General features: G+C 34.5%; 1 protein-coding gene across 3 annotated transcripts; it reads left to right on the top strand.

The window, feature by feature from the left end:
• Positions 1–32667: 32667 nt before the first annotated feature.
• On the top strand, positions 32668–131526 carry LOC123523211 (kin of IRRE-like protein 2). Of its 3 annotated transcripts, XM_045300910.2 has the most exons (8): positions 32668–32805; positions 81431–81664; positions 114235–114350; positions 114486–114699; positions 120468–120494; positions 122442–122741; positions 125366–125389; positions 126087–131526. In XM_045300910.2, exons 2-8 carry the CDS (start codon positions 81586–81588, stop codon positions 126224–126226), a joined length of 900 nt encoding a protein of 299 aa, XP_045156845.2. In that variant the 5' UTR covers positions 32668–32805; positions 81431–81585; the 3' UTR covers positions 126227–131526. The 3 variants fall into 3 exon arrangements, with proteins under 3 accessions (XP_045156845.2, XP_045156847.2, XP_045156846.2); XM_045300912.2 differs by lacking the exon at positions 32668–32805 and having other exon boundaries at positions 81266–81664; positions 122442–122732; positions 125369–125389; XM_045300911.2 differs by lacking the exon at positions 32668–32805 and having other exon boundaries at positions 81268–81664; positions 122442–122732.
• Positions 131527–144179: the final 12653 nt, after the last annotated feature.

Here is a 144179-nt window from a genome sequence, read left to right as displayed (position 1 = left end):
TTATAGAGGGAAATCTTGATAATTCTTTTTGTCTGAAACTACAACGGCTAGAGTTTAGATATTTGGTGTATATCATTATCTAGTTGACCTCTACCAAGATTCTTCAAATCATGGCCCTGGAGTCAAGATTGTCCCCGCCCCAGGGATACTTGTTTTACATAGACTTATATAGGAAATACTCTTGATTTCAAAAATTCATAAAAAATAGAAGACATGATATTTGAACCTGGAGAAAAAAAAACATATTATGATTTTCATCAAGGATTGCTTTGGTCGAGATGTTGAGGGTGTGAGCCCAACCGGGTTGGCCGAGCATATATTGCACCATTATCTCCTGTGAAACTGTTGAGCCAAATTTAAGGAAACTTTACAGGAATGATCCTTGGGTGGTCCTCTACCAAAATTGTTCAAATAACATTTTCAGTCATTAACTTGTTCTCCTACAACCATAGTGCCTCATTGGCTTGTCAGGTGAGCGACCAGAGCCACTTGGCCCTCTTGTTTTTTTTTATCCCTGACAAGATATTAATTGAAAATAACTTGACTGACAGCTCTAGGACCTGTTAACATAAGCAGATAAATGGCCGTAAAATACTGCAAAGTCATACATACTTGTGGAGGACTAATTTTCATGGATTTCATAGTTGTGTAATTAATTTCTAACAAGCCATAAATACCATCGTTTTTATCTTCAAAAGGTGAATTGTATAAAATCGTGTCCTCATGAAATAACCATTTCAATATAGACAAAGCAGTTATCAACAACAAAAATAAAAATGACTATTAAGTCTGTAAAAAGAGCTGATCCTTGTTGTCAAATGTTGTACAATTTATTACAATGCTAACTTCGAAAACAAGTTTGCACAAATTTGTTTCAATTGATAATGCATTGTCTCATTAGTGATGGTGACTTTCCCCTTCTGACTCACATGTTCTGTTGGTTGTTCTGACTGAGCTCCTAACTAAGCCAGTTTGTCTGCCTCTTCATTGCCTGCAAGTCCACAATGGGATGGAATCCACTGAAGTGCTACTTTGCAGGTTATACTCAGGTGCTGCATTCTCCTGGCTAGCTGCGGAGCTTTATTGTTGATAAGAGCTTCCATGACAGACAGTGCATCTGTAAGAAAGACGAATGAGGAACTTTCTTCTGCCGAGTTTTCAATCATTGAGACGGCCTTCATGAGTGCGTCAGTCTCTGCCTTGAAATTGCTGTAGTGTTTTCCTGTGGCTGCGTTTAGTGTAGAGAAATTTCAATTCACCGAAATACATATAACTATATACATAAGTATCAATTATGTTTAATAATGTATATCCATGGTTTCTCCCCCCACCTAATACAGTGAAATAAAAGTTCAAAGTATTAAGTATTATCTGATCAAGTCAGGGGTGTCATTGGATGCCATCCGGATTTTGAATATACATTGCGTCATCAGAAAAAAATGTCAAAGGTTAAATATGTCAACCATTTTTGAAGAATCTTAATTAATATTTATTTAAACATGTTTTTGTGAGGTAAGATACACTCGCTGGCCTAAAATACAACTGCTTACTTAAATCAGTCCAGCACCAGAGTCAGAGTATATGTGCTTTGCTTGAACCTTGAGTAGTATAACGTCATCTATTTTTGCACATTAACTACATCACAGGGGCCTCCGTGGCCGAGTGGTTAAGGTCGCTGACTTCAAATCACTTGCCCCTCATCGATGTGGGTTCGAGCCTCACTCGGGGCGTTGAATTCTTCATGTGAGGAAGCCATCCAGCTGGCTTACGGAAGGTCGGTGGTTCTACCCAGGTGCCCGCTCGTGTTGAAATAATGCACGGAGGGGCACCTGGGGTCTTCCTCCACCATTAAAGCTGGAAAGTCGCCATATGACCTATCATGTGTCGGTGCGACGTTAAATCCAACAAAATAAATAAAATAAATAACTACATCACAACTGTCAAACTTTGCTGAGTGTGTCTAAAACAAGGAAACAGCAATGATTTCAATTTAGGCGTTATCCCTGTTACAAAACACTTAATCTCTAATTTTCATCAAATTGAAATAAAAAAAAAGTCTGCTGGATAGTGGATACAGTTATATGATTACATCTTAGTCTTAGTCTTTGTGGCCGGATGGTTAGGGAAGTTGATATTAAATTATTTGTCCTTCACTGCAGTGTGCTCGGAACCTTGCTCAGGGTGTAGAATTCTTTCATGTGTGGATTTTTAAGTAATCCAGCTGACTTAACGGACAGTGGCTTTACCTAGCTGCCCGCCCATGCCTTAAATAATGCATTGAAAGTTGATATATGACCTATAATTCTGTCAGTCTGACATTAAACTTAACAAAAACTATCATTTGTATTCACTCAATTGGTCTAATGTTCTCGAGTGCAAAAGGAAGTGACTCAACTGTCTATGCCATAATTAGCCTTGCTATGTTAAATTGTGGCGGCACGTGAGGAGTAGTAATAGTAGTACATGTTATTTAATATGTTTGGCTCTTAGATACAAAATCTGTCATTTATCTCCATTTAGAATAAATCTGTATCTGTATGTTTTACAGTGTAGGGCCTGTTACAGCTTCGCACAGTGGAGGGAGGCGCTTAATCGTGAAGAAGGGAAGACTTTAAGCCCTCTGTTGTCTCTGCGCGGACCACCCTATCGTCCAGGTGGTTCCATTCAATTATAGTTTTCACAAAAAATGAGTTTTTCAATTGCTCAGATTTACAATGCTTAACACTAAAACCTCTGGTATTGTTTATTACTTGGTTTTCAACAATGTTTGACACTTGGAAATCACTATATAATTTTGCTCTGATTTGTCTTTTACGAGTTACAGTTTGTAGGTAATCCGAAGGGTGTATAGCTGGCACCAGACCCCCGGCCACTTTGTAGAGAAATACAAGTCGACTGGTTCTTCTACGATCCTGAAGTGGAGTTAGTTTGAGAGATTCCAAGATGTTTGTGACCGATCCTTTTTCTCTAGACCTGTAGTCGCCGGTAATAAATCTCGCTGCCTGACGCTGGATACGTTCTAACTTATTAATATCGCCTTCTAAGTAAGGATCCCAAACGATAGCACTATATTCGAGAGTTGATCGTATTAAAGCTAAGTAGGCACTTTTTCTGCATTCTGATGGACAGTGGCGAATATTTCTACGGAGTAGAGCCAAGGTCGAATTTGCCTTTTTTGTAATTTTATCAATGTGCTTAGTCCATAAAATAAATTTAATCACTATTTTTCTAGATTCGTCATTTTGTTCATACAAACCGCCTGTTTGTTCAAGAACTCATTTTAACCGAAACCAGTTTAAGTTTATCATTATTTTTTATCCAAACCAAAACCTAAAACCCAAACCGGATTTTTGCAAACAAAAGCGCCCATAAATTCAATATCTACCTTTCTTGCCCCTATTGCTTTGGGTTCCAAATCTCGCTTGGGATGCAGAATTTGTTTCATATGAGGAAGTCATCCAGCTGACTAACAGAAGATGGTTCTAACCAGGTGCCTGCTCGTGACTGATAAAAAATGCCAGGAGAGGTAACCGGTTCTTGCTATAACCTTAAAAGCTTGATTCTCCATATGACCGGTGACTTTGTTGGTGTAGAGTTAAGGCATCGCCTACAGTGGCAGCCATTTGACTCAAAATTTTACATGCAAATATTCATAAAAATGAAAGATGACTAAGTGGTAACTATAAAGTCAATAAATTTGTCATAATTATGTTTTAAATATCTATGTGAACATATGCAAGTAGAAGGATGTGCATTTCACTACCTGTATTATGCCTTTATTCGATATTTTTTATGACAAAATTTTGCAATTTTATCTGCAGTCAAACTCAGTATATATTCAATACATTTCAAAGATAATTACAGCCAATTGTAAAGCAGACTGTGAAGAATAAAGTCTTCAGAAATTATTTTGAAATTTTACCTGATTACTGAATTATGCACAAAAATCCCAACACCATCAATTTATCCAATTTGTGTTATCTGTTCACACATAATTTACATGGTCAGTAATGCATGTACAAACAACATTTTAAATTAAATTTACATGGGGTTGTCTTTTTGTGTCTAATGCAATAACCAGGAACAATTTCGACAAAAATCCGTAGGAGTTTGCAGTATACATATTGTACTATGAAATTAACTAAATTTTGTCTTTGTAATATTTTTTATATTGGAGTTCTACTGCACATAAAATTTCAATATTTTGGGGGAAATTTTCGGTCTAAACGACACTCAAATATTTTACAAGCGGTATATGTACTATAAATCATCATATGCTTCTTATGTTGATGATAATTTGACCAGCTGTTGAGGCTTTAGTGCAATTTTCAAGAGAAAAATACTCGGCCTGAAAATATGAACTGATACTGAGTTGTGACTGTGGCGATGCCTTAAACCCAGCAATGGTTGACGGAACAGCAGGCTTTCATTTTAGTCAAAAATGCATTGGACCATGACCTAATTGATTAAATGAATACATGTATGTAATATACTCAACCAACTAACACTATATGATTATTGACTTTTTGAGAGATCAATATGAAGAATAATCGACCTGGAAAATGTGATTTCGTCCGAGGCCCAAGGTTGATATATTTCTTTGAATTGCGCCGCAGTTTGAGCATCGGACTGTTTAGGCCAATTTTAGCAATATCATTGCTCTCCAAGAAAAAAAAAACATCACTATTTTAAGGTTATTCTGGACAATTTTATTTTTATACAAAGTAGAATTTGATTAAGTCCTAATTTTTCAAAACTTTCAGAATATACTAAGAAATTTCGACAAATAAAACGCATAGATTCGTATGCTTAATTTTTCGCTAGAATGTTTATTTAATTTAAAACTTACACGAGTTTTCATGATAAAGATTAAGGGAATATCAGAATTATGATAACATTTCCGCGAATAAAACATTTCTACAGTGTAGATTTTAATTAGACTTCTCACAGTCGTGAATAAGCATTATGGTGAAGAAAATTGTGTATGTTCAGGCGCTGGATTTTGAATTATTTACCCATGATTAAAGAGATTTGCATACCTCAAGCTAATTTTTAGAGAATAGTTGGACTTACTTAACGTATCATTTGACCTTTTAAAAGATAGTTCACATCTGTCTATAGATTGTCTGTATAAGTCACGGACACTGGCACCATACCAGAAAAAAATGTACATGTTATACCCTACCCTTAGGTATGCTATATGAACTATGGTCATAAACAGGGAGATATACTAACCAATTTCAATCGCGCATTTCTCACATAAAACGTGCAGTTCGGTAAAAGGATACAATGCATATTAAACAAGTGGTAATTTATCTTCCATTGTACACATGTCACATTGTCTCAATATTTCGTATCGCAGAGACACTTTGCATGTTTAATGTTTTTATAAACGTTACAGAAGGAACTTGGATGAACTTCCCTAATGAACTAATGAACTTCCGGTGTGGATGACATGGTCGTACATGTTAGGTCATATTGTAAACAAACAATAAACAGAATGTAAAATATTCACATTTATACAATAAACCTCGAAATAACGAATGAAACTCACCATGATTCTGAATTTGAAATCATCATATATACACATTGTAGCGTACACGTGTAGTTTTAATTGAGACGATTGTCATACATTCCATATCAGCTAATCACAATAATTTTGTTTTCTAGACCGAAATACAATAGTGGATTTCATCCAAGTGATGGACATATAACTAACTTTATTGAATCGCGGAAAAATTACACCAATGTTTCTTTCGATGAGTTTTACATTTTCTTAGAAAGGACCATTAAATGTTTATTAATTGTTAACCAAATATTAATTAACGGCTTTAAACGTAAAGGGACTTTGTTGGTGTTATATATCTGCACTGATTTATGGTTCTTGCTTTTCCGAATTACAAAGTATTCAGAACATTTCTTGGCAAGATGAAAATACAAAATTAAGCGATGCATGCATGATGCACATTGATAAGATATTATAAAGTTACCTATGGCTTCGAAATGGTAATTATTTTATTATTATCATGCGATTTAAAATCCGAGCTGTTTGCATATTTTATTTTCACTAAGACGGGCCTCTACACTTTACAGAGAGGCAACTTAGTTTCTGTTTCTCATCTGGCAACTGTTTGGACAGAGAAGTAAATTCTCTAGCAATTAATACATATTTCCATGAGAAATATTCTAAATTACATGACATGTGAAAGCATTATAATTGTCATGGGACACTAGAATGTACGATTATTCTTGCCACGTCATACTGCATTATGTGAAGCTGCTTGATACAAGAGCGTTTTAAGAAGACAGATATAGTGTATCGATTTAACTATTTGCTTTGTATTGCACAATGAGGCCCCAGATCACTTGTATTGGCCAATATACTGAACTTGTTATTGAGCACAAAAGGAGCGATGCTTTGTTACAGAGAGTTTGTTTGTTCGAGTGATTCTTCTACTTGCGATATGACCTGTAGTTCTATTAGGCAGAAAATGAATGATGACATAATGTAGTTGCAATTTGTCATCTTTTTGCTTTGTTTAACGCCACAACAACATAACTGCAGGTCATATGGCGACCTTCCAGCTTTTTGTGAAAGAGGAAAACCCAAGTTGCCCCTCAAGGCGTTATTTTAGACATGGGCGACACCGTGGTATAACCTATCTTCCTTAGGTCAGCTGGACTGCTTTCGTCACCCCAAGCGAAATTTTTTACCCACAATAAAACATGTAGTTTAACATGTTCAAAGAAAAACATTTTATCACACAAGTGCTAGAACGTTATAAAAGTAATTCCTTAGAATTAAGACTCTACCTTCAAAGTAATTGTAATTGGTTAATGTGCAATACACCATCAAATAAATTGTTCGTTAACAAACTCTTTTCATTCATCTAGCTAATAAGTTGTTTTATTTTAAATAAGAACACTATGAAACTATATTTATTGCAAATTAAAGTATGACACAAAGGTGCAGAATCGATAGATGTTATGTCATTTATTTGCCATGTTCCACGAAATACAGTAAGCCATTTACTTATTAAACTATTATTTATCTGATTGTTGCATTTGCAAATTATTATCGTTTTAAAAATAATTTCGCGAGAGATTGTAATTATATTTATGTTTGACTATTTTTCAAGTATTTCACCATGTAAGGTAAATAGTAGTAGATATAAATCGTTGCTGCATTGACCTAGTTTGGGGAACCAAAGTGCGTTATGAATACAAACCTTGTGATTTCCTCAGACATGCATTTTGATACATTATTGTTATATCTAAGTTATTGTTTTCTGTTCTATTACAATTATAAAAGATCATGATCGTTATACAATAATGGTAAGATAATGTGTGCTACATATATGAAGTGTATAACAATAAATATTCACATTCACTATGTGTATTGTAGGGAAAGGAAAATGCGTTAATTTTCTTATATTAAACAATATTAGTGCAAACTTATATCAAGGATGGTCCTTTCCACGGGACGGCACGCGTGATCTGACGTGATCAAGAAACATGAACAAAATGACGTCATTCGAAAACAGTCTTAATCATATTTTTTTTCTGACAGTAAAGATCACTACTGGATATTTTAAATAAAATCAGGAACTGTATTTTCATTGGGAGGCAAATTACAGTTAAACGTGGGCGGAAGTGACATTACTAACAGTAATGATGATGGACATGAATAAATGGTAACGTCTTCTAAATTAGTAGTAGCATACCCCTTTAATGGAATGCAAAATATTTTGCAAACGCGCTCTTGTTAATATATACACATTCCGTCAGAATCACGAATGTTTGATTGCATCTAAATATGTTATAATTCTGTAAACGCATGTAAATGTCCATTTAACTGACAGAATTTATATGAAATTGGCCTATTTATCATTTATATTAAGTACGTGTGAAGTAGTTTGATATCAAATTAGTATACAGATATAAACTGCAATTGTTCAGATTTGCAATGCGTCAGAATTTTTATTATATTTTTGCTAGAGCTTTAGTAAATTTCAGTACTTAGTTAAGTGACAATTGTTTAGAAAAAGCAAAAAGTTATATTATTATTATTATATTTCAGGTAGTATTATTTGCAAATACATAGTTCGTTTGCCTTTCTTATTTCGTACCATGAAAAATAAAAATAAAATGAAAAATATCAAATCAAACTTAAGTATTATTCATTCTCATTATCATATATTTAAAATTTTCCTACTCCTTTACTTGTACTGCCGATAAGGATTATAGTCAAAAGGAATAGAGTGTAGATTATGGAAAAAGTTATTAGCAAGCCGTTGTGTCTAATGCTCATGAATAAGTCATGAGAGAGTGCCAATATATTTTTTCTGCAGTTGTAATTTGAAAGGTGTAAGCGCTGAAATAAATTAATTTGTGAGGAAAATATTTCATTTCTACTGAAAATATTCCCGAATGGGTTCTCTTTAAGTCAGGACATATCAAGTAACTTGCTAAAAGTACATCAATTTAATAATAGACATAACATTTTAAATTCCCATCAGAAGAATGTAGCCGTAGGGTTTTCTTCGGCAATCTACCGCTTATTTGTCCAACATTTTTATAAGACAATATCAGGACAAAGGTTTTAGTACAATGTAATCTTATTTGTCAAATATAGAAAACAATTCCTTAACGTTAGTCTTGACGTGTGCTTGATTTTGTATGAGATAATATCTGGACAAATGTTACAGTACGAGGTAATCTTATATGTATATCATAACTAGGTTTTTGATATGACTTTCTGTCTCAAATATTACTTTATCAATTTATTAATCACGCCTAACAAATTCCGCTGTGTGTGTAAGTTTATTTATAGTCCCCACCGGTTAAAACAATATGGGCTTCTGGAACAACGTATGGATTTATCGTAGTTATTGTACATCGTAGTTATAGTACAACATAGTTATGTTGTGTCTGCGTAGTTATGTTTTATCTGTGTTGTTAGAATGAGTATTCTTAATTGTAGTGACTGCGTTGTTTATCAGCTACAAACGGTATAGTCGCTGGATTTGTACTCCCTCGTCGTCCATATAGCTTGCCATCGTCCCATCATAGGTTCCAATTCCACGGCCCTGTATCAAAAGCTTTCTTCCATCGTCAATGAACCAAATTAAAATATAAAAAGGTCTCGGAGATGGTGACACGGAGTTAGGAGGTTCTCATGAGATTCCAACCCACCAAGCCATCAAAGCATGGCGCGGTTCCAGCACATGGTATAGCTTAAACACATGCACGGAAGCAGATACTTAATATTTTTGCAAATATGTTGAAGAGACAAACATTGATTATTCCCCAAACCCCACCCACAATACACACACAAAAATTGAAAGAGGTGTGGGAGGGGTAAGTTGTCAGTCTGAATTTGCGTCATTCATATCTCAAAAAGTATTTGACCTAGAGTTAAAGACAACCATAGGAATGTTATTTAGCGTGTGAAGTTGTGCACATTGGGTTTTATTTTAGATTTCACTGAGTTAAACTAGAGATATGGCCCTTGACTTAGTAAAATAGCTTAAAGGGCCTAAAACGTTCTGTTGCATTTTGCAGTCATGAAATTTTATAGAAATGTTATCCAACATCGATGTTGTGCACCTGGAGCTAAATTTAGCATTGTCCCCCCCCCCCCCCCCCCCCCCCCCTACACACACACGACACACAACAAGAAACATCTCTTGAAAAAAATCATGCCCCCGTGCTGCGGTAACTGATGTGTAATACCAAAGTAGATGTTTGATCAAATGTTTTATAATCTATATGCTATGGATTGGACAAGGAAAAAACATGTTTGACCTTGATCTTTGAGAGGGGTCAGGGTGTTGCGCATGACAAGTTGTCCCATTCTTGAAAACATTTGTGCAAAATTTATCAAAATCCCTTGATGGATGGCAGACTTATGGACTGCATAGGGAAAACCCATACTGAACTTTTACCTCCGAGTGTGACATTGATCTTTGAGTTCGGGATCCGGATGTTGTGCACGACACACCGTCACATTACGGAGAACATTTATGTCAGTCCTTTGTTGGACATAGTTATGGGCCGGAGAGGAAACAAAAACCCTAATGATCTTTGACTTTGAGTGAGACCTTGACCTTTTGGACAAGCGGTCTAGGTATTGCTCGTGACACACTACCTCATTATGGGATAAATTTGTGGGATGTTATCTTAGAATCCCTTCAAAGATGAGAATGTTATGGACCGGACTGGAAAACACAATATTGACATTGGACCTCCACGTGTGACATTGACCTTTGAGCTAGAGTTCTGAATTTTGCGCACGTCACATCGTCTGATTATGGGGGAATATTTGTGCCAAGTAATATAAAATTCCCTTGATGTATGGCTGAGTTGAAGACAAGACCGGAAAAAAGTCCTGTTGACCTTTGACCTCTAAGTGTGACCTTAACATTTGAGCTACGGATCCGGGTCTTGCGCATGGCATATTGTGTCATTATGGGGAACATGTGTTCCTATCAATATTAAAATACATTGATAGATGACAAAGATACAGGCCGGACATCGCTTCGGGATGAACGAACTAATGAACGGACGGACGGACACTACAATTACTATATGCCGCCCCAAGGTAGCGGGGCATAACAACAAAAATTTAAAAGTGTTTATTGTTTCATTGTCTTTTATCTTGTGTTCCTTGCTGATGTTTCATGATATCTATGACGCCCCTGCTCCTCTGATTCACATCCCCAACCGAAGGCACTATAAAAGTTTAATTTGTCTTGCATTGTCAGTAACTAACAATATTACCGTTGCAGTAACAGTAAGTTGAGGGAACCAGTGCCCTATTGACACAAATATAGTTTTTCATGTGCTTTGTACAGGATACAATAAACTAAAACTGAACCGACATCCATAAAAATGACAAATCACATTATAAGTAAAGAATAAATGGTAAGGATAGATTTCCCGGAAGCACAGAGCATCCAAAATACAGACATAGAGCCATGCATCGCAAAGTAGGCCTGCAACAAAATGAAACTGTGACGGAAAATATAGCAGATGGCTTGCTTAAAAAATCCAACAACAAATATATTTCAATTATATGCAAAATACAAAACGGGTAAAGGGTAGATAAAAGGGTGGGGGTGTTGGGGAAAGTGGAGAAAAGGAAGGATAAATATTCATAAGGGAAAGCCACGTTCCAAAAAAAAACCCGCAGTCTCCCTGCACCACAAGCCACAACAGACACGCACGCACGCACACACAACAAATAGACAAGCAGGAAAATAAACACAGCTGAGCACCGCCCAGGGTTGGCCGGCTGCCTAAAATATGATTGACATCTACCCTCACTCAAAGTAAAAGTAGAGGAGGCGTACATGCAAGGGGTGATGGTGGGTGGGGGAAGGAAAGAAACGGTCAGTAACCTATATAAATGAAACTGGGTGTTTAAACGCGTTAAGGATTATGCCAACCTCGCACTTATCCTATTTACAACAAGTTAGACAAGACAGTGTAAACGAAATAACTCACCGCTGAGAAATGCTTAAACATAAGTGACAAGATACAAGGTTATATAAAGTAAAACATATACATAGTGTCAATCTAAGGTATAATTAAGTTTGACCTCAAGTTTCCTTTATTTTAAATTTATTTAGCTTCTTTGTTGGGTTTAAAGTCGCACCGACACAATTATAGGTCATATGGCGACTTTCCAGCTTTGATGGTGGAGGAAGACGCCAGTTGCCCCTCCGTGCATTATTTCATCACAAGCAGGCACCTGGCTAGAACCACCGACCTTCCTTAAGCCAGCTGGATGGCTTCCCCACATGAAGAATTCAACACCCCGGGTGAGGCTCGAAACCACATCGGTAAAGGGCAAGTGATTTGAAGTCAGCGACCCTAACCACTCGGCCACGGAGCCCACCCCCAGCCCCTTATTTATTTTAAAAGATAAAAAAAATAGAAAGATAAAAATTGCCACCCGCCTCACTTTTTTCTAAAATTCGGATGAGAATTTATTATCTCTGGCCTAAAAGTTGGAAATTCAACACTTTAGTGCAAAATATCAGGCTGTAAGCAGATATTTCGATAGCGTGGATTGTCTCATTATTGCCCTTGCTACTCGCAATTTTTACATTCTTTATGACACAAATACGTACGTTTTATTAGAACAAGGAATGAATAAGATCGTCAAATAAAGCTTTCTTAAGCTGTATGTTAATGCTGTGTATTTGAATTTATGTTGCGTTTGTGTAAATAAGCAGGTGCTTGGCATATAAGTTTATGGTGCGATTGTGTCACTGTGCAACTGCTGGATACCCGAGTTTATGGCGCTTGTGTCACTGAGCAAATGCTGAGTATTAGAGTTGATAGTGCGCTAATGCTGGGCACTTGAGGTTACAGTGTACTTGTATCAATGTTTAAACTGTAGACCGACGGCGAAATAAGCGCGCGTTCTATTATTTTAGATCTAAAAGCAGTGCAAAACGGCAAACTATTTTAGAAAGTTTGAATTATTTCTATGGTGCTTCTTTATCAATTTTGAAACACAGTTAAGGATGTTTTATACTTAGTTTTTGCGCGCCTAAAGGTAAGTTATACCTGATGCACACAGTAGCAATTACAAAGGTTATAAACAAATAATAAGTTTGGTTCCTATCAAAAGAAAACAACACGCTTTATCATGTCTTAGAAAATTGATGATAAAAAATGTTGTGCCCCATTACATTGACATTACTATGGAACACGAGTAAAGTGATAAAACATAACGCATAAACCATCCAACAGCCGCGTTCCATTTCGATGAAATTGTGTATATTAACAGCCTGTAAACACTTTTTTCTGAGTTTTCCACGCGACAGCTCTTTTTTTAAAGTGTACGCATGAAATAAAACACACTGCATGATGGTATCGGTGAATATTCAAGTCTTTAGACCGGACAAAGGGAATATTGACCTCAGCCGATACTTGGTCAGGTCCATAAGCTTGGAGATTGACCTAAGCCGATACTTGGTCAGGTCCATTAACTTGAAGATTGACCTCACCATCATACAGTAACTGATTATATAGTATGAAGTAACTGATTATATAGTAAGTAACCGATTATATAGTAAGTAACTGATTATACAGTATGAAGTATCAGATTTAAAATGCAACTGTCTGCGCCCTGGGAACATAGTAGTACATGTGATACAGTATTCGTAATGGTGACACAAACTTGATGCTGATCTTACCTCCACAGAAATTCGAAAATATGCAGCTTTTATATATCTTATAGCGATACTTTCGAAATCAATGTGTTAAACAAACAAAAAAAAAAAAAAAACAACGCGAGAACAAAATTTGAAATAATGTTGCAACAGTTTTCCTTTCTTTCTCATAATAGCAAACAACACCTTTACGTGGTTTTCATTCATATCTGTGGGTAATAAAATTGGTATGTTTATATAAGCAAGTAATGCCATGCTTTTTATATCGTTATTTCCATTGAGTAAAGTAATCTCCTAGAAAATTATGTTACATATCTCTGTTGTATATCTATCACATATTGACGTCATGGGAATGAAAATAAACCGTTTCAAGTTTTTTGATATTACACTAGTACAATAACACTGTGACGATGCCGTTGCTTTATAGATGACTTTGGTTGAATTGACATTGGCAGAAAAAGCTAAAATGTGATAAAAGAAACTTACATTTGTGTATTTCTGCATTGAAATGCTCCACTGACCCTCTCACTTTATTATTTTATCCAAAGAGTTTTAAATAAATACTACTATGTGAAAAGACACGGGTTAGGTGAAATATCATCAAGCTACTTCACCAAATATTTCTGTCGGATAGATATATATGAAAAAAAAATGGAAAGATGAAATAATCATATTTTCAGACTGCAAGCAATGTTTAATTTTTTGTTTGTTTGTTTTGTGTTTAACGCCGTTTTTTTTCAACAATATTTCAGTTACGTAACGGTGGGCGGTTAACCTAACCAGTGTTCCTGGATTCTGTACCAGTAAAAACCTGTTCTCTGCAAGTAAATGCCAACTTCCCCACATGAATCCGAGAGGGAGGAGGAATGATATCAGATACAATGTCTTTTAACAAATCGTCACATAGAACATACGCCTTGTCCGAGGATCGAACTCATGACCCCGCGATCCGTAGATCTGCCCTGTCCCTACTGAGCTAAGCGGGTAGGCTAAATTGATTTCGTCATGTCAGTGCAATAACACAATAAGTGCATATATATTATATAAGGACTTATTGAGTTATTGCGCTGACATGACGATATATGTAATAAATTACTAATGATACAACATATATAACCGATCCATCATTTCCATGAGAAAGTTCATTTCACTTCGCATTCGTATGTCTTCTTTGAATGCCACGTACCATCTACGGGATGGTGCATATGTATATACACACGCCAGTGTAGCGGTTTAATGTTTTTCCTTCTGTGTCAGATGAATATAATTATATCTATTTTGAATTCTTATTGAAACATCATTGACAATTTGCAACAATTTTATTTGCCCTCAAGTTCTTCATGCGTTATGCGTTCGAATGAAATAAAGTTGTTCAAATTAATATTCAAGATTAAATGAGGAAACTAAGAATGCAATAACACCCAGAACCAGCAAAAATGAGTTGTCCACACGAAAATTAACGCCGCTTCAGATTAGAGATTTTAAAATAAATAACTTAAGCCTTCGACTCGGAATAAAGAGCACCGTACCTATACAGTAGTATGCTATTTAGCGTTAACAAAATGTTACAAGACCTTTCTTACCTGAAGCGGCGTTTGTTTTCATGTTGACAACTCATTTGTAATGTTTTTGATGACCTTTATAAAACTCAATAAAACTGAATCAGTCATTTCCGATAGTGTAGCTTTCTTATTATCAAAGATAAAAGGTAAGGTTAGATTTACCGGAAGCACAGAACACCCCAGACACAGTCATAGAGCCATGCATTGCCATAACAAAAGAAAGCTGTAACGGAGAATACTGTAGACGGGTTGCTTCGAAATCCAACAAGTAAATACATAATTACGCGATAAGCTATATGAATTCCTCAATTGAAAAAAAACGAATCATTATGTATGCAGTTTATTGCATAACACCACACGGTGCCCAAGGAAGTAATCATTACAACTGCCGGAAAGAAAATTGCTTATAATTATTTATTCATGACAAGACAAATGTAATAAGGGAGGTAGTTCTCTGGCAGGAAAAGACAATTGAAAAAAGTACTCGATACTAAATAAATTACAAGACATCTTGGTGGAGAAATAAATTATAACTTGACTGTCTCGTAGTGAACTGTATCATATGCAGCAAGCGAAAGGAAATGATGGCAACGAGTAACGTAAAATAATTTCTGAAATGCGAATACAATTACCTCAACTTTGGTTTGTTAATCATATTATTACTTTTTTGTTACTTTAGTTAAATACGAAGCACCGATTCTCCAGCAAATAGCAAAAATATTTCCTGAGCATTTTATAAAATGCTGTTGTTTTAGACAATGTCATCTACTGAAAGTGTATATTCTTACATAGGCGCATGCCAGGATTTTGTACATTTCATAACGTCTCTCGCAAACAGACTCAATCAAAGCGAGCTTACTATCATTTTGCTTTGTTGCATTCGATGCCTTTTACAGATTTAGTGACGCGTTGCGGCCACAAACGTTATTTAGACACACTGTTGTAATATTTCCTTGCTGACTGAGATATAATGTAGTACGTTTTATGCATCTGTACGATAAAGATCGGTCTAAGCCGAATATTTTCAATCCAATAAAATCTGCTGTTATTTTATATGGCTGCATTTTAATTTAATTTCCGAGGCATCTTCTATTAGATTTTATTAACTTTCTCAACGGCAGTCTTTAGGTGTTCTGTAGTACTTGAAATCGATGTAGTTCTTCTTTACTGGTCCTTTGGGTCATGGAGACCATCAGTGTATAATATAGATCCGCTTAAACCAGTGCTAGGTTAAACTAAATCAGCTGTTATACCTATGTATGAAATGGATTTTCTTATAGAATTTTATAACTCGTTTAAGTGCAGTGTGGCGGCCGTACATATATTCAGTGTTGTTTGTTGATAGCCATTAGCAGTGAAATACTAGGGCGGGGTGGAGCGGTGGAGTGGAATGCTAGAGTAAAAGTTTGGAATTGAGTCTTGGAGTGGTTGCTTGGGTGAAAGTTATCGAATATTCAAACATAGAACTATAATGGTCAGCGAGGCAGCCAATAATCATTTGTCCGAGGATTTAACAGAATTATTGATATTGTTTTGGTTTGTTTTAGGAAAACATAGAAATTTGACTAATAACACTGTATGGATTAATAAAAACAAAGATATGTATACATAATTAAAGGGACAAGCCATATATTTAGGCGAAAAACAAATTATCCCAAAAATCCATTAAAAGTAAGTACTCTGAGAATGACTAGCGGTACAAACTTATTGGCATAAGATTTTAGCAAGATATTCTTATTAATAACTAAAAATATTGTACAGAAGGTAGCAAACAGTTGCAACGCTTTTGAAATAATGTAGAAAATTTACATTCTTCTTGCATTTTTACCAAAATGTAACTTTTATTTTCACCCACCTTAGCATTTTTCAGTGTTATATACACATTCTATGCTATACTTGGTGGAAATGAACATATATAAAAAGTTCATCCAAACTGTGGGCGCGTAGCTTTAAAAGATATATGAAAATTAATTATGTTAAAGTCCGGATGTCCACTTTCCCTTAGAGGGTAATAACTATTTTGGGATTATTAATTCAGATGAACTGCTAATATATTACATCTGCCATTAATCAGCAAACTTTTCTCCCATGTAATTACTATCTTGAAAATTAAAAACACTTACCTGCTGGTCATAAGTTCATGTTCTTCTGTTCTGATACGTACAACGCTTTAGTATAATACGTATATCCGCGTGTTTGTCTGTATTAACAAGACATACAACAGTGAGATATTTTGCTATTATATGATGTTCAATGTCATTCTGTCATTTCGTTTCGAACAATGTGGTACTTGTGATCCTGCATGTTTTTCAGATCATAGTAATAATTTGTAAACAAGTATATCTGTATAAGTTATTAAATAAAACTATTATGTTAGCATGTAATTATATGGTAAACCTTCTTTACAGATCGTAATACCTTATTATACATATAGTCTAAATGATTATATTTAAATCAAATACTTAGTATGCGACCACTTGTCTATGACAATGTTTCGTATTATATAATATATGATCATTTAGTTGTAATTTTATTGTTTGTATTTCGTTGCCAAAGTCATGTGAATGATGATGTGCAATGAAAGTATTTGTTGTTGTTAAAAAAGTAAAATACTTGGACAAAACTTTACACCAGTCCTTATTGTCCTCAGAGTTCAGGAAGTACTAAGTTTGCTCGGACACAAGCGTCATTTATGTTTTGAAATCATCTAACCTGTACTGTTCTCAAAGTGTTTTAATATTTCTTTCCAAGACCACTCCAAGACCCCACTCCAAAACTCAACTCCGCCACTCCACTCTGCCGTTGCTAGGGAACGTTGCACATTTAATTACCTCTCATCAGTGAATCCAATCGGACCTGCTTTCATTTTCTTGGTTGCATTTTATGATACCAAATGGACTTCATATATATTTTGTTAAAATGCGCTGAAAGGCGTATGTATTCGTTCTCACTATTATTAAAGTCGTATATAAAGTTGCAATATGGCGTTCCCATAGGTGACCAAAAAGAAGCGCCAATGTTTGTTCAGCATTTAATGTTGTGCGAGTTATACAAGTTCTATTTTCTCTTTATTATCTGTATTGTTCACGAAGTAATAAACGTGTCACAGTAATTACATTTTGTAAATGATCATTGTACTAATTTTCATTCGATAACTTCATAGAATTTTCAGGCTGAAAACTAGGATATAAATTAAGAAATAATCTTTAGGAAAACCGTGTTTTAACACTATTGAAACACGATGAGCGGTTATACGTCGGACGTAATAATTTCACGACGGTGTAGCCCAAGTGAAATTATTTCGTACGACGTACGAGTATAATCGCTGGAGTGTATAAACAGTGTTCAAATACGGTTTTGCTATAAATTCTAATATGTCTAACATTTTGATCAAATATGATTGAACAGTTTCTTCGTGCATGTATTGCACCTAATGGTAGGTCGTCACGTTCCTTTGTTTATACACGCTAGGACAGGAAATGGTAATACATACGTCTTGCGGAATATTTCTATTAGGCACAAATGATGGCGAGTTATTCTAGCGAAAAATCAACTCAATTGTGTGTGTGTAATTTCATCAAGAAAGTTGTTCTGTATGACATTTCGTTTTAAAAAATATCTGATCAAAGTTGAAAGTGCTATTTCTCGATGCATATATGGCCTAAATATCACATCGCCGTGATATCAACATAATATCTTTGTGATGATTTAAGCATTGCCAGACGTATTAGAATGTTGATTAGAAAAGACCACACACACGCACACAAAAAAAAACAACAACAAAAAAAAAAAAAACAAAAAAAAAAAAAAAAAAAAAAAAAAAAAAAAACGACAAAAAACAAAAACAAAACAACGACAGCGTCATTAATTAAAATAGGAAGTGACTTACGCTTTACAACAGCATTTCAGTGATTTTAGAAACATACTAATGCTCTTCGCTGGATAATACAAACTTTCATGTGATGTAATTTACAAGGCATTATGCCTTTACATTTTATGCAGAATCTAGTGAATATATATACTTTTGTTTCATGTCAATGCCATTATTTATTATTTAACCCGAAAGAAAAAGTCGCACCAATTGCCTGGCTATCAATATAGCAGTATGTTAGAAAGAATTAAGTTAAAACTATTAACCAAGTTGCATCGGTTCTCAAGTGCATTATCTTACATATTTCCGAAACAGCTTTAATCAGAAATACATGAAAACAATGGAAGATATACACGATGTACTTACCTATCTTTCTTCAAATATTTAGGATTCTGGAAGTACATATGATTTCGTTGTCAACGTGGGGCAAAGTGAACAAAACAAAAAGGAAATTGCGGTTGTCAAATTGTCTGTTATCTAATTCTCATAAACTTTCCAACTGGATAACCCCTCACGGAGACATATAAGTACAAACGCTTCATCACACAGAAATGAAATTGCAAAAGAGGAACTACTCAATATTTTGCACGACTCAGATGTAATCAAATAGGAAAATAAGAACTGGATTAGGCGAAGAGATAAGCTTATTATAAGAACTCAGGTGGTCAAACGGTCGGCATTAATTCTCCCACACGCATTGAATGTAACTATTAAATCTAGGTTAAACCAAACCATAATAATCTTTAGTCAGTACACTATACACCCAAAACCTGAGTACATCCAATGGTGCGAATTAATGTTTGCGGTGGAAATGCAGTTGGAAAATGCTAAAACACTGTTACAAATAGAAGATATATACCGAAAAGAAAATACATTAAATTTACGAACTCAACATAACCATGTGGCACTTTAAATGCGAAAAGTTCGTTTATGTTATTTGAAATAAAATTTAAATCTTAACCTAATTTCAATGTGAAGTTTTATGTTTTGTTTGTTGCAGTTTGATTCAGGTGTAGTGTTTGTTTTGGTTTTAGCGCGTTTTTACAACAGTATTTCAGATATGTAACGGCGGACAGTTAAGATAACCAGTGTTCCTGGATTCTGTACCAGTACAAGCCTGTTCTCCGCAAGTAACTGCCAACTTCCCCACATGAATCAGCGGTGGAGGACAAATTATTTCAGACAAAATGTCTTTTATCAACTCGTCACGGAGAAATTTACGCCTTGCCCGGAGATCGAACTCACGACCCCGCGATCCGTAGATCTGCGCTGTTCCCATTGAGTTAAGTGGGCGGGCTGACAGGTGCAGTTTAGGAAATAAGTCCTCAAAAGCAAAAGGGCAAATCATCTCAAAATAACTTAAAAGATTTTCGTATATGAAGTTCAAAAGACAGTTTATTAATCAGTTCCATAACTGTTCATGAAATTAAAGCAAAATATAGATATTACCAAACATCGCACCTTTTTGTATTAACGTTTATAGAATCCAATGCGAATCTTCATATCTTTTTCTTATGTCTTCCTTTGACATGTTTGGTTGTCAGCCCCTTTCAAATAGACGATACACTTTACGCTTTGTGTCTAACGAGACCAATGGTGGAACACAGTATGCCACTCGTAAGACGGCATGTACAATGTCAGCTGGAAGCTGCAAAAATTTTAATGGAGAATAGTTAGATGATAAAATTTTTGTTTTTAATGAGATTTGTATCAAGATTATACAATATACAGATTATATTATGAAAGTACACATCTGCTTTTTGTATTCTTGCTTTAACCATGTTAACTGAAAAGTGGACAAGATAATTTCGCAATGAAGATGCTGGGACTTTACTGAAAAGCTACTTTGTCATTTTCACACGAGAAAATTCCAGGCATTATTTATTAGACACAGTTAAACACAATTTACTTTTCATATGATCTTGCTAGTGGGTAAAATTTGTCTGCCGTGCAGTTCATCTTTCTCTTTATATTATGTACTTTCGAAACGGCAGACATTGCCAAATCGTAAATTAAATGATTAAATGTACCGGAATGCTGCTCTCATATAGTTTAGTGAGAATTTATGATTTTTTTTATCTATTTATGTTTCTGTGTTTTGTCACATTTTCATTTTGTACATTATTTTCGTCGCTCGCACAGTGATTTGTCAGATTATATTATTGCAGATATACACGTACTCTTATACATTTTTATTTGGGAAAGATCCTCTGTTTAGTTACTTACAAAACTATTTCTATTTTCACATTTACGATCCCAGTGTATAGCAAAATGTCTTTGTCATTTCCTTTACGCCGAGAACAAAACTGTTAATGGATATGTTATCAGCAAAAAAAGCAACAATCAAAAGCACAGTTTCAGTTGTAAGCAGAAGAAAGACTGTAATATCTCAAAACAGTACGTGTGAATTGCGATTCACGTCGTTGTTTTACTGTTTCTTATATTCTTGAGCTTACAGTTTTTGTTCGGCTTGGAATCACTTAACGATTACGCAGGTTTTTCAGAGTTGGACGTAATATAAGTCTGTTATGAAATGGGAGTGATAATTACGTCACGAGCTGGTCTGGAGTTTATATCGCGCTTGAAGAAACACTTAACACATTATACGAATTTGTTTATACGGGGAGCTTGGTAGATACCCGATGTATGTACAAAGGCAAATAATTATGATAAAATTTTGGCTTAAAGTCTTAAACTTACCAGAAAATAGTACAGTTTTTAATGTGTACAGCCTGTAAAGTACTGATGCGGATAATCAAAATAATTATAATGGTTCAAATTGGGCATATCACATAAAACAATTGCTTGATGAAATAGGAATGTCAAATGTATGGTTAAGCCAGAAGCAAATGAATGTCAGTTTTCAGGTTATTAAAGAACGTATTCTTGGCATCTATATGCAGAGGTGGTATGCAAGTATCAACAATTCTAGACGGCTTATATCGTATGCGTGTTTTAAACACGATTTTATTTTTGATAACTACTTGAATTTTATATCAGACAATCGTTTCAGAATTGCATTGAGTAGGTTCAGAACTTCTTCGCACAGTCTAAACATCGAAACTGGAAGATATAATAACATAGATAGAATAAACAGATTATGTAACAATTGTAACATGAACGTATTAGAAGATGAATATCATTTTTTGTTAGTTTGTCCTAAGTTTAGAAATTTAAGACAGAAATATTTTAAAAGATACTATTGTCATTGGCCAAATATGTTTAAATTTGAAAACCTTATGTCCGAACATAATAAAGTACTGTAAATAATTTAGCAAAATTTATATACTTCGCAAATAATTCAAGAATTTAAAGGATGGATAGTATGATTTATACTTCTCTGACAACTTTCTTTTATATCTTATGGTGTTAATGCATCATTTCAAGTTCACAATTGTATATGTTTGTAAATTAATGGCTATATACACCTTTCAGGTGTTTAATGCTGAATAAAATGTTGTTGTTGTTGTTGTTGTTGAATTTAATGTTAACCAAAATAACTCGTTGACCTTTTCAACATACTTTTAACAAACTGACACTCCACATAGTGAACTGGCATTTTTTGACAAATGTTTTGTTTTACATAAATCCCCTTCCTTGCCCCTATTTCTTTAGGTTCTAAATCTCGCTTGGGATGCAGAATTTGTTTCACGCGAGTAAGTCATCTAGCTGACTAACAGAAGGTGGTTCTAACCAGGTGCCTACTCGTGACTGCAAAATGCCAGGAGAGGTAACCGGTTCTTGCTATACCCTTAAAAGCTGGAGTCGCAATATGACCGGTGTCTGTGTCGGTGTAGCGTTTAACCCGGCAATGGCTGGCGGAATTCAATTTAGACAAGATTTTTATGGGACCATGACCTTGTTGTTACTGGTGATTTGTTGCAGCCTTATTATATTATGGGCGTCTTTTATCAAATAAATTTATCGAAATATTTACATTTATACAATAAACCTCGAAATGATGAATGAATCATACAGTGTATTTAATTAACATTGCATATTTATGTTGCATATACACATTCTAGCATACATGTGTAGTTTTAAGACGATTGTCGTACGTTCAATATCAGCCAATCACAGTAAGTTTGTTATCTAGACTGAAATACATTAGTGGAGCTCAACCAACTGATGAACATATAAATTGTGATGAGAAATATTAAGGAAATGTGACATTTACACGATGGAAGATAGATTACCACTTGTTCAATATACACAGTACCTTTTACCGAACTGCGCACTGTAGGTGAGAAATGCGCAATTGAAGTTGGTTAGTATATTTCCCGTTCATGAACATGGTTCTTATAGCAAACCTAGGGGTAGTGTATAAGATGTATAATGGTGTTTTCTTTCTGAACTAGTGCCCGTGGTTAGAGCTGCCTGGTGGGTAATTGTATATAGGAAATAGTATGAAAATATGTGACATACATGCAAATTATTCAAGAAACTGAAACTAACTTTATTCACTATTGTTTCCTTCCATGTGTTTTACATTTTCTTAAAAAGGAATATTAAATGTTTATTATCAAGCAGCTTGATATATATACACTGATTTAAGGTTCTTGCTTTTCTGACTTACAAAATATTCAGAACATTTCTTGTCAAGATGAAAGAATACAAAATTAAGCGATGCATGCATGATGCACATTGATAAGATATTATAAAATTACCCACGGCTTCGAAATGGTAATTCTTTTTATTGTTATCATGCGATTTAAAATCCTAGCTGTTTGTATATCTTATTTTCACTAAGACGAGCCACTGCACTTTACAGAGACGCAACCTAGTTTCTGTTTCTCATCAGGCAAATGTTTGGACAGAGAAGTAAAACGTATGATGCTGAAGTAAACTGTCTAGCAATTAATGCATATTTCCATGAGAAATAATCTAAATTACATGACATGTGAAAGCATTATAATTGTCACGGGACACTAGAAAGTTCGATTATTTTTGCCACATCATACTGCATTATGTTAAGCTGCTTGATACAAGAGCGTTTTAAGAAGACAGATATAGCAGATCGATTATACTATTTACTGTGTAATAACTAAAACAGCTGCAGAATGAGGCTTTAGATGTCTTAAAGCAAATCACTTGTACTTTTTGTTATTGAGCACAAAAAGAGCAATAATTTATTATAGACAGTTTGTCTGTTCAAGTGATTCTTCTGTCTGTGATATGAATTGTTGTTCTAAGGTGGAAAATGGATGATAACAAAAAAACTTAGTTGCAATTGTTTGTTTTTGTTTTGTTTAATGTCACAACAACACAATTATAGATAATACTGCGACCTTCCAGCTTTTGGAGGTAGCGGAAGACCCAAGTTGCCCCTCAAGGCATTACTTTAGTCATGGGCGACACCGTGGTAGACTCTTTCTTCCGTAGATCCCTCACATGAAAGAATTCTACGTCACATGCGAAATTTCGAACCCATAGTAAAGCATGTAGTTCATTTATCTAGCTAATAAATGTGTTTGAAACGGTATAATGTAGAAAATAAGGAAACTATAAAACTATATTTAGTGTAAATTAAAGTATGATGCAAAGATGCAGAATGGGTAGCTGGTATGTCACTCACGCAATACAGATAACAGTTTACTTATCTGAATTATGCATTTGCAAATTATTCCCGTAATAAAATCATTTCGCGAGAGAGTATGATTATATTCGTGTTTGACTGTTTTGCTAATATTTATCATAATTATGAGAGATGTTAATCATGCTGCATTTACCTGGTTTGTGGAGCCAAAGTGCGTTATGAATAAAAACTCTGAGATTTCCTAAGACACGCATTTTGATACATTATTGTTAGATCTATATCTAAATTATATACCTGTTCTTTCACCATTACAAATGGCCATGATTGTTAACAATGATGATAACATGATATGTGTTCTCTATATATGAAGTGTATTATAATAAATATTTACATTCATTGTGTGTTCTGTGGAAAAAGGAAAAAGCGTTTATTTTCGCATAAACAACAAATTGGTGCAATAATATCGAGGATGGCCCTTTCCACGAAACGGCACGCACGATCTGACCTCATTAAAAACATGAACAAAATGACGTCGAAAAATTAATCTTGGAAAAAGCGTCCAGTGCCGTCTAAACGAAAGCAGTAGCGTTTATTTCTTGAATTACAGGGTTGCTTGTATTTTGATCAACTAGATAGGTAACGAGTTTCGATTTCTATTTTTGTACATCATTTGTTTGAGTCATGTTTCTTTGTAAATTGTGTTTCCATAGCGGAACATAAAAAATAAATATACAACAACAACAACAACAACAATAATAAACTAATCAGACATTTAACACATATTCGCGTATTTCTTACCTGACCTCTCGGAAATACGTATACAAGTTGTCAATATGCTGTCTTTCATATGTACTGTGACTTTAGCCGGGATTTGGCGAAGACGTCTGTCATGCGTAATGCAGTTTAGTTTAATTAAAAGGACAACGAGGACAAATCTTCTTGCTGTCACAATGCAGAACATAATTTCAGGAAATTCATCAAAGAAAAAGTTGTACATAGTTGTAATTTTGGCGCCTGCCATCTGGCGAGACATCAGAAGGTCCTTTTGTTTGTTGAAATATGGCGTTCATCTTTTTGACGAGAATGACATTTAAAGTTTAAAGATTAAAGTAAAGTTTCTTGTTTAACGTGGGTAGTCGATAAAAGTCCCCACTTGGAATGGATGCAACAATTTATTTCCAGCCGATCCCACAGCAGTCGTGATATTTACCTCCCCAGCATTTAGTCTAGGCCGATACTGCTGGAAACAGTATCAATTAAAAATTGTAAATCACCCAGCACTGAACACTAGTCGGGCTATCAGCCGCAACAGGTAATCGAACCCGGACCGCTGACGTTGTAGTCCAACCTGCTAACCACTGCGCCACTGACTCCCTTTTAATTCCTAACAGATTATAATAGAGGACATGTATAAATGGTAAAGCCTTCTTAATTATGACTTTTAAAGTAGTATACATACCCACTTATATTTGCCTATGGTCCGTTTCAAGTTCCTTCCTGGTTGATTCGTGTCACCTCAAATATGTAAGTTGGTAGATCTAAGTCTAGGTTTTCTACTCAACTGAACATAAAACGTAAAGATGATTGACAATGTCTGGGGATGCCAGACGTGCTTTCTTCATGTTTATAGTATAAAGTTAACATCAGATAATAAATCAGAAAGTTTAGTACAGAGAAATGACACAAAGTTGGATAACAAAACCACCACGATAAATCAGAAATGTCACAAAAAATATGATATCCAAGTTGAACAATAAATTCCACAATAATAAGTCAGAAATATCAAACTTTATAAACAAAAGTACATGATATCAGAGAAATAACACAAAGTTTGAACAAAAAATGAAAGAAAATGAAAAAAGGTAGTACCTTGAACCAAAAGGCTTACATTCACGAAAATACCTAACTGGTAACATTTGGAAAACAAGGGATGTGGGGGGGGGGGGGCGGATGGGGGCAGGGCTAGTGGATTCCTAATGCTGCAAATGGAAGCGTGTCCTTATCCCTTAAATTGCTTGATTTTTACTTTGATCATGAAGTTAACTTGATATGCATTCATGTTAGATTGTTAAATTGCTGTATATATCAGTGCAATGTTCAACAATTTATAGCACACACCTCTGATATTAGAGAGCAAAGCAATATTTATTCAACCCAGGCAACAATATTAACAAACATAGTTCTGGTTGATCAAAAATGGGGGAAAAGGTTTGTCAACATAATATGAAAGTTATCAATATGATGTTAGTAGCCTGGTGGGTGGTGTGGCGGTAAGGGCGAACGAAAAATCTTAAACAATTAAAAAGATACAAAATTCGATTCCAGATGAACAAAATGTTCCCATTCTCTGTTTCCGCCAGCGCTTCCTGATTTGCACTCCTATGTAACCAAGGTAGTTCCGCTCAATCAGAAATAAATCGAGCTATCTTAGTGGCTGTGCAAAATGCGTGCTACTAGCCTACTATCGTTACGGTACACAGGGATAAAGAAATATTGTTTACTACATCTGGATCATATCTAACTCGACAGGAAGGAAGTTGGTAGACTGACCATTTACACATGTACACTGTCTATTATCTCCAAGCTCGGCCACCAGTCAAACAGAAGTTAAAAGTTTTTTCCGCCGCCAGAAATGTTTATTCAGATCAGTCATAATGAATGTCTTTTTTTATTGTGAGCAATGTTTTGTGAGCTAATGATCTCAAAAGCAAATAGGGTCATCTACAGGTCATCTACAGGTCATGGCAATTAAATATATTAAATTATATCCTAAAAATCTAATATCTACAGTTTATGCAAACTAACCACACCTTCCTAACCAGAATCCTAACAGAAGCAATGTAAACACATTTCCATTTACTCAACACACTTAACGTCTTCTCTTTACTTATAAATAAAACTTAACACAAACTCTATTTCGCCTTTGTAGCTGTGCACTCTGGCTACGGGATCATTTATTCCGATATGATATGAATGACATACTGTATAACAAATACTATCAACAAATAATATGTAAATCTCTTATTGTATGTTATAAATATAATACTGATGTATAATATAAACATTGTTACTGTGTAAATCCATTCTTACAAACTCCTATCTTTCATTACATATGCCATTCTTGTATAATCAAAACTTTTTGTCTTACAATGTTTTATTGATAATTCGTATCGGAATTCTCCATATCATTAAAGAACACAACGTCCAGGAAAAACAGAGAATGTGACTCTGAAAACCTGTGTCCAAAAAACAATTTAGTGCTTTCCTCAATGGTGTGTGTGGACTCCACACATTAAAAAGTGTTAATTTAATTGCGACACAAAATTTCTTTATGTGCATAAAAAATATTTTATTTTATTAAGAAAAACTTTCTTTCTTACTATCAAGAAAAATTGACTCATTTATGTGCTAAATGAAGTATATCCACAATAGATCTACTTATTAATAATAACTTGTGCTTATTTTCAAAATTCAAATATGTACCAAAGTTTCAGATGTAAAAACAAAATTATTCAACATTATACTTGTAGCTTATGGTAATTTCTAATTGGTCAGTTTGGGAATAAACAAATGCCCATTGGACAATATTCATACATACTTGACCAGTGCGGTTCAATAAACCGTAACTCAAAGACAAAACTTTCCCGCTATACTCCGAAACACGGGAAAGTAAAAAATATCTCTACCAAATGTTATCATCTCACTGAATAGCTGATTACTTGTTTACATGTTATGTACGCAGATATTGATGACGTCATACACATCAATCTGTTTTTACAATTTAACATTGAAGAAAAACATAGCTTCACAAATCTCCGATAATCGTGGTAATCCTGCATCACCACCAAATTATAAAATTCTTGTATCTTAGGCAGATGTTCCACATGAAAAGCGAAAATTGTAGAAATAAAAATGTTAACAAAAGTATCGTGTGAATTAGGTCACGGTCATCCGAAAGCGAAAGACAAAGATGGTCGTAACTTACGGTGTGTTACGAAGATTGTCAAAACGTGTCCCGTGGCCCAAGTGTTTTTCTTATTTTTAGCTCACCTGAGCATGAAGTGCTCAATGTGAGCTTTTTTGATCGCTCTGTGTCCGTCGTCGTCCGTCCGTCGTCTGTCAGTCCGTCGTCACCAATTTTACTGTTTACACTCTAGAGGTCACAATTTTAGCTAGTCTTAATGAAACTTGGTTAGAATGTTACCCTTAATAAAATCTTGGACGAGTTCGATATTGGGTCATCTGGGGTCAAAAACTAGGTCACCAGGTCAAATGAAAGGAAAAGCTTGTTAACACTCTAGAGGGCACAATTTTGGTCAAGTCTTAATTAAACTTGGTCAGAATGTTACTCTCAATAAAATCATGGATGAGTTTGGTATTGGGTCATCTGGGGTAAAAAAACTAGGTCACCAGGTCCAATCTAAGGAAAAGCTTGTTAACACTCTAGAGGCCACAATTTTGACTATATCTTCATGACGCTTGGTCAGAATGTTAATCTTGATGATCTTTAGGTCAAATTTGAATCTGGGTCATGTTGGATCAAAAAATAGGTCACCAGGTCAAATCAAAGGAAAAGCTAGTCAACATTCTAGAGGCCACATTTATGACTGTATCTTCACGAAACTTGGTCAGAATGTTAGTCTTGGTGATCTTTAGGTCAAATTTAAATCTGGGTCATGTGGGGTCAAAAACTAGGACACCAAGTCCAATCAAATGTAAAGCTTGTTAACACTCTAGAGGCCACATGTACGGAAATATCTCTATGAAAGTTGGTCAGAATGTTAATTTTGATGATCTTTAGGTCAGCTTTAAATCTAGGTCAAGTGGAGTCAGAAACTAGGTCACCAGGTCAAATCAAAGGTAAAGCTTGTTAACAATCTAGAAGCCACATTTATGACTGTATCTTCATGAAACTTGGTCAGAATGTTTACCTTGATGATCTTTAGGTCAAGTTCAAATTTGGGTCATGTGGGGTCAAAAGGAAAAAGTAGTTAACACTGTAGAAGTCACATTTAATTCTTAATGAAACTTGGTCTTTAAAATTAAATTGGAAAATTAATCTTGATGATCTTTAGGTCAATAGGTCAGGTGAGCAATACAGGGCCTTTATGGCCCTCTTGTTTTAAAAAATACTGAAATATATATAAAATCGTCACCTCAACGCAAGAAGTGGATAACTTCATTGACTTAAAGAAGGACTTATTCACTTTTTGCACTAAGGTGACGAAATACAATATTTCATCATTTAAATAAAGTATAAGTGCATCACACATCTACGAATTAAAAAGATCTGCTCCATGTCCCACACGCGAAATAAATTTCACATACCAATAAACCTGCCGCATCCTGGCGGCGGATAATAAACAAATTTATATGCAATATAAATGACGATTTTAAACGTAATCAAAATATTTTGCAAACGTGCTCTTTGTTAATATATACACATCCCGTTAGAATCAGGAAGTTTGATTGCATATAAAGATGTTATAATTCTGCAAAATATATGTAAATGACCATTTAACTGAATGAAATGCTATGAAATTGGTCAATTTGTGATTTATATTAAGTACGTGTGCAGTTAAGTGACGGCTTTTAGCAGAAGCCACACTTAGCGAAATGAGCCGCGTCATGAGAAAACCAACACTGTGCATTTGCGACCAGCATGGATCCAGACCAGCCTGCGCATCCGCACAGTCTGGTCTGGATCCATGCTGTTCACTAAAGGTTTCTCTAATTGCAATAGGCTTTGAAAGCGAACAGCATGGATCCTGATGCGCAGGCTGGTCTGGATCCATACTGGTCGCAAATACACTAAGTTGGTTTTCTCATGGCGCGGCTCAAATATTTTAGGCTGTGTCATTCGCAAACACATAGTTCGTTTCTCCTTCTAATTTCGTGTCGTGTTTGAAAGAAAATGAGAAATATCAGATCGATCATAACCATTATTAACTATCATTTAATATAATCATATGTTAATATCTCCTTGCTCTGTTATCTGTACTGTCGACAAGGAATTGTGTTGTTTTTGTTAATTAGCATGCCGTTGATTTGAGAGGGTGTCTAATGCTAATAAATAAATAATGAGAAAATACCAATATATTTTCTCTGCAGTTGTAATTTGAAAGGTAGGAGGATTAAAACATTCGTTTGTGATGAAAATATCTTCTTTCCTACTGACAGTGTACCCGAATGGGTTCCCTTTAAGTCAGGATAACTTGCTAAAAGTACATCATTTAAACAACAGATATGCCATTTTGAATTCCATTTGGGAAAAAAGTATCCGTAGCATTTTGCTTTAGTCAGTCGTCCGTTTACTTGTCCAACCTCGAAAACAATACCTTAACGTTAGTCTTGAGATGTGCTTAATTTTGTATAAGATAATATCTGGACAAAGGTTACAGTACAAGGTAATTTTGTCTATTTGATAAATCGGATGACGAATGTCCCTCAACTTTATTTCTTTATTCATACTTGAGTTTATGCAGTAATTTGAAATAAATATTTGGAAGAAATCGGTGCAACAATATGTGTCCATTTATTAGGAACAGTCAAAAAATCGGCATCAATAACATTGTGGTAAAATTATCTACCGCCCTTATCATTGTGTATAACAAAGTTGTGGTATGGATTTCAAGCAACGTAATGCAACTACTTTCGTAACTTGGATTTCGGAGTTGGGAATGAATACAGTAACCCTTTGTACATCTTGTCCCACAAACATTTTGTAGTATTTGAATTCCGTACACATTACGAAAGTAACGGTCAACGTAATAACCATAACATGTTTGACTATTATACGACAACGGTGAGTATAGTATATCTTACAGACTGTGTATCTTTACACACTTACAAAAGTGAGTCAGTATTTTTAAACTAGTTTCAAAAAGGAATTAAAGTGTTCTTCTTAGTTTTATTCTGGATAATACTGAGCCATATTTAATTATTTCAATAACTTTATAATTGGGACCTTACTAAAATTTCTTTTAAAAATATTTGCCACTAATTGTTCAAATTTTTTGCATTATCTCAGGCGTCCCAGGCTAACCCAGAAAATGAAATTCTTTTGCATGACAATGCTCCCTCTCATACAGCCTTATCTAAAGTAAAACTTATCAACTCCTTCAAGTGACAGCCCAAACCTTGCCCCTGCGACTTTTATTTGTTTCCAGAACAGTAAAAAAAGGCTCGCTTGAAACAAATATGAGACCAGGGTGATTTTATTTTCAGCTGTAAATCGGTATCCGAGCAGTAGTTCAGAATACAAAAGTTCCCACGAAGATGGCAAAAGTTTATAGACGTAGGTGGGGAATACTTTGAAAAAAAAAGAGTTTTTTTTTTTCAAAATATTTAAAGGTTTTTTGGGAAAAGAGCAAACCGTCCAGATATTGATTCCTATTTAAACATTTTATGGGCTTGTGCGTTTAATTTTTTGAATAATCTGACTGCTAATGATCAGAAATGTATATCGATTAGGAACCCCATACTTGAGTCGAATCATTTAACAAATTTAGTCTTCGCACTGTACCTTTTTCTTTGCTGAAAAACAAAACAACAAAAACAATTATATTCGCGTTTAAAGGCGCAACTAGTGGACAGTACTTGTATCTCCCAGTGTCACTTGAAAGTAGAAAAAGTGGCTTATACTGCAATTAATACATATATACGATATTATTTGTATCCCCATCTGTTACTTGAAAATACAGGAACACATCGCTTTATCATTGTAATTGATACATGTGTATTTCCGCAATTTATCCATAGTACTTTTTTATAGAACACATTTTTGGCATTATTTTCATGTGAAAAAGAATTTCTGTTTACATGCAATCATGTACTCCCTCATGCGGGACGTTTATGAAAAACTTATCAGATAGGATTCACGCTATAAACGATAATAAGTGGTGACGTGTAGGCGAATTAGACACATATCATTGCTTACTTACTTATTTACAAACTTGTTTATTTACCAACTTACTGTCAAGTTGTACATACTATTCTATACTTGTTTGCTCACTTACATACTATAAATCATCATAGTGAAGTGAGCAATACAGCGAAACAATGAAACTTCGCAAACACCTAATCCATTATAAAACCTTCTGAATGTACCATTACCAGGAATACGTATATAGAAAGCTCTTCCACTCTGGAATGGAAAAGATAGATAGTTATTTTTGTAAAGATGACATATGATTGTTCCAGGTCATTATGCATCTGTTAGTACGACTACTATCTACAAAGAGTGTCATTACTTTGTAATTAACGTGTCGAGATATGGAATCGATTGTTGGCATGACTTTCAGGATCTATGGATTTTTGACGAAATACAGATTAGAGTTTTCGTTTGCTGCTAAATGAGTTAGTGCCGTTCTAAGTGTTCATTTGCATGCTTCATGATAATTAGTTATTATTTGTGATTAACAGAATAAGTACATACATTTTTATCTGGTGTTTTATTAACAAAAACATTAACAAAAACAAAACAAACAAAAAAAAACAAAAAAAACAAGAACAAAAAACCAATAACGGTTTGTTAGTTTACAGACATTTTTTTCTGTTTTATTGTTGTTTTTTCTCTGTAACATAAAGACATTCACATTGCGGACGTAATGCTGGTATAAAAGTGTCTGGATTTATCCAATGGAAATGGTTTGTAGCTCTTATTTCTTTCTAACGGTATTAAATATTGAAAAGAAGCAAAAGCAAAGAATATATTTTGTGGAATATGTAAATAATTACAAGCTTTCAAGTTAACTTTGATACAGCAGAGTTGGTATCTAAAATTCAGATTGTACTGATATTGCTTTCTGTTGAAAACTGCTTGGTGGAATAGTCGTGTTTGTAATGGTATAGCTTTCTTTCATCCGGAAAGAAAATATGTAATCCATATTATTTGGTTCCACTTGGGAAGTGAAGCAAGTGGAAGATAGGTCCCACTTGGGAAGTGAAGCAAGTGGAAGATAACTTCTCTAGGAATATTTGGTTATCTAAGCATTTAAAGATCTATGAATTATCATTTAAACAACAACAACAAAAATCAAAGCAACATCGTAAGTTTTGAAACAATTTAATTCAAATGGGGAAATATAGTATTTATCAATGCTGATTTACATGACTGTATAGTATGGATGAAAGAAATAATTCATCGGAAAAAAATCCTTTAAGTCTACATGAATCTTATGAAACTGAATCCAATGACATTTTAAATTATTCGTTTCCCAAGAATAATTAAGTGCTCAAACTGTATGCGATAAAAACAACGATACAAAAACGTATACTCCATCTGATGGTCTCAAGAAAATCCTACTAAAAGGACCATGTATGATAAGGCACAGTTTTAGCCCCCAAATTTCGAAGAAAATGAAAGTAAAAATACATCTCAACGATATGGATTATTTGAAAGATAAAGGCTTAATCTTGCATTTTTTGAAGAAAAAATGTATCAGTTTTGCGTTAAAAGTCATGATCCATGGTCTAGTTTCATGTCATCAACACAGAGTTTGTACATTTTTAGACGTTTTCATGCACTTTATCAACAAAGTACGATACGAGCGCAGGGGAGAACAATTTTAGTTTTTGGATATGTGTTGAGGATTACAAAAGCACGGAGAATGATACTAAAAGAAAATTGTTCTAAGGTGCGCTCGTAGTAAATTTTGAACAAATACGGTATTTTTTCCGAACATTAATACTCTAAAAATAGCCATATAAAGGGACGAAACTCTTGCTTTACTTGAAGAGCTTGGCGTAAAGGTAAGTAAAACATCTTGTGACGTCATGCGGAAGTGATTTCGTTTGAAACTGGGTCGCGTGCGATCAAAAACTAGGTCAGTATGTCTAAAAATAGAAAAACCTTGTGACCTTTCTAGAGTCCATACGTTTCAATGGATCTTCATGAAAATTGGTCAGAATGTTCACTTTGATGATATCTAGTTCAAGTTCAAAACGAGGTCACGTGCCATCAAAAACTAGGTCAGTGGATCAAATAATAGAAAAATCTTTTGACCTCTTTAGAGGCGATATTTTTCTTGGGATCTGTATGAAAGTTGGTCTGAGTATTCATCTTGATGATGTCTAGGTCAAGTTCGAAACTGGGTCAACTGCGGTCAAAAACTAGGTCAGTAGGTCTACGTCGTCAGTGTGTCCATGCGTAAACTTTTGCTTGTGACCACTCAAGTTTAAGATCCAGCCTTGAAATTTGGATGACATGTACAGTTTTGCATACCAATCTTTAAACTGTCTTTCAGTGACCATAAATGTGACCTACTGATCTACTTTCTAATATTTTAGCATCAGTTTGAAACATGGGGTTCAATATACTCAGGTGAGCGATACAGGGTCATCATGACCCTCTTGTTTTCTTTCTTTGTTGCTTCAAAATTAATTACCAAACAAAAGAAAGTCCTTAATTATATTTTGTATGCAATAAATCTGGAAAACTGTACTAAATTAGAAAGGCAGCGCTTTTGATAAGCCATACCCTACCGCCTCTTAACACAGTACTTTGGCAGATGTCCTTGAAAGCTTGGTTGATTGGTAAGAAGTCGGTTTCAGCCACGATAGTATGAAGTGTGATTTATTATTGATGCAATATGCTATCACAGAATGATGTCAGAGTAAAATAACAAAGTATGTAAAATCTCTTCATATATACATTGTACATGTAGATAACTTGTTGCCTGTAGAAAACATTTCACATTCCAAATGTTTGGCTATTAGGCATTCCATTGGCCATCAAGATATAGACATCGTTAAGATAGTTTCAAATGATTGAAAAACGAAATGATCGGTGTTATAAAAATGTATTTCGGGGCGTAACAGTTTAAACAAAAGTAAATAATATTATAAATAATCAAATGGTGTCAGCAACAATTACAAATTAGACTTTTAATAAGTATTTAGCTAGTTTACTTCCGAAAATTCTTCTGCATCTTTATATCAGGAAAAAAATATTAAAATATTTTACAACATGCGATGCCTCAAGAGCCAATACGTGATTTAGAAGTTCCTTGTTCCGTTCAAGGGAAAACAATCATCTCAATTGACTTTAAATGATCGAGAACAATCCACTAAATTTGGATTCCTTCTTTCGAAAAATTCGTGATCATTAACTGGAAGTAACGGCGTTTAAACACAACGCATCTCAAGTGCTGGTGTCCTGTCCCTATTTCAAATGTCCGCATGGACTAATTGTCTTTACCAATGACAAATAGTACAACAAGGAAGACAAGTGTGGTATTCTAAGAAGACGGCTTTTAAACACAGTACATCTCAAGTGCTGGTGTCCTATCCCTATATCAAATGTCCGTATGGACTAATTGTCTGTAAGAATGACAAATAGTACAAGGAAGACATGTGTGGTATTCTAAGAAGAAGAAATTTGAACAATTAAATATACTTAAAAATAAATTGAAATACTTACGCACTGGGGTGGGAATAAACATTTTTGTTTTATCTTTTACACATCATATTAATTATTGAAATCCTAAATAATAGATTAAAGAATTAATACAACCCTGGTGGGATTCAATGTATGTCAGTAACAACAAGGCCAGGTATCCAGTTAGGAAAGCCTTTTAAAATAAAACAAAGATTCAAAAATCATGTATATGTGAAACTTAATCTGATCTTAATTGATGATCATCAAATGAGTGAAACTGCTATATAAAAAGATAACTATATGAATTTTTCCCTAATTTTCATGAGTCAGTTCCTGAGTACAATTACAGAGTGACTTCTTGCGCACTTGAATAAAATGAAGACAATGCAGTATGTATTTACAGCAAATCATCTAGTTTCAACCACTTATTTTAAACGTGAATTGCAACAGGAAGTAAATGGTAACGTATATAATTTTGCTCTTTTACACCACAAGATTGGTCAGTGATGTGTTTCAATCTCATATTGTTTATGTATGTTTGTTAGATAGTTCATAGTAAATTATTGAGTTACAATGTATAATAGACAGAAAACAAAATATATTTCGCACTGTTACTAATATTGTAAACCTTTCCTGTCTTATTTTTCATTTTATAAAACTACACAGCGCAAAGGGCTTTGTTTGTTTAATTATGTCTGTTTTGAAAAGTTAAAATTGTTATGTAAGATCTTGTTGTACCCGTTTTTGACCTAGTCTACTGACCTAGTTTTTGACCGCAGTTGACCCATTCGAACTTGACCTAGATATCATCAAGATGAACATTCAGACCAACTTTCATACAGAACCCATGAAAAATATGGCCTCTAGAGAGGTCACAAGGTTTTTTATTATTTGACCTACTGACCTAGTTTTTATCGGCATGTGACCCAGTTTCGAACCTGACCTAGATAACTTCAAGGTGAACATTCTGACTAATTTTCATGAAGATCCATTGAAAAGTATGGCCTCTAGAAAGGTCACAAGGTTTTTCTATTTTTAGACCTACCGACCTAGTTTTTGATCGCAGTTGACCCAGTTTCAAACTTGACCTAGATATCATCAAGATGAACATTCAGACCCATCTTCATACAGATCCCATGAAAAATATGGCCTCTAGAGAGGTCACAAGTTTTTCCTATTATTTGACCTACTGACCTAGTTTTTGTCGGCACATGACCCAGTTTCAAACTTGACCTAGATATCATCAAGGTAAACATTCTGACTAATTTTCATGAAGATCCATTGAAAAATATGGCCTCTAGAGAGGTCACAAGGTTTTCCTATTTTTAGACCTACTGGCCTAGTTTTGGACGGCACGTGACCCAGTTTGAACTTGACCTAGATATCATCAAGATAAACATTCTGACCAACTTTCATAAAGATCCCATGAAAAATGTGACCTCTAGATTGGTCACAAGCAAAGGTTTACGGACGCACGGACTATAGTCCTTGGGAAAAAGGAATATTCGAGGTTGTCAGTGGTGACAGAGATTACCCTGTAAAACAGCTAATGATAATGGCGTTTTTGCCTTGTTAAGGGGATGAGATAATCTTCCATGGGGAATGCAACCAGTTGATTTTAGATTTTATACATTAGAGAGAGCCGGAGATCTAGCCTGCGGAATTTTTAGACTGTATAGCATGTCAGTGACAGTGGAGTTGCGGCCAAAGTCAGACAAAGCCCAACGTGCTGCCCGTCTTCGGACCGCTTCTATTTTGGTTTGTGTGTATGGAGACAATACTTCGGAACTATATTCCAGCTGTGGTCTGACAAGGGTCTGATATGCCATGGAGTTTGATTTGTCCTTTTGGTTGACCTATTTATATTGGCGTCCCACGACAGATTGTTTGAGATATCCACAAGGTATTCTGTTGATGCGACATATTCTAGTAATGTATTATGCAGGTGGTATTATTAGGGAATAGGATATTTCTTTCTTTTGACGCGGATAACTTGACACTTGGAAGAACTGAATTCCATATCCAAGTCCAGCTGACACTTTTCTCATGGCTCACTTTATCAAATGCTTTACTGAAAATCTTATAGTATCAGGTCAGCCTGCTGTTTGTTTTACACTGATTTGACAAGGTCATTCACAAGCATTTGAGGAGAAATAATGGATGCTTTTAAAAAACAATGCATAAAAAATCAATCTGTTACCATGGTAACAAGTAATTAGATTTGTAACCATGACAAGTTCTAAACTTACAAAATTAGATAAAATAGATATAAAACAATAAATATTTTTTGATGTGTCTTTATTTTGGAAAATTGAGAAAATACAATTTTTACCTTACTTTTCAGCTGTTTTGAGTAAAGAAGAGTTATCTCCCTTTATATTGTTTTTCTTATTCAAGTATTATAATGGGTATCAAATGCCAAAATGAATTGTACACTGTATTAGCAATGAATGATCAGGTCAAGTTCTAATTTAAGTAAATAATAACTTCAGTATGGCACTTTTTAAGCATACCCACTCATAAACCAAATATTTACACACTTGGACGCATGCATATATAAATCAGTATTTTTTTAAAAATACTGACTTTATTCAGATATTTGGCAACTAAATCGAGAAAATAGACATATTTTATAATCTAATGATGCATTCAAAAACAAAATTGGATCAGGGGCCCAAAACACCCCTTATCATACATGGTACTTTGTCATGGGAACAGATATTCCCTTTTCGATGACACGCACCGTGTGTTTAAAAATGTATGAAAATATACCTAAGGTTCTAATAAAAAGGAATTTGATCGATATTTTTAAGTAAATTACATTGCAAAGACAAGACCTAGAGACATTTTGTGTTTAATGGGAAGTAAATGAATCAATGACATCAATGACATCATTGCAAATGTTGTTTATAATGCCAGTATTTAGACTAAAAGTACATGTATATGAAAGAATATACATCGGAGTCTTTAAATTTTGGTAATAATAAGTCAATAATAATATCTTTCTTTTAGGGTATTTATGTATAAAAGAGTATATTCTGGAGAAAAAAAAAAGATTAATATCCAGCAGAGAAAATCATGCTCCAAAAACGCAGTATCTCCAAACAGCAACCCAGCACGCGGACGCGTATAAGACCAACACACTCGCACACAAAACAAACACGCGAAAATAAAACGAACAAATAAAGGAACACAGTGGGGCACCACCTTGGAAGCTCAGCTGAAAAACATCACTGGGGAGCTTAAACATAACCTCACCCTTACCCCCAACTTGTTTCAAAGAAGTCACAGGACAGTATAAATAACATTTATACCTACAAGGTTGATCCATAACATACGCAATGGAAACAGAAGGCATGTTATTAAAAAAAGCAATCCTTAAGAACCAAAACCGCATGTACTCAATGTCTTTGTAGAAGACATAGCAAAAAAGGGAAACAAACTGAAGGGCCTGAAGAAACAGGTCAGATGACAGAAATCAAAATAGCTCAGTCCCGGTGGGTTTGTTTGTTTTGGATTTAACGCCGTTTTCAACAGTTTTTCAGTCATGTAACGGCGGGGATTTAAGGTTAAGAAGTAGGCCTTGAGAAACAAAAATCAAACAACACCAAATCATAGAAAGAAAGAGTTGTTTGACATGAAAATTGAACAGCATGTAAAAATGTATATTACTTTACGGAACAAGTGTCAGTATACTGATATAAACATTGAATTCCGGAAAAGGACAGCCTAAAGGGGCTCCACTTCCGGACAGTTAAACGCCTTTAAAAACTCACCATTTTCAAAGAACTGTTACACATGTTCGTTTTGATGCATTTGCAATAGCGTGCAAGTGGTGAAATTTCACATAACAAGGTGAAACAGTTTTCAGCAATTGTTTATCTTTTTTTCTTTACAAATGGCATTCATTTTCAAAGGGAGACAACTTTTTCTCGACAATTACTTAAAATAATCGGGAAAAGTTGTCTCCCTTTGAAAATGAATGCCATTTGTACCTAAAATATTTTGAAGAAGTTCTCTTCCCATATTTGTGAATAACATTTGGCATTCACGTTTAACGACAGTAAAATATCAATAAAAGAAGTACGCAGACATTGGCAATCCAATTTAAGCTATCCCACTTGCCTGTATTTATTTAATTCTTGTTTACTTTAAATGGATGCTGATGAGCTTCACGCTTATTTGGATCAGTTTGGAGGACAAATCCGTACTGGTGTCATAGAAGATGGTGTTACGCTGACCCCGTTGGGGCTCGAACCCAGGACATCGGGATTTAGCAACTGACATTTTAACCACAGCATAACTGTATTTCTGGATTATATGGGAAGGGCTTTTATTCAGACTTCTGTAAACAAGCAAGGATAAATATCAAACAGGGAATGTCACGTTCAAAAAACGCAGCCTCCTAAAACAAAAACGAAACCCAAAGCACGCACATGTGCACCATTCTTACAAACACATACAAAGCAAACACAAGGACAAAACAAACAAATAAAGGAACACAGTGGGGCATCGCCTTGGAACGGTCAGTGGCAAAAACACCACATAAAAAATGACTGCTACGAAGTTGAGTTTACACAAAGACTTTAAGTAAAACTAAAGACATTTTTGGAGTCAGTCGATCCAAAGTCAAGGTCATTTGGACATTGCAACTTTGCTATAGCTTTCAGCCTTTATACAATAACTGAATACTGTTTATTTACTATAAAAGAGCTTTCTTTGAAAACTGTCAAACACATTTGCAAATATAATCTCTTTTACCCTATCGTTAAAGTTGCATTTCAAATATTGTTAAAATTTCTTCTAGGCAGACAGTTATCGCAGGCGTCTCTTTTATTGTAATGTCTTATTCCAACAATTTACCATTTTTATAATAAAGTTTTGTAACTGTTTTGTAACTGTTCTTTATCACTTATATAGTGTCTGTTCCTCTTCTATAACTGTATTAACTGGCGTTTCTATTTCCCTAAAGACTTAATCAGAACATAAACATTGATTTTGCAATACGTACTCCTAACCATTTAAAGCTGGTGTTGTAAAGAAATTGATATAATTTTTTTTGTTGAAAGAAAACACACTCTCCTTATATCTTTTCATAAGTTAAGAAACACTTTTCTTACAAAAAGGCGAGACTAAACAGGTTAAGATCTAGGTTAATTAATAAGTGCGTCACTATAGAAAAACATGTTGTTTTTCTCACGAAGTGCACATAAAATGCATCTAAAGTTATTAGTCAGGTCATATAAGTATTATATTGCAGTAAAATGATGGACATTGGGGGTAACTTGAGTGACAATTTATCTATATTTTACGAGAAATATTTTTATTGTTTATTACTTTCGGTTTGTACCAGAATTCATTAATTTTGCTTATGTAAATGATGTATTTGACCAATCTGTATAAATATGGAGACAAAATGTGTATTGTCGGACTAAGCTGAAGGGGACGCCCGCTCATATAGCAAACACATGTTGGCTCGGAAGCCGGCTAGGGCTTAAATGCCTTGTGCTGCGCTCAGCCTGAGAAGGAATGAAAACGGACACAGAGAGTTATGAAATGCTTAAAGGCTTATTTGTGTTAGACGGAATTTTGTTAGCTCGGTCAGTTAGAAGTTATACAATGGTGACGGAAAATAAACTAAATAGAAACAAAAACAGTGTATTAAGTTATTTATCCAGAGGACTTAAGGAGCGGCTACGCTACAGTGTAGTGACACACTGGCACCAAAATTAAATTAAGTCTGCATCATTTAAGTCAAACGCACAAACAGTTTGAAAATGTTATTACCGTCGTCAACTGTTTAAAACTGATTGTATAATGGTTATTTTCTTCTTGTTTTCTACGATATAGGCCTCAGCAATCTTTATGAAGCAAGTACCAAAAAGACAACTATAGTCTGTAAAACCTTTCTGTACAAATCGTTGAGACATAAAACAATGAACAAAATAAAAAATAAAAAGCAACAGCAGTACACTGGTAGTGTGGGTGGTATTTCATATCCGCTTAGTATAGCTATATGCACATGTACATATGCGCATTAATTTTAGCCAGACATGTGTATACATTTATAGTGCTCAGTAGTTAGCCATGAATTGCTTCAGAGAAAATATTCTCTGAAAATTAAAATTGTCTCCGGTGGTGTCTGTTCTGATAAAGTGTCATATCAATGGGAATAGATTGTAAGAGGTGTCAGTCCTAAAGAGGTTTGCTATAATTCTAAAACACGCTGGTCCCTCGTGTCCACTGTAGGTAAGTGCCTTAAATAATGAAAATCATACTTTTACTTCCATAGGCTTCACAAGTCATTAGGAATATTAGCCTAAAGGGACACTATCGGTAGTTTCAGAACATAATTGATATTAATGTTTTTAAAAGCTACATAGAATAAAAAAATACTAATATTGTGTGAAACTAGACTGATCTTTTATATTTAAACTACACACTTTTTTACCAACTGATGTAGATATTTTGTCATGTCTACAAAACTGACCGATTGTCGACAATTATAAATCAATTACAACAGTTAATGTGGTATTTATTGTTATATATTGTAGAATATTAAGCGCTAACACACAGTTTCAAACAGCTGGTTAATAAAAACACAGTCACGTTAATCAAATGACTGATAAACAATATTTTTAATAGTTAACATTTTCTACTTTTCGTCACAGAAACCAAAATTCCATGGCTTCTTACTATTAGGACAGCATTTAAACACTCAAAATGGAGAAGAAAAGATAATAGGTAAGGGCAGATTTCTCGGAAGCACAGAGCATCACAAACACAGCCTCAGAGCCACGCATTTGCAAATTATCCGGCCGAGGATTTCCTTTCAGAATTGCATGCATGCCTTCTTGTATTCTGTGTTGAGCATTTTGAACATACGCTTATCAAGCGGTTGTAAATCGCTTGTAGTATATGGTAGCAGACAAAATGTCTCTGCTTTGTTCTGTTTAGCTAGTGTAAGAGTTCACAGCCCAATATGGGAAGTATGACCATGACGAACAAGAAGCCCTGGTCACAAAGATGTAAGGTATCTCAAAAGACGATTTTCAAACCAGTTCTAAAATAATTCCAAGTCAATAAAAGACAATTTACTTGTGGTAAATAGTATTTTATTAATAGTATTGGAAATTAATCATTTATTCAATATCTGCCCTCGGAAAATATGTTTGAGGTAAATCAGATGTTCATGTGCACTTGCAGACATAACAGCATTTACATATTTACTAGTAGCACTTTCTCCTCTGTTTTTGGTGCGGATGCTCCTTTCTCCCTTCCGATCAACGGCTTTAGTTGGTTAATATATTGTTTAATCAAAATTATGCACGTAACCTTTTGTGTCCAAGCTGAGCATTTCCACTCTATGACAGAGTAGCTTTAAATGAATTGTTACAACGTTCTTGTTGCACGTGCTACCAGACACATAAAGCCTTCATGCCAGTCTTACTCGGTTTCTTGTTTCTTTGCATTGAAATGACTTTTAGTGGTCCTTTGGGATCATGGAGTCCATTCAATACCTTTGTATTAGACTTGCTAGGGGGCGTGAGGTTAGTTGCACTCTCCATTTCCTCTCACGAACAGACTCAATCAAACCGAGTCTGTTATTATTTTGCTTGGTTGCATTCTTTGCTTCTAAAAGATCTTCTTATAGATTTTATTAAATATCAAACAGCAATCTCAAAGTGTCGTGTGGCGGCTTTAAAAACTCACCCCGTACTTGGATTCAGTGTTGTTATATTCTTCGGAATCATTGAGTCCATTCAACATTTTGTAATAGAGATCCGCTTAAGCCGGTGCTAGGGGCGAAACGGGTGTTGCACCTACTATTTATTACCTCTCATAAGCAGACTCAGTCAAACCGAGACTGCTATTACTTTGCTCGGTTGCATTCTTTGCTTCCAAAGGAGCCTTCTAGATTTTATTAAACCCAGTTTTACATTGTAAATACCACAGTTAACACAAGCCAACTTTCTATTTCCAGTACAATATCAAAGAGCTGCGACTTACTCTTTAGGTGCAGTGTTTCTGGAGAGGCACTTCCCTCTATTGTTAATTTCTGAATGACAAGTTTTTACCAGCTTTTCGAATCGCAGCAATTTTTAGAATCGTATCGTCTCTAACAATTTTACTTATTTATTAGGCTCTGACTTCTCTCGACGAGCAATATCTGTAATCATAAATAAAATGAATATTTCAGGAACGGATTAAAGGGAAATCTGGGAGATAAATAAAAATGTTGACAATGAGAATGAAACAAAACATCTAGCTTTTTCACAAACAGAGATTCTGAACAGTAAATTTGGTATCATGTAGATAAATACTCAATAAGATACGGACGCGTTTTCGTGAACTGTTGGTTAACTTTCGAGGAAACATGTGTCATCCTAATCATATGAGCCGTGCCATGAGAAAACCATGCGACCAGCATGGATCCTGACCAGACTGCGCGGAAGTTTCTCTAATTGCAGTAGGCTATAAAAGCGGACAGCATGGATCCTGACCAGACTGCGCGGATGCGCAGGCTTGTCTGAATCCATGCTGGTCGCAAAGCCACTAAGTTGATTTTCCCATGGCACGGCTCAATTATATGTTTTTCCTTTCATTCCCCTTTTTATCTCATTCTTTTTAGCATGCAAATAAATCTAAAGATTGACAACTTATGGATATTGTGATCCAGTCCAATTAAAAGCTTTGAAGAGTTGTCTGTGGAATAATGCATTGTTCTATGGCTTTGTTTGGGGTGCTCTGTGTAAGTCGACAGATCCGTCGCCTGGACGGTAGACAATATGTATATCTATAGCTAGAATATTCTTGGTCCCACAATAGCCGGACTTGATAAGATAAGCGTCTGTGATAAGTAGATGTAAATGTCCCGTATTGTATAAGGGATCAGTATTTCAAAGACATTTGGACTGATAAATGTATTTGGTAATGCCTTGGCCTACAGTCGTCAATTTTATTATAAAAGGTTTATTGCCTGTTGCCAATAAATGACCTTCATTGTTTCGGCGGTCACTTGGCAGGTCAAAAGTCAAGGTACCTGAGACCTCGAAACTGAAAATGGTCTTTGCTTAATAAGAAATAATATTTTGTCTTAAATTTGGTCGACTTCATAGAAGGATTGTCTGTGGTCATGGCATGAAACATTTTGCTTCAAAGATTAAGGTCTCAGTGACCTTGAAACTGAAAATAATTTATACAAATTATAAAAATGCCTTTGATATCTGACTAAATATGTTTCTACAATATTTTTTGTTCCAAAGTGTTTCTCACTAATCAATGGAATATCAAATTAGATAGGTAAGCACATATTTCACGGGGTAATTATATTTTCGACAAAGCAAAAGCAGAAACTAATTCCCTTAAGAGTTAAGAAAATCCAGCTTGCCGTTTTCCGTTAATGAAATATTTTAGCCACATGATTCCTGCGCACACATGATAAATAACTTTCTACTGAGTTTTTTTCTGTTAAGAAAGTTATTGGAAAAACACCGTTATTGCAATTGTTTACATAGGACCTTCTTATCGTTTTTGGCGAATAAGAAACCGACTAATATTTTAAAATCTCTTGCCAAAAGATTTATCAACAAAATATATCATTATAACTTTTTCCTATAGTAGAGACATTTCTGTTCTTCTTTATCGTAAAAACATGATATTCATCAAAAGTTAATGTGCTAATTTGATTGTGTTATTTTACATACAAAAACATATGAAATATTAAAAAAAAAATTCCCCTCTCAAAGTGTAGTCTTTCTTCAACTTAAAAAGCAAAATCAATATGAAGTCCAAAAAAGTAATCATTAAATCCTGGTTCACACCACCATTCTTACTCCACAGTTCACATTTCATAGCTCATACTCCATAATCGACATACCACACGAAATATGAAATATGAAAGAAGTTTGACATATTAGATGCTATTGAGTATGAGTATGCTATATACTTTAACATGAAGTGTGAAATGTGAACTTTGTACGGACTTCCATATGTTATATAACTGACTTTTTTAGAGGACAAATTGGATAATTTTATTGACAACAGTATCAGACTTAAACAATAAATACATTCATAGCTTCGTCATCTTCTTTGCGGTATATTTCTTGATTAGAAAATAAAATGTTTCGCTACTGATGATGAAACGAAACTGGGACCCGTGACATCGCCGGTACGGAACTTTGCTTGTGTTTATAATTCTTTATGTGAGGAATCTAGCTTGCTTACGAAAAGTCGGTTCAAGCGGCTTTACCCAGTTACTCGCCCATGTCTGAAACAATGTCGGGTCTTTCTCCATCAACAAAAGCTGGAAAAGTCGCCATTAGACCAAATCTGTGAAGGTGTGTCTCTTAACCAAGCAAAATAAGATTACATTAACAATGCATAATTGGTACGCATATCCAGCAACGAACAACTTGCATGTACATAGAAGTACGCTGAATAATTGTGTATTTCTTCTGATATATGAAACATAAAAATCATATATTACTGTGTCGATATCTTCCTGAACAAATTTATATATGAAAGTGTTTAGATATTAAGCAGACAGTTAGCTTAGCTTCTTGCCTTTTCCATTTACCAATTACAGAGCTATAGGTTCGTTCCATGACAATATCTCTTTTTATAGTAATGACCTTTCATCATTCTTCATTACTCGCACATTTCTATAATTACTTTATTGTCTTTGTGCATTCTTTTAACTGTGTCTGTTTCGTTTCTGTTTCACTATTAATTGGCATTTCTATTACCTCTAGGAATTCACTTACATTTATTCTATAAAGAGAATGCTCACTACTCAATCTGTATAGCGACTTTATTTGTACTAGAGACAAGATACTGACAATATGCACAGAAATATATTGGACGAGCTATTTCAGTTCTTACACCATAATGTCAATCCTACATGAAGTAACTGAGTCGGTTGTCAACAAATTATTACAGTCGTCATAATCTTTAGGAAAATCGTTAGGAAATATGCAAATTAATAGCGGACTCGTTCACTTCCATGGCATATGCTTTAGCGGAATTATATTACACAAATATTGTATAAACTCCATGGTCTCAAAGGATTAGAATATATACCAACACTGCATCTGAGTGAAACCTTAACACACACTTAAAAAATGGGGAGTGTTTACTTCGTACACCATTACTCTTAAACATATATATACACTTCAGAAAGCCTCTTTGACTTTGAACAATTCGCTATTATACATTCTTGCATAAAAACTACTTTTTTCACTGGATCCGCCCATGTATTAACGGGAGAAAAATCGTGTGCAAACAAGGCAATTCACGTGCTGTTAATACCCGATTTTTATTTTTGAAATGCTTTCCCAGGACCGTATATGTAATTCTGCGCAGATTGACATCTGGTATCTGCGTCTTTTTCCTTTCATAAAAACCTCTTCTTGAAGCATTAAAGATGCAATCTAAACCATAGAATGTTTTAATGTATCAGTAACTAACGCCAAATGCGCTGCCCCCAACATTGTTCGTATTCGTTTCTTCCCTTGTTTACTCCCCTTTTAGAACTCTGCGTCAATTCAGATTTTGTTGACAACCGTGAATGTTAAAGAATCGCGTGTTTACCTGCACGATTCTTTGTTTTTAGGTATCATATTTATGATTTTGGTAAGTATCAGTTAGTATGTTTTTATCTAATTTCTCGAAGAATTTATATAAAACAGCTTGGAAACTTGACACTACGTTCGTACTCATCCGTACTCCAACTGCGTGTCCGTACTCAATATAACTCGAATGTAAAGTTATTGTCCTTGAAATTGTGATAGAGTACCAAATTGTGAAATGATATGAACAATTATTGGTAATTTTATGTTTGTAATAATGTGAGATAAAAAAAACGCTTAAAAACCTTCAGGATGTGCTTAAGATAGTGTTGTTTATTTCCGGGCCCTGGATACGGATATTTAAAACATGTTTACCGTTTCCAAGAAAACTGGAATGGTAAATAAAATATGTACCGGAATCGTCAAGTCATCACATATGAAAACAATACATAAATCGTCGTGAAATATATTTTTATGCAAGACCTTCGGTCTCGGTCACAAACAATCCCGCGGGCTTCTGCAGACGTTAATACACAAAAAAAAACGTGTATTATCCCTACATATACATTAACAAGAGCTGTCACAGAAGACAGCGCGCTCGACTATTTCGATGCTGGATAGTGAAATTGGGCACATATGAGGAAGCTGAAGCTGTCACTGGAGTGTTTAACGACTCAAATGTGGATGAAGATATTGGGCAATAGCTTAAGTCTCAAAACATTAAATCAGTGTAAAAGGAACATAATTCATGAAAAGCTTCTGCAAAAGTAATGCACTCTTAAAATATTTGCACCAGAGTTACTGATTTTGTGTCATATGATGAAGATGAGCTGGAAAATTTGATTTAAGTTTTAATCAAATTCATTAAGCAAGCTAAAGATATAGTGAAAGTGTACCACAATTAACCTGAAATTCTAAGTAAAAAGCGGACATAATTCATGAAATATTGATGCAAGAGTTATGGCCCTTGTATCATATGATGTGGGAGATTATGTGGTACAACTATTTTAAGTTTGAATCAAATCCATTTGGTAATAACAGAGATAAAGTGAAAGTGCATCAAAACGTTAACCTGAACTTTTAGGCAAAAAGGGGGATAATTAAAAACATTGTGCAAGAGTTATTGTCCTTGTGTCATATGATGCGGATGATGATGTTGTACAACTATTTAAAGTTTTAATCAAGTCTGTTTGGTAATAACAGAGATAGAGTGAAAGTGCATCAAAACTATAACCTGAAATTAAAGGCAAAAAGGGAGTAATTAAAAATAATTGTGCAAGAGTTATTGTCCTTGTGTCATATGATGTGGATGATGATGTGGTACAACTGTTTAAAGTTTTAATCAAATCTGTTTGGTAATAACTGAGATAGAGTGAAAGTGCATAAAAACTATAACCAGAAATTTTAAGTAAAAATTGGAAAACTCATAAAATACAGGTGACACAGTTATAGTCATTGTGTCAAATGATGTAGGCGATGATGATGAACAATTATTTTAAGTTTTAATCAAACCCCTTCTGAAATAACAGAGATATAGTGAAAGTGCATCAAAATTGATATAAAATTCTAAGTAAAAGGGGGCATAATTCATTAAAAATTGGTGCAAGAGTTATGATCCTTGTGCCATATGATGTGGGTGATGATGAGAAATAACTATTTTAAGTTTGAAGAAAATTCATCAAGTAATAACAAAGATAAAGAGAAAGTGGATCAAAACTTTAACCAAGGTGGGGACGCCGACGCCGACGCCGGGTCGAGTAGAATAGCTCTCCGTACTTCGTATTGTCGAGCTAAAAATACTTTAATATATAATTATATGTAAGCTGTTCCTGTTAAGAATACACATATACCATATATTCAATTGTTTATTTGTAGACAAAATGAGAGAATGTAAACACATGACTCTTAAGAGAAATTTTGAATTCGCCAGTAGGCATAATTCTAATCTAAGCTTATATTTTATTGAAAATACCAGAAAAAAGTACTTAACTTTGTAGGAATTCTTATTAGGTGGGAAAATAATAAATGAAATACGAAAAAGAGTAATTAAAATTTCAATGTTATTAACACGAACTGTTTTGCCACTGGTTGTTAAGGAACGGAAATGAGAAAAAAAAGGAAAATTTCTTTGAAAATGTTTCTTTTGAACATGTTTTACATTCAGATACAGCTGTAAAAGGACAATTTAAGGATGAATATTAGTCAAAACAAGAAAATATTGCGCAAAATATTGGTTAACTGAATAATAAAATCAACACATGGACGTGTATGAAAGGTACTCATGGACTTTATATGTTTCAATTTTATCAGTAAATTATACTAGGACTATCTTCTGGCTTAATTGTTTCCTTGACATTTTATTCAATGTAGCGATTACAAGCTTTTGTCATTTCAACAGTAACTGTTGCTCTTCATTATTTATGATAGTCATTATTCTCTATTTTTTCTGTTTCTGTTTCTCTCTGTCTTCTTTTTTTTCTTTTGCTGCTTTACTTTAGTCGATATATTTCTTGGTAAATAACAGCAGACGTTTCTATTGCATCAGGGAGTGAACCCGAATTTAAGTAGAGTTCAATGTTCAATATATCTTTTCTGGAAAGTGACGTTTATCTGTTTTATTGACTTTAAAACAAAAGAAAGATTCTAAACATGTGCATCTCAGTTGACGTCTGCTCTTCATATTTCAAGTGATTAGATTGAATCTTCTGTAGACGCGTTCAGATATTCGTCAATTGCTATTACAGAACATCTAAAATATTTAGGAGAAAAACACACCTGTCAGTTCACAAAACACTATATTTTACTTTCGCAATATTAATTTTTGGCGAAACTTCAAGTGGTGTTTTGCTTTTTCAGAAAGCAACGCCTATTTTGTTCTATATATCGTCACCTCAACGCAAGAAATGGATAACTACATTGACTTAAAGAAGGACGTATTCACTTTTTGCGCTAAAATGACGATATTTTATTTTCCATCTTTTGACTTCTGTACAGTCACATTACAATCCGTTTGATGGATTTGAAGTTATTGCATTAATTGCTAAAAAATGAAATAAAAAAGTAAAAAAGGAGAAAAATGAGCCGTGCCATGAGAAAACCAACCTAGTGGCATTGCGACCAGCATGGATCCAGACCAGTCTGCGCATCCGCGCAGTCTGGTCAGGATCCATGCTGTTCGCTAACAGTTTCCCTAATTGCAATAGGCTTTGAAAGCGAACAGCATGGATCTTGAGCAGACTGCGCGGATGCGCAGGCTGGTCTGGATCCATGCTGGTCGCAAAGCCACCATGTTGGTTTTCTCATGGCACGGCTCATATCTTTATCATTATTCAGGGTAGATTTATTATGATTTTGAAACCACCCACCTTATTAACAAGTACAAATATTCCTGGCTCTTGATTTAATGTAATTTCTTTCTCTTGGATATTAAATTTTTGAAAAAAAGGGGTGGGAGCAATAAAGCAAGCATGTACATCAAAGTTACAGGACATATTGTATCGTGTTATCTTTCGATATGTAAAGTCACATTTAAGATATATCAGTAAAGTCAAAGTTATTGTCTTATATTTCATACACTCGAAAAAGAATATAAGCGATAACAAAAAGGAAGTTTATATCAAAATTTATAACTAATTATGATATAATTATGGTTGTTTTGGTCCTCATTATCATATTTATTGGGTAAAATTACATTAAATTCCTATACGTGGAGTGAAAGATATCATCTAAATGTTGATACTTGAACAAATATAAGTTCTAAGAGGAGATTATGCCACAATTATTCAGGGCAGAAGTATAGCTATTGAGCTTTTCATTTCTACTTATAAACATGTTTAATCATTTCAGATTGCATAATCTATTCACCGTACCTTTTTGAATTGCATAGACTTCCCTTTAGTGGATGATAAGCGATTTTCTTTCATCATAAAATGCTAACAAAATGTGAAAAAAAATCGTTCACCAACTCGCTCACTTTGAAATCATAATTATCGGTGATTGTAATGTCATACCCTTTCATATTAAAGATTAGTACAATAAGAAAAGCAATTTCGCACACGAAACAGTCGGATTTGTCGGACATAATATGTCATATTGTTGTATGAGCCTTGAGGTTTATATTAAATTCCAGTGAGGTACATTGCCTTCAGAGGTACGTAAGAAAAACAATAATTTGTTCAAAAGCAAGATTTAAAAGAGAATACGTCTGTATCAATTAAAGAAGTTAAAATCCAGTAGGCAGACTCGACGTCCAAAGAGGGGATAATTTTGTAAATGTAAATCACTTAATTTGACATTTCAAGTAAAAATGCATTATGATCCCAGACTTATATAAATTTCCAATTCTATTTATGCATATGTATAAGAAATATAGACGAAAGTCGTGTTATCTTGACATTTTCAAACAAAACAAAAGACCGTTTGTCAAAACAAACGAATTTAATGGTTCTCCTATGTGAACTTAACTTATTACCCTTAGTTCTAGAGACGAGACGGGCGGGATATAGACGCGACAAAATGAATCGAGTAAAGCCAAAGAAATTTGGTGGATTGGGTACTATTAATGAGAAATTTGCAAAATATCCGTTACAGAAAACATAGATTGAACAGATTCCTTGCAATGAAAATTGCGAGAAAGCCTCGAGTCCGCTTTTGTCTTGCTTAATTGTTTTATTTGCTTCCAATGGATATTCATACATATTTTACAAGGTTTAAATGCAGTTAAACACCAATCTCCGGAACTCACAAGGGGATAAGTTATTTTGGGTTTCAAGCGATCTTAACATAGAAAATATAAGGAAAATGGCCAGGATCCACAAGAATTGACTAACAATTGTTTTACGAGCTGTACATTTTCGAGTGAGCGCTGTCTCGCTTTAATTTACATTGTATATATAATATAATCAAAGAAAATACGAACTTTAACGAATAAGAGCATTAGAACATTGGAAAACGGGAATTTATTTACAAGTCGAATTCTTCTTTGAGTAAGAAATGAAATGCGATTTTTTTTTCAGTTTAAGACCTTATAATGACCAAATGTGATACAGATCCATCAAGCAGTTCATGAGTAAAATGCGTTATTTTTTTTTTTAGCTCTGTTTGCGACTAAAAGAGACCAAATGCTCTTATTTGAATGAATTTTGGAGAGAACCTTACAAATTGTGGCCAATTCATAGTGATGCTCCGGGCGGCTACAATCCGTTTTCCTGATTTCCAAGCATTTTACCTATGCGTTACATTATCAAACTTTAATCATTCAGCTATCGTACTGAAATATATTGGCAAATATACGATACGAAATTGGCGCGATAAAACAATTCTATCGTGCAGTTCAAAATATTCGCAGATTCTTTAAATTTTTAGATTTTTAAATGTTTGGCGCAGGAATTTACCGAGCAAAACAAAGCACAAACTATTTTAATGCCAAGAATGTTATGTGAAAGTTGTAGCCGAGCCGCTGGAATAATTGCGGCCGACAGGTGTGTATTTCAAATTAATTTATTACATATTTGTTATGTTGCTGTGGCTCCAATTTTATTTGAGCCGTGCCATGAGAAAACCAACATAGTGGGTATGCGACCAGCATGGATCCAGACCAGCCTGCGCATCCGCGCGTTGGTCAGGCTCATGCTGTTCGCTTTTAAAGCCATTGAATTGGAGAAATATTAGCGAACAGCACGATCCTGACCAGACTGCGCGATGCGCAGGCTGGTCTGGATCCATGCTGGTCGCATACCCACTATGTTGGTTTTCCCATGGCACGGCTCATTTTACGTTTGATTTAGTGAATTAACATCTAAAGATGAAGTATAAGGGAAACAACTCTAAATTGACCAATTATCTGAAACCAATATAAACGCGGTTTCAAAATATTGTAAAGGAATTAATGCAAAATACTGAAAATTTAGAGAAAAGGCAATATCAGAAAAAAGAAATCTCAATTGGAAACGTTAAGAAAAAACACAAGTTGAAGGTATTATATATTGTTCGAAAATGCCGGTATGAGAATTAAGGCGAAAAAATCAAGCCGTTTTTTTTTTTAATTTTTGAAAATAAAATTTTTACAAACATCGTAACTGCAAAGCTTAGAACTGAAAACAATAAAGATTTTGTTTATACAAAAGATAATAGATAGTATTATGAGAATTTATACAGTGAAAGTTTAGAATTTGAAGAAACGTCAATTTCGAACATATTAGATATAAATCAATTACGTAAAGAATACCTGCAAATGCTTGAAGAACTAAATCTTGCATTTAGGAATATAAAGAATGGTTAAGATGGCCATAAAGAAGATTTTTTAAAAGTTTTTTTTTTGTTTTGGCAGGATTTATGTTCTTTGTCCTCAAGGCTTTTAATTTTGGTTGATTTGTTTGTACACACTGGAAGGCTTTTGTAGTATTTCTGGTTAGTGATAAATACGGAGAAAATAAGGACATTTTGGCCGGGTACATCTGGAAATCGTGCAGACTCTCGTTTAGACTTGTCCAAATCTCCCATAAATTCTGGATGTTCTTTTTCCAACAGATGTTGATGAAATATTGAATGTTAATGAGCCTGAGAAAATGTGAAAAATAAATGGTCTAAACGAAAGTTTTGGTAGGGTCACGATTATGAAGTCGTTAATTATTTGAATGCTTGTACATTTGTTAATATCACTTCCGAATTCCCAAAATGAATATTTGAAGCAAAAAGAAAGTTTGCTTCACAGTCTTTTTTTACGGAAAATGGACTGGATAAAAAAATGAATAGTTGATTAAAATATTGAATCTAGCGAAATTAAGAATGTGGTATAGGTAATACGCTGCTCCGGTTGTAAAGGGGATTATGTAATAAAACCATCAATCCAAGAACCCGGATGACATGTCATAATCAAAATATAAGACAATCAGACACGGCGATACTTCCAGCAAGCTTTAGCAAGACGTTTCTTCTTTTTTTTTTTGGGGGGGGGGGGGGGGGGCTGTATACTTCACTATATTTGTGTCAGTGAATAAAACATTTCCTCATCAGATAAATTATCAATCTTATTTGAATTCATTCTTATATTTGTATACAATTCTTCCCTTACAAATAAATATATTGGACAATTTAGTAAAAGATAAAAGGTAAGAGTCGATTAGTAAAACATGTTTTTCGTCTTCAATACAGTTCAAACAATTAAAACAAGTTCGTTCATTTACGTCTAAATTTTCATAACTCCCTTTTCTATTCTGATGGGTGCTGTTCCACATACAAATTTTGTTTTAGCACTACGGGAATGAAATGGCAATGACTCTTACATAAACTACAGTTTCTAAATTAGTCTTTACGAGCGGTTCTTTAACTTGCCCGGTTTATAGCACCGATACACGCGAAGCTGTCTTTTCTGGGAAGAACCAGTACAGGCCTTAACTAGACAGGAGACACACAAGAGCATCTCAGAAATTTCCAGTGCCTGCACCGGGATTTGAACCCCGGACCTCTGGCTTGACAGTCAAGCGTGTAACCACTAGACCACCGGCCCACTGTTCATCGAACTCGTTGGTTATAGTAAGCCCACCTCCAACGATGGATGACACAGTATCAGACAACTGTATTTAACAGAGATAGAATGGACGTGCGTCAAAATGATCGTATACAATAATGTAATAAAGTTTGATGTCGTTCAAATAATAAGGACCATCAACTAGTGAGTGAGTGAGTTTGGGTTTTACGGCGAATCGAGGACCATCATCTAACGATCATAGACAATAAACAATAGACAATAATAGATAATAATAAGCTACCATACATATCAAACATCAACATAAATCATACTGATAAATAATTACTTAATTATATTCCTCAAAGATCAATATTGTAATACTAATGTTATAAAGTTTGATGACTTTCTCCATCTACTGATCCTCCGATAACGATATTGGTCATCATTTAATGAGAACGCCATCAAACTTTGTAATATTATTATCTGTGATCATTCCTTATCGTTCTCAAAGGATTAGTAAATGGAGAAAATTAAGCCATCAAACTTTATAACATTATTTTCTATGATCAGTAGATGGACCCAATTGTATTGAAGGTGATAACGTGCTTGAGGCTGATAATTACACATCTTATGACTCCCACATGCCTTCTTTGGAGAGACAGGTGTGGTTGGTATAATTAAATAAAGAACAATATATCAGGGTATATACGTTTAGTTTATTTGTTATATGAGTCTCTCATTGTACAAATATTTACATACATACAAATATAAAAGTCATAAAAAGTACAATGCCATTCATAATATTGAATTACAAGAGACTATTAAGTAAAACATTAAAATACTCTATCAAACATCCTGAAATTTCATCATGTCTTAACATTCAACATTAAAATGCTGCGAGTTTGATAACCTGACTGTATTACATGTTAGCTATAAATATAAACAAGAACTGTCGGTTGACAGCAACGCTCGACCATTCAACAGTCTTGTCAAAAGAATGAATTGGCATAATTTTGTAAAATTGCAAAACAGGATTTTTCATATGAACTCATGACAATTGACAATTGTGTGAAGATTCAATCAATTCCCATATATACGTTTTTTTGGTTCTTAAGGTTTGCTTTTTATATGATTTTGCAGGAGCATTTTTGTGTTTTACATGCCATGCATTTTGTTTCCATTGCATGTGTTAGAGGTTCACCTGGCGGGGATTACTTTTATTTACACACTGTCTTGTGATTTTGGAACATAGGTGGGGTAAGAGTGAGGTTGGGTGCGCACCATAAACCGGTTTAAGCTCACCAGTGGTGGTTTTGCCACTGACCGTTCCAATGCGGTGTCCCATTGTGTTCCTTTATTTGTTTGTTTTGTCCTCGTGTTTGCTTTGTGTGCTTTGTGTGTGTGTGTGGGGGGGGGGGGGGGGGGGTTGTTAAAAGTGTGCACATATGATCTGCGTGCTGTGGGTTTCGTTTTGGGGAGGTTTCATTTTTGGAACGTGGCATTCCCTGCTTGATATTTATCCTAGTTCTTTTACATTACTGATATTTGAGCGGGATAATTGAATAATCATTCATTAGTATGGTTTAAGTTGATACTTGGTGAGCATGATATAAAATACAGTTAAATGTCTTCTTCATACTTGATACTTTACAAATGTAGAGAGCAGTTTTCAAACCTAGTAAACTCACATGTGATACTATGTTTTGATTATGTTTATCAGGTACGTTCAATGATTGTGACATTCATTTCTTAATCTGCTAATTGCAAATTATTTGACAGACTGCGGGTAATTAAACATTCTCTTTCAATCAGACGCTCTCTTCGTCTAAATTATTAATGACATGTGTTCATGTGTTCATTATCTCCCGGATCAGCACAAATATAATGTATGATTCAATCAGCAATTTCCAGTCAATACACTTGTCACAAATTTAATTCACCCCATTCTTCTTAATGCCGGCCAATTAGTAGGCCTAACAGCGAAAATAAAGGTTGAGAAATCTTTAAAAACAAATGTCAATTCAACGTTTATTAAAGCTTTACGTATGCCTTGTTTCCTGTCGGTTTCGATAATTTGCTCCTGAAGTGACTCCATTGCTATATCAGTATTTTTCTTTTTCTGTTTCTCGTGTTATAGCTTTTTATTACTCGTACATTATAAATTTACAGAATTCAAGAACAGTGACCGACCAGTGTCTAATTACCGTGAAGGATACCGTATTTCTGTCTAAAAATATTATCATCTTATGTAGTGATTGTTAACAGCGTTTGGTTCATTTTATGGTTACAGTGTAAGGACATTTTTTTATGTCGCGTTGGCGTGCGCACGGCTTAGACGGCGAAAAAACGAAACTAACAATGCGGCAGAAAGAATAATAAGAAATAAAATGTTTCTTTATGTTGCGTTATTTTGCGCATGACATTTCAAAAGAAAATTTTTAACTGCGCGCCCACCAACGTAACAAAACGAAACATTTCGTCTAAGCTAAGCGTGCGTGCTGTCGCCCCAATACTAAATTTTTGTTAATGATACGCGCTAGCAAAAAATGTTGCTAGTTTCGTTTTGTCTCTTTGGTGCACGTGCAAAATAAACAGACTAAACTTTAGAAATTTCGTACTCACTCGAGGATGATACCGCGCTCAAGCCAACGTGATTAAAAGAAAATGTCCTAAATCAGGCACCACAGGTTTCTTTAAAATTCAAGATTGAAGACAATTCAACATGATTTGTTAATTTGTTACGCTAAAGTTAGGAATTATTGACACACCATTAAGGTAAATGCAAAACTTCATGTACTAGATGAACTTTCAATCAATAGTGTCTGGCTGTAGCTGCATTCATAATACTGTATTGTTTGTATGCAAAGTTCCAATAGCTTGACAGTCTATGATATTGACGAGAGCTTGACAGTCTATGATATTGACGAGAGCTTGACAGTCTATGATATTGACGAGAGCTTGACAGTCTATGATATGAATTAGAAGTAGTCTGTCATAAGGTTTGGTTTAAACAGTATTGCAAAGTCTAAAGTAGCTTGCGTTCTGTCATGATCTAGAAAGGTGATGTTTTAATAAATGTTTTGAGTTTGAAACGCCTTATCGAGTTAGTAACTTTCTAAATTTCACAAGGAACGCTGAGCACTTATTTGTGTCATAAATAAATAAATAAATAAATAAATAAATTCATTCATTTTATGACACCTGTCATTTTTTATGAAATCACAGGACGCATGTTTTGTTTTTATTCTAGAAGCAGTTATCATTTATAAATATACATAGGCGTATATATTGAATTTTCACTGATATATTATCCTGTAACAAACTCAGTTTAGATTTATTGGAAATGAAAGGATCAAGAAAAGATTTTGCTTTAACGCTTAGCCTTACGCTTTGAGAAAAAAAATCAAACAACACCAAATCATATAAAGGAAGAGTTGTTTCACATGAAAATTGAACAGCATGTAAAACATGTATATTACTGTACGAACCAAGGGTCGGTGTTATATTATAAACATTAAATTCCGGCAAAGGACTGCATAAAGGGTCCATATTAAGAAATGAATGTCAACCAAAATCGATTGTTTCTGATAAACATGATTCATTCATTGTATGTGTAAGTTGTATAATGTGTATTTTGGAAAGAAATGATATAAGGCAGAACAAATTTATCTATCTTCTACTACTGTCTATCTTCTATTACTGTCTAACCCAACCCTTTACTGGGACGAAGACACCTTTAACTGTATTTTGTATCAAAGTAATAAAATGTCAACTCTTTTATCATTCTATACGTGATTTACATCCATATTTCTTCATTTTCTTCTTTCCTTAGAACAGAAATTAGTTAAGTGTTTGTAGTGATTTAATTCCTTTATAAATGAAGAAAATTACATAAAGGGATTTTAAGGGCGATGTATAAAAGTGTACTAAGGTTTTGTAATGAATTAACCATTTTTGAATTATATCACTTTTAATTCAGTAGGTTTATTTGACAATGACAACAAACCGGTGGACTAGTTTCTGGTTTACATAGAACACTTGCAAGTACTGGAAAAAACGATTTTAAAGGCGATGTATAAAAGTGTACTAAGGTTTTGTAATGAATTAACCATTTTTGAATTATATCACTTTTAATTCAGTAGGTTTATTTGACAATGACAACAAACCGGTGGACTAGTTTCTGGTTTACATAGAACACTTGCAAGTACTGGAAAAAACTCGTGTAATATTCTAGCAATTTTAGGTGTTATTTCTTACCTCGCATACGTAGGTCAGGTAAGCAAAAGTACGAAAATTGAGCAACCAAATTGTCAAAGTAGGAAACCACATATATCTAATAGTATTTGAAAGATGCATGTCAGAAAGGTGAAAATATCGTTCCTGCAATGATTAGAAGAATTTCAATTTTTCGTCCACATTTTTACATGTATATTTCTTCATAGCTTTTTATCAATTATCTCCTTGAATGCAGTGACTGAAGTATTATTCAACGACTAGAGAGACTTACTGAGAAATATCTATTTGTTTTTATTAAATTGTTGATACATTTTCTAAAACAGATTGTACTTAAATGTAAGGCTGATGTATCCATATTTCAAATTAAAGCTTAGAGCATCTTCACGTGAATTTCTTGTTCTAATTTCCGTTTCTAAATTACCAGTGGCAAAACTATTAGTGTGAATAACATGTTAATTAAATTGCAACTATAGATTTGTAATTCACTCGTGATTTAAAACATAAAGCTGGTATAGTGCTACCTCTCTTAACACAAAATCGAGTGATGCAATGATATAATATCATGTATTTTACGATATTAACCACATTTTAAAAGGTCACAAAATACACATAGATGTGTATATCATGTTTGAGGTTTAGGAGTATATCATCAAATCACAGAAATATATGATAAAGGAACAACATTTTTACCAATACTTTACCTGCCCATTACTGTTCCGTAAGATGGATACTTAAAGTATTCAGAAAAAGTTGTCCCCCTTTGAAAATGAAAGTCATGTGTAAAGAAATAAAAATAAACAATTGCTGCAAACTGCGTTCCACCTAGTTACGTGAAATTTCAACGCTTGAACATTATTGCAAATGCATCAATACGAACATATGTCACAGTTCTTTGAAAAAGGCGTTTAACTGTCCGGAAGTGTGGACCCTTTATGCAGTCCTTTGCCGGAATTCAATGTTTATAATATAACACCGACACTTGGTTCGTATAGTAATATACATGTTTTACATGCTTGGTTCGTATAGTAATATACATGTTTAACCTGCTGTTCAATTTTCATGTATAACAACTCTTCCTTTATATGATTTGGTGTTGTTTGATTTTTTTCTCAAAACGTAAAAATTGAAATTCTTCTAATCTAAGAAATAACACCTAAAATTGCTAGAATAATACACGAGTTCTTTCCAGTACTTGCAAGTGTTCTATGTAAACCAGAAACTAGTCAAATAAACCTATTGAATTAAAAGTGATATAATTCAAGAATGGTTAATTCATTAATGGTTAATTCATTACAAAACCTTAATACACTTTTATACATCGCCCTTAAAACCCCTTTATGTAAATTTCTTCATTTATAAAGGAATTAAATCACTACAAACACTTAACTAATTTCTGTTCTAAGGAAAGAAGGAAATGAAGAAATATGGATGTAAATCGCGTATAGAATGATAAAAGAGTTGACATTTTATTACTTTGATACAAAATACAGCTAAAAGTGTCTTCGTCCCAGTAAAGGGTTGGGTTAGACAGTAATAGAAGATAGACAGTAGTAGAAGATAGACAAATTAGTTCTGCCGTATATCATTTCTTTCCAAAAAGCAAATTGTACAACTTACACATACAATGAATGAATCATGTTTATCAGAAACAATCGATTTTGGATGACATTCATTTCTTAATATGGCAATAGCATCGTCCTTTCCTTATTTATGCTAGTTTATTGTCCGTCCACCAGACAATAAAGAGAGGTATTAGCGCAAGCAAGACGCCCTTACAAAGGAAGTTTTAACCATCTTTCAAATGCCCCGACCGTCACAGTTGAAAGTCATAGGACCTTTTCCAACGGGGACGAAAAGAATTCTCGTAAGAGCAATTGTACCTTAGAATTTATGTCCTGCGTGTAATTGAAAATTCTCATTCAATGAGACGCCCTATTCGTCTGAATTATTAATGATATTTGCTAAGTAGCCCCGAAATCAGATTGTTCTTTCTTTGCAACAAACTTAGAACATCCGCAATTACGGTAGGTGGAAGACATAACATTAAAACCCGATGAAGACACTCATCTACTCCTTGTGAACTCTCATCTACTTATGAGAGCACTCATCTACTCATGATAACACTCATCTACTCACGACGAAACTCATCTACTCATGAGGACAGTCATCTACTTATGAGGAGAGTTATCTACTCTTGAGAACATTCATCTACTCATGAGGACACTCATCTACTCTTTGTGAACTCTCATCTACTCAAGAGACCACTCATCTACTCGTGAAAACACTCGTCTACTTATGAGGAAACTTATCTACTCATGAGGACAATCATCTACTCTTGAGAACACTCATCTACTCATGAGGACATTCATCTAATCATGAGGACATTAATCTACTTAAGAGGACACTCATCTGCTCGTGCGATAACTCAGTTACTCAAGAGGACATTCATCTACTCTTGTGAACTCTACTTATCATCCTCTTACGAAAACACTCATCTACTCTTGGGGATGAAGACAATCATCTACTCTTTGTGAACTCTCATCTACTCAAGAGAACACTCATCTACTCATGAAAACACTCATGAGGAAACTCATCTACTCATGAGGACAGTCATCTACTCATGAGAACACTTATTTACTCATGAGGACACTCATCTACTCATAAAAACACTAATCTGCTCATGAGGACACTCGCCTTCTCTTGGGGACACTCATCTACTGATGAAGACACACTCATCTACTCACGAGGACATTCATTTACTCATAAAAACACTAATCTACTTATGAGGACACTCATCAACTCTTGAAGACACTCATCTAATGATGAACACGGGGACATTTAATACCTTCTAACCTATATCTGCATGAAGTTGCCAAGATGGTTTATTCGTACCCTACTTCTAAACATTTCGATAGCGTTAGGAGTACTATTTAGAGCTAGTCGACAATTTTCCTAACACGAACGTGATCAAAATTTTTAATAAACGCGAAAAATCTCGCCATCATCATTGTCATCCTTTCGTTATCTTCATTTTCTTACACGTTTTAATATCATCATAAATATCAAAAATATTGGAAACCTCGTCTGGTTGGACTCTTTCGAAAATGACTTGCCATCGATCATTTTAAGTCAAATTCATTTGACATTGAACTCGTGTCTGTTTTCAATATTACAAATAGCATGCGAGAGGTCGTCGTTACATCGGTAGATGATGCCGCCCTTCGGCGCAACGTCTTGAAAACAAGATTCTCTACGGAATCCTGCTAGGGCCTCCAAACCATCGCGTTTGTCACTCACAGCTTCCCACAGTACGTTTTTTTATTTACTTACAATACAATTTAACATTAGCCTGTGCGGAATGAATTTTACAATTGCAGATCATTTTACACGATTTCACTTAAGCTTAAACGGCATTAAATTGTTTCCAATCCATGTTCGAACTTGTCTGGTCAAAATATGAGATATGAAATATTTGACTAACAATATCTTGTAGGTATTTGACCTGGTTCGAGCCCCTATGACAGAGATATAGATGTATACTGTACAATCACGTGTAGGTGCAAAAGAGAGGGAGAGAGCGGCGTACTACGCAGTTTCACTGAAGCAGCCATTAACTAAGTTTTTGAATTTTCGTTTGACTGTTAATGTTTGGATAATGCTTGAATACCATATTTATTCTGTTTCTTATTTTTTAATGTGTGTACGTTCTGTATGAAAGGTAGACTTAACGGGATAAAATCATTGAATCGAGAGTACTATATCATATTTTAAACTTATTTTGTATTAAAGGGTATTTAAGTTAAAATATTTGTCTTTTTATAGTGTTTCGAATATGGCATATTAAACCAAAAATGTAAACATTTATCTTAATAAAACTACTTGATATCTACTCAAAGTGGTTATGGGTAATAAGGCGTGGAATTTTTAGCGAGTAGTTAAACAAAATTAATCATAGTCAAGACTTCTTAAGTAAACAGATAAATTCAAAAAGGTATTTCAAGGCCGCAAGATAAAATTGATGTATCTCGTGGAGGGCAATTTTCTGACCAAGGATAGGACAAGTGATTATATAACAAGAGGACCCTGAAGTCCTTGTATCGCTCACCAGGGCTAGCTCTTAACTCAGATGTGCTAGTATCTAATTTGGCGTAGATTTTATGAAGATAAATGTTTTGACCCTGTCATGTCAGGTAGATCATTGACCAAGTTTTTCAAACTTGACCTAGGGATATAGTTTTTGACCTCGGGTATCCGTCTTTTGATCTTGACCTAGATTTAATTCAGACAAATATTCTGCAAATGATTTATGATGATCAATCTAAAATAGTGGCCTCTAAAGATCTATGATTTGTCGAGTGATGACCTACCCTTTTAAAAGATACATTCCTACCAGTTCCTAGAGATAAGAGAAGCAAAATATGAGTCTTTTGACCTCTGGATACCAAGTTTTGAACTTGACCTAGATTTTATAGGGACTATCATTTTGACAAAGTTTCATAAGGTTACGATAAAAATGTAACCGCTAGAGTGTTAAAATTTGTTCCTATTAATTGACCTAATGACCTAGAGTTTGACCCCAAATGACCCATTTATAAACTTATCCGCCGTTTTATTGAGGTAATATTCTTACTAAGTTTCATTAAGATTGGGCTCAAATTGTGACATCTATGTTAACGGACAAATGGTTGACGACGCACGATGCATGACTGACGACGGACGTTGACAGACAACGGGCACCGGCAGCCCTAAGCACTTTGTGCTCGGTAAAGCTAAACATCTCACCTTTTCTTTCTATCCTATTGTTTACTTTTTGCATATTGGTTATTATTAATTCATTTGATAATGCATTTATCTTAGTGTTTTCTTGAGCTCGTATTTCCCGTGCACATACAAACTGGTAGAAGAAGATAGTGTACATTTATTGTGTGAACAGATAGACCAACTATGAAAACAGGTTTAAAACTAAAATATTAATGTTGAATGCATTTATATAACATTTAAAACTAAGTGTTATACTAAAGTCATTTTAAGTATAATTTTCTTATTTAATTGCCATTGTCCGATAAGACCATCAAGACATTAAATAATTGCGGGAAGAACTTATCTGACTGTAAAAACGTTGTCAAATACATGCATACTTTACTACTTCCGTTTCGACCATATTTTTCAAATCTACCCCAAGAATGGTGTTTTTGGGATTAAAGTTCCTTTCTATAGGTTCACATTAAACGAGAAAAGATCTTGCATGAAAATTGCTATAGAATAATATGAAATAAGGCACTGTCGCAATCAGGAATCGATCCGACTCCAACTCATCGCATAAGATTTGAAAAGAACCTTCTAATGACAGCATCGATTCCGTATCATTTTAAAGGTAGAATGTGGAAGAAAAACAACACTGCCCATATTATTTGTACTGATGTGCAAGACATTGCGGTTCGGACAAGTTATGTGTACGCTTATTAGGCACAAGGAAAAAGCGTATTTTTCCAAAATATCCGAAGCCAGACGCTCTGTACACGTGCCGGAAGGACACATTTTTAATTCGATAGGTATATATCTCATTCGATATATCGCATGTTACCGTAGAGGCATCGATCGCGAAGCGACGAAAATCGGTAGGATCGATTTCCTATTACACACAAGAAAAAAGATTGTCACATAAAACCCGTCTCTATCTGGCGCGTCTGAAATCCACGCCTGTTAATGTAAAATGCAGTATGGACTAGATACACGACCGTACACAGCTCATTCTATAGTAGTTAACGGGTATACTGACTGAGATATACCTTCAAAACTGTAAACAGTGTCATTCTGGATGAACACTTTGTCGTGTCACTTAATGTTTTACAAGACACAGAATGAAAAAAAAAAAAAACAACAGAACCATTTCACCAAATTAGCAAGACCATTGCATAAATTTTTCGTATAGATTGAAAATACCTGTCTTCGAGGGTTATGAAAACAAGCTTCATAATGGAACGCCTTTCCCTCGCAAAGAACACACAGGTGATATAACAAAAACATGAACATTTATATTATCGTTTATTTCATTCTTCATTCTTGCAATGCACACACTGCACACACTGCACACAAAAAACTGATCGGTAATGAGGAAAAACTTAACACGATACAATTTTCTCAAGGAATAAACTTCAAAGCCAATATAAAACAACACCAACAAACAATTAACTGCTCCTAAACACCATATAAAATAACAAGATTCTAGATCATGCCAACGGATTTAAGCCAAACACAAACACTGCTTTATATTTGTTCTTGCAGATATCACAAGAGCTTGCATACACGATTTTACGAGAGTTAATATGAGTGCATTTAATAACGAACTGGAATTATTGTTAAATATTCAAGAAAATGTTACAATTACAGAATGTCTGCCATTTGATCTTGCTGTCACACTATGTGAATTCCGATGTATGAACAACAAAATGAAAATTTAAGTTGTATAGCTAGAGAACAAAGAACGTGTTATTTATGTAACTATAACTCGTTGGGTGATGAATTTCATTATCTTTTCAATTGAACTTACTTTAATGATGTTAGAAAAAATACTTTGATGCCTATTACTTTCCTAATGCTATTAAATTTTCAACACTTACTAAATGTGAAAATAGAGTGAGTTTATTAATATTGACAGTCCTTTGTAACAAAACATGTCTAGTTTTAGATAATTTGTTAGTTTTAATAGATGTTTCCATCCGCCACGAACATTTGTAACCATGAATATATCTTGTATAACATGCCATGTTGCTTGCTATGCTATGCTTATGTGAGATGCTCATTAGAAAAAAAACTAATTATTTTCGTCACTGTTTAATGTTCCACTTTGTTTTCTATTACTTCTTGTTTCTATGCCCGCCTGTTTAGCTCAATAGGCAGAGCGCCGATCTACGGATCGCGGTGTCGAGAGTTCGATCCCCGGGTGGGGCGTATGTTCTTCTAGACGGTTTGTTTAAAGACATTGTGTCTGAAATCATTCGCCCTCCTCTGATTCATGTGAGGAAGTTGGCAGTTACATGCAGAGAACAGGCTTGTACTGGTACAGAATCCGGGAACACTGGTTAGGTTAATAGCCCGCCGTTACAGAAATACAGTTGAAAAACGGCGTTAAACCAAAAACAAACAAAAAACTTCTTGTTTTGTCATTTCTGTGTAGCTATAAAAGACTAACATAATTACATAATATCTTGCCATTATGTGCATACAACTGAAGAGTAAAATGTTTGTACTGAAAGATATTATTTGAAAAATCTTCCACAGGTAAAATGTTGTTGTTGTTGTTGTTTCCAAACACAAGCCAACTGATATTCTGCCACTCGTACTGACATCCGAATATTTTAATTTTAATTTTCAATGGAAACAAAAGTGAAATTAAGATTGTGCTGACCGCATTAAGTCTATTGTCCGAAAGTATTGACCTGACACTAATGAATATTCCATCCATATATTTCCATAAATTAATTTTCGGTGTCCGAACTTAAATAGCGATATAACTACTAAATATACATTTCTTAATTGGAATCATGTCGCATGTGCAGGTAACTGTACGGAAAAAAAGTTTAGATGCCAATCTCCGGTTTGTGGATTCGAGTCCTATGTCTGACCATATCATTTTGTTTTCAATTTTTATCTGCGAAAAATTGCCAAACTGATTATGTCTTGTATGGCTCATTTATTGAAAGAAATATACTTGTATTCAAGTTATGCTTTGAATTTTGAATATAAACATCTGATGATCGGAATACACATCTCCTGTCACCAGTGAGGAAAATTTAGAACTGAACACGTCTTCGTTCGCTCAACTGACAATTAAAGCAAATGGCGTCAGCAGACGAATTAAAAAAAAGTCATAAAATAAATTCAATTCAATTACAACGTGAAATGTGAAACATAAAGTAATGTAAGAATATAAACAATATTAATAAATGACATTAAAAAATGGCCTTTACTTGAATTGAAACCCACTACACCACCGTGTCATCAGTTCACTGTATCATTTAATTCAGTAATAGATATTTCAGGACACAAAAATTGCGTAAACTAACGAAAAAATAAAAACTCGAAAATGTTGTCGAAATTCAATGAGTGTCATTCAATACTTACGGACTATACAATAACTTAAATATGCACTTTGTTTTAAAGACCGACCACAACTTAGTGACCTACATTTTCCTCCTACATGAACTTCGTGCAAATTATTTTTGGTAATACTGGTATAATAGAGCTATTCTACAAGATGAAAGGTGGACAATTTAGGCTCCTTGAATTATTGTGTTTTCTCAACTTCATCTGCAAACTTATTTAGTCATATTCTTTTCAGTATAGTTTTAAGAACATAAAAATAATATATGTCCTACACTGTAGAAATAAAGTGTGGTCTAAACTCAACTTAAAACATCAAGTTCTGTACTATTATATTAATTAAATAATGTATTTAGACAATAAGCACAATGTCTTGGCCTTATATATGTCACTGTCAGTTTGTAACTAGATACTGTTATCTCTAAATTTTTTCAAGCAAACGATGTATAATTACCATTATGGAAATACAAAGGATTACAGTTATTTTGAGGAGCGTCTTTAACTGTAGGGATTTTGTAAGGCGTCCGTCTTAATCCGCATGCAGACAACGTTGTTAAGCACGCCGTACAATTAATTGCTTTTAAGATTTACATCAAAATCCGTACTGGCCACGAATTAAGCAGTGGGGAGGATTAAATGTAGACAGTTTGGTGGTTTTAGCCAATTTATGCTACATAATTAAAGTCTTAGTTCTCTATCCGTCTTCATAATAGAGGGCGGTGAAAATGGTTTGACGACTGTTACACTAATATATAGTCTTACGACATTTTTACTTTAATGGTACTTTTTGTGACAATTAGATATCAATGTTCAATATAAAATGACAGCAATGCGGTATTTTCAATATTGGTCATCTTTTTTATCGAATATTTGCAAAGTACTAAATCGGTTATAAAAATTAAGGATTGTCTAAAGAACAAATTCAATCTTTCTTATTTGTTATGAAAGACACAGTCGTTTACAGCAGTCTTTTTTAAAATCATATTCCTCGTATTCTTGTGACAAATATCAACGTATTTTTAAACCACTTAAATGTCATATTCCTTCGTCATGAGTTTTATCTCGTTATGTGAAATGACTGTATGAATAAAAACCATCTCGTTTCATTCAGAACACAGATGATATTGAAAAAAAATCCCTACAACTGTTTTTCTGTAAAGCTGAAATATGTTCCCCATTACACATAAGGTCAGACACTGCTATTAATTTTTCCATAGGCTTACATTGTAAGAAATGACTCTGTAGGACTCCCTCTAAACTTTTGTTGACACATGAGGTGCCATTTACCCTGTCAAATAGCCTTCGAAACACAAAAAATAACATTTTTACATGGGCATGCAGGATCCATTTTTTTTCTATTTCCATTCAAAGACCACCACCACTCTCAACTGTGCATGGAATTTAGTGGTGAATTTACACATTTTTCAACCAATCCGAAGCCGGCAAATAATAACAACATTTGACCTAAAGAGAATATAAAATTTCAGTATACATTCATTTCAGCTATTATTATTTTAAAGTAAACACTTACCAAAGTAACAAATGTGTTATTTTTACTCTCATCCAAATTCCATGCCTCTTGTCCCCTTTTCTCTATAGTGTGTCACAGTGTCTTAAATCAGCTATATTGAAAATATGGAGTAAAACTGCATTTTTTATTTAAATGATCACCATGGAGTCAGTGTTGAGGCAGTATACATGAAACTCCTCCTGTATTGAATGAATATAGTCCACTTCAACCAAATACTACTTACATACACTTTCAAGCATAAATGCTACTGCAAAGAGCTGTTTTCATACCCCACCCATCACAAAAACAGTGTTTTTTCTGCATTATAAACACATTTCTCATCCTAGGGGATTACTGAAAGTGACTTAAGCATTCAAAATACAATAAATAAACACTAGCTGATATAAACATAAAGATTACACACTACTGACACTGTCATTAGAGCATTTTGCACCTTACATGTCTTTCAAACAGACCTCTGCTGTATATTCTTTTCATCCGTTTTTGGCCACTTTGCCATAGATATAAGCATTTTTCCCATTGAAAGATAACAGATTATATAAAAATGATGCAAATGTAAGCAAAAGGAGGCATAATCTTGCCAGGTATGTCAATTTTGCTGTTGAAAATTGCTGTACTCCCAAATAAATGACAGTCAACCACCTCTGAAGTGCCATTTTAAGGTTATTTTCACACATATTTTGACCATGGAAATGGAAAATACATATTTTAGAACATATTTTTGCAATTAAGAATGCCTGACAAACTACTTTTGCATGAAAATAATTATTGTAGAGCCCAAAATGCAAACTGAAACAGTTAAAAGCAGAAATATAAGAATTACAAACAATTAAAGGGAGATAATTCACTTAAAATATGTATTACTTTTTCATTTCTGATAACTCCTTGGCTCAATTTTGGCATTTTTCTGACAACCTGACTAACAACAAGACTAAAAATGAGTTATAAAAGCTGTACATCATGCTGGAAAGCAAATAAAATATGTATCAACTTACCACCAAAGAAATGTGTTCAAATGACAAATACCTCTCCTGCTCTATCCAACAGGACATCACACAACAGACTACTGTTTGATCCTTAGAATGCCTGTATAATGTAACTGAAGACTGGCCACTTAACAATACAAGTAAAATAACTAATTTTTGTAATATAACTTCCAGCTGAACCCCACAAACAACACATTTTACTGAATAAGTGATTCTAGAGCAATGTCTATCTAGCTGAGTCTTTACACAATATTCATGTGTCATTTAATGTACTGTTTTGATAAAATATTGTGAGCAGCAAGCTTACAGATATTTTAATATTCTACTTTCAATGTTATTCCTGCTTCCAATTGAGCTTTTGAGCATCTGAATCAGTAAAAAAAATCTCAAATATGTGATACATAATCTTTGTTCACACAAAAAGAGAAATAAAAATGGCAAAAATGGCGCCCCGGAGACTTTCATTGCTTCAAGGAAAAGAGAAAAAAATTATATATACAATTTTGAAGGTTGTAGGGGCAAAACTTAAATTAAGTCTGCCTATAACTATGTATTTTTAGTGTCATACCTCTACATTTATTTATCAGTAAGCATTCTGGCACTGTCAGTACATGGTTTTCCTACAATCTTGTTCAAAACACCTCATGGAACCACAGCCAGTTGAGTATGTTCTGAGACCTAAATAAAAGATTTACAAGAAAATAACAATGCATTCATCCAACACTCTACCCCTCCTTAATATCCTGCTCAATGAGAAAATTCTGAATCCATGCAGACACCAAAAACTTGAAATATCACTTGGATCACGTATTTGAAATATTGATAATACAAAGTTTGTGCACCTCTGGTCTTGATATTGGCTAAAAGTATGTACCTACTTGTTTAAATTCCTGCAATTATAGTACTGAACAACCTTGGAAGCTTTGATTATGTTAAAAACACCAGCAGAAGCATGTTAAATAGCAAAATCTATTTTCTGCACCTGTTACTTCAGTTAAGTCACAGTTAAAATGAAACCGTCTTTAGGTCAGACACTGCTATTAATTTTTCCATAGGCTTACATTGTAAGAAATGACTCTGTAGGACCCCCTCAAAACTTTTGTTGACACATGAGGTGCCATTTACCCTGTCAAATAGCCTTCCAGACACAAAAAATAACATTTTTACATGGGCATGCAGGATCCAATTTTTTTCTATTTCAATTCAAAGACAACCACCCTCAACTGTGCATGGAATTTAGTGGTGAATTCCAACAAGTACTTACTTCACTAAATGGAAACGTTATTATTTTTAAAAATTAAGATATGATATTTAAACATCTTCTACGTTAAATAATTCTAGAAAATGTCTTAAAATTAGCTTGAAATGTGCAGATTTCTTTAATCATGAACAAACATCTCAAAAGCAGGCACAGTGACCTATACATTTTATTTCACAAATTAAAGGCCATATGTTTATTTACGACTTTGAGAAGTTTCATTAAAATCTACAATGCGGAAAAAAATTCATTCGCGAAAATGTTATCATAATTGGGATTTTCCCATACACTCCCATTTTATGATAACTTGTATGAGGTCAAAAATTTTCAAATCAGTCTGGCAAAAAAAAAAAACAAAAAAAAAAAAAAACGAGCCCATGACCCTATCTTTTTAATTGCAGAATTTTCTAAGTATAATCTGAAGTTTGGAACAATCAGGGTTTAATCAAATTTTACATTGTAGAAAAAAAAAATTGATCGAACGTACAGAATTACCTTAATTGATATTTTCATTGATATGTACTTTGAATCTGAACTTTTACCAGTTTTGACCTGGAGTATAATCAATACATGTTATAAATAATTTACGCAAGGAGAGCCTCTGATTGAATGAGAAACTGGCATACGCAATAAAAGCCTGACATGTAATACAAGATAAAGATATAAATGCCATCGGTGATGGATTTTGTCTTGTAGATTTACTTACTGCATGTGGGCTGCATGTCCAATGTATTGGTTGTCTGGAAAGATCTGGTTTTATCTGATTTTTCACATGTTTTATGACGAAGACAAATGAATATTGAAACATATGAGCCGTGCCATGAGAAAACCAACATAGTGGGTTTGCGACCAGCAAGGATCCAGACCAGCCTGCGCATCCGCGCAGTCTGGTCAGGATCCATGCTGTTCGCTTTTAAAGCCTATTGGAATTGGAGAATCTGTTAGCGAACAGCATGGATCCTGACCAGACTGCGCGGATGCGCAGGCTGGTCTGGATCCTTGCTGGTCGCAAACCCACTATGTTGGTTTTCTCATGGCATGGCTCATATTTTCAAATGTAATCAACACTGACTTTCACTGCTGGTGAACAGATAAAAGTATGACCATAGTCGTACATAATTCATGGTGGAGTATAGCAAATTCTCACTGGTTGTAGATGCAGATCGAATAGTTATTGTTTGGCAGCAATGTGGCTCTACCGAGTTATCGCTATAACAGGTACACAAGCCGAACATTCCTATCTGCATCGACAATCATTGGCAGATTTGTTTTTCTTGAATAGGAAATTTTACAAAATCTTTAGTAGATAAGAAGAAACAAAATACCTTCTTTGCATTGTTTCTTATAGTAGCGTATGTAAACCAAAACGCGGGAAATTGAAGTCCGTACACTACAGTAATGACGTTTCAAAGTCCCGGTTCAGTATAGGCCTAATCACTTGTAGCGTATCGTTATGTATTTTCCTTAAAAATAACTTATTTTGAATTGAGAAATATACTATAAGGAGAAAAGATCAACCATCAAGGTATTTGACTTTTATTGAACTTTACATAAACAATATATATAAATTATCAATGCACGAATCGTAAGTTGTCACTAACAGCATGAGAGTCGTGGGTGTGCCAGATGGGTTTTGCTGGTAAGGGTAAAATCACAGCAGAGGCCAGTCCGGTGAGCAAGATGGTAAGGATATTTCACTGGTTGAAATATCTGACACGGGCGGTAACAAGCTCTGTCATCGGCATCTTCTGCTAATGACAGATTCCTTTAAGAAATGAATTAAGTTTTTTTCGGAGTTAATGCGAAATAAACGACAGAAATAGGATCGGCAAATCCATGAATCGCACTTATGTTTATAGTATATTTACTGTATATTTGTAAACAAAGTTATATCATAAACTGCATACATTTCGTTGAATCTTTGCATAAAAACTACTTTTTTCACTGGATCCGCCCATGTATTAACGGGAGAAGAATCGCGTGCAAAGAAGGCAATTCACGCGCTGTTAATACCCGATTTTTATTTTTGAAATGCTTTCTGAGGGACGTATATGTATTTCTGCGCAGATTGACATGTGGTATCTGCGTCTTATTTCTTACATAATAACCTCTTTTCGTAGCATAAAAGATGCAGTATAAACCATAGAATGTTTTGTTGTATCAGTTACCAACTCCAAATGCACTGTCCACAACAATGTTCGTACTCGCTTCTTCCCTTGTTTACTCCCCTTTTAGAACTCGGCGTCGTTTCAGTTTTTGTAAATAACCGTGAATGTTTAAGAATCGCATGTAACTTGTGCGATTATTTGTTTTAAGGAATCATATTTATGATTTTGGTAAGTGTCAGTCGGTATGTTTTAATTTAATTTCTCGGAGAATTTATATAAACAGCTTGGCACTACGTTCGTACTCATCCATACTCCAAATGTGTCCGTACTCAAAATAACTCGAATGTAATGTTAGGCCTATTATTCTTGAAACTGTGCTCCTGCTTACCAAATTTTGAAATGATATGAACAATTATTGGTAATTTCATGTTTGTAATAACGAGGGATAAAAAAGTCGTTTAAAAATCTTAGGTATGTGCTGTTGGTAATGTTGTTTATTTCTGGGCCCTGGTTATGGATATTTAAAACATGTTAACCGTTTCCAAGAACAACAGAATGGTAATTTAGAAAATGTACCGGAATCGTAAAGTCGTCACATATGAATATAGTCGTCGTGTAATGTTTTTTATGCAAGAATAGCGACAATACACGTTTGTTTTGTGTATTAACGTCCTTCCCGGCCATTCTGTTCACCAGACGGAACAACTGCGACGTCATCTACGGAACGTTCTCCCTGACCTGGACGTCCGTCTTAGACGACTTCCATACGATATATAAAATGTCTCAGACGACTTCTGTACGATCTATGTAATGTCTCAGACGACTTCTGTACGATCTATGTAATGGCTCAGACGACTTCTGTACGATCTATGTAATGGCTCAGACGACCTCTCAGACGACTTCTGTACGATCTATGTAATGGCTCAGACGGCTTCTGTACGAGTTATGTGGGTAATGTCTCGGACGACTTCTGTACGATCTATATAATGTCTCAGATGACACCCGTACAATGTTCATGATATTTCAGACGACACCCGTACGATGTTCATGATATCTCAGACGACAACCGTACGATGTTCATGATATCTCAGACGACATCCTTACGATGTTCATGATATCTCAGACGACACCCGTACGATGTTCATGATATCTCAGACGACACCCGTACGATGTTCATGATATCTCAGACGACAACCGTACGATGTTCATGATATCTCAGACGACATCCTTACGATGTTCATGATATCTCAGACGACACCCGTATGCTGTTCATGATATCTCAGACGACATCCGTACGATGTTCATGATATCTCAGACGACATCCGTACGATGTTCATGATATCTCAGACGACACCCGTACGATGTTCATATCTCAGATGACATCCGTACGATGTTCATATCTCAGATGACATCCGTACGATGTTTATAATATCTCAGACGACTTCTGTAGGATCTATATAATGTACATTTTGAAAAGCGACTTCTGTAAAATGTATATAATGTCTCAGGCGACTTCTGTACAATGTGTGTATTGAAAGACAACTCCTGTACAATGTATCTAATGTCAACAACATACGGTTACATTTGCATGCAAAAGAATATCAAAACACCGAATCTTAGCACATGATGCCAGAAGAAATCTTTCACAGAAACAAGAAATTCAATCAGCAATGTCGATTAAAAAGCGTTAAATTGTGATAAACGCATTAATTTTATCCCTGTGGGGATGAAAATAAATAACTTTTATAAAATTACGTCTGTGTTAAATATGAAGAATGCAGTAAAATCAAAAATATTACATTTCATTACAGTAGAAGGACAAACAAGAAATACTGTTTAGTCTTAACCCTCGAAGTTTTATCTATCTGTCTAGAAAGTTTCTAGTAACTTTTATACTTTCCATATTCGCAGTTTTATTACCTATAAAGACACAAGTTACAATTCATTGTCTGACTGCATTTCGAATGTGAAATTACTCATTCCGTACCAGCATGGAACTGATCACTGGTTGAGATAGATGTTAATTATCCCATTCCAGCATGAAATTGATCACTGGTTGTATTTATACCAGCATCTAAACGACCACTGGTTATATTTGTAAGTGACCAGCAATGGAAATAGCAAAAAAAGTCACATGGAATAAGGTCAGGAGAATTAGGTGGATGCCTAACACTTACCCTGCTAAATTTCTATAATGAACTAGTCCATCTTTCAATTTGAACAGTACCATTAACTGTTAAAAGGGGTAAATATTAAGGGGTGCACGGACGTACAGGCTGATCATGATCTGCGCTGGTCGCAAAGGCAGAATCAGTCGTGTCCAGCATGGTAAGGGTTAACATGAAAAAATTGGTCTTGTTGTACGAAAGACTGCTCAGTTTTACTTTTGTGGGCGGACGCATTGTCACGAACAAGCTGTACGTTTTTCACAACTTTACTTTATAAGGCTTTATTTTGATAATTGTTTTGAAAGTTGTGAGTACCTTTTTTTCCGTAGAGTTTGTCTGTGATGATTTACTATCTTTGCAAGAAGTTAATACAATAGTAAAAATGGTAAGTATATTACTCAGTCATATTTGTTTGTTTATTTATGCATCGCCAGGGTGCAAGTTTCATCTCATGTGAGCATTTACATATAGCCACTGTATTTGAGTGTGTGTATTTCGACAATGGATGACTGGTCAAAGGTATGTTGAGTAAACATCCGAAACGCCGTGCTATTATCATTGTTATGGTATGTACAATGGGTTCTATGGAATACCATCAGTGCAAATGTGCCTGACTCACACATTTAGAGGAGATTGTTGTTTGTAAATGATCATCTAAACCCTATCAAAATAAAATGACAATACTATAATTTAACGTTTACAAAACAACTTCCGCCCGTTTTCTCATTCCCGACAAACTAACGTAATTTCATTGTCACTTCTACAAATTTCCTTTCTCAGCACTAGATATACTGTTTTAAGTTGATTTACATTGATGAAAAATGTTGCAGTGCAGACAAATCAGTTTTTTTTTCAAAATCTAATTTTCGAAATTTTGTCAAACACAACGTTCAGAACTCTTGCTGAATAATTACTTATTTACGTAGTCTAGCTACTTCACGTTGCCACATTTCGTCGCTTCAGAAGGTAAAATTTAATAAATACATATAACAACTTTACAACCTACAACTTTATATTTTATTAAAGTGTCGCATATATCTGTCATAAATACACATTCAATTCTCTTTGTTTGCGATATATCCTTTTAAAAATGTCTTCTAGGAATTCTATTTCAGCTGTGTCACAAATGTCAGTAAACCATTACGATCGTTTATTGGTTATATAGCAGTAATTCGGTCTACAATGTGCTTCCGTGGTGCATCGGAAAAAGTCCCTAATAAAAAGATCCTAATTGTTCGATTTTTAGTGCATTTGCGCGTAAACCGAGGGCCAAATGGGTATTATTTCACTGGTGTAATATGAGACACGTTTCATGCTTATATTCGCATGCTTTCGGGCTGTTTACTTGAAAACGAAAGTAGGGTGTTTATTCTGCAGACCACTTTCTGAAATGCGGTAATATGAGGGTACCTGACTTCAATTAACTTACATTTCACTGCATACTATTCAACACCCCTATTTTTTTCATTTTCTTGATGTCATACCAAAAGAGATACTGACTGAATGGCGAACAGTGCAGGTCATGATCAGACTGCACGGATATGCAGGCTGATCATGATCTGCAATGGTCACAAAGGCAGAATCAATCGTGTCCAGCATGATAAGGGTTAGCTTATCGCGTTGTGTCAACAACTGTGTAAGTACATGTATATTTGAGTTGAAATTAACCCATTAACGGTATTTTGTTGCTTTTACGTTTAATTTGATATTAACCCACAGTCCAGGAAACCATCAGGTTTTCAAAATCGGTAAAACTTTGATTTTGTTCAAACTTCAATAAATCAGATTTAACAAAATACAGTTAGATTAGGTGGAATTTTTCGGGAAAAGATGCCGGAAAGGTTTGCGGCACATTATATTTTGGTAGAAAGGGCACCGTAAAACGAACTATTATTTGAGGTATTTTCCAGCCTTGCCTACCGCATGTAGAGACGCCCTGTCGCGTTACTAAAGACCGCCGAAACTTTGTTATAAACATGTGCACAAGTGACCACAAATTAAGGTAAATGTGAGAAGAAAATTTCAGTTTGGAGCCTCAATTATGGTAATCAAAATCCGTATGCGGAGACAGTATAGTTTGTAGGCGAGACAAAATTTCATTCATTCTGAAAATCTAGACAAGATTTTGTTTCAGTACAAAATTTATATACATTTATCTAAATTGCATCGACAGAATTAAGTAAGCCAGTTACCTTACTGTATCGTTTTAGTAGCCGGAATAATCTGCATTATGTAATTAGATATTAGATGTAATTCGCATTATTTGAAATTTATTAACATAAGTATGACTGAGGCTTGAATGGAGGCAAAGCGGTTTATAGGCTGAAGAATTTAACTAGCCTTTAGTTTTGTCTACGAATTTGATCATTGCCGCTTAATATTTTCCCCCGTGTTACAAATATTATACAGGTTTAGTCAATACATAAGTTGAAAGGAAAATCACTGTGCGAGTTCAGGCTGCAGATGCCAGTTTTCTGGACTTTTCGCAATCCTATCGGAGACCGCCTTCCTTGGATTCAACCACATGCAGATACTTGAAAGAAGTATAGCATATAGGAACCATGTATTTAAAATTAATATACAATTTCTGCCATTTATAAAACTCTGTAGTCCATTCTTAGCTAAAATTGAAACTTAGGTCCCCGAAGTTTTGGCCATTATTTGGCCTGGTGGCAAAAAAGTAAGACCAAAATCAGGAGTCCAACAATGCAAAACAATGCACAGTGTCTTGCACACAAACCTCTCCCCTACCAATTCTGTATAACAGAACCCCGGGTAACTGATTGAATTTTAGTACTCTTTGCTGAATTCAGCCTCTGCTGTTGATATTTGCACGTAGATCTAGCAGCCAACATTTGCATATGACCGACTTCCGGTCCCGGCCTATAACGGTCGTGCGGAATTAACAGGGGAAAAAACAACAGTTTTACTTGTTGCCGTGCGTGTCCTACGACATGCGGATTGAAATATCTGGCTTGAGGGTATGTTAGGCGGTAACGAGGTTCTACAGAGATAACGCAAAAAAAAAAAAAAATCACCCGAGCGCCAGATATTTCCATACGCACATTCTACCAATGAAAATATTGTTTTTCTTGCAATCCGTATTCTTTCAAATAATAGAATAAATAGTATATTGTATAAAGGGAATGTTTTAGTTTTACACACTTAGTCTATCTTATAACAACAGCGCATTCATTCATAAATTAAAGCACGAGAGTTATCTCTAACCCCGGGGTGTACAGCAACGGCAAAACACGGGAAAATCCTGTTCGACTTACAAAAGCGTAGTTTTCCATTTCTCTTTCAGATTGTCTAGCGTAAATACACAAGAAAATGACATTTTATTTCAAAGTTAAACATAACGGATCGGTGGACAAACAACACAAGATATTTTCCTAAAGCCTAGACCAGTAGCGGTCACTTAAAATTGTAAAGTAACAACCACAATCGAAAGATAATCGCTGTTTCCGCATTGTCGCGTTTAAATCGGGATCAAATATAAATCCAATTTTAAGACTTATCATAGGGTTTCAGCTTTCATTTAATAAATCAACAAACTGATTTCTGTTGATAAATGGTTAAGGTTATGACATGTCTTTTCCTTTATATCAGCTTGACCAGCATGCCTAGAGTTTTTATTACATATATAAACAAATTAGTGCCATATTGATTCAGTTGTGTGTCTGGTTTTGAAGGACGCGACATATGGGAAAATATTCTATTTGAATACTTTCAAGCGGCAAAAACAAAAAAGTGTGTGAAAATAACAAATTCCACCGGTAAATATGAATATGTCTATTTCTTTGTGAATCTGATTAATAATTATTGAAAATATCTATAAATGTTAACATTACTACCTAGATAAATGAATGCATAATTATTATTTTCAAGAATGTTACTTAAAAGGTATATTAGGAAACTTGAATTTATCTATTGCTTTTAATGCACATTTGATGGTTACCATACCACCATATTTCGATGTTAATTATGTTTGGAACTATTATGTTTTCTTAACTAACAGTTATTGCAGCTTTGATGTTATTCAATACATCTAAAAAACATCATTTGTAAGAACTACTTGTTTCCTGACGCTAAATATCTATAATCAGGCTATCAAGATGAAAAACGGTAAGTTATTGAATGAAATAATCGTTTTATTGTTCGGTAGAACCGTTCATTCTGGGGATCCGTTTGTGGACTCATTACAGACTCCATCATCTCGTAATTGCTGTTGTCATAATATTTTATGATACTGTTCTAGTTTTCCAAATTAAATCAAGACGAGGGCAAATATCTCTACAATGCTACATGAAATCAGCCAGAATAACAAATTGGATAGAAAAATAAGAGAACAATAAACGTATTAAGCGATATGGCAAATGGATATGAGCCGTGCCATGAGAAAACCAACATAGTGCGCAGTCTGGTGCGGATCCATGCTGTTCGCTTTTAAAGCCTATTGGAATTGGAGAAACTGTTAGCGAACAGCATGGATCCTGACCAGACTGCGCGGATGCGCAGGCTGGTCTGGATCCATGCTGGTCGCATACCCACTATGTTGGTTTTTTCATGGCGCGGCTCATATAGTTTTGAAGAAGATAATAAGACGTGTCTGCATAATCGATGAACTTGATTTGTTTGTTAATTATTATTACATTATTTATATTATTATTATTATACAACTTGCATATTTGAACCAGATGTCAACTCACCAGCTGGTAGGTTTGGGTCCGCGGTGGTAGCTTCAGTTCCGCGCTGGTATGTTCGGTAACGCACGGGATGGTAAGTTCGGTTCCGCGTTGATTGGTTCGGTTCCGCGGTGGTAGGTTCAGTTTCGCTAAGGGAGGTTTGGTTACGCGTTGGTAAGTTCGGTCCCGCGATGTTAGGTCCGGTTCCACGATGGTAGGCTCGGTACCGCGTTGGTAGGTTCGGCTCCGCTATGGTAGGTCCGGTTCCGAAACTGTAGGTTCTGTACCGCATTGATAGGTTCGGTTCCGCGGCGGTAGGGTCGGTTCACCGGTGGTAGGTTAGGTTATGCGTTGGTAAGTTCCATCTCGTGGTGGTAGGTTCGGTTACGCGTTGGTAGATTCGGTTCCGCGGTGGTAGGTTCGGTTCCGCGATGGTAGATTTGGTTCGGTTTCACAGTGGTAGGTTCAGTCACGGGTTGGTAGATTCGGTTCCGCGATGGTAGGTTCGGTTCCGCGATGGTAGATTTGGTTCGGTTTCACAGTGGTAGGTTCAGTCACGGGTTGGTAGATTCGGTTCCGTGGTGGTAGGTTCGGTTCCGCGATGGTAGATTCGGTTTCGCGTTGATAGATTCGGTTACGCGTTGGTAGGTTCTGTTCCCAATTGATTTGTTCAGTACCGCGGTGGAAGGTTCAGTCTGCAGTAGTAGGTTCTGTTACGCGATGGTAGATTGGGTTCCGCCTTGGTAGGTTTGGGTCCGCGGTGGTAGGTTCGGGTCACCGGAGTGGCGTATGTTCCTCAAAACATGTAATGTCAAGTTGGTTTATCGAAAGCCGGTGGTTCTTCCGCTCATGGTGAAATAAGTGACGCCTGGGGTCTTCTTCCAGCAAAACGTTTATTCGCTAATATGGTAGCCACACGTGGGAGTGAAACAAAGCCATTACATAGTTTTTGTATTTCACGTTGATATCGCTTAAGATATAGACTTTGCTGCATTATTTAATGCAAAAAATAGATATCTGTTCCGCTGTAATTTTGAACGAACGTGCGATAATAAGAAAACTACGTTTGTGTCTTTCTGTATAAAATTTTTAAAAAAGGTTAAAAATGCAGCAGCAGAGCCTCGCATTTTACTATTTGAGACAGTTGGTATAATAAAATCAATAATATATCTTCCGTCTATATATTGAATGGCATGTTAGTGTTCAATTAAATTACATGCATTGGTAAAGATCCGAATTACTGCACTTTATGTAATGGTTTGGGAATATTTGATCAAACGGGAGTAAGAAATCTGTAGGAAGAAATTTCGTCCTTTCCTCGTAAATGCTGGCAGATTAATTGAAAACCGCTTGAGGTTAATTTTAGATCAAATTCGAAAATGTAAAAATCTTACTCATTATTTATAAACATGGACCACTTTTCTTTGGAATGTATACCTGGTTTTCCTTTATTTCTCTTATTTTACTTTTTTTTCGAAACCGCGGAATTTTATTACCGAAGCTTTTCTACAGATGACGGGCTCATTTATGTCACTTTATAACACTTCTCTATAATTGTCAGTGTCACTGGATTTGTTGATATTCTCATAGCTAGATGCATCTGATTTACAGTTGGCAAATCCTCCGTGCTGTTACACAGTACTGGTTAATATTGCTTCTAACGTTTATTTCTCTCTTGGCGATGTATGCATAACCAAATAACTGTTATCGGAGTTTAGTGTATATAGCACATGGAATTAGTACCGATAGAAAGTAAATAGTTATTAATTTGATTTCAGGTCCTAAATCTAAGGAGCCAGTCAGCGAGCAAGTGTTATTCATTTTTTTGCAGACAGTACGGGAATTATGCTAGCCGCTGATTGAAATCTGTGGATATATTGTAATAATACGATAACTCAATGGAATTAGTTCGTCAATTTGTCCGGCTTACAGAATGAATGTCGTGGACTGGAGAGTTATTTGGATAAAGAGTTCTTTTATTCTGTGCTGTTTCCTTCAATATGTAAATTTAGGTAAGTTTATTTTTTTTGATAGATTTGACAGAAATGTATACAGTTGATTTTTTATATCACGACAAATATTAAATTTTACGCTCCCGACACTCAACTTATCTTAAGTCCATAATGGGCTATTAATATGAATTTGAAGATTTCATTTTTCAGCATATCTCACACATCCATATCTTTCTAAGTTATTAAATAAAATAATTGTATTTCGGACAAGGGAAAATCGACCGTCTGGCGTTTTGCATTTTTTCTGCATTTTTCGTATGTTCCTGATAACATTTAAGGCGCCAAACGAATGCAGACTGCATGAACGCCCTTTCCACTTTTTTTTTTACAATACAAATAAAGAAATGGACAATGTCACTTAAAGAAGTAAATAAATCTTTTTCAGACTTAAAAATCGATTGAATAGTATTCATTTCAAATGTATCTAATATGTCCGAAAAAATGTCACTGAAACGTTTTTGACGTCTTTAAAGTAACGTACACGTCATTTTAAGCACAAGTCAGTTTACTCTGCACATATACGGTGACCGGGTCGTGGCGGCGGCTACAGGATTACTAGATGTAGACTTCTGTCTGATTCCGAAGGAAGCGTTCTAGCTACGCAAACTTCGGGATGTGTGTACGAGCAGAGAATCATTATGATAGATGTGGAGAAATTTACAAACTGATTATCCTTCAGTTTTATATATATTGTCAGACATTTCGGATGAAGAAATAAGTCAGTTGAATGAGGACCTGCATCTAAATTATTTGGAATGACTGAAGTTAAAAAAACGAATATTCGTATGAATAAAAACCTGGCCGTTAATCAATTTTTTATCAATGGCATTTGAAATAATAAAATATCACTTGCATTGACATATCTAGCTACTACCTTAATTTTTTGAAGGTATGAGTAATTTCTGTGATAAAATTTAGATATATAATGGTTAATTAAAAGGCATGCCTCTTTTCTTTTAAAGTCTAGACCTTTTTGGTAATAACTATGAATATAGTTCGCTGCATTTTTAATAGAGCCTCAGAATCATTACATGTATAGACAATGAAGGTAATGTAACAGGTCAGCTTCATATTTCTATAGAATAGTTGTAACCTATTAAGGTTAATTAGGACTGCAGTCTGTTTTTAGTAAATATCACATTCAACAGAGAAAGCGTCAAAATCAGCGTCGTTTTGACCGAAAACAAATATCTGCAAGTTTTGTGCGTAACGTCAAAAGCATATCTGCCAGTTTTGTGCGTAACGTCAAAAGCGTTGTTTTGACAAAACTGAAATTAGATTCATTTTTTTATATATTCTGGCACTACATTAACGCTTATCAACACAGTTGACCAAATGCAGGTAAGATTAAGGTTGTTTTACGGATATAATGTGCGAAAATAGCTTCATACATTTTTTCAATGTCATCATTAAATATTTTACATACTTGTTATAGTGTATATATAACATGATAATAAAGTACAGTTACCTGCCCCTAGTTTCCCAACTAAAGGAAGTGTATCCGACAGAAAAGAGTCCCTCATTTCATGATATATTTGATTGAAAATAAATATCCTTAGCTCAGAAAGTAACCAAATGTTATAGAACTGATGTGAATGAAGTGAAAGGGGTAACAAGTTGATGGAAAATCATACTTTCTTTTGCAAATGACTGTCTGTGGATTAGTAAAATAGTAGGCTCGACCGCTTCACTCTGGTTAAATGCAAAACACTTTTCATTCTGACAGATGTAGGGAGAAAAGAAGCAGGTCAACACATCACTTAATAGGGATGTTTGCGTTTCTCTCAGATAGATTTCTAAAGAGAAAGTATTTGCTTTAGTCTCCAGACATTGTGTCAAAGCATTGCATTTATGTATTTATATGTAACTCTATGGGAAACTAATTGTACTTTGGGGCCACCTTTGTTTCTTTCAAGTGTTGGAGAGCATTTAACCTATTAACTGAAGTGAAAGAAAGTGTCTGGTTATAACTCAACTTATATACATTTATAAAATACTGTCTGACTGACACATGCACAAACATACAACTCATTTGACATGTATTTTATAGGACTGTTATGTGCACGATATGCTCTCTCCCTATTATCCTTCATCTTTACGTTTCTTAACTACCTCTTAACCACGGTGAATGTTATTTCATATAGTATACATTGTGCAATCACATATCTAGATCACGTAAATTATGACGCCGTTACGTGTACAAACACTCCGACTTACCCTCATAATGTGACATTAAGTACTTGTCAGTTCTACAACATATTGTAACCCTAATCAACACAATTCTTTGTTACGTTAACTAATAACACGTGTACATTTCGGTCCTAATTATTTCTTCATCTAGGTTGCCTAGTTTCTGGTATGCCATCATGATATTTTTCCGAAGTGTTCTCTTAAATAAAAGGTTCATACTAAAACCTACAGTGCGCACAAATAACCAATAAACCATCAGTACAGTGCGACTCTTTTACTGGAACAAATATACAAATTATTTTTTTTTTTGGCATTCATTTCATACGTGTAATATACGATTTGCATTCATGGGTGACTCAAAAGCCACACTTGGTCGAGTTTGAAATACCATTATATATACATAAGAACAAAAGACACAAAAATAAAATATTTACTTACTTTCTTTACACATATTCTAAAGAAACGCATCAACTTTTGCTAAGATATCGATCTTATATGCTTATCTATAAAAATAAGAATTAATGTATACATTTTCAATTAAAAACGGGTTACATTCAAGAAATTTATCAAACTTTAAAGAGGCACACTTCCAGATTTAAGTTAGATCCCTCAGAATTTTTGTCGTATTTTTTATGTATTTGTAAAACGCCATTGAATATGTTTTAAAAATAGGCGTTTAATCAAATAAAACAGTTTCAGTTTTAGTTTCAGAATACAGATTCTGCGTAGTTTCATAAACCACTTATATATTTAAGGTAAAAAGTAAAATGATCCACTCAGTTCGAAAAATAATATGATATGATATGATATGATATGATATGATATGATATAAAAGCTACCCACTGTGTTTGTAACGCAGTAAAATTAATGTAAAATGAAATAAATTTAGCTGTCTTTCTTCTTCATATTATATTCATTAATATCAGATTTAAGAGTTTTGATGTTTTAAAGAGGTTGCTCATGATCTGTTTAAAAATGATCTTGAAAAATTACACTTTCACATTTTTGTTCTATCTAATTTCCACACTGTTTATAGAGGAATACGGATCATAAATATACAATGGTATCAATTAATGTATTTAAATTGTCATGAAATTTCGCTGCATTATCGTAATGAGCGCCATTAGCCTACTGTTAGATATTACTCCACGATAAACAAGGTTTCTAAAATGCCAGCTGACATATTACCGAAGGCATGGAACTGCCGTGAGCCACATGTAATCATTATTTTTTATCGGAGTTTGAGAGAAGTGTTTTTTAGACGGCCATAATTACCCCCACCAACGGCCAATAGATCATAATGACCTGAGGTTTTATTAGTTTCTACGTTCATCGTAAAACCATTACGACTTAAGACTCTTAGATGTTTAAGTACTGTTCAAAAATTAATTTGTACTCTTTTTCGACAGATTTTTTTTTGGCTCAAAGTCATTCGGTGTAGCTGTTACATTTGAACATTTTTATGGCCAAAATGGATTCTAGTAATAGTTTTTCTTTTATAAGTAAAATATTTACTTACATTTATAAGTAAAATATATTATATTTAAATTGAAGACGATGGGCGCTTAACATTTTTCACAGGTGATATTGCAGATTTCTGCTTGAATTTCAACAGAATTAAAATTTCAAACAAAATACTGCATGTCAAACAAAATACTGCATGTATGCATAAGTTAGTTATATATATTTTGATGTAAAAATCTGTTCGAAATATAAGCTAGTCTGGCTTCCGACTAGATAATCTTCTTTTATAGAAAAAATAATTCTGTTATATATTCTGACTTCACCAGTCTTGGCTCTGATCTATTATACAAAATTTGAATAGCCTCAGGAACATAGGGTCTGAACACAGACTAATTATAAGCATGCGTTTGCAAAATTAAAAAATAATTCTGCTCACTTTGCAATTGTCTGAACGATTACGAAGTGCTAAATGTATTTTAAGACTGTTTATTTCACTATTATTATTATTATTATTATTATTTTATTATCATCATTATTTATTATTATCATTATTATTATTACTATTATTATTATTATTGTTATCATCATTTTACTATTATTATTATTATTATTATTCTGAATGGGTGCATGTAACATCTCTTATCGTTGGGTCTCATGACGAAGTTTTACATTCATAAGATACGCGACTAAGCTAAAATTCTTCCGTCGAAAATGTCAAAGACTTGCGCATTTGACGAACAATAAGAATTTTGCAGTTGGAACGTAGAAAGAAAAAAACATCATTTCCCGAAGGAGTTTTTTTTTTTTTCAACTGTATCTTCATAAAAGTGTTTACACCATAAGTTTTATTCGTTTTTAACGCACAGATGCTGCTCATCATGTAATTCTAAAAATAGATTAGTCACCAGATCGTTTAACTGATACTAGTACTCTTCAGTGATCAAAAGTTCAGTAATCATGATTATGCGACTGGAGCCGGCCTGTGACATTTATTAATTTTATTTGCTAATTGAATTTAATATTTCAGTCACATTTTATGATATTTCCATTGTGTCAGTGGCATCAGAGCATTTAGATACAATTTTTCAAATTCCCGATATAAGGGATGAACCCATATAGAGTGATGTGTCAGTTAAGAGTCTGAATAATTTACAAGCATATCAATTGGAGTTGATTTACTTACTCTGGGGAGCTAACTAATTCAGAAAGTAGCAGTTATTTTGCGGAAGTATAGCTGATATCATATTGTTGAAACATCTATCGTGGGAAAGAAATGTAGTTTATAAAGGCATTCTGTTAAAGTTGTCATTTTAACAGATGAAAGTGCATCTACAAGGTTATCGAGATTCTGATCTAGAAAATGTCGGTTTTTGGCCATTTTCTTTCTCTTTTTTTTTTCTTCTTCAAGTCCTTCAAGTTCTAGACGTACCAGTATATTGAAACAAATTGAATATGAAATATTCCAATATGTTTGTTTCTGTTAAAACACGCTTACGCTTACATGACGTTACGTTAACGTGCGGTGGCGTCAATGCTTTTCTTGCGACCAAGAAAGAGCGCTATATTTTGTCTTCTATTTTAGACTAAGGACATATTAGAATAAAGATAATGTATTGCAAGATCATGTTTTATTTGCATTAATACACTTAAAAATCAGTTATACGCCGCCACAATAATTCACTCGGGTACGTCCTCGTGAAACTATTCCACGGACGTATAACATCTTTTTTGTGTAGTAATAACGTTAAAACACGAGTTTTCTATACATTATTTCTAAATCATAATATGAAAAATTCATGCACATTTCTATTAAAATATTGACGTCATGTCGGCATTTTATTTGGCGCCCTGTAGATGCCGAAAAAGAGTGCTACTACATTTGATCTGCTTGCATACAAAAAAGATGTATGAAATAATAAATGTATTTAGTTCATTGAATGTAGCGTTGTGGTTCGTCCCTAAGATCATCATTAAAGAGCAGTATTCTTACAGTTTAAAAAGTAAACTATTTGGAAGACAGTATCTCAAACACCACAAGTTTTAAGAGAGATACATTGCATGTCGTAAGAGAGATGTAAGAGTTAACGCCTCATGTCATATACACTGAAGATCGTAAAGATACATCTCATGTCGTAAAAGAGAAATAAGAGACATATACCGCATGTCGTAAGAGAGAAATAAGAGAAATACACCACATGTCGTAACTAAGAAATAAGAGAGATACACTGTAACACAGTAACACCACATGTCGTAACAAAGAAATAAGATAGGTACATCGCATGTCGTAACAAAGAAACAAGAGAGATACGTCGCATGTCGTAACAAAGAAATAAGAAACAAAGAAATAAGAGACATACATCGTATGTCGTAAAAAGAAATAAGAGAGATACATCGCATGTCGTAACAAAGAAATAAGAGAGATACATCGCATGTCGTAAAAAAGAAACAAAGAAATAAGAGAGATACATCGCATGTCGTAACAAAGAAATAGGAAACAAAGAAACAAGAGAGATACATCGCATGTCGTAACAGAGAAATAAGAAACAAAAAATAAGAGAGATACCTTGCATGTCGTAATAGAGAGATACATCTCATGTAGTAACAAAGAAATAAGAGCGATACACACCACAATTCGTAAGAGAGAATTGAGAGAGATACATTGCATATAAGACTGATACACCACATGTGTACAAGTTCAACCTTTCTAGATAGGATGCACTGACGTTGCTCGTCCCAGCGGTGTCGTTTTACGGTGTTCTGTTTGGACAATCGTGACTTTTATTTAATACTAAACCGCGATGCACTATGGTACGATGACGAAATCGCGATGGCGCGATGGCACGATGATGAAACAACGATGGTACGATGGTGAAAACGCGACGGCACGATGATAAAATCGCGATGGTACGATTGTGAAATGTTGATGTAATATCGCATTTTCATCATAGTACCATCGCATCATCGTGCTATCGCGTTTTCATCTTCGTACCATCGTGTCATCGCGTTTTCACCATCGTACCATCGCGTTTTCACCATCGTGCCATCGCGTTATCATCATCGTGCCATCGTGGTTTCACCATCGTATCATCGCGTTTTCACCATCGTACCGTCGCGTTTTCACCATCGTGACATCGCGTTATCATCATCGTACCATCGTGGTTTCACCATCGTACCATCGCATTTTCACCATCGTACCATCGCCTTCCGGATAGAAATGCGTAGTCCCATACACTTGTATTTTTGTCAACAATAGATGAATGTATCTCAATGTATTTTCTGAGAAGAAATTTACCATTTAGATTCTGCTGATTTGCAAAATGTTTTACGAAATGTTCAGCGCTCAGTTCATTTAAGGAGGTAGGTTACCATGTTACAAGGGTAAATTCAAATTAGTTGAACCGCAGCATTCTTTTGTATTTCGTGTAATATGAAGTTTTAACTGCTACAATCTCAATTTTGTTTGTCTCTGTCCCTTCAAGTTCATTTTTTATCCAGGTTTGAAGAACATGACCCTCCAAACGTATTTCATATTGAAAGAAGAAGGAAAATATGGATATTTAACACTTTTCAGTGTATTTTAATTTCATTGATATCCGTAGAAGTCTGCATAATTGATAATTTTACTAATATGCACGTTAGCTTTCTAATATAAGCTTAAAATGTATATGTCGCGGGGCTCGTGTTTCCATGGTGACGCATTTTCTCTAATTTTTAAACAAGTATGTATAAAAATAGGGGTTTTCGACGGCTTCAGTGCCATTCTGTTAATGACCAACATGGAATATTCGGGTAATATTATTAGCAAAATACCAAGCACTTTACATGGTACCCTATTTTTCTTAAAGTTTAAAGTAACCATGGCAACAGAGATGTTTAAAATAGCTTATATCTTGCTTTTTGTCGTAATTTCTTATTAAAAGTATTGAATAAGATTATCTTTCTAGTTGATATAGCTTTAAAACATATTATTTCTAACGTAAGTTATATTTTCGTGTTATTTGCATTTATTCAAACAAATTTCACAGCTTAGAATACTTACAGCAGTACCCCTTGTCTGGAATTTTTCATGGAAAAATCGTTCAGCATGCTGCTATTATTCTCATGGATATTGTTGAAATGAAAATAAAAAGCCGAAGCTGTGTTTCTTAAATAGACCAGTGTCAACGCTTTTAAATTTTACATTTAGATACATAGGTCACGGGCTTCGTTTCCATGGTAGCATCAATTCAATTCAAGAAACCACAATTTTCTACTGAAATTTGAACAATTTTAGATCTTAGTTTTAGTACATAAGTAACAAATTATCAACGGAACCTGAAAAATAGGTATTACAAATCAAACTGCTAGATTTTCTATTTGAAAATGGCCGTAACAAGTAACCTTTCACCCAACTATATTCCAAATAACATTGCTTATCATCATCCATTTTCTTACATTCCGCATAACATTTCAATATAACTACATAAAAGAAGCAAAATATTGCTTATTATTCAGAGCAAAAGACTCATAAAAAATATTTCAGCAAATAATGGTTATTTGAAATAGTTAAAATAAAGAAAATGCACAGAATTACGTACTTTCAAGGTAAAAGCTATTAATTTTGCGCGGTAACTGACACGTAACGTCATGACGTCAATGACGTCATTTTAAGGCAACATTGTTTTGAAGCGTTTCTGCGGCAATTTATTCATTATTTCTGCATTATTAAACCATAAAGCATCAGATCGAAGACAGGTTCATGATTTGTTTTCAGAAGAATGAATATGCAAACACATTTAGTTTGTCGTAAACGTCGTCGTAAATCGTCACGTTAGCTTCCGGTTGGACATGCGCACATACAAATATGAAGGTAACCTACCTCCTAAAACTGTAAAATCCTCAAGTCCTTTGTATTTTATGTATGCATGAAAGTAAATAAAAAGCTTGGAGTAATAGTCACATAGTATTATTCAAACTCGGTTTATTCTAGTTAGGCTGTAGAGGGTACATAGTGCAATGTGAAAATGAGGTTGTATCAAGTCTGTATTTTACTGACACATATACTGTACCACTGCGCATGACCACCGGAAGGCGATGGCACGATGGTGAAAATGCGATGGTACGATGGTGATAACGCGATGGTACGATGTTGAAAATGTGATGGTACGATGATGAAAACGCGATGACACGATGGTGAAAACGCGATGGTACGATGATGGAAACGCGATGGTACGATGATACGATGGTGAAAACGCGATGGTACGATGTAAAAATGATATTACATCGACATTTCACCATCGTACCATCGCACCATCGCGATTTCATCATCGTGCCATCGCGTTTTCACCATCGTACCATCGTTGTTTCATCATCGTGCCATCGCGTTTTCGTCATCGTACCATCGTGCATCGCGGTTTAGTATTAAATAAAAGTCACGATTGTCCAAACGGAACACCGTAGTCGTTTACATACTTGTTCTCTTAAAGTGCATTGAGGCGTGTGTTAACTCAGAAGCAGTCACTGTGCGCTCAGCACAACTGTCTCGTCTTGTAATACTATTATTTCATAGACCCGCATAATAAACTGTGTTTTGTCTGCGCCTGATCGCACGCGTTTATTTGATTCTAGACACTGTTACATTCCTTCCACACTAGATTCGATTATGCGGGTATACAACGAAAATTTCCATTCTGACATAGAAAATTGTCTTTACACTGGAAGCCTGTTAGATTATAACATCACTTATAACGGCCATATAACGCATAGTTAAAACATAAATACTGCCTGTGATGACACCCTTGGGATTCTGTTAATACTAAAACTCGAAGAAACATTAAAGCTGCTCGTTTCACATCCTCCTCCTCAGCACAGATTTTTATCAAATTATATAAGTGCACAATACACACTCTGTGGAACCACATAGAAAATTAGAATTAAAAATAAAATCATAAGACATTAACATGTATAAGTACAAATGATCCTATATAATTTACTTGCACTTTCTTTCTTTTTTACACTGTGATATTACTGCTTAGTTTGTAATTATATAACATAAAGAACAAATATAAATATAAATCCAGTCAGTGTTTTATTTTTCTGAAGAAATTTGATGACCAGAATTAGTGATCAATACACTTTTTTCTGCATTACAACTTGAACATGAAGGAGTCTGTTATTGTAAATCGTTTAGCGGCAAAGCACGGTGTAATATCTGAACTTGAAAACATTGACGGTACTTGTGTCCGTAATACGATCAAAGGCCATATTATAGTACGGCTTCACTTTGCTCAGTGGAATATGCATGCATGCATGGTACATTGTATTTGGAAGGTTTTCTTTATTTTTTGATTATGAAATATTATAAACTGGCTTATATTTTAAGACTTAATATATAGTATTTGTTACTATAGACGTTTTCAAATACTTGTTGAAATGTTTTCTCGAGTGATTCTTGTCAAGGTATTTCAAAATGGCATTTTAATTTATACTGTGTAATGTACAAAATTAACATTTAAATTATACTGATTTTGTATTTTTTCTTTATCTACGATATCATTATGTTCGAAAATATAATCAAGTACCACGATTTAAAAGATCCTTTAAACATCTACCTAAATTATTTTTTTTCCGTAGATATAAACTTTCCAAAACGATAAAGAACATTTTTCCAGCACAAGCTGTTACACATGTTCGCAATTTTTTCTCTCCTACAATGTGTTTTCCACAGTTGAACAAATTTACTTTCATCAAAATAGAAATTAATAAGCAAATGTTAGTTATAATAAATGATTTTAAGTTTGTCATTTTGAGACTTCACTATATTCCTCTATTTCAGCTGGGTCATGCAACAACTTTTTTCACTGCTTCGTTAGATTTAAGTGTTGTAAGAAATAGGTGATTGAAAACTGGTAGTAAAACACTTCTAGTGACTGTAATTACAGTATTTGTTCTTAACCCTGACCCTGCTGAATTTCTATAATGAACTTGTCCATCTTTCAATTTAGACAGTACCATTAACTGTTAAGAGGGATGCTTGACTGAATGGCGAACAGTGCAGATCATGATCTACATTGGTCTCAAAGGCAAAATCAATCGTGTCCAGCATGATAAAGGTTAATTGAGTCAGGTACCAGCGATTTCAAGTACTTACTCAATTTTTCATTCCTTTTTTCTTTTTAGTTCAAGTCAGTCATTTCTTACTAGATCTACATAAGAATGAAACCAAGTAATTTGAATATATATTTTCTCCAAATTAGTTTAATTTTTATAGAGTCTGCATTATATTTTTGGACCCTAGCCAGATAATGCATGATTTATGAAAATTCATTTTAACACCTTATAGCTTAGCTTTGAGAAATATTCCAGTTCATTTAGTGTCTGACTGAGAGACTCCAAAGAAAGGAGGGATCATCAGCAAATTGAGATATAGCATGTTCTATATCGCCAATATGCATTCCTTTTCTTATGTTTTAATTTCCTCACTTATTTGAATAAGTACAAGTTCTTTCAAAGGATAAAGATATAAGGTAACTAAGGATCCCATTGATGACAGCGCACGCCTTATTTCAAAGCATTTATTTGGCAGTCTTCGTTGTGCTGCAGACTATTTAATATTATAAACAATATAAGCCCATATTTATGAAACGAGAGACAGTCTTGTTTGAGACGTAAGTACATAAACTTGCTGTATGTTCTGTATAGAATTAACAATTTTCCGAGGGCTAGGACACATATTAAGACAGGTCTATTAAAAAAAAAAGAATTATTCACCCCTGTTCATGAATTGAATTATTAATACATGACTCAGGACACACACAGTGACTGTAATGTGGTAAGCTTTTGGTTTGACTGCCGAGTTAGTGCCATCTATTAAATTCTATGACATTTTTCATGAAAACAAGCGACTTTAGTCATATCTATAGCACTAGGACTGCGTGCAAAAGGCAGACGTATACCTACGTCGTACACGTGTACGTACATCATAAAAATGTCTTGCATATTTAAGAGATGTATATGACCATGACGTGTTCTGTTCAGTTCTTTGTGGTGATATTTAGGTATTTTAAAAGAATAATGTCTATGATTTATTTTTACTATTTTGCTCAGTCAGTTTAAGAAAACAGAATATGTTGCAAATTAAAGCCTCTTAAGACTAAATATAAACTCGCGAATACATGTGACAAATCGTCCGATCCTGTATCTTACCATTAAATTTTCATTTTCTTACTCTGTCCATTGTAAATTGACAAACAGAAGGAGATTAATTTTGGGATGTATACATCCATGTTTATTCCTAAACTAGTTTCCGCATACATTTACCTCAGCTCCTCCGGAGTATCAAGTAACTATCATTGATAAGCCCCCTGCTACCTATATATATTACATATTGCACATCAACAGAATGTTCTGTATGTAAATGATTCAATCATTTTTATTCATAAGTAAAACATCATTTTCCACTAAAATGAAGTCCCTTTGTGGCGAGAGTACTGCTTTGTATGTAATTCATGGTATAACGATAATTCTAAGTAAATGAATATGGAAAATAAAGTCTTATAAAGGGCCGCATATTAGACAAATGGACGGAAGCACATATAAATAAATCATGTGGTATTTAATTCTTCAATCCATTTCCATATACGCTTGATTTAATGTTAACATCAAATGTATCTTTTAAGTGTATCAGCGGCATTTTACGAAATGAAACAAATGCATCTAAAAAAGACGTACGTAATTTACTAAAATGAAGACAGGGACTATGATAAAGTGTGTACATAAATTTGACAATTACTTTGCTATATTGTCAGAATCTGGATAAGTCTGACAAAAAGACAGGCAAATTCTTTGAATTATTACCTGCCTGATGTCATGTATATTATTAATAAATCACAAGAACTAAGTATGAACGAAATCTTAATGAAATGGAGGCTATATATATTCATCAAGAAACGTTTCTGACAGCAGCAGATGAGTTTTATTACAAAGATTTTCATAAATATTTCTTGAAATGCCGAGAGCACGTACTAAACAAAGGAATGTCTGAGAGCGGAGCAATATCACAGAGGAAGATGATTGGATATAAAAGCGACAATGTGTGTGAGTGCTGTATCTCATTTAATGAAATCATCTGTAAATTGTCAAGTTGAGTTCAAGGTCTTGTTGAAACTATTTTTAAAGGGTGTAGGTGTACAAGTTCGATAAGAAAATAATTTTCATTGAAAAATAGCATACTGTGATTTTCGAGGGAGAATTCACAATAATCATAATCTGTAAAATTGAAGAAATAAGGTAAACGACTGGACTTGCCACAGGACTAATAATAATGGAAATTACGAAAATAAAAAAACAAAAATAAACTCACGCTCATGCAATTTTTATAAGACTTAAAAAGGGCAGACTATTCAGGGAAAGTGATAGTAAGATGTAGACTGGGGCTATTCGCAATGTTTAAAAAATAAAGGAAATTTGATCTAAAACATGTTTATTGTAACTGATGAAGGACATTTCGTGATGTCGCGTTATCGTGCGCGCGGCTTTTATAGCACATTTCGTTGTGTCGCCCTGGCACCCGCGCCAACGCACCATAACAAAATTTTGAAAGTTTTGTATTCGTTTTGGCGCGCGCACCAACACGTTTTTGCGTGTTTGCTCACGCACCAAGATGAAATATAATGTTTCGTTGTGTCGTGTTGGCGCGCGCGTCGATATGTAGCACATTTCGTTGTGTCGTCCTGGGGTGTTAGTTTTGTTTTGTCGCGTTGATGTGCTTGCCTGAACGAATATAAAACTTTCAAAATTTCGTTGTGGTGCGTTGGTGTGGGTGCCAGGATGACACAACGAAACATTACATTTTGTCTTGGCTCGTACGCCAAAGCATCAACGCAAAACTTTTGTTGATGGTGTTTGAGTCAGCGCTAAATAAAATGTTTCGTTCTGACGCGTTCTACGTTTTGTTATGTCGCATTGTTTGCTTCGTTTTGTCGCGTTGGCGTGCACGCCTAAATGAGACACAAAACTTCCAAAGTTTTGTTTCGATGTTTTGCCGCGCATGCCAGGCCAAAAAAAAAAAAACGAAATGTGCTGCCTAACAGCGCGCACGCCAACGCGACATAACGAAATGCCCTAAATCAGCCACCATCCATATCAGCCTAGGAGCTAGTCTGGTATAGATCAGTAAGTGGCACGATTTGACGACTTATAAATTCTGCTTATCTCATAGATAATATAGATAATTGTCAATAACCAGATCTTCCGCGAAGATTTCGGGATGAGTAGTTAGTATAAGTTGGTTAATTGTCTGTAAACATTGTTTCCAATGAACAGTCTATCATATATGTGTATTAGATAGTAACCACACCGCTTTTTAGAGGAGTCATAAAATAAAATACTGACTGTATGATGATATCCGTAAATACCCAAGCCGATGAACCCGACCAAGATGATATTAACCTAAGCCCACCGGCCTTGATGAATAATACCTTGGTCAGGTCTTTAAACTCATCATAGTGCAATAAAAGCTCTTTAATAATAATTGTCACTAATGTAAGCTTTTCATCAAGAATATTTTCCAGGAATATTCGTAAGATGGCCATAAAGTTGTCATTGCCTACTCATAACGGTAATCATAAAGGCAAAATCTGATCTCCTACAGCCGAGGCTACTGTGAAATAATTACGGAACATCTAATTCATGCTGAGAAATTGTGTTTGATCTGTACAGTTTAGTATTTCACAGATACTTTTATTGCCTCATTTGCAATATAATTATGATGCCATTCAGAATACGAAACCATATTCTCATACAAGTCACTGACCCCAGTAGCACCCACGTCATACTTGTCTTTAGACTGGCTCCCATCTCTGATTGTTCTGTCATATTTCTCACATATAAATTGTCTTCATAACCAGTGGAAGTAACTCCAGCAGGTTGTTTTTATTGCCCCTGGCTCAGAACCTTGTATGGTTTAGCACCTATATAAAATGTGCTATTTAAGAGAGTAAAAGGTTTGCAGTTTTTAAACAAATAACCATGCAGCCAGGGAGCCAGGCTAACTTGTTTTACGCTGATAGGAATATGAGGTTTCTTTATCAGATATTTGAGGGCAGCTTCCATTAGATTTTAATTAAACGAAGTAATGTAAAATTCATCTGAAATAAAATCATTTAAACGAAATATATATATATTCTGTCAGGGTTTTGAATATTTAATAAATGCTTAACATAATTGATATAATTCAGGCAATCTTGATATATGTACATTTTGTACAAGTAATATCAAATTATTCTAATATACACATTTTTATGGCGAGAGTGTAAAAATTGAATTGTTTTGTACAATAGTAAAATACATACATGTATTTTCAAAATACTTCTGTTATGCTAACAAAGTGACGTTAAATGATACGTTTTTGAATTTCAGACACACAGATCAATAAGAATGTGAAAAAGTTTAGTATCAGATCAAATATGCATGTACTGACAAACTTTTGAATAGGAAGTGAATAATGAACGTTTTTGGAGTACTAGTATTTTAAAAAGTCATGACTTCTGGTTTAACACGTTAGGTTATCCAGATAAATTACATACAAACTATGAATTCTGGTGTAAAAGTCGCAAAAAGGTAATCTTTTCATGAATTATCAGATACTTATTATATTATACATATTATATTAGATTAAAGAACACTTGTGAAAGGTCCCGAGTGTAATGAACATTCTCTCTACTTTTGTATTTATGTTTATTGTTACGCTTCAGGGGAAACAGGGGTAATCATTATGGATCCATAATCACCTGAGAGTTTATTCATCAATCTTTGACTGTTAATTATTCTCTTCTGCTCTGAAATGTAGGTATGCAAGGCATGCTATTCACCCGATGAAAGAAACTTATTTTGCACTGAATACATCTGGATGCATGGTGGAAGAGTTCACTGAGATAAGGGCAATACAGTCATGATGAAAACTAGTTACTTTATGCGAAATTCTAATATGCTTGTTTCATTTAAAAAACGCTTACGCTAAAATGACGTCACGTTAACGTGCGATGACGTCAATATCTTTTTAGTTGCGACCAAGAAAGAGCTCTGCTATGTTTTATCTACTAATTTATATTAAGAGTTTATTAGAATCGAAATAATGTATAGCAAAATCGTGTTTACACTAAAATCGGATATACGTCCCAAGAATAATCCACTAGGGCTACGCCCTCGTGAAATTATTCCGCGGACGTATAACCCATTTTCGAGCATAAGTAACGTTAAAACACGTGTTTTCTATACATTATTTCCGAATTCTGGAAAGATTTTAGGAAGACTATTGCCGACTAGAATAGGACATTCACTGATTTGTAACTAAAGCCACTACTATTTACCAGCATATTAAGAAGAAACAAAAGCTGGTTTCTCCTCTCCTCATTGTACTTGATGAAAATATATTGGTTGCGTAATGCAGTTAAGCACTAAGTGGTAGCGGCTGTTAAAGAAATATTCCCAAATGTAAAACAAATTAGAATACATTGTATAGTTTTTCTTCTGACAATCAATAATTGCAAAAGTATTATTTCAAAAAGCAAAGGAGAAGTCTTTCCTTCTAATACTATCCATACAGATGTAATACATGTTTATATAACTATATGTACATTTATGTGGAATAAATATGTTTAAAATAAACTAATGGCAAAGGAAAAGGAAACAAATAATTATAGGTTATAAGCTTTGTATTGGGAAATATATGCACGAGTTCTTCAGCTCCTAAAGTCGCGCAATATTCTTCCGCTGAAGAACGAGTGCATATTTTCCGATGCAAAGATAATAACCTTTTTATTACATACGCATCTACATATATAAATATTATGTAAATGTCATAAATATGTTCAAAATCCCTGAATAGGATTGACAATACTGAACTAAATAGAAAAATAGTGCAACAACACACACTGAATTACGTCACGCACCCGATATGAAATTCAGGCGTCAGTGTATGGAAAAATATTGACGTTTCCGGTACCAGTGTAACTTAACGGGGAATAGAAACGAGTATGTAATAATAGCTTATATTGGAAACATAACACTTCTGATATATTTAAATATTTTTTTTTCATTTTGAATTGTTTTCTAATCACTTTATCTTAACATGCTTAACCCTTATCATGCTGGACACGATTGATTCTGCCTTTGCGTTCAGTGTATATCATGACCAGCCTGCACATCCGCGCAGTCTGATCAAGATCTGCATTGTTCGCCATTTAGTCAATATCTTTTTGATAATCACCCCTTTTAACAGTTAATGGTACTGTCAAAATTGAAAGATGGACAAATTCATTATAGAAATTTAACAGGGAAAGGGTTAAAATACTATTCTAACATGGCTCGAATTGATTTCCAGTTAAACAAAGAAGAAAATCAAACGCAATATATCCTGCGATAAACAACGGTTGACGCACGGACCGGTAAGAGAGCATTATGACGTCAATTTTGACGTCATGTAGCCGCCTGACGTCCGATACATTACTCCTCGCGTAAATGAATTCCAGCATAATATTTATTGAACTATATCAACGTGCATGTCAGAATGAAAACAATCAAGGCCTTCTTGTGATTTATCGTCTAATTTACCACGGTTCATCGTTTAGATGCTTCAGTATTTAACCACTCGGGCTAACGCCCTCGTGGTTCAATTCCTACGCATCTAAACTCTGAACCGTGGTAAATTAGACGATAAACAACGCGAAGGCCTTGATTATTTGTTAAGTATATAAACTCTACAGTTTATTTTGAATTTACAGCATTTATTTAACAATTGTTAAGTTTCGCCAAATGCACAATCACTAAAAGCAATTTAAATTTGCACAAACATCCAACTTATTCTATTGTTATTTAACTTGTTTTTACTTTCTCGAAATATATAGTGTTTTATCTGGTAAAGCAATTTGAGATCAACTGTAAGTAAGCAAAAATATGTTCTGTATCTTTTCAATACCATGTTATCTATATATTCATAATGCGCAGGGCAAAACATCATATAAACAGAATGTTTATGCCTCAACTGCTAAATTTGATGAAGACATCATAAAATAACTGAAAAAGTTAGTCAGCTGTCCGCTAATTATTGTTGTGTAACATAACGAAGACAGTAGCTGTTTTATTGCTGAATTATCCAAAGGCAAATAAAACAGTTTATCCAATATTACTCTGCTGACTACGCAAAGGCATTGAAAGGCACAGTATTGGAAGAAAAGTTCTTTTGAAAAATCTAGTCGCTTTTTATGGTACTCTTCAAAGAAGAGAGGTATTTTTTTGCCAGTCAGTGTCTCAAGCTATCAATAAGTAGTGACGTTTAGTCTCATAGTCTAACAAAGGTCACTTTTCATAAGATGATTGCCCGTGTTTAGTAGATGACCCCTGGAGTGTTTGAGGTTATTAGGTCAAAGGTCAAGGTCAAGGTCATGATCACAGCATACCAGGCTATCATGCGATACAAATACATGTTACATACAGCTCTAGATTTTAGATTTGAATTTATCTTTCATATACTAAACCGTGCCGGAACACAAAATACATATACCATAAAAATTTCAAATATCTTCATTTACGAATTTTCTTGTTCAGTTTGTCTATAGGTCGCAAAGAAAGCAGGAAATAAATCCTCCAAGGCTACTCTGTAGCATCGATCTTTTTCGTTGTTTTCAAGCAAAAATCCTTTTTATCAAAACGTCAAAAACTAAAAAAAAAATTGCCAAGGTTGTAGTTTACAGCTAACTGAAACAAATTTCATATAGACAGAATTCAGTATACAGGAGAAGAAGTAAAAGTTAAAGAAATGTGATGCTAAGATCAACATTTGTTACCGAAAGTAAAGCTTATTTGTTCATTTTAACTATTTTGTATCCAGCGTAATAAAATTGTTCACAATACAGCGTTCTATGACAACAAATATACATAGTATATAAAACAAAACACATGCTTCATTTACTGTTAGGCTTTCCTTTTGTGCGTGATATCAAATCGTTAACTGAAAACATGTGTTGCCCAGTGTGACTGTACTCCATATATTTCCTTTGTATGTTATAAATACATAATTAATAATTAAAGATAGCCATTGCGTATCTTTCACATCTTTCATTAAAATATTATACTTTTAGAAATTTACTTTACATGCAGAAAATTCTGATCAATTGATTAACTTTAACTAAATATATTATGTAACTGTATATGTAGAGCTACATTAATAGTAAGATGTACGAAAGACCGGTAGTGACTTCACACTTCATATTTCGTAAAAATGGAATTTAATGTTGTGTGCGTCCTTCTGACGTCATGTTCAATTACGCGCGTCTGTTTCCCGCGCTGAGATTAAATATGGATTAATTTATTGGTGGGTGCTAGGGTATTTATATATATATATATACAGTCAAACCCGGCTGCAGAACCTCCCTTGGGGACTGAAAAATGCCGTTATTTGTGGAAACATATATTTTCTCAAGACAGGTGACGTGTGACCATAGTAAGCAGGTTATATTTTTTGGAGGCTGTCTACAGTACGGGCCTGACTGCATAAGGAAGATCATCGGTTCTAAGACAAAGATGAATGTACCAAGTAATATAGCAAAAACAAAACAAAATTATGTGGGATAAGGCCGTGACTTTATTGTAAATTTTCAAATTAAAATTATGGCATATTGTAAATATATAGCATGTTATATATGAAAATGATGAGAAAATATGAAAGAGAAAGCTCCAGCTAAAATGCCTGGAAGCAACATAGCAGCGCTAAGGTGCAGAAAACTATGAAAAAAAGCGCAGAACATACCAGACCTAACAGGAAATTGTAGGTTCTAGTACTTCGCACTAATGAGAAACGAGGCAAAGATGCTCTCAGAGATCTCTATGACATGAGATGATATATCAACAAAAATATTCTTCCTAGATTAAGTAAATGCGAAATGAAACATAACACCAAGATCAAAATAAAATCTGATGTAAGTCAAGAAAGTCTTCAGCAAACAAACGCACAAAAATATTAAAATATTGAAAAAATTGTTTCAGTGTAATATATAAACAAACGGACCTGTGCGAGGGAATGGTTATAGCAAACTATGCTACAATAATAATATAATCCATCCAAGCGATTGACTGAGCTAACCAGCAGACTGGAAACGTAAGAAAACAGGGGGGATTTACTTGTCTGTTTCAACATAACCCATGTGTTAGAGGTTTGTAGCAAAGTGATCCACAAATTATAAAAATATGTACGGACCTACACGTACATATAACAAATGCAACTTTCGACTGATCACTAATAATCGTATGGCCGATAAATTGAACAACCCTGTTTATATAAGACACAGTCAATCCATAGACCAGGTGAATGGCCGACCACATGGTACAAGGCCCCCTCTAACGGTTAAAGAGCGCCCGCCCAATAACACCAATAATAAGAGATGACCAATCGAGCGCGTGGTTGCAGATACGAGAAGGTCAACCTAGACAAGTGAGCTTTTATTTTGATACTGTCGTAGCATACAATAATAAAATATTTTGTGAATCACTAAATATTGCTCACAACACTGACAAAAATTAAAATGAAATTAGAATTGACTTGAGCCAAACATTTTAATAAAGAAGATTTTCTTTACTGTACCCCGAATAAAGATTACAATTTGTAAGCGCCATTTAAGTCACGACAATAAAATAATTCTAAATTTATGAAATCAGATCAATGCAAATAATGTATGTTTACTAATAAAATCAAGTTTATATACGCATACACGCCTTATTTCTTTCCTTTACTATATAACTAATACCAAAAAAACAACTTAAACTGGTTTCAAGGATGGTGGTTAACTACTGTTCATATAACAATCAATATCCCAATAACACAATGCATCAATAGAACGCCTTCGAAATATATATAGACAGAAATATCATAATTCTTTCCAAATATGCATGTACTTAAGCAATCAATATGCCGAAAGAAACATAAAATATACCGGACTATTTATGAACATATGCAGTAAGACAGAATACAGAATGGACAATTCATATGTAATATGACAAATACTTGTCATGTTATCTTAATCTTTACGCATTATTATTATTATAATTATTATTTTTTGTTTTAATTTCATCTAAAAACTACCCAGAAAGACAGGTTAATCGTATGCCGCGAGTCGGCTGCCCCAACCCTAACTCTTTTCTATTTTTATGATATTTTTATATAAGAGGGGGGAGGTAGGGAGAATCCGAGGCTCTGACCAGCGAAAAGTCTCTCTCCATCCCCTGCTTTCCGAGTATTTACTATCATCAATGTTTCTAGTAGATAAAATAAATGTGCCAAACAGAACAAAAACAACACGAAAAACTGGGTAATGTTCATGAGCTGTCATCGAATTATAATTCTAACACGATCCGCAGCAATTGCTATATAAACATATAGCGAAATCGCCTATACATGAATCTACGATAAAATATGGTTGGCTGTTACATTTCACCCCCCTATGATTGTAACGTAAGAGATTCTACTTTAGTTCCATTACATACGAATTATTTCAGGGCCAAACGGTTGAAAACAGCATTTCAAAAACATAAATATAATAAAAAGTCATACTAACCTATATGTAGGTCCGTAAAACACGCTCTGATCACTACGAGCGAATTCAATTAGCTTAATTATGATTCAGCGGTGACGTCATAAATGTATGACATAAAGTATGACGTCATAATGATGTGACGTCATATAAAAGTTAATCTCGTCACTCGTAATACAGGGTCAACTCGCTTATTTTGATGATTCTGTTCATAATATAGTTTGCGAGCTGTTAGATTACTACATTATATATACTTCTCAAAATTCTAATAAAAAATAAACAAATATATATACGTTCCATCGGCTAGCAACACTTTCTAACCATAGGGTAAAATTGTAACAGATATGACCCGAATGACGTATTACGCAGAAAATGTAGTACTGTAAAATGCATTATTTGCGTTGTTAGAATCGAAATAATAAATATGTTCCAAAATTATCAATTAATAAAACATGGGCAGTTGTTAGGATGCGAATAATTAAATCACTCGTGCTGCGCACTCGTGATTTAATTATTACGCATCTAAACTCCTGCCCATATTTTATTAACTGATAAAATATAGGAACAGATTTATTATTTCTTAAATCAATGTACAAAACGATGTCCTTCAAAAATATTTCAATTATGTTTGTTTTTTTTTTTTTACAGAATAAATGACATTAAGACCATTCCTCGTATTTCTGCAAATTTGCGAACTGCATGCTATCGCTTTGTATAGTAAACCGCATAATCATGATATCTTCGTGCTTAAATTCAACAATTTACAAAAAACAACAAGAAGTACCAAAAGAAAAGATGTAACATTCGGATGTTTATAAATGAATACATGCAGTTAAATCAAGCCGGTTCATTCAACGTATTATTCCATGATATAAATGTACCAACAGAAGCAAACTTGAGTTTATATACACACACTGTAAAGAGTTTGTTCTCTAATATACCATAGATTACAGAAGCGGCGTGACATGTTTGGTGCAGCAGTACATTTTGTGGCAGGGTTCAGCAGTATGATTCACCATTGTGACCCTGAAACAGATTAAACTTGACGGCAGAAATATGTTAAAAAAACAACAAAGTTACTGTAATGGGAAGGGTGGGAGGGAATTTTTGTAAACGATCTGTCCTCTACGGATTTCGGATAAAGAATGTACTTGTCATTGCACTAAATTTGTCCATGAAAATCCCGTGGGATTAAAACTTGTCAGACTAGTATTTGAACTGATACGACTATAAATACAAAAACAGGTGCGGATTAGCAGTGAGGCGTTATGTTAGACAAGACGATACCCACCAAAATTAAAACAATTTATTTCATAAGAGAACATAAATTTACATATATCTCACTGAGAAGTGAGAAAGTTTCAATTATTTTCATGAGCGCGTAGCGCGAGTGAAAATGTGAAAATTTTCTCATTTTGAGGTGAGTTATATTCAATATTCACGAAAAACAAACAAATTTTCTTTTTATGTTATGCTTAATTATGTTGACATATGCATTTTCCAACAAATTTTTAATCTCAGCGCGGGAAACAGACGCGTGTAATTGAACATGACGTCAGAAGGACGCACACAACATTAAGTTCCATTTTATTTTATTTCTTGTTGCATAACGTTATGAAATTCTCATTAAGTAAAATGATTTGAATTGAGAAACAAAGTGCGACTACAATTTTCATCCTGTTTTAAGCAAATAATTTAAAATTTATACACAATGTACATGAAGATCGACAAAGCTGTATCATTTAAAGTGAGTGATTTGCAGTGAGTGATATGGATTATATACAGTATTTCATCAGTTAGTATTAGTTACACTGCTTGTTGGTGACAGGATACGGGAGATACGATGTCGAGGAAATCCATATCAGGCGAGAGCCTTTTACATCCTCGCTATACTGATAGACACAATTTTTGTAATGATAAAGCTACTTACAGTTACAGTGCAGACAGGAATCCTGAAATCTTTCCTGGTTTTCATGCAATGATTATAGTTGATTAACACCAGCCATAAAATGCAAAATGAACTGTATTTTGACAGAATCACAAAACACAGAAGCTCATTTATACAGGTCATGAACTGGTTTTGTAAAACTTTTAATTTCCATCCTTTCGAAAAATCAATTGATTTCACGATGTCAGAAATGTCCTAAAACTTCGGCTTTAGTCCGTTTCCTGTTAATTCCTTTATCTTGCAGGTAGATTAAATGATCCTACAACAAACTGCTGTCTTTCAAATGTGCTAATTCCTTTGCTTTTCGATGATTTAACTAAAACAACATTTCAACCTGTCAATCGCGGCCGTGCCATACAGAGTTACTGTTCTTCTATATAATTTCCACTTACTTCACGAACCTAAATTAGATAGGAAAATGAGAGCGGCAAGAAAACACTAAATTCTTTTATCTCTGAAATGATATCTATAGCTTAGGCTCATAATCTGACTTGTTTAATTACCCTAGCGATGTGGCAGCCATTTTGTTTTTAATCAATATTCATATCTGTAATTTACTAGCAGGATATGGAATATATCCTGTCTCCACGTGACGTCTGTTGACCAGTAGAAATGCAAGAATCTTGTAGGAGTCGAGATAACATAAAATACACTCACTAGATGATACAGCTTTGCCGATCTACTTGTACATTCACGGTGGATAAATTTTTAAATTATTTGCTTAGGACAGGATGAAAATTGTAGTCGCACATTGTCCTTTATAGTATATTTCTCGATTCAAATTATTTTACTTAATGAGAATTTCATAACGTTATGCAGCAAGAAATAAAATAAAATGGAACTTTATGTCGTGTGCGTTTTTCTAACGTCACAATACGTCTGACGTCATGTTCATTTATGCGTGTTTGTTTCCCGTGCTGATATTAAAACTTGTTGCAAAATGCATATCTCAACGTAATTAAGAATAAAAGAACGCTACGCGCACATGAAAATAATTGAAATTTTCTCACTTCTCAGTGAGATATATTCTATATTCACTCAGAACAAACAAATATCCTCTATATAAAGTGTTTTTGTGTACTATTTTAAGCCTAATGCATAGTATTGTTAATACACATAAATTTGTTTATTTTATATTTACATTAATTGTATGTATAAAGTAATTGTTCATATTTTCAAATAGGAAATGTGGGTCTTGTAGATTCTATATCTTGAATTAAAATGTCCTGCCTCTATAACAGTGTATCAGAAATGATTTCCTAATGTTGTCTATTAAATAACTACAATATGGAATGCTTCAGGTAATAAATATTGTGATATTTTCAGGTCTAATAGAACGAAAGACTGAGAAATATTTGTGTTCCGAAATATACAAATACAGTCCAATTGGTTTTGACCACTTTTCTCTTTTTTCATATTTTGTCTCTAATTAGCAAATAATAAATACAACATCATAGCGAAGGGAAACTTTGCCAGTATGTTAAGCGCACTGAATGCAATAGGCTTCATCTAATATGGCTATTATTATACTGCAACTTACTGTGCCACAAAGTTAATGCTGGAATGCAAATGTTTTTCTTAGGCGGACTTTTCCAAAAATATTGATGCAGTTTCTTTTGGATGACCCAGTGGTAAACTTAAACTCTATTGTTGGCAATTACTGTATGCGATCAAAAGAGAAAATATTATTCTCTACAGAAAACAGTATGCATAAAATCCACTAGAAAACAATTAACAGACATTTATATTCCTAAACATTCCTCTTTGATATTTAATTATGACGTCTGTCTACGGCTGTGCGGTCAGTCATAGGTTAAGATAACACTACTTGACTATAATGTGCTGAGAGACAGGATAAGTATGTGTTAAAAGGTACAAGAACTCTGTTTTGTCAATGGAGAAACAAGAACTTATCTACCTGAGTAATTTATCATCTGAAGTATAAATATTTAAACGTACACCCCTACGTCAAATGAGGCTTGCGATGTGGTTTACAAAGAGAGTTGAACGAAGTTTGCGTTATCTAGCTTACTCTGAAATTTCACAATATCGTTTTGAATCTTCTTATTTTATTTAAAGTTAATACGTAGAATGTATTTTCTTACATAATGAATTAACCATGTTACAACAGAAATTAACATAAATGTAGATACCTATGTTGAGCATTTGTTTGTAAGCTTTGTTTGTGTTCAAAGATACGACGTTTTCGTTTAAAGCTTTACGTGATGGTGGAAGATCAAAAGCGCCCCTACTGGCATAATTTGAGATACAGACAGGCACCTGTATTTTATACCTTATAGCTAGACGGGTGGGCACTTGTATCCTTTCCTAACGCCCTAGTAGTCCAAAATCATTTTTAAAAACGATACTTTAAGTTCCCTGCGCTTCATGCTATTGTCGTCATTTCTGCGCAGATTACTCCTCACCTTATTCACCATTTATTCTTTAGACACACTCTTTGGGAACAATTTATATCATCGTCTGGGCAGATACTTTACAGATTTGAAGAGGAAAAGAAAACCTAAACATACTGTTTGGTCCAAAAGTAATCAAGAACACCATTAATGTCTGCAGTGTAAGAGACTTGTCGTTGATTATTTCAAAACCTAAAATTATTTTCTCGATCAGCGATCAGTTTCCGCAATTAGAACATTAAAGTCAATAAATGTGTTGGATATAAGCGGTCACAGTCAGGCAATAACTCGTGCCTGGAATTAGAATGTCTATACATTCATCACTGATAATAAGCATTCTCTTCGATTTAAGCAGAGTTCCGCAGTGTCTTAGACTTCAGTGTAATAACATACTATACAGTTAATATTGTTCATGTGTGCTATAAATATTGATATAACATTCCATGTAATCTATGTATATCAGACGCTTAGGCATTGATCGGTGGATAAAAATCTGTTTTTGACTAGAAACTTTGCAAATTTATGTCCACCAGACATTAAATGATTTGGAAGTACTTCAACCAATTTACGATTTTTTTAAATCTTTAGTAGTAAAAAAAAAAAGAAACAACTGAAAAAAAGTTAAGATATGTCGAGTATTTCGACTTAAACATAGCACTATATTTGTAACTTCGCGACCTCCAAATCAACAACCACATTTACTTGGCTGTAAAAATGGGTTTGGCAACAGATGGCCACTTTTCATCTGGTCTAGCGCTTTTTCTCTACTTCTTCTGACATCTTAGGCAATTTTAGCCCAAACATGGATTGTCTGGGCAGATTCTAGACGCAAAAGCTGCCACTCTATCTCATGTTTCAGTAAAAATGTCAAAAGTCATCCACGATTAAACTTTATCAAATACTAGCCGATATTTATACCCCTTTGGCCATTATAAGTGTAAATCACCTGTCCACGATAATACTAGCCCAGACAGATCCCGCTCTCTGATTCCTTTAGTACCTCAGGGAGTCAGTGGCGCAGAGATAAAACTTTTGGACTACAACGCCAAGGGTCCGAGTTCGATCCTCGGTTGCGGCTGACATCCCTATTAGAATTCAGTACTGGGTGATTTACTTAAAACTTGTTTTGTTCCAGCAGTATCCACATGTTTCTTACATCCATTTCAGGTGGAAATTTCTTGGACATCCCAGCTAGACTAGTACAACCGTAAATTTTGTATTTTCTTTTTTAAGAAGTTGATTGGGGGGCATGTTAAAATGTTTTATATATTGACAAACCAGTGCTTTTAAATAACTCCATTACGTCATATACAAGCAGCTACATAAATATGTTAAGAATTTCAGATGATTGTACCCCCAGATGCAGAATATATGGAGCTATATTGGTCCGTTTGTCCGTCGAATTTGCTCTATATCTTCCGAAGCGCCGGGAAGATGATTTTCATAAAACAAGCATCAATCATTAACCTCATCAAGAAGACGTGCAGAACGCCCAACCCAGGTCACGTAGTCCAAGGTCAAGGTCACACCTCGTGGTAAAAGGTCAAATTGCATAATTTCGTGTCATCTCCATATTGTATCAACCACCAGGAAGACTTTCATAAAACTACCATCAATTGCTTACCTCACCAAGACAACCTGTAAAGTACACAACACGGTTCACTAGGTCCAAGTCCAATATCGCACTTGGAAGTCAAGGGTCAGTAAGCGTCAATTTCGTGTCCACTCCGTATCTTCTAGACCACTAGAATGAATTTCATGAAAATAGCATCAGTTTTTTTATCTCATCCAGACGACAAACAGTTTGCACAAGGTCATAAGGTTCAACGTTAAGGTCACACTTTTTAGTCAGATGTCAAAAAGCTTTAATTTGTGTTCGCTCCATATGAAAGAATTTTATAAAACTAGCATTAATTGTTAATCAGATCTATACGACTTATAGAGCGTGGAATACAGGCCACTAGATCCAAAGTCAAGGGCGCACTTGAGGGTCAAAGAACTTGATAACAACATTTTGCTTTCCCTGTATCAAAACCGCTTCTGGGGCATTGATCACCTTAAGTGATAGCTCTAGTTTATTTTAAATTTATACTTAATTACTTTTCATTTTCTGAAAGAACCAACAAGTCAATAAACTTATTCATTTTTCCCTCGGCAGGACTTTGCAAATTAGTTTTCCATTTCCTGAATGTTAGTTAGCTTGCTGTGCTTGGTATTATTAGAAAGTTTGGGCGTCAAAACCCTCGTGCCTAATACTTTTTGCCACTCATAATTATTAGTTAATGTTCAACTTCTGTGCTTTTAAATTGGATGTTTTATTACTTTGAGGAAATTAAATTTTCAGTTACATCTTCTTAGCCTTCGTCATTCATTAACACCTAAGGAGACAAAAATCGCAGAACCAAAATAAGACGAATTTCTTAAACTAATATAGAAATATCCAAAAATGTCGCAGAATGTTTTTTTTTAATCAGTCAGATGTGTCTTTACTTTCCTTTTATTGCACACATTCTTTTGAAAAAAAAAGTGATGTCATTTTTTGGAAGAAAAAGTAACCCTGGTAACGCTTTATATGAAAATATCTCCAACTCCACGTGCTGAATACGTATGAATACGTATTTAAAACTGAAAGGCGCACCCCTCCCCGCCCCCCCCCCCCCCCAAAAAAAAAAATAATATGAAGATTTCAGTTTGATTAAAAATAAGTAACTAATAAGAAATCCGAAAAGACATGCCTCTGTGGAAATTCTGTCAACAGCAAAGAGATCAAGTTAATTTCTGTATAACAGCTATTTCAATAATAAATAGACTTTTCAGATGTTTGTAAAATGTAATGTAGAAATACATTCAATTCACTTAGCGATGTTTTGTAATAAAAATGATACTATATGACTGTGAACGGATTTCTGGCTTTAAAATGATTCTTAGACGACTATATTTTATGTGTTTAAATTTACAAAATAAATATTTAATTACAGTTCGCATAATAAAGAATAAAAAAAATTTGTAATGCATTTATTATAATGTCGTTCTTATGAAAAATGCTATCATTTTGTTACGGTAAGCATACTTATAAAAGAAAGATATCCAAAAATCATTAAAAGATGTACATTTGTATCTTCATATATTTTCTGTACGCCTAATAATTCTACTACAATATATGCGTCAAGAATCATGTGTGAATAGTTTTGTATTTGCGGTACAAATGGAATTGTCATCTTGGCAATGCGTTTTCATGAAGCCTAATTAAACATTATATAAACGTTTTGTGTTTTCATGTATGCAAAAATCCAGGGATTCCTATGTGTTTTCATATGTGTGTAGATCATTTAATGACTTGCTAAATACTCGTATACCATAATTGTATAAAATTAATTCCTAGTTCTATTTCCCCGAATATAACGGGATCAATTAAATCTCAATTAAATGATGCTGCAGGTATATTAAGTTTACACATCTTTACAATATCAATGATTCAGAATATAAGTGTCAGTTACACCATTTTGATAAGAATATGAAATATATACGTTCACTGATCTGATATAATTAAAGTAATATTGTTAAGTTTTAGTTATTAGTTTCTTATAACTTATTATAGAGTGGCAGTGTGCATTGTACTGATATTTATTATGTATATTATATAATATTTGCTGTACACAGATGAGACTGAAATAAAGAATACATTTATAAAACCAACAATACTAGTTATAGTGTTTCAAATTAGGAATTATCCATGTTCAAGTAGAGACAACTTGCTCATAATGAACATTTCATTTGTGATGTATGAGAATAGGCTTTATACATTCTTTGAAAGTCCGTATACGGTAGCGTCTTAAGGTAGTGGACCCGTAATGACAATCAGCAATTTCCGTTCATTTACGTAATCTCCGTATGTGATTTCGGCATTTTCCGGTCGTTCTGAAAATTAATTTTCTGTAGTGATCGAAGAATGCACGGCGAAATCGCATACTGGCGAAGGATACGTAATCCACGGAAACCGCCGATTATCATTACAAATCGTAGTAGCATTTAGTAATATCGGACACGATATTCACCAGTATCAGACTGGAAGCAATATTATAACAAACACTGTATTTGTCTGAGAACTATTTTTATAACATTTCGTAATATCTCTAACCATCGTAATTGTTGGTATTACAACCGCTTATATGATACAGAGATTGGTATCTATAACGTTTGTAATGACGGCCATTTTAGATATAAAAACAGTTTATTTTCGCTATCTGCTTGGTTTATTCTAGTGAACTTCAGACGGTCATGTCGCATTAATATCGCTTGATATTTTTGTTTATACCACCAATCTAACTGACGTTCTCTAAGCAAGTATTTTGCTATATTAAGTATAAAATGTTATGAAAATTGAACAGGTGAAAAAGGACGTAGAACTTGTATTTCGTTACGAAAATTAGGTAATACAATTGAATCAAACTCGTTTTATCTATGTTGCACTGTAATATTCTAAAATGAAAAATCAGACTCCGTCTTTCAATCAGACATTTTTTTATTTTTTGTTTTACACATACACAGACACGAAAATAAAAGTGGACACTTTAAATAACATCACGACATTCCGCAATATAACTGAAGAACGCCGAGTAGGAATTTATGAGCAAAACATATATGTGGATCATAAATAAATTTAACAAGCAGACGAGAAAACAAAAAGAAAATAAGTAAAAAAGATCAGCGTTGCATTACAGAGAAAACAGTGCCAAAACAATAGCCAACTTCAAAGAATGATAATTTCTCAAATATCCTGCATGTTTCCCAAAATCACTCAACATGTAGACACGACCTTGCCCATCAATCAACAAGTTGTTTATGTGAGCAGAGCGGAGAACTGCAGACGCTTTGATATTTCATGCCAATATGCATCACCTTGCATCTGTTTTATAGCAACCTGTCAAATCAGAGGCGTTGTTTAACAATGCATATTGGCAAAACAAACAAACTGTGCATCAGCACAAGACAGATAACACTGACAACTTTTCTAGTGTTTTATGTTTAACGGGAAACAAAAGAGGCGAAGTAGTGGTGCATTATACTGTTCGAGACCCCGCTCCTCAAACTAAAAAATTCTAGCATTGGGATAAGAGGCAGGTGTCTGGGTGCTTTACTGCTGGCATGCTAAGGAACCAGGAAGCTTCTCGAATTGGAAAGGTTTCTGTATCTTGCACTATCCTCCCATAACAACAGTCTTCTGGAGGAGTCGCCCATATCGGTTACCAATGACAACTATAATTAAGCATACACACAAACAAACGAACGGAAAGCAACACATTCAGAGTCCCGAGAGATCGCACCGACGTAGCCTAAGGAATTATAGATGTTGTTTCACGAAACAAACATGTATAATCGCTATTCATGAACAGAATGGTTTATTCTCATTATTTCATTTATATTTCTGTCAAATATTCAAATGTTTGTGTACAAATAAGAATTTTATAGACAAATCGTGAATGCGCTTTAAGATGTTTGTTCAATGCACTGTCAAATATTCAATTGTATAGAAATGAGAATGTTTTTAGATGTGTCGTGAATGCGCTTTAAGATATGTACTTTTTATTTTGGTAAGTGCAATACACATGTATGATATAAATATAATTGTTAAAACTGCAAAATCTAATCGAAACTTCTGGTAGCACAGGCCATATGTATGCAAGTAAATATTGTACCAGATATGTCGGTAGGAGGTTTGAATCCATCTTTGACTTCAGATTGAAGTAGATAAAACTTCTCGATAATTCTTTTAAAAAGTTAATTACAGATGAGAACGTTAATTGAGCCGTGCCATGAGAAAACCAACATAGTGGGTTTGCGACCAGCATGGATCCAGACCAGCCTGCGCATCCGCCCAGTCTGGTCAGGATCCATGCTGTTCGCTTTTAAAGCCTACTGGAATTGGAGAAACTGTTAGCGAACAGCATGGATCCTGACCAGACTGCGCGGATGCGCAGGCTGGTCTGGATCCATGCTGGTCGCAAACACACTATGTTGGTTTTCTCATGGCACGGCTCAATTAGATTAAATGAATAAGAAAATAATGTCGAGTTACAAACTACAGCGCGGGATTCGATCCTTTTTTAATTGACTCGGAACCTGAGTACCTACTTCGCTAACCAGACATTTTGCAAAACTGATAATTTACATGATACTTTTCATACAATTGTACGACAAAGTTATTCCAAATATCTATCTATTTAATGGGCCACCATAGAATACATGTACATGTACTCTTTTGTGTGTTCATAATTTTAAATGAATTGCAAGAACAAATTGAGAGGTACAAGTATCTTGTTACATATTTACAGTGACATATGTTAGGCAGAAACAATATTTCAAACGTCTAAACACCTTATTGAATCCATGTGGCAGTATGCACAGTTCTTGATGTATTTAGTCAAGTTTAGGCACGCTTTTTTTCTGCATTTAACCGTACAGAAAAAAGATTGACTGAGTAAGTTTGTACATGAAGTTGTAACAGCATTTTGATTTAGGAAGGGCAAAAATTGTCCGCCCATACCTGTGTTTTCAAAATGATTTTCATGGATTCTATATGGGAGGAAAAGTAGGTCACTAGGTTGTATGGGTCTTTAATTAAAAATAAACTCGTCTGTAGGTCAGGCTTAGTGGTTACACATTTAAGGCATCTAACCAACACGCTTTGCCACTAGAAAAAGGTCACTGGCGACAAATCAGTTTTTCAAAGCCAGCGTAGAGAAAAAAAAAAGATGGTTACTTTGTATGTATATATTTAGAGAATATGGCAACATATTTACTTTACGAAATATAGCACTTGCAGTAAATCCAGGTGTGACATGCATGATCTCAATGGTGTATTTGTTTGACAAGAAAGCAGCAAAACGATATAAATAATTTATAAATAATCATTTTAAGTAAAATAGATCATGTAGACATTCAAAGATTTGAAAATTCGTTTCGGTCAAAGGTTTCTTGTTTGATTTATTTCAGTGTTTACATCCGACGGACCTCTTCCAACATTTACAAATACCCCCACAAGTGTTGTAACACACAAAGGTTCTGTAGCCATCCTACGATGTGGTGTAGACAATCTTGGAACAAAAACGGTACGTAATGATTTCTATAATCTGAATAATTTATACGCCGCTTTAACGAAACAGTTCATTCGGAAATGCCATAATTACTTAGACCTCGCTGTTGCTTTCTTGCAAAAAAGTAGTCCGCTTTCCTTTCTTCTGCAGGTTTCATGGCGGAAGTTGCCGTACAACGTTCCAATTACCGTCGGAAAGGACCAGTTCTTGAAAATTGACAGATTTAAACTATTTCAAGTACCTTATCAGGGAGAATGGAATCTCCATATCAAAAATGCTCAACCATTTGATTCAGGGACCTATGAATGCCATGTTAGCCTAAAAGGAGAAAAAATAAGAAGAAATATTACACTAACAGTTTTAGGTAAGTAATGAATACTAGTACATACCTTTTAAAATATTCCGTTCTAAGAGAAATGCAAATTGATTTATCAAAGACTAGCGCAGTAAAACGTTGGATTTAAAATGATGTAGAGTGTGTTTTTAAACATAGCATATGTCAGCAGTCAAAAGTAAGAGTTCTCAGCACTCGAGTTAAATACTCAAGTCGAGTTCTGAACTTCTGATATTCCTCAGATACTGTTTAAAAATGTTTGTAAACTTGCGGAGCATGTTTTCTAATTCTCAACAATTGCAAGGTAGTGTAAATTATGATATTTCTTGGTTGTGACATTTAAAGTGCTGGTACAAATTCCGGACGTTATACAAAAATGCTGCAAAGGAAAACGCTTTTATCGTATAATCAACCGCAGGTTAATTCTTGAGATTGAGAGAAATAACATTTATTAACAGCAACGACATAATTGTTCCTCGTAGACGCGGTTTGATTAAAATGTCTGTATCTAGAATGTGAAATGTCTGTACGTTTCTTGAACGAGGTACATACAAATGACATTCATGTAACTCAGCAGAAATTGTATCCGTGGTTTATGCAGAGACATTTTTATACTGGCATCTTGATGAAGCGTTTTGTGTCTGTGAAGTTCTCTCTATACCAATTATATATTTTTTCCGTACATGCTATGTCATAATATGTGGTGTGGTTAGCACTGTAATAGATCCATATTAAACATTAAAGATTTTTTTGCGACCAGTCCAGAAGTACGCTATAAAAATAGCATCAGCAACATTTTTTGTGGTTGAAATATTGATACAGATTTCTTCTGTATGGTGTAAAATGGTTTATTAATAAATCACAATTTTTATATCATTACTTAGTCTTTACTGTAATATATATTTGTTCGAAATTAACACTCTACATTCATACAATGTAGATATTGAATAAATAGCGTCCTTGCTTTATTGACCCCGAAGTTTCAACTTGAAAGGGAAGACATTGTTTTCAGAACTCAAAACACGTTGCTTGGTTGTCTTAGTCTACAAACTGTTAATGTAAGAATTAGAAAAAAAGGCAGTTAACGCTACAATTATAGTAAGTCACGTGACACAGTTCGAGAAAATAAAGCAAGTATGAAGTGAGAAAATATTTAGTTATATGGAATTCTTAATTTAGTAAAAACTACGGTGGTTTTGAAGGAAGAAGTAATAAGCGCTCAATGGATCATTGGGTCTTTAAGTCTGATTCTTACTATAGGTATGAGATGAATGTCAATCATTTACGAAAGCAAAATATGTCTATATAACAAATAAAACGCGTGATTAAACCAGGTTATTCCTTTCATCACAGAAAACGGCATGCCACCAATTAAAGCCTAGTATTTAATAGTTTCAACGTCAGTGCATTTTTGTTGCGTGAGTTCTTTCACAGGTAATGATTACTAGGTATGACCACGCTCGTTTGATCTTTTTTCTACCGCAACAGTTCAGCATTACAGAGACACTCATTCATCACATGGTACAGAATGTCATAATTGAAAATACAAACTTTCCCATAATACCTACTCTGTGGAAAGTGCTACGAGTGTGTATACTGCATCACTGTTCTGTACTCTCAGTGAAGTGCTATAATTCGTTTATTTCACCCAAACTGCTTACGACAAACAATCAGATAAACTCGAATAACTAAATTGCAGGTGTAGTATTTTGCACGATATTTTTGTACAGCTACTTTGTCTGTGGAATAAATTCAATTATTAATACATCTTTGTACATTTGTATCACGAATGGCAAGATTTCATTATGCAGTTTTTATGTACTACTACATCATTTAATTGTTAATTAAAGAACGAAAAACCTACACAAGATTGATTAGTCTGCATGTCTTGATTTATCTGGAATAGCCTAACATAATTATGTAATCTGGATGGGAAGTTTCTGCCAGGAAAGCCAAGCTAAAATTAAAACTTGAACCAAAAACTGACAACGTTATTATCTGTCTAAAGTAAAATAAAAAAACCGTGTTCTCTTTAGTCATAGGCAACTGCATACGGGCCCGTAAATTTTATATACCTTGATATAAATTTATAATCGTGTCAAGTTTCATCGAAATCTACATTGTAAGTTAAAATGTCATCAAAAATATATATTTCCGAATGGCTCATCGGAAGCTTGTTCCATATAGCTAAAATGAAAAAAAAAAAACGATAAAAACATACCCCATGGCCCCACTGTACTACTGACTGAATTTCTTCAGAATGTAATGAAACTTTGAAATATAAGAAAAAACACACAATATACTTTGTAGAAAAACATCCGTACCTTTAAACCGGGCACTTTGCAATCTGCTGAATATGGACTGTAGCATATTCCTGCCAGTGGTAGTATGTTCAAGGGAACGGCAAATATCAGACAGCTGTTAATCATTAATTAAATGGTAAAACATTAGTTACGTTATTATCATCATCATCAATCTTTCAAGTAATGCTTGATACAGTTCTAGGTAGTTACCTAATTCTTATAGGTAGGTTTTGATACCACCTTGTATCCCACTGCGGAAGTCATCTACCCTAGGAATCCAGTCTTATTTTTTTTCTTTAAGTTAAACAGCCTATTTCCCAACCACAGGGTCATCTTTATTACATTCGCAATATACGGGAGTATGAGAGAGAAATCAACAATTCATGTACTTAATGTTTTTCGAAAATTTCCAAGAATAATTCACTGGTTGATGGTGCAGATGGAAGTATCTGGCTCGAGGGTAACTGTTTAGGCGGTATTGAGGTTCTTTCAGTTAGCGATAAGATTAATTTTCTTGCATACCGTATTCTTCAATTACTAGTAACAGAAGAGTTACGATACAGTAGTACGAGTGTTTTTCTTTTAAGCGCTATTTTATTACAGCAGCGCATGAAATTGCTCATCCATTCATAAAGTTACGGCATAAAAGTTATTTATCATCCAGGGGTGTAATATGAGTTTTTCAGCAGCACTAAAAACGCTGGAAAATCCTGTTAAGCTTGCAAGAAAGATACTTTCCATTGACTTTCAGCAAGTGATAATATTGAAATGAACTTGAATGTGTTTTATAGCTTTCAAATATTAAGATATGTTTTATTAATGCAGACATAGCGGTCTATGAAAATTTGCGAATTTTCGGATTCATTGCCTCGTGCCGACTCGCCTCGGAATGACGGTATTATGATAGGGTTCTACTATGAAATCTAGCTAAAAGTCCGAACATGTCCAAATACAGGAAGTGCATGGCTTCCACTTTTTATCATTATCAATATGAAGTCGGCGACGAAACACAATTACTTGGCAAGGGAACATTAAAGCGACTGGCTTATTGAAAAGTGACATATTGAACGAGTCTTTCAAAGCAGATTTTATCCACAATCCGCCATTTTGAATGGGAACCATAACAGAACAGGAAACCAGGCCCCATGTTCACAAAACGTTTTCAGTCTCAGCTGAGTTTGATAATGAAACTTTATTTGTCATTTATATCTAAATGGCATGATTAAAACTAAATTTTAAATTAATAACAACTATAAATAATAATCAGTAATGATGATCAGTCTCAGTTGGAAATTAACCTTGAAGTTTTAGTAAAATTGATATTAAAATTTCAAACGCAAACTCAGCTGTGACCGAAAAATGTTTTGTTAACACGGGGCCAGATAACCAAAAACGATCTCGGTTGCATGAATAGGACAAAAGGGATCTCAGTTGCAAGGGGAGTTTTATGTCTGTATGCTCTTAAAGGTTGGCTTTCATTAACTCTTGTCTTCTAAAAAGAACCAAGCGAGCCTCATTCTAACTTTCTTAAAAAGCTTCATATGTTTCGTATAAAACACGCGCATGTATAATCACAATTAACATAATCCGTAATCATAGACCTGCGTTTTAAAATAAATCTATGTCCAGTTCAACAGTTCCAAAACTATTACTTTGATTCCGTAATTGCAGTTCGAAGACGCCCACCCTTACATTGGTAAATTGCAGAGAACCATTAAATAAACCGGATGAAATATCTCAGTGCTTGTAGGGCCAACTTTGGAGCTTTTTTGTTTATTTTAAATTCCTTTGTTATGTGCACTTGCCAAACACTTTATTGCACAATTGTAAAAAGGTTAACAAGCTCACGTGTTATGATCAGCCCATTTAATGTTGCCGTGATCTGCTGTTTCACAAATTCATTAGTGAAATGTTAGAGAATATCCTACCATAGAAACTGCATCATATTTCCCCAAGTGTGGATAATACATTGTATCAGAACCTCAATAAATGCTTATTAACACTAATTGGCTCAAATACAGTGGGCTTCTAATGCATAAATCGTTTCTCTATAATACCGGTACTTTACTGCAGAAACGTTACCATCGTGTATCCAAAACAAGGAGTAACAATACTCTAAATAATGATACTTTAGTACAGATACACAAGCGTAGGGAGCCACAGTTCCCTAGTACATCAGCAAATACAAATGTATGAATTAAACTGATAAAATGTTACTAAAGTTTGTTTGGATTCGAACCTGAAAATTTTGTGTCTCATTTTGGCGCGCGCTCCAAAGCGACTGAACGAAACTGACAACGCGACATAACGGAACATGGAGCACGACAGAACGAAACGTTTGATGTTGTGCTGGCGCGAGCGCCATCAACAAAATCTGCGTGTTGGTACGTTGGCATGCACGTCAAGACGAAATGAAATGTTTCGTTATTTCGCGATGGGATGCGCACCATCTACAAAGATTTCGTTTCGGCACGTTGGCATTCGCGCCAAGACGAAATAAAATGCTTCATTGCCTTGCCTTGGTGCACACTAAAAATAAAATGTGTTATTTAGCCGCGCACAAGCCATCGCGTTATCTGTATGTAACTAAAATTTTGAACAAATAAACAGAGAAAGTAGGAAGTATACTCGTTGAACAGATACATGTAGTAGTTGCAACATGACATATATCTCCATATACCTGCAAACACAATGTATAACTAGTATTACATAAGCCAAACACATCACTTGATTTCCAGAACATTTCATGCCATTTGCTATGTTCTACTACGGTCATATCTTTATGTTAATGCCAGATTGTGTTGTAAAATAATCAATGCCTTCGAGTGGTTTGTCGCCTGATTTATCACGGTTTAGATTCAGATGCGCACGAATTGAACCACAATGGCGTAGGCACGAGTGGTTAAATATGTAAGCATCTGAACTGTGAACGTGGTAATAAAATGATAATCCACAAGAAGGTCTTGATTGTTTTCATTCTTTCATGCAAACTGAAATATTTTGTTGGAAACATTTTTATTTATTATTTATTATTATGGACTTCATACAAAAATCTTACGTCATAATTGAAGTCATCAATGACTTCCATGTCCGCGTGTCAACCGTTGTTTATCGTAGAATATACAAGGCTTGAAATCAAGGAGATACAATGCATTATAATTATATCTTATATAAACACTTAACTCGAAAAGTTCGTCAGTTTTCAAAGAGAAAAAGTCTTCTGAAACCACAGGAGTAAATATAGATCTAGTAAAATTGTGTTCAAGATACCAGATTCATGCATGCTTTCAAGTGCATTAGCTCACTAATAATGCATGCAGGCATAAAACTTGATGACGCAGAAGACTGTTACCCAGAGCTAATCTCACAAATATATTTAGAATTTGAACAGATTGCTAAATAACGATTATGATCCAACATAGTCAAGTTATGCCTAGCCCGCAGGTCGTCTTGCATGCCTGTTTTATCAAGACTCCTTTTTATTTTCTGTTTCAGAAACGACTACTGCTCCAGTAATTCCAAGTAAGTATTGTTTACAATTTACCTTTACAGTATCACCAAACTGTAATAATCTAAAAACTTAGTTCGAGACAACCTTAGTATTAGAATATATGGAGTGTTCTCTTTAATACCTGTGTCCATGTTTGAATGTCGTGTGACAACCAAAATGAATATCACACGTGTGTTCACTTTCTTTGTCATAACAAAAGAAATATGCAGTCGTACTCTTCTTATAATATGCCCCGTTTTATAAACAGATTAATATACGTTTGACATTGAATGAGTTTTTTGCAATTAACAAATTGTTGGAAAGTCACTATCAATATACAACACGTTATTTCTGTGGCAGTTTATTTTTATTTAGATCAAGTTCGTTCGCACTGACTGATCCAGATATATTGGCTGTCTTGGAGATATGCTTATTTTAAAATGTTTAATACTTGTGGATGCTTGTATCGTTCCTGTTTAAATACTTTGTCCTAGATATGTATTTAAAGAAACAGACTAAGATCAAAACCAAGTTTATTTAGATTAAATTCTTAAAGAGTAGACTCGTAAAATTCTAATTAGTTTAGTTGATAATTTTCCAAAATTGTAATGAGCTTTCCCAGTGCCAACGTGAACACTGCTGGATAGATTGGTACTGGCAGTTCTGCATAATGTATTTGATTCTCCATTGGTTGTTTCACTCTGACCATGCAGCTTTAAATGTAAAGCAAGCCTTTGTTTGTTTGTTTTGGGTTTAACGCCGTTTTTCAACAGTATTTCAGTCATGTAACAGCGGGCAGTTAACCTAACCAGTGTTCCTGGATTCTGTACCAGGACAAACCTGTTCTCCGCAAGTAACTGCCAACTTCCCCACATGAATCAAAGGTGGAGGACTAATGATTTCAGACACAATGTCGTTTATCAAATAGTCACGGAGAACATACGCCCCGAGGATCGAACTCACGACCCCGCGATCCGTAGACCGACGCTCTACCTACTGAGCTAAGCGGGCGGGCTGTAAAGCAAGTCATATTTGATTATAAACTAACCATACATCGGCTACGAAATATAATCAGAATAGTTGATATCCCCACTATGAGGCTTGTTCAGCTTATAAAATGCTTTCGTCCGTCCATATAGCCGTTGGTAAGTCCGTCTTTGCTTCAGCGTGTCACAAACCTGTGTCGCAAGTTTCTTAAAATGCATAAGGCTAAAAACATTAGAACACAAATGTTCATCAGCATATTAAATAGTTCCCTTGGATTTTGTTTGTTATGTCATCCGGTGTTATCAGACTTGGAGGCCTTGTATTAGTATTTTGCAACTTTTTGTCACTAGCTGCTGAAAACATATAATTATTGCCAAAGGTCTTGAAACGTCGCAGATATGTTAAAAAGTATGTGAATTTAAGCATTTGCAGTTTTGTTTGTAGGTTTTACTCAGTCATGAAACTAGCCCTTAGATTAGTAATTTTGACCTTTTATTTTACACTGTGCAAAAGGTTTGCTTTTTATGATTTACATAATCAGCATGTAAAGTTTTTGTCCTTGATTTCACCACCTAACACCGCAGTTCTTGACTAAAATTCCATTCCCCTGCATTTAACTATTTACAGTAAGTTGGAATAAAGGTATATCTGGTTATAAGTAAAATTCCGACACCTTTTATTTGTATATCGGTTTACCATTATCATGCTGGACACGATTGATTCTGCTTTTGCGACCAATGCAGACCAAGATCAGACTGCAGGGATCAAGATCTGCAATGTTCGCCATTCAGTCAGTATCTTTTTGGTAAGCACCCTCTTTAACAGTTGACGGTACTCTCCAAATTGAAAGATGGACAAATTCATTATAGAAATTCAGCAGGGTAAGGGTGAAGATTTTCTGCTTATTCAGTTTAAATTAAAGCATTGATACCATTTTGTTTGTAGCTTTTTCTTTTTTCTTCAGTTCAAACTATTTTGTTTTTAACTTACAGGCATACACTTGTCAGGGACACAAATTGTGGAGAAAGGAAATCCTATACAATTACTGTGTAATGCCACAAGTGGGGATGATAAACTCCAGTCTATTGACTGGTTTAAAGACGGTATAAAACTGCAGACAAGCTATGCAAACGAGATATTTATTTCTCAGAAGGTCTCTATATCTGACCATTCTATAACAAGTACCTTGGACATTGATAAAGCTCGAATGACCGATATGGGGAGATACGTTTGTCGAGCAAGCAGGCAGCTAGCCACGAGAATGAAAGTGGATGTTTTAAATGGTAAGAAAGGTACTAAATTTTCAACTATATTAAAATTAACAATGTTGTATTGACAGCAACGGCTAAAAACATGTTCTTCATGTTTCAACAAAAAGTATAGCGCCAACATTGACATAATTATGTTCAAGTTTAGGCAAACGCTTGTTTATTAAAATACTGTAAATGGTGCCGTTTCAGATATGTCATCGACAGTAAAAGCAACAACGGTCAGTGGCCATAGACCCAAGAAACACAGACCTTTTGCAAGTAACTCAAATTTACATGACCCTGTTTCAATACAGTATTGCATACTTCACATAATGTATTTCTGCACGTTTGATAAACAAGATGTAATGGCGAAACATCATTATCTGGAAAACGTTACATAAACTTTATGAAATGGTATCTTACCAAAATTTAAAACATGAATTACAAAAATGTTCACACGTGATAAAATTCCAAATAATGTCTTAAGATTAGCATGAATTTTGATAACTATTCATACAAACATGAAAATTTTAACAGAAGCCGAATGAAAAAAAAGATATATATTAAGAATGCATTATCTCGCAATAATGAGGTAACTTTTTCGTATAATTTCGAGAAAAGATCTCACAATAAAGAGATAATCATCTCGTTGATACGAGAAGATATCTCGTTATAACGAGAAAAGATGAAAAAAATCAAGCAATTACAAAATACCAGAAAAACATTGATCCAAACATGCAGAACTTCCCATAAAATGCTTTTTAATTATTCAGTTTTGTCTAATATAAAATTTGCTTAATATCAGAATAAATTGGTACAGAAAGTTCAGATTTAAGTATATTTCATGGAACATTATTGATAAATATTTAACAAGTTCTACAATAAAACCTTATTATCTAACGACAAAACCACAAGAAAGAAAATCCTTTTATATTTTTGATTTTCTGCCTTTTATATCTACGTTCAGTTTAATTCTTGGAATTTGACCACATGACACGTTTAACGTAATTCCTAGAAATCTGCTGAAAGGGTGGAGCTTTGTTTTGGCGCTAGCTAAAATGTTTAATCTCAAGCGATTAAACAGTAAATTGTTTGTAAAGGGTATTGTTTTTTATTGTAAATGTAAATGGTTCTAAGGGAAGATAACCTTCCAATTTCTGTAAAAGTTCTATTACTCAGTCACTTCTGTCAGTAGTATCTCCCTTTACACGTCTTCCCGATGAGGCAGTTGTCAAACTAAAACTTTTTGTTTGAAAACCGTGCGAAGAAACAGAATGTTGAGAATATGTAACATTGAAATGTTTCAAAAGATAATGTTGATGTTTTCCTGTCATTTAGTTTTTGTTGCATTTACTAACAATGCAGAATAATTCTACAACGTAACTGTTGAAATGGCAAAAATAAAATCCATTAAACTCGAGTTTGCAGTATATTTAACATCTGTTTTATTTCAATGTGTGTTATCTCATTTGTTTTTTTTTTCTCTCTCTATTATTTCGTAACATATCTGGGTCATTTTGAGCAAAAACAGGAATGTCGGAGATTCAAACGAATTTCCAACATCTACTGACGTAACGAATAACTTATATTATGTTCAATTGACCAAAAGCTGAAGAAAGGGTCACTTTCAATTTATATGTTTTATTTCCAGATGAACCAATTTTCAATCAGGATCATATCACAGAAAATGAATTAGTGTCTGCTTAAAACGACATATAGTAAACTTAGTTTAAGTTCCAGTTTAAGAAGGGCCGCGATTGCGTGAGGATGATGTCTGTAGCCGCAAGGCTGAATGCAGCTGTTCTTTATTTCATATAAATTCCACTTACTCTTTCCAATAACATTTTTTTCAACATTTTCTAGCGTCTCAGATTATCAAAATATTGTACTATATTTTACATTAAAGGGTATTCTTATAGATTTGCTAACAAAAATTCTTTAAATTTCATAATTAAGATTATTTGGATGAGGTTACCTTTACAACATATCCTGACGGGTAAAACTAAGTAACGGAAATACTTTGTGAAAAAAAAAATGTTATGCTATGTTCTCGTATGAGGATTGAACTAGATTTTCCGCGGTATACACTTGGGTGTGATCTGCATAACATACCTGATGTGTAAGTGTTAGACTAAAAATGTGTTTTAGTATGATTAGGTTCAGATGTGAAGTCTGTCAGGATCAATGGTGTTTACTATAAACTAAATTGCAGTAATGTTTTTGTAACAGAAAACATTTGTTACCAGACTGCAGTGTAATGAGGCCTGTCTCGTGGTACTATTTTCAAAGGAAACTACAGAAAAAAACAACTTCTGATTTGTCAAATATCTTCCACAGTTGTCGTAACATTACTCATACGGACACCTCCCTCAGATGCTAGTCGCTGTTTTTCGGAAGGAAACTAGAGATAGCAGTTATATTAATGAATTATTAAGGCAGGGAATGATGACTGGGATGATATGAAAATAAAAAACATAATAAATATAAAAACTAAAAAATAAAATAATAGAAAATAAGTTCCTTTACCGAAACATCATTTTTAAATGACATTAAAAAATACCCGATGTCTGTTTCAGTGAAATGACTTCAAGACTGTCGCTAGAGCTTCTAACTATAAGATAGTGTATGTATTATATTTATTAAATGAGTCTTTTTTTATTTTTCAGCAGAGACATATAATGAAAAAAGAGGTAAGATCTGTTACAGAAAATCACTTTACACTTCTAGAAATAGTGACTATTTTTAGTAAGTTATTTATAACAGTATCCTGAATGCCCCTTTATATGCTTCGTGTAATTACGAATGTAGAATATACAGTGTTAGCTTTTTAGAAAACTAGAATGTGGCTGGTTGATTATAGAGGGAAATGTCTACATGTGATTTGAAAGACATGTATCTATTGGCCAGTTTTCAATAAGCTAGCTATTTCCTTTCATGTGTCGCGTCATATTTGTAACAAGCAAATCCGTGAAATTTATAACTTGAAGTTTGACATGAGCAAGCAGCTTCATTGAATTTTGAGCAAGCAACTTCATTGAATTTATATCCCTCTCCGAATACATTGTTTTGTAAATGAGGGGACTATATTTTGAAAGATATTTAATTTCCAGATATTCACAAGTTATGTACATTAGCACTGTATCATGACAAAACAAAAAAACAACAACAAAAAACAAAACAAAAAAAAAAAACCACACACACACACACACACACACACACACAAAACTATAAGGGCTTTTCGCAAAATGTAAGTCCCCCACCTAATAGTGTCATGATTGCCTCTCACTATACAGGAGTATGTAGTTTTCATTTCCAAATACCAAGTTGATACTTAATTTATATCCTTCGATGTTTATTATTATGATATTTTTTTTCTCTATTTTACAGAGACACACAGTGAAATTAGGAGTAGACAGTCAGCTAGCAGTGTGAATGAACTGAAACATTCTGAACTGTGTGTGGTTTTAGCTTTACTCGTAACAGTGTTATTGCAAGTTATTCTGTCCTTTCGTGATCGAACTTCATGATGTCTGATTATGTTGTTACAAATATATCCGGTATAATATTAAGATGTTGTCTTATAAAAATGGTGTCGTCATGCAAATGTATTAACTGGCGATTACGTTTTGTAAATTTTCGTCAGAGAAATGTACATGGTTCTCCGTACATGGATCTCCATTCTGAGATTGGAGGTAAGATTTCCGAAGGTATCAAATGCTGAGGTAGAAGAAGCCAGTGTCGCATCCACCGAAAAGTCTAATTTCGTATTTTGGATCGTTACACTATTCTATAATCGCAACATGATCTTACTGCAGTTCTGGTGGATATAATCACTTACAGAGCTAGAATAATGCAGCGAACTTGAGATATTATAAGTAATAAAGATATTGACACTTGCCAGAACGATTTAGCACATAATGAATAGAAAAGAAAATTAGTTTTAACACATTTTAGACAAAACACGATAATCTCATTTTTTGTGTTCGACGTGTGGGTACAGTGAAAAGTAAATCCGAATTTCATCTAACTTACGAACTTCTTTATTTGATGACGCGGTAGTTTTATGCATGTTCAAAATTGCATCTTAAGAGGGTCGTTAAGATATATGCGACAACTGAAGATTTATTTTAAGATCACTATATAAGTGGTTTATAGCATCACTATCTCATAACCAACATAATTCAAATGAGCATAGGCTCGTATTTTTTTAACTTTCTGAAACAAATATTTTATGTTTGTATAATTGTATTTTTGCATTTTTAGCTCGACTATTCATAAAATAGTAGAGCTATTGGACTCGCCCATGCGTCGGTGTCCGCGTCGGCGTCCGCGTCCCGATTTGGTTAAGGTTTTGTATGTAAGCTGGTATCTCAGTAACCACTTGTGGGAATGGATTGAAACTTCACACACTTATTCACAGTGATAAACTGACTTGCACTGCACAGGTTCCATAACTCTATTTTGCATTTTTACAAAATTATGCCCCTTTTTCGACATAGAAATTTTTGGTTAAGGTTTTGTATGTAAGCTGGTATTTCTGTACTTACTACTGGGAATGGATTGAAACTTCACATACTTGTTCACTGACATGATCTGACATGCACTAAGCAAGTCCCATAACTCTACTCTTTTTTTCAAAATTATGCCCCTTTTTCGACTTAGCAGTTTTTGGTTAAATTTTTGTATGCAATCTGATATCTCAGTATCCACTAATTGGAATGGATTGAAACTTCACACACTTGTTCACTGTCATGATCTAACATGCACTGTGAAGGTCCCATAACTCTACTTTGCATTTTTACAAAATTATGCCCCTTTTTCGACTTAGCAGTTTTTGGTTAAGTTTTTGTATGTAAGCTGGTATCTCAGTATCCACAAATTGGAAAGGATTGAAACTTCACACACTTGTTCACTGTCATGACATGACATGCAGTACAGAGGTTCAATACCTCTATTTTTCATTTTACAAAATTATGCCCCTTTTTCAACTTCTGTATTCATTCAATTGACAAGGCTGTTGAATAGTCGAGCGTTGCTGTCCTCCGACAGCTCTTGTTTGCTAGCTTGTCGCTTTTATTTTATGCCTCAAAAGGGTGACATGCCCGACTGTCTGTCCGTCCCTTCGGTTTTCGGTTGATTATAACTGAGAATCGTTTAGGCGCAGCAACCTTAAATTTGGTAGTCTAGACAGGTTGGTCTGGACAGGCAGATTACCCTTATTGACTTTGAGGAAGGTTGCTTAAGGGTCAACATCGTAGTGACCTTTAGCCGAAAATTGGTTTTTGATTGATAACTGTAGTACGCTTTGGCCTTCTTAGGATTAGACGACCTCTAATAGTTTGAGGTCTGTAGGTCAAGGTTACGGTGACATGGAGATGAAAATAAGTTTTCGACTGATCACTAAAGAATACTTTGGCAAACTCTATAGGATGATTACCTGTGGTCAGTAGAAGACCTCTAATATTGTTCTGGGGTCAGTAGGTCAAAGGATGAATTTCTAACTTGAAACAGTTTCTGTCAAATAACTAAAGAACGCACTGGCTTACAGTTGTCAAAGTTCATGTAATGCTTACCTGTGGCCAGTAGACAGATTTTTTTTATTTCGGATGTTAGCAGGTCAAAGTCTAGGTCACAGTAATTTCGAGACTGAAAATGGTTTTCACGCAGTTACATAAGATACATATGCCTACTGCTTTCAAACGTCATCATAGGGGACAATCGTGTCTTACAACCAGATCTTGTTATAATATTGCTAACAGATTGTATTAAAGAAAATTCTCGGTAAAATTCTACTTCGATACATACAGTCTAATGTTGCTTCTTTTTCATAAATTGTATAGAATGCATATATACAGCCACCAACGTAAACATTCATAGAATGATTTTAGCGAGAATATTGGTATGTTAAACAGGTCGTATCAGTTGTCGAATTTCGTCATTCTGGATTTATTCCTAGCAAAACAGTTCTTTTTTTTTTACAGTGAGAATACAGCCACACACATGCTTGAACAACCATTGCAGATTATCATAAAATTTGATGTATGAAATTAAGCTAATACTCTGATGCTCAATTCTAATATGCTTGTTTCTGTTGAAACACGCTTATGCTAAAATGACGTTACGTTAACGTGCGGTGACGTCAATGTTTTTGTTGCGACCAAGAAAGAGCGCTACGATATTCTATCTATTGTTTTAGATTAAGGGCATATTAGAATCGAAATAATGTATAGTAAAATCGTGTTTTACCTAAATTAATATACTCAAAATCGGTTCTACGTCGCCATAATAATTCGCTAGGGCTACGCCCTCGTGAAATTATTCCACGGACGTATAACCTCTTTCCGCGTATTAATAACGTTAAAACGCGGTTTTCTATACATTACTTCTTAAGTAGTAACGGTTATAGATATACCTCAATAAAGTGTGGGAGATTTCAGCGTTTGTAACATCTACTCATTTCCTTAGATAAAAAATATTATCGTTACATGTATACCAGTTATTAAGAATATGGTACTTATATAAATTAATGTTTTACGGGTACATGTTATTTTCTGGGTGTAAATTTCAGGTTTTGTTATGATTTTTTTTTCATTCTGCAAGCGGATATATATACGTGTAAATATATTTGTTAAAATAGAAAGATTTATCATAAATATGATCCTTTAAATAGTTGCTATAACAGTAGTGTTATCTTTCCTTGCGTAGAAATTTTAATATTCATTCCACATGCGACCTGCGTTAGCGTACGTGCACGTTGCATCAACGTGTCACATGGTGACTGACATTTCTCACTAGAGTTCTTCGAACTTTCTTTGGCTCAAAAAATGACAAAGTCAGTTTAGATTCCTTTTTTGGAGATATGAATTCGTTATCTGACCCTTGAGGTTAAATAAGTCAGCAAGTATTAATTTTTAGGAAACAGAAACTATACACCTTATTGTGGATGTAAATGTACATCAGTTATGTGCATGACTGACCTTTCTTTGAACTGCTGCATAATGGCGTCCTATCATTTTCTGATACGATTTCGGCATGCTTCGGCCATAACAAAGTTTTTTTTTAAGGAACAATAGTGCTAAATAGGTATTCAAGCAGCATTTCCGGATAACGGCGGAAAGAAAAAATCCTAAATTTTTCCAAGTTAAAGTGGCATTTTCATGTTTTATGTAAATCAGTTCCTGTTTTTATTTCATGGTGGTGTCCTATACTTGACACTTCGGTAGCATTTTAAAGAATATGTTTTGCATTTAAAGAAATGTTACACCTTACTACTCGTATGTTCATACCCGCATTTTAGCTGTCAATTTGGAAGATATTCCTTAGTGTTGACCTGTCAAACCAAATATCTCTCTTAGAAAATACATGACCACTACTTTTCTGGGTGTTTTCGTTGTGGTTTATAAGTCATTTAAGAACGTAAGCCATTAACTCTAGTAATTTCTTTTTAAAATGGGCCTGGCTATGTGTTACAACTCTCAGTAGATTGTTAATTTTTATATAGAACATATAGCAAATATATTTACTTCTGTACAGCCATAAAAACCGAAGAATGCCGAAATCGCATACGGAGAAATACGTAAACGAACGAAAAATGCCGACTGTCATTACGAGCTACATTAAAGACAATATTGATTTATGAAAATAAACTTTGATTTAATATTGCTTTTCTTATAAGAACGTAATGTTTTCAAATTACTTAAATGAAGATAGATGTATTAATTTATAAAAAAGATCTTGTTTTTCTAACTTTTTAACATCTTGAGTCAGATTAATTGGCTATATAATATGATGTCGTTTTGAACAAACTTCATGAATTTCACCACAGGGAACAAAGTATTTCACAAAGGTAATGCTTGAATAAATGAACACCAAACTAAGTAAATAAAATTTTTTTTACGTTTTATGACAATATCTATTTCAATTATTTAAAATGTTTTTCTGATATTAAATATCTGAAAAATATGCTGCAACAGTAAGTAAATTGAAATGTTGATTAATCGTTGATGTAATGAATTACTTGGTCTTTTTCAAAACTATGTTTTAAGTTATACAATGCTAGGATACATAAATTGAAAAAAATACTCAACTTATTTTTTCGTCTCCGATATATTAAGAAATAGACAACTACTTGTTGAATGCATACCGTGAATTCTTCTAGGAACTTTGTTTACCGTATTTTAATAATATTTATATTTCAGTTAGTGTGTCCGTAATGACAATCGGCAATTTGCGTGCGATTACATATCCTCCGTATGCGAGTTCGGTATTTTCCGGTCGTTTACGGAAAATGATTTTCTGTTATGGCGGAGAATGCCGAAATCGCGTACGGGAGATACGTAATTGTACGGCAATTGCCGACTTCAATTACGGATCCATTACCTTAATTAAGTTAATGCATCTGATCAGTAATATTGCTTGTAAATCATCTTTGCACATGTTATATCACGTTATACTGTCACAATCAGTGTTAGGCAAATATGTCCTCGAGTTGATGGGGATTTTTTAACCAATGTAATAATTGTTGAATATAAATACACGGGAGTAGCTCTGCTGAGATTCTGGTGTTTGAAAAATCTACTCCTTATTCATCTGATATACATTATGTCCAAGTGGGCATGATGTAACACATGTCCATTTTTATGCATACTTTTGTTAATTAAATCGTTTCTTTCATTTTCATATGTATATGTTGGTCATCATGCATTTATCATTATTGTTCATGGATACAATCTTACATTGGTCTTGTTATTACTTTTATTTTGTGTATATATTTTGATTCATATAATATAAAACAAACAGTCCTAACAATAAACTTTAAAAGAAGTTAGTTGGTGTTTTTATTTCGATGTTCTGACATTGTAACAAGCCGTTCAATGCCTGTTAGGAATTGGCTTTCAACTTCTGTTACAAGCGACTTGTGCACATTATAGCTTATATAACATGTCTGCCCAAAGTGCATGGTGTTAATCCAGTATAGTAACGTTGTAAATAAAATCAAATATTTAATTTTTTTTAGATAAACGGTTGTTTTCATCTATTACTTTGAAGTCGAAATGTTTTGACGAAATATTCCTGTTTCCAGAAAATTAAATGATGTACAAAAGGTAACGAGCAGCCGAAAGTTATGTAAAACAGCCGGTGGTATACTTCAAGCGTTCAAGCGATGCAATATTTTCTGCCCTCATTGAACTTAAGTCAAAGCAAATTTGCTGATAAAGAGAGCAATACTGAATGCATGGAAATGTATAGCTACCGCAGTTTAAGGCAAAGAAACTTTATACATTTAAAATGTTGAATGTAAGTTCAAGAAGTTATATAATACAATTAATACGATATTACGGTAATACGGTGGTACGTTTAGGATTCTTTAGAGTATGTCGTGCCATGGAAATAAAATATCGTGCGATCGAAATAATATGTCGTCCAACTGAGACAGGATGTCGTGCAGTCAGGATAAGACGTCGTGCGACAGGCGTCAAGTGCTCTAGAATAGATTTCATGGGCTCGAGATAAGTTGTTGTGCGCTCGAAATACGATGTTGCTCGATCAAAATAAAATGGTGTGCGCACGAGAAAATGTGTCGATCGATCGAGAAAAGATGTTGGACGATCGAAATAATATTTCATGCGCTCGCGATAATACCATCTTAAGATAAGTGGTTTATTAAATTAGATATAACCGACATCTTATTTCGAACACACCACGCCCAAACCTTTTCTAAAGCACACGACACCTTATCTCGAGCAAATAACATTTTATATTGTTGAAAAACGTAGGTTCGGTGGTGAGGGTTTATACACCATTGATAAAATAACACTTCAATTCTAGTTTTCTATGTTAGTTTATTATGAGATGGATATATAGTCTAAGTGATGGAAATATAGTCATCAAAATTATAATTCTCTCATTCCTCTGGTCTAAAGTCGCTTATTTTATTATAATTGTAAAATATTTCATTTCTTGTTTCTAGATCCTATGATCTGTATTTTTTTCAAAGTCCGAGCCAAAAGTAAAAGAATCCCCTCCCAAGTTCTGACTTAGATTTATATACAAAAGTATGTACCCTCCCATATTTGGAGTGTATCATAGTAGTGAAAGACAAAGATTACCCCTAATATTTATGAGGATAACCGTTGACTGATGGTACCAACCCAAATACGGAGCCACCTCTAACTCTAACAAACCAGACATGTTTACAATGGTACATGATTACAACATACCCTGATAAAATGATACAAAATGATACACACTCCAGTCCCAAGAAATTTATGGGGGTAACTGGTGAATGACAACTCAAGTAGCAGAGGCCAAAGTTTCTCATCAGCAGAATCAATTAATACATCAGCTTTAATAAGACTGCTAAATTTACAACAATATTAAGCGCACGACATCCTATTTCAAGCGTACGATACCTCGTTTCGAGTGCACGACATATTACCTATAGAGCGCACGACATCTCAATTCGAGATTACGCCATCTTATTCCGGCAACACGGCATCTGATTTCGAGCGCACTAGACTTTAAGCGCACTCTAGAGCACACGACATCTTATTTCGAGCGAACGACATCTTCTTTCAAGTGAACTTCATCTTAATTCGAGCGCACGATATCTTATTTCGAGTGTACTAAACCTTATTAGGAGTGCACGACATTTTATTTCGTGCATACAACATCTAATCTGGCGTTCTCGACATTCTATTTCGAGATTACGCCATAATAATTTGAGCGGACGACATCTTATCTACAGCGCACGACATCTTATATCGAGCGTTCGACATTTTATCCCGAATGTTCAAGATCTTATTTTGAGTGAACGACATCTTGCATGGCATACTATGTCGAGAGCTCGAGATAATTCAGTCTAAAATAGTCAGTCCGTGTCCTAGACATAGCACCGCTATGAGACCGATGAGTTTATTCTATTTGTGTAAACGTCATCATCTGATAACTCAATTGCACCCATGTTACACTTGTTATCAGTCGGGGGAATGAACAAGATCATAAAGTGATAAAAAGTCTGTGATCATGTGTACGATCGGAAACGGTTTGTGAATATTTAATCCAATTGAAATTAATATTTAAATATATGAGCCATGCCATGGGAAAACCAACATAGTGGCTTTGCGACCAGCAAATGCTGTTCGCTAACAGATTCCGTTTAAATTCAATAGGCTTTGAAAGCAAACAGCATGGATCCTGACCAGACTGCGCGGATGCGCAGGCTGGTCTGGATCCATGCTGGTCGCAAAGCCACTATGTTGGTTTTCCCGTGGCACGGCTCATATTTATATATTCAGGCTTAACTAATACACAGTTTCTAGTTTGTAACTGAAAGAAGATTAGCTCATTTCGATGAATAATTTACGTGCAAATCCAATTTTAGTACAAGAAAAAATATTGATGCAAGATATCAATGACGTAGCATGTTTTAATGATACGCAAATTAATGATATATTTTGGTAATCTGATTATTTGTTGAAAAATACTGTTTCACTAAAATATTTATAGATTCGTAAAACAGTGTAACTGAAGTGTAGCGTTTAAGCAGTCAGGCATCATCATTCTTTATCCAGAAGTGCTGTTTACATCAATTTGATATGGTGCAGTCTGGAAAGAAGTCGATTATATCTGTAATACTGCCTGCAGATACAATATTAGACAACACTTAGAACGAAAGGTGAATGATAGGTTCATTTGACGAGACATTGCGCGATTACCAAAAACTTTCGCAAAATATATGCATATATACTAGTAAGCAACATCTACGGAAAATATAGGTATTACATAGTATTATGGCGTTTTAAAGTATAAACAACAGTTATAACAAAAAATAATAACAAGATTAATTAGATACACAGCGTTTCCGATGCAAAGTTGGCCGAGCGGTATCGCACAAAATATCGTAGTTTCTCGCCGTGAGTTCGATTCCCAGACCCGTTTATAACTGATTTTAATTCCATATTTTTCGGTAAGGTCTAACGATGACAACTCAAGGCAGTTGATTTAGTTCCAACTTTTCCACTAACTGAAAGTTGCCAATATTAAAAGGAAGTCCAAGAACCTAACTATAATCAAATACAGTTGGCAGGATTTATACATTAGCACCATATCCGCATTTTGAAGATTCGAACGAGAAGGTAATATACATTAGCACCAATTTGTTTGAATAATGATGTTTTTCCTTATCTTAATGACCATATTTAAGAAAAGCTTTATTTAGATAATATTTCGTGAAAATATATTACATATTTCAGATTTTATGACATTTCGTAAGAACACGACTTTTTCCACATCTACGTCAAAACCATTTTCTTTCTAATCCTCCGTCCTCCAGGGGCGACGTCTAAGAACTAGAGCGGGTCTCCAGAGGCGGCGTCTAAGATCTAGGAGCGGCCATCCAGGGGCGGTTACTAAGAACTAGGAGCCGTCCTCCTGGGGCGTCGTCTAAGAACTAGGAGCCGCCCTCAAGGGGCGACGTCTAACAACTAGGAGCGGCCCTACAGAGGCGACATCTTAGAACTAGAAACGGCCCTCCTGAGGCGGCATCTTAAGATCAGAAGCGACTGAGGCGGCGACCTTACAAGGTCATTTGGTTTTGAAACTGATGTGATTCAAGTCAGTCCTTGGAGAATTAATCTAATTCGAATGTATTCATTTTTGGTATATAAAAGCAAATACTTCACAAGCAATACAATTCCAAGCACGTTTCCACACACTGAAGGGACACGATTTTCTCTATTTTGAAAGAGAATTGTTCAAAGATGTTATGCTATAGATGTATCGGTAATAAATCCACATTTTATTGCGGCATAATTGACGTTGGTGTATAGTTTCGGCTGTCAGAATATTTATAGTAAAAATATTTTTGTATTTTCATTCAAAGAGACTGGACTCCACATTTAGGCTGAACTCATTATGTAAAATTCTGGTTTTGAAACATTATGAACATTAGAATTCTTAAGTGTTTAATAAAATGATAAATAAAGACAAAAACATATCAGAGACGCGGCAATAATAGCGGTCCTACCGTCCTACACCGTACTTAACGACCGTTTTAAGCAGTTTTCCTACGGTATCGCATGCCAAACGTATTTCTTTTAATGTACGTTCGGCTATGCCGAGCGCATGATTCTTTTTATGTGATCATGAAATTCTTGCGGCCAGCCAAATCAGATTTTAACCCATATATTGCTCATCCCATGGGTGTCGTTTACAAAATCGAAATCTCTTTGCGCGTCTTTTTCAGCAGCAGACTGACTCTGTTTGGCGCTACTGTCACATTCCATTTATCTAATTTATTCTAAACGTTATTTTGTCCCGTAACCTTTTTATTTCACAGACCCGCATCATTCCTATAAATTGCTTTGTTCATGACAGTTTTTTTCTTTTTAAGACCCAATGATTTATGACCATCGCTTTGTCCTTCTTGAACAAAGTGCTTTGAAAGAGAATTTCATCTCTCTGTATCCCCGAGTAAAACTCGGGCAGTACTGTCTCAGACTGCCGATGTAGGGTGAATACGAAATATAATAATTTGAAATGATTATTAAAATCTGTGAAGCATAGAACGCAACCAAACAGCATAATAACACACTCAGTTTGATTGAGGCTGGTTATGGGAGAATGAAATGTACAACATCCCTATCACTCCACTACCCGCTAGCAACATAGCACCGGCTTATGCAGAAGTTTATTATTGTAAAAATGAATGTACTCAATGATCCCAATGGACCACACAATATACCAACACTGAGTCAAAGTACGGGGAGACTTTTAGAGCCGCCACACGACACTTTAAGAAATTATATCCGTGTTGATGAAGTAAATGAAAGACAAAGTGAAACTGTCAAAATGATTTCCTTTAAGTGACTGTATACAAAATTGGTGGCTGAATTACGATTTACTTGCATGCAGAATTCACGTTAATAGATTTAGTTGACGATTTAAAAATTATGCAACCGATATGCTTAAAATATACACATATCAACCCTCATATCATGTTGGACACCACAATTTATTCTGCTTTTGCGACCAATGTACATCATGATCAGCCTGAACATCCGTGCAGTCTGATCAAGATCTGCACTGTTCGCCATTCAGTATCTTTTTGGTAAGTCCCCCTTTTAACAGTTAATGGGACTGTCCAAATTGAAAGATGGACAAGTTCATTATAGAAATTTAGCAGGGAAAGAAGTAGCATTTTACGTTCAGCTTACAGTATACAGTTAATAAACGATTCTCCTATGAATGTCATGAAACAATCCTGACATAATAAAACAAAAGTTTTCAAAAGTATGTTTGGCAAATTAATCAGTGGCGATGATCAGAATCTGTTATTAATATACAGTATATATATTAGCGGAACATGTGAAGATGATTTCAAAGGGACCGCCAGAGTAAGTGCTGGAAGTCGTCTGTTTCATTTCCAGATATAAATGTTTAATGTTATCAGCTGAAATTAAGATAACTGTTAGATAATCAACATTCAATGCTTATACATGTAGTTGACACAAGGGCCGATGTCCACCCACTTAGCTCAATAGAGAGAGCGAAGATCTACGGATCGCGGGACCGTGAATTATATCCAAGGACGAGGTGTATGCTCCTCATGACGACTGATAATAGACATATTGTGTCTGAAATCATTCGTTCTTCACCTCTTGATATATGAGAGTAAGTTGACAGTTGCTTGCGGAGAGTAGGTAATATATTGTACAGAAACCAGGGAAACTGGTAAGGTTACCTTCCTACCGTTACATAACTGAAATACTGTTGAAAAAAAACAACAACCCCAAAGCAAACAAAGAAAGAGGCTTAAATCATAAATACATTTACTTTAATATATATTAATATATTTTGTGAACACGACAAGACTATACCCGAAAACAACCCATTGTACCACTGCCGTAAAATGTTTCAATAAACTACAGTTCTGTACAAGCTTTGTTGGATTCAGAATAATCGAGAGAAATAACTCAGGTTTCGTGAAGAACGAAAATACTTTACCCGTCTATTAAATTTTTCCGTTACAGCTTCTTTTTGTTAAGGGCCTACTTTTCTGATAGTTTTCAAGTTATTAATACAGCTCTTTCTTTCAGGGTTCCTCTCAGTTTGAATTTCTTTATATACATTTTAGAGGCATTAAAAAGTTTTGTTTTCTTTCTGCATTTCTAAAAGTTTTGTAAAAGTTCCTTCAATTACTTTCTTGTCTTTATCTAGTATGTTTGCACCGATACGAGCTTGCGTGATTTGTTGTTTTATTCTGTAATGATGTAATCTTATCTCCAGCTTTCAGTTTGTTAAGAAATATAGTAATTACTGATGGAACAGCTCCAACAAATGCAACACGTACAAAAATAGCAGGAACTGAAGCAGTGGTTTGTAATACAGTATACACTCTTCCACAAAATTTATAACCTGCAGCAAGTCTAGATAAGTGAATGATTAATGTATTGTTTTTATCTCACTGCTTGTTATTTTTGTCTCTACTTTACCTGTCCATATCATAATATTTAAAACAAAAATCACATTTGTTTAAGGTTACTAAACGAAACCCAGCTATCAAATATCTCCATTTAACGCGATATATGTTGGTTAGACTTGAAACCCAATCAAAATAGGGCAACGAACTTGGTACGATAAAATTTAAAGGTCCGAACACAGGCTTTACATAGACACGGGCGGTACCGGGAAGCCAAACGAACGCCTAGCCGGTAGCCCGCGGCAAAACGGCGTGCGCCGCAAAAGTGAAACGAATGGCCCTGTTTTATTTTACTACAGTTGACAAGCCAAATACGTAAACGCCAGCTAAAAATCTAGACAGCAGGGAAATAATTATACAACCTCAACATACTTTGTATTGTTACGATCAGTTCGTGCATGCAGATACATTAGCACGACATATCACGAAACAATTCCATTGAATGTGATATGTACAAGTCCGCTTTGCTGCTGATCAAATTTAAAATCTGCTAATTCTTCTCCTGTGTGTGTCATAACGATTGCAATACAATTATACATAGAGGATATTAGATGAGTGTCTTTTCATATTGAACTTATTAAACGAGATAAATAAAATAATAACATGTGAGGCTCTGTCGAGCATTTTATTCAACGAGTTTAATAAATTCAATGTGGAAAGTCTCAAATGTAATATTCTTTTTATCACATTTTAACCTTTGCAGTCGAAACATCAAAAACTCTACTTTGTTTTACTATATAAACAAGTCTATTTGACCAACGTCTCCTATTACTATAAACGACGTCGACGTCAAAGCTTTATTACAATATAGTCTGTCCAACCTAATTTTGGACCTCAACTTTGGGCTGATATGAAGAAATGAAACGGGATCAAAGAACATAAAACATGTTTTTGTGAATAAAAAAAAAGTCACCCTCGAGAATTTCAAGGATTTTTTAAACAATCGTCTGGTTTTCCCGTGCGACTAAATTTCATTTTCTCTATTGGAATTCACTGTTGTTTATTTCTGGTCGCCATTGCTAAATATTCTCTATTTTGGAGATTTTCGGGAAATTTCACGTGTTATTCCGTGGGGATGTTTCACACTTATTTTTTACACTTAGCTATTTTTCCTCCCGTGAGAAACAGAATGGGTTTGAAATAGAATTTACAATTTAGATCCGTAGTATACAGTAGCCTGGTCTCTCATGATACCGGGGAACTTAACATGAGCAAAACGAACGAAACTAAAGAAAACAATTCACCTCAGTTTTTTATTTCTTTGCTGCTTATTACATCCTTCCTCATTATCATAATGAATTGAAATTTTAATTATCTGGTTAGTGTTTATTAATTCCCGACGAGTATGATGCCATGTTGAAATCTGACAAGTCAAAGTTGTTTCCCATGATACCGGTGTAATCATAAAAAAGTGTCAACTATGGAAAGCCTGATACACAATGATATTAGTATTTCTCAATATTTAAGGTAAGTTTACAGTCTATGATTTCAGACAAATTTCAAAAGTTTTTTTTCAACACAAAAAGAACACTGAACAATCCTACATTTAGAGTGCATATTACCAAAGATATACTTTTTCCAAGTGATATCTAGATCTTTTCTTTTAGACCTAGATCTATCTAGGTCAAAAATTTTGGCAAGAATTTCACCAGCTACCATATTAAAAGAGTAGCAAAGTTATCTTGTGAGAATATACATTAAAATCTTTTTTAAATGACAGACATACATATATCAACTGGGGCTTAATTGGGTATCATTATATTTTGCATATTGCTGTAATTCCATTAATTTTGCCTTAACGGCTTGCCATACTTTCATTTATAATAAATGTCCTAAATATAGAAACAACATGGCTTCCGGTTTGGTGACGTCATCAGCATACTGTCAGACGATATTTTTGCTAAAAATTACAGATGATAAACATCGTTTACAGGAGATATCCGAGATATAGATGTTTTTTTGAGACATGGTAGCGGACCAAAGGTGAAAAAATCATGTTTTAGATGTTTTTTATTAAAAGGTAAATAAATCTCAAGTAATCCTGATATTTTCACAAAAAAATGTGCGATACGGAAGAGCGGCTTCCGATTTACTCTGCTAACTATGTCAACACCCAGTAGGCGGGGCTAACATAAAATTCTCGCGAGAAAACTGTTTACACCGGTATCATGGAAGCCCCGGTACCATGAGAAAGGAGTATACAAACCGGTAGCCATTTTTAACAGTCAAGAAAAACGTGCTCTGAATATTTTTCACATTTTGAAACAGTAATTAGCTTTAATTCACTTAAATAACCATTCATTCATCGAGAAAAACTCTTTGCCTATTATAAACAGAACATTGAAAAGGTTTGGAAGTTTGTGTTCCCTGAAAATGTCGCAGGGAAGAGAGACCAGGAAGAAAGGTGTTGCAACCACGTGCGTTACTAGTTTGGGTGATAAATCACTTAACAGAGAGGACATCCCGTCAATTGCAGAAGCAGTTTCAGACTTATTGAAGCCGCATTTTGATCATTTAGAGTCTTTGATTGATGGTTGTGTGCGGAAAGAGGACTTTTCTAGAACTAAGACCAACGTTTTGAAGAACTTTTATGAGACTGATGGAGTTAAACAGTATGCAAAACGTGCGAATCTAAGGATTGGTAACTTCAACCCGGTGAGTGATGACCTGTTAGAGGAAGTGGTTAACCTGTTCAACCACATGGGAGCTCTGACGCCCCTGCCAGGCCAGAGTAAAGACAATCCTGTTGCTTCAGTTCCATGGAGGTTAGATGATTCAGCGGATCCTATTGTACTTAAAAGTGACATTAGTGCCTGTCATTGGACCAGTCCAAAACCAGGAGGAAAGAGACAGATAATAGTTCGCTTTGTATCGCTATTAGACGTATATATCTTCACAAGAAATATCTAAGGGTTTCACCTGTTCAGGCGTATAAAGATGCTTACATCACTGATGACGTCACACCATTACGAATGAGGTTAAAGAAGGTCGTGTCAGATATTCCAGGAGTGACCAAGTGCTTTATTCGCGATGGGAACGTTCATTGTAACTATAACTCAGCCCATTATGTGCTTATGAATCCAGATGACATATTCAGTAAATTAAAGGTAGATGTAACTGCTCGTATGTTGAAGGAGTTTGGGGTCGAGAGCTTTCTCTAGGAAGACGCGGAGGATGTTTCTCATCAGAACTTATGTTCCAATGATTCGAGGTCCATGAATTATGTTTCTTTGAACAATCCGGACAGAAGTTGTTCCAGTTATGTTAATGTCGTTAGACTTTCCAGTTCCGTTGATGTTTTGGATAGGAAATCCAGCATAGTCAATGACAATTCTAGTTTTTCTTGTTTGAAATGTGCTTGTTCGAAAGATATTAAGTGTACTTGTACTTGTAAAAACTTAAAATCTTGTATTATAATACAAAGCCTGATGGTTCTTTCGACATAGATTTTTCTGATATTTCACTTGTTCAAAGTTGTATAGATAATGATACTAATTTTGAAATAATAAATTCTGAAGATAGTAAATTGTGCAATATTGGTAATAAAAATTGTGTTAACAGTAGTTTGAACAGTATTAGTAGCACTACTCCAAATGATCTCATTTTGTCTAGTCATAATTATTGTATTCCTAAAAATACAAAGCCTGATGGTTCTTTTAACATTCAGGTTAATGTTAAAGATTTTTCTGATATTTTACTTATTCAAAGTTGTATAGATAATGATACTAATTTTGAAATAGTAAATTCTGAAGATAGTAAATTATGCAATATTGATAATAAGGATTGTATTAACAGTAGTTTGAACAGTGATAGTAGTACTAATCCAAATGATCTCATTTTGTCTAGTCATAATGATTGTATTCCTAAAAATGACACTTCATTTAAATTTGCCTTTGTGAATGTCTGCGGTTTAAGTTCTAAATTGAATAACCCTGATTTTGTAGAGTTTGTTAAAGAGTATAGTGTTATTTGCTTTGCCGAAACAAAACTTGATGTTTTCGACAGCCCGCATATTGATGGTTATACATTTAAAAGAGTGAACCGTAAAATTTTTAAAAGTAAGTCTGGTGGTGTAGGATTATTTATAGAAAACAATCTTGTTGATAACATAGTAGTTTTAGACATAAGTCATGAAAATTGCTTATGGTTTAAATTTAAAGAATCTGATATCATTTTTGGTGTTGTATATGTCCCCCCTGAAGGTTCTTCTTACAGTTCACCTGAAATTTTTGATAAGTTAGAGAGTAATATAGTTGATTTTAACTCTCAGTTTGATAATGCCTCTTTTGTTATGGTCGTAGATTTTAACGCTAGATCTTGTACACTGCCTGAATTAATGAGTATTGATCCATTCATTATGAATGACACGTTAGATGATAATGCAAATCATATTTTAGCAGTGAATAATTTTGCTGACCTAGGTTTTCCATTAGAGCGATACTCTGAGGACAAAACCTGTGTCAACAATTATGGTCGTAGACTGATGGAGCTATGCAAGGCGTCTGGATTATTTGTTGCAAATGGTCGCTCTGGAAAAGATAGATCTATTGGCAAATGTACGTCTAAAGGTTCTAGTTTAATTGATTACTTGATAATGTCTCCTTGTCAATTTCCACATGTTCACCATTTTGAAATACTGGATTTTGATCCTATTGTTTCTGATATACATTGTTGTCTTAGTTTTATGATTGATTCAGCTGGTAGCATTGTTTTAAATTTAGAACATGAAGAAGAGAATATTGTCAGTGACACTAATATTAGTAATACAGTAGATGTACATGTAGTAAGACCTATTTGGGATAATACAGTTAAGGATAAGTTTGTTGATTTGTTTGATCGAGAGACTATTACTCAGTTAAATGAAGATCTTGCTGTAATTTATGATACAAAAGAATATACTAGTGATTTAATTAATAATCTTACTGATAGAATTTCTAGTGTTATGTCTGAAGCTGCAGATAAGTGCCATTTAATGGTCACGAAAAATACTAACAGAAAGAAAAAGAATGTCAAATTTAAACCTTGGTTTGATGTTGAGTGCAAAAATGCTAGGAAAAAATATCATTCTGATAAAAGCAGACATAGGAAAATCAGAAGTTCTGATAGTCACGCTGATATGGTTGTTAGTAGTAAGACTTATAAAAAATTGTTGAAAAAGAAACTGCAATTGTTTCAAACTGAAGTCAATAAGAAAATTAAAAGTCTGCGTACAACTGACCCAAAATCTTACTGGCAGTTGCTAAATAAATATTCAAGTGAGAAAAAAGAAACTTTATCTAATATTTCAAGTGAAGTTTTCTATGATCATTTTGTAAAGTTGAATCAATCTGTTGGTACTGATGAGAAATCCTTTGATGATATAGATTTTGACATGCTATCTAGTAATAATACTATGTTAAATGAACCATTCAATGTTTTAGAAGTTCGAAAATGTATAACTAGTTTAAAAAATAGTAAAAGTCCATCAATGTTTGATAATATATTGAATGAGTACTTGAAATATTGTAACAATGATGAGTTTGTTGTAGTTATTTGTAAACTGTTCAATATAATTTTGGATTCGGGCATTTTTCCCGAAATTTGGAGTAAAGGTATTATTTTACCTATTTTTAAGAATAAAGGTAGTATGAATAATCAAGATAATTATCGTGGTATAACAATTCTAAGCTGTTTCGGTAAATTATTTACGGCAGTTCTGAATAATAGATTAAATTGTTTTTTAGAAAGTAATAATGTAATATGTGAAGAACAAGCAGGCTTCCATAAAGGTTACAGTACAATAGATCATATATTCTCTTTGAAACTTATTATAGATTTTTATTTAAGTAAAAAGAAAAAAACATTTTTGTGCCTTTATTGATTATAAAAAGGCATTTGATTCTGTTAACAGATTAGCACTATGGCGGAAACTGTTAAATAACAACATAGATGGTAAATGTTTAAGAATAATATACAACATGTATTCACTAGCTAAATCATGTGTTAAAATTGGTAATACA

This window comes from Mercenaria mercenaria, chromosome 8 (genome assembly GCF_021730395.1).
Source record: "Mercenaria mercenaria strain notata chromosome 8, MADL_Memer_1, whole genome shotgun sequence".
Lineage (NCBI taxonomy): Eukaryota > Metazoa > Mollusca > Bivalvia > Venerida > Veneridae > Mercenaria > Mercenaria mercenaria.
The sequence above is the reverse complement of the archived record's forward strand: the minus strand, read 5'-3'. Positions and strand labels throughout refer to the sequence as shown.

Coding starts and splice junctions, on each gene's coding strand:
- LOC123523211 (XM_045300910.2), top strand. CDS start 81,586: ATGAATGTCGTGGACTGGAGAGTTATTTGGATAAAGAGTTCTTTTATT. Junction 114,700..120,467: donor TATTACACTAACAGTTTTAG/GTAAGTAATGAA, acceptor TTTCTGTTTCAG/AAACGACTACTGCTCCAGTA. Junction 120,495..122,441: donor TACTGCTCCAGTAATTCCAA/GTAAGTATTGTT, acceptor TTTAACTTACAG/GCATACACTTGTCAGGGACA.